Source organism: Larus michahellis, chromosome 4 (genome assembly GCF_964199755.1).
Source record: "Larus michahellis chromosome 4, bLarMic1.1, whole genome shotgun sequence".
Taxonomy (NCBI): Eukaryota; Metazoa; Chordata; class Aves; order Charadriiformes; family Laridae; genus Larus; species Larus michahellis.
In genome coordinates, this window is record NC_133899.1 from 62913443 (window position 1) to 63057621 (window position 144179).

Genomic DNA, 144179 nt, shown 5'->3' on the forward strand with positions numbered 1-144179 from the left:
AAAGTATCCAGAATGCAGCCCTGGGTGCATGGCTGAGGGTGGAGTGTTTCACCACCAGCAGCTCAGATTTGTTTGATTACTTAGAAAATAAGCCCAAGTTCAAAGGCAGACCCAGCCGCACGTTACCCCTGGAGCTCAGACTCGCGGATGCTGCTGGGAGCAGGGGGGGCAGGAGGAAGCTCTGGGCTTTGCTCCCAGCACCGCTCGTGGTCTGAGGAAATCACAGTTTTACCAGCACTTTCCCGGGTACAGGAGTGGTGCCTTTTAAAGACGTAGAAGTACAACATTCAGGAATGATAACCAGTATTTTAATAGCCAGTGCCTTACAGCGGTTAAAATTACAAAGCTTTGCTCAAGGATGCACACATACACCCACAAACACACTGACATGTTTTAGGGATGGTGCTACTTCAGCATCCCTATTAGGAAACAGAAGGGAAACAAGGCGATGGCGTTACTTACCCGTCCTTGTAATTCTCTTGATTCGCAGCACAAGCCATTTTACCTTTTGCATTGGACTTAATCCAAAAATCTTTAAACCCGAGTGTCCCAACACGGGAAACTTCCTTATCAGTGGTAACTGGGGATTCTCCAAGAGGGGATGTTAAGCAGGCCTGATACGGGACATACGTACAATTGAGCACTTAAAGGCAAAGCTTTAATAGAGTGCTGCTTAAGGAAGCACCAAATTAAGGGAAGTAGGTTGCTGATGAAGGGGGGGAGGAAGCAGACACCAGTTGGTCTGATGGTAGCAGGCTGAGAAACCTCAGAGTAGCCCTTAGAGCAAGCTGGGGAAAGCACAAGGAGCCCTTCTTGCAGGACTGGCCCAAGCAGCCGCTGCTGTGAAGATGAAGGCAGCGCTTTCATTTCATATTTCATTCATATTTCCAAATACAGGTGAAGGGACCCGGCACAACAGCTTCACTACATTGGTGCTACTAGCAGACACGTAAGTGCCAACAGCCAGTATCAGCCTGACCGCAACCACCACACGAGGTGACATCCAGCATTTCCGAGAACAGGCCTTCTCCTTGGGTGGGAAAGGCAGCTTCCAGTAACAGCAGCCACTCTAGGGATTTGTCTTCTGAACATTTTGACAGCCTGTGGTGGCCGGGAGCAGAGCGAGTTGGTTTTGAGGAAACGCTGAGGTTTCCTGGAAGAGACAGTACTTTGGGTTGGAGCCCAGTTCCTCCAAAGGAACTGGCCCCACGGTTATGAAGGCGTTACGTACAAAAAGCGTGAGAAGAAAGTGCCTAGGGTGGCTGGTTACTCAGGAATTCTGAGCTCTGTCATGAATGAAACGGGTGGGAGAAGGGAAGAGAGGCAGAATTTGCACAGCGGGAAAAGCAGCTGGTAGAGCAGTCTTTGGACACCTGCCAGGGCTAAGATATATTGGAGCTACCAAGAAGGGAAAGACTTTCACCATTGGATCGTGTCAAACCCACGCTTGGAGGTCAGGTCCTGGACTTGGAGCCGAAGGAAGCCTACTGCTTGTTTTCCTGAGGAGTCTGGGGCAACCTGATTAGCCGGGGCCTCTGAATCTGAGAAGGAGCCGTTGACCCTATCCATTTCTGCACCTTCCTGAAACTTTGGCTTGGAGCCCCCAGCAGATACTGCACATCCCTTGCTCTGGCAGTAACAGCACGTGGGACGGCTGGTTGCGGTAAGGCACGGCTTTGTTTGGGGGGAAGGACGAACAAGGAGCATGAATTATCTCAGCCTGTAAGACAAGGAGGGAGATATGAAGCAATTCCTCTTTTTCCAAAGGGGTCCGTGTGGGGGAAATAACCAACCGTAAAAAGACATCTTGATGTAACTCGGAAAAAGCATGGCTGAAGCTTGAAGAAGCTGCAAGAAGAGTACCACGTCAGGCAGCCCGCTGCCAGAACAGAGGGCTTGGTTCATGCCCTGCGAGCACCACGGAAGCCAAGAACAGCCAGGTCTGCATTTTAAGCACAGCTACTCAAAGGAGAAGCGGGGACTCTCCCCCTCGGCATGTTTAAGTAAGGCCTTGGGCTTGCAAACTTAATGACAAATCGGTAACTCACAGCACAAGCACACAGGCACCACCGTCACAGGCAGAGATTTGGGTTAAGCTGTTCCCACCTGCTCTACCCACACTCAAAATTGTCGTCGCGTTGCCGAGGGGAAGCTGTTGAAGGAAATAACCTTGGAGAAAGAGTGATAGGAATGAACAGCTGGGAGTAGGTTGGGGACAGTAACAATTGAAATGGCATCTGCCACAGATGGACTCGTTCAGCTCCCTGTGCCGCCCCCCAGTAAGTATTCGCATTTAATTCAATGGGAACTATTCATGTGAACGAGAACTTGCACAACTGTTCAGCAACCAGCTAGTCAGGATGTTCACATCCTCTTGGGACGAGACAGATGCAGGGATATCAAGTACGACCTACACCCTGCAAAGTCATCGTCTGCTGCTCACATTCCTTATGGCATTTAGCATTCTTTGTGGTGGGAACAAGAAATGCGTCTCTGATCTGGACAGCAAAGAAAACCCACACCGACAAAGCGAGTAATTCTTCGGGTCCGTGGCACGTACAGGTCCTCATGATACAACGTACGGCAGCACAAACACTGAGAAAAGCCGCTGCAGCAGCAAAACTCATGTTTGTTTTTCACACCTTCCTCACTCCTACCTCCAAACTTCTGCTCCACACTGTTTTCTCAGACCATGGCGTACCTCCAGGCGTGCAAAACTGGTTTTAAAAGGGTTTTAAGTTATTGACTCTGAGTTTAATAAATTTAAATTAATACTGGAAGTAAAACTATCAAGGATAGTAAGTACAGTTTAAAGAAGCTGCTGGTCAGCTAAACAAAGCTATGAGGTTTTACACTGTTAGAATAACAATCCTAATTAACGAACCATACAACTTACACACGTACATCTGACATACTGACGAACGTTTGCATCACTTATAGACCAGGTATCCCGCTGATTGTGGCTGCCGAAAAAGCCGGTTGGTGTACTCCCACTGGAACCCAGTTCTGCTGTGTTCTCTCCAGCAACTTGCCCTAGTAAGTTAATGGGGAAGATGGGGTAGCGGTGTAACTCAAAGGAAATGCCACAAGCTCAAAATACTTTGAAAAATGTGTCATTTTATTTGTACACTTCCAAAGTTGTACGTAGAAACTTATAGTACAGTCCTGTAAATTTACTCATTGCTAGAAGAACTGCCAGGGACACGGGAAGGTATTTATTGATTGATCATCAAGTTAGAGGGGAATAAACAAACAAACAAAAAAGAACGACCAGAAAAAAGAATTTAAAAAGTTATGGAACTCTCCCTCCCCCCCCCTTTTTTTTTTTTAATCCCCAAGTACAAATTTTATAAATACAAAACAAATTCACAAATTACTTTGAATGCTAAATAAATATCTACTTAATAAACTCAGACTGAATACCTCCAGCCAGCACTGGTACAGTACTTAAAAGATATGCAGTTGTACTCATTCATGTGTAGTGTTGAGAAGATTCACTCCAACAAGTTCTAAACATACACACAGTTTCTTCAACTGTGCTACAGCAGATTTTATTTGAGTTGATAAAGCCCTCAATACCACAGCTCCTACAAAATCTAGAGGATGAAACAAGGTCATTTGGTGCAGGACAAAACAATGTACTTCTGGAAGATATTTGGACACATGAATGTATTAAAAATGTACAAAACCTCTGTAAACCAGTACTGTATCCAGTACATCTATCAAAATTATTAGACACTGAATAAAACTGTAGCAAAGGTAATCTTTCCTACGTTCTCCTGAGTGCTTAATATTACATTGAGAATATAGTGCAGGCCACACTTCAAGGTGGTTAAAACAGTTGTTATTGCTTTATACAGGTATGACGACTGCGTGATTTAACATTTCATTTTAATGAACATAACAGATTCCCTCAAAAAATCCTTTGGAAGGCAGAGGTTAGATTCGTGACTTCTTTGCCGCGGGAGCGGCGTGGTCCACATTACCAGATGTGATCGGAAGTCCAAGCTTTTGAGCCTGAATGTGGAAGAAAGCTTGAAGTCTAGTTCCAGCTTTTGCTTCACTTGTGTTACGAGGGTTGTATTCAAAGCAGTTTGAAAACATCAGCTCAATGTCTTCAATGAATTCCGCTGGCAAATAAGAAGTAAATTAATTAATTTAGCGTGTCTCAAGTCATCAGAGAGCAGTGTGATAAGGCAGCATGGCACCGCTGAATCAGTGCAGTGATCCTACACAGAGCTGCCACACCAAAATGTCTTTACGTATGTGTCAAGTTTCTATCGTTATGTTAGCGAAGTGCCATGCAAACATTCTTACGTTTCTCTGATTATCAATAAAGGAACTACAAATCAAGCAGTAACAACAGCGCCTTTTCTAAATATTTCATCAGTCACTCACCAACATCAAAAGCTTGAGAAATTACCAACAGTTTCCTAGCTGCTCATTTCTTATCTATCCATATGCCATGTATTTTGGTAGTAAAACAACTATGTTCAACAAATCTTATTTGTAAATTATTAGTGAACGCTCTTTTTAAAGAAAGAGAACAAAACACACCACAAACCCCCCGACCAAACACAATTTCAGCTTTCCAGTCCTCTGACACAGCTCTATTTTAGGACAAGAATTTATTTTAAAGAGCAAACAGGGTTCATCACCTTTTTCAATAAATAATACTTACATGCTAACTTATATTCACATTTATTCACTTTTTCACGGATTATATTTAAGGCAATAGGTTTTTTGATGATATCATAGTAGTCTGGTACCTTTAAAAGAAAAAAAAATAAGAATGATTCACAGACAAAACTAAAAAAAAAAAAAAGAAAAAAAGTCAAGCAAATCATGCATTAGCAGAAAGCATTTTGGTCTTATTTTTAAACAAACAGAGGAGTCCCAAGCAGCCACCTCCATTTCCTGAACTGAATATTAGTTTTCAGATATTGCTTTTACTTTTTTTGTATCATTAAAGTAGCCAGCAATTCAGTGAATAAATGTAATCCTAAATACACTGTGAACAACTATAAGAAAATTGCACGAGCAGATAAGCATTACGGCGTTCCAGCTATTCCCATCTGTCAAGCCCAAGAATTATTTCCAAGATCTTAAAACTTTTCATTTTCCTGTGACGTATTCCAATATTAAAAGCTCCTTAATCATGAGTAATGACCATTTTTACTCCACTACCATTCATCGTCTCGCAGTCTTGCACAAGCAGTGAAATCCTGCGATTCCATGTAGCTGTGCTGAAGAGAAGACAGCGAAGCGTTCTGTAGCCAGCGGGACGCAGTACGCAAGTACCAGCGATAAACACGGTTCTGAGTGGCTGTTCATGTGATAAAGCAAAGGGAGGAAAAGGACTGCCTGACCCTTAAGGGTCACAGATTTTGAATTCCAGGTAAGCACCAAGCTTAGGGTGATTCTGTCTCACTCACAAAGCGGGGCACGGTGGCGAAAGAAAAAAATATCTGATCCAAATTTGACCTTTTCTACAAGAAAAGATACCCGCATGCACCATCATGTATGTTTTAAAACCAAGTTTTTGGTTACGGCCTGTAACTTTATCAAGTAAAACCTGCAAACGAACCTAGAGAAAGAATTAGTAGAGAAATAGAATTAGATTGACACATTTTTCATTCCTTTCCCTTTAGGAGTGGTGTTTACATAAAAAGAAAGGTAATTTTCTCTTTCTGGCTTACTGTACACTGATCAGTGTATTATCTGCATTGTCTTAAAGACAGCAAAAAGTTTAAACCAAAATTTCTATCACGATGAAGAAAATCTGGGGTTACTCGAGTATGAATTTTATTTTTTGATATACAGAGACTATCCCATAGTGACTGATGCAGGCAAACCGGAACACACTGAATTCTAGCAGTTTCTTTTCAGGATCAAAATTAAGTTGAATTCTCCATCCCTCCCTAAGAAGCTTCCTTGCATTCACCAGATTCTTGCACTTTCCAGTGTAATTCCTGTACTCTAGGATGCAGACACTAGTCTCTGTTCCCTTCAAAATTCCTTTCCTCCTCCTCCTCTGCACTTACATCTTTCATTCATGTTTGTACATCATTCTTTTGTCCACATAAATCCTTCCAGCTACCTGTGACACCTTAGAGTTTCAAGTCTTCATTTAACAGCTATCACCATCGATTTTAATAGAGCGCTTAAACACCGAGCTCTAGATCCTGCAAGAACGTCTGCGCAGATTTGCTGCGGGGGGCTTGGAGAGGACAGGCGCTTTGTTAGGGTAGGACAGTTCCAGCGGCACCTTACGACTAAGCAGCCAGTGCAGCCTGCAGAGAACCAGGAATTCGGGAATCTTTATTGCAATACAAACCTCTAAAGCAGCGCTTAATTTGGGTGCCTACTTTACCATCAGGTATTTTAAAATCTAAATAAGAGGGTAATTAAATTAAGAAATAAGCTAAGAAATAACCTTTTTACTGCATTATAGTTATCATCAGAGTGAAGTTGCTCCTACCTTGTTATTTTATTGCAGGTCTGTCCTCAAAATACCCTTGCATAAATTGAAGATTAATTCAACTAATTAATTAATAACCCTAAGCTTAACTTTAGCAGTCCAGTGCCCTAGTTGTTTTGGTTTTGTTTTTTTGGTTCCCCCCCACCCCCCAAATTAAAGCATTTCACATTTTTAAATGCTTGATGGCAAGCATATTTAAAATTTTCCCAATAATGTGTCAATGGTAAAAGTTATTTCTGGCACCAAATATTTGAGCTGAAATGCAAGGGTTCTCCTGAATTGCATTGCTTAGCTGCATCCCCCTGTTTGGGCAATGCTATAAAATCTTGAATTTTATCGGCAGCAAACAGGGTTCCGAACCATTATCATTCCCTTTACAGTTCTATCAGTTACCTGGATTTTGGAAACCAGTTTCATGAAAGGCCAGCTGTCATCATGTCGTACCAGCTCCACTACGAGTTGTTCAAAAGCTGAGAGTTCATGGACTCCCCCTTGACGTCCTGAACTTCTCCTGTTCAGTGAGGTTTGAGGAGACGATTCTGGAAAAAAAAAAAAACAACACAACACCTCACCAAATAAAAATAAAATCCTGACAAGTAAAATATTAAGAAAAAAAAGAAAAAATGAAACACCATTATTTTGGGGTACTAAAACTTTAGTTTCAGGGCACAACTCATGCTGTTTGGCTTCAGGTATTAACTATACTACAGTCTTGCTATTAACCACTAAACGTCTCTCTTGCCGTACAAAACACTAAGTACCAGGACTTAGCTGAGTTCCTCCATTCTCCTTCATCACATTAATTTTGCAAAGGATTTTTTCCACCGATTTCAATTTTAAAACAATTTGTTAAACACTTAAAGAAAAGCCCTGTTAGAGAAAAACAGAATAAGCTGCCTGCTCATAACTTTTACCTCCACAAAACCTCTATTCAGAGTGGTTTTATCTGCTTTCAAGAGTAGTCAGCAGGGTGGTTAGAGGATAAGCCCAGAAACTCCCAGTGGTGAAGGACAGAAAAGGTGCAGAACACAAGGCTGCCACACTGGAGCGTAAGCTCTTTTACACTCTTCAGTCTCACACTGGGTCCTTTTTTGTTTTTAAAAGGTTATTGTAGCTTTCCGAGTATTTCCTTGACACCAAATACTTGGTATTAGCTTAGCAAGAAAGGACACTGTCAGCTCTATACCAGATAGATGACATTCTTCTTCTAGCAGAAGTTTCTTGTTGTGCATATATATTCCCAGTTTCACTACCTTGCCTACATCTACGTTCTTCACTGTTGAACTCTTTAATAAAACAAAACCATAAAAGCTATAGGTAAACATTTGCATGGGTTAAGGCATAAATATCACTTTCCCATTTTCCATCCACTTATTAGCAATTGCTCCATATTGTGTGCAAATATGAAATGTCAGGTATGGATATGGTAAGTCTCCTTGGAAAATAAAGTATTTGTTCTTTAGATGACTGAAATTTTTTTTTTAAGGTTCACTTCAGTGATTGCAAAAGAAGGGAACCGTCTTGTTGGAAGTGGTAAAAATGCCTTCAACCACCATTTCTAGTCTCCTTGCATTACCACACAAATATTTCAGCAAGGAACAGAATGTGGTTTTCGTTCTGGACAAACACATTTTTCTAACCTGTGGATTGTCGTTTCCTGCCTCTTCTCTTGGGTTCAGTAACAGGAAGAGAAAGCTTTGATGCAGAAACTGGATACTTCCTCAGCCGTTCATTCGAGTCTGCAGTATCAACAATTCTAAATCCGAGAGAATTGGAAGGGCTGTTTTCCAGTGCGTTATCAGCACTCTTTCTTCCTCTTCGTCTTCTTCGAGGACCAAGTAATTCCACGAATACATCTGCTTGTAGTGAACTTTGGCTCTGACGAGTGGTCCGGCTATTAAGTCTTAAAGAAGGCTTTGTCCCTGACGGAGGGGCTGATTTTATCTTTCTTAAACCCCTTCTGGTAACTTTAGATGAAGATTCAGTTTGCTTAGGTGTGTTTTGCTGACTCCGAGAAGCGTATCTTGCTTGACGTTGGCTGTTCCGACTTGAGAATGGGTTGTTGAGTTTGGCTGCTCTCATTTTTAATGGAAACTTGACCTGGGGTCTTCCTTGCTTTGATGGGCTACAAAAAGTGAACAATTATGTTTACTTATCCCAAAATTCCATTCCTCTCTTTTCCCTCAGTTTTCTAATTCTGCAACTCTGATGGCCATCTCTCACCCACACATCCAAGGCTGGAATTTTCATCCTGAAAAGTGAGTCTAAGTCCAGTGGACCTAATTTTTGTTAGTATTAAACCCATCAGCAAGCATGAAATTCATAACAAGCTGTGATTTTTTTTTTTTAAATAAATATCTTTTTTAGACAGGATTTTCAAGATATGTGTTTATGTGAACAATTGTTATACCTAATAATCAAGATGATATTTCAGTAGGAAGCCACTTTAAGATATGTCTGTTTACCTTATCTCTTCTTCTTCTTGAGATTCATCCTCCTCATCTTGCTCTTCTTCATAATGCTCTTCCTCACTTTGTCCCATTTCATCGTAGTTTGCCTCTTCTTCCCCTTCTCCTAGTTGTTCAGCAGTCTCTTCGTCACTTTCCACAGAAGGTCTCTGTCTGGAGGAGAGGCGTCTAGAGCGCTGTTTTGGTCGGCACTCTGGACAAAACCAGTCTCCTTCAGGAATGACCTAGGAACAGAAAGGGGGGGAAAAAACCAAACCAACCAGCATTAGTAATGTGCAATGAAGTCGTAAGAACTACTCAAGTTTTGAGTGAAAAGGAAACACTTCTTTTTCCTTAGATACCTTCAGCTTGGGCCTGATACAGTAAGTATGATAGCCTCGATCACAGCCATCACACAGCACCATGCTTTCTGCATCGCCCTTCTTTCGACACACTTTACAGCGAGCATTGAGGATGGACTTTGACCAGATCACACTTCGATCCAACGTAGACAGATGAAGGAAGACTTGGGACAAGCTGGTAGAAGAAAGAAGCGACTCTCTCCAGCGATCCAAAACTGTTTTATAGGATCGTCCACCATCACTGGCATCTTCCATTTAAGAAGGGGATTTATAAAAAAAAAAAAAAGAAAGAAAAAGAAAAAGCAGAATGATGAAACTTCTTTTTCAAATGTTCAGGTTATTTCAGACTATGAGGTAAGGCTCCAACTTTCAAACAGACAGCAGTAGTAAACTGGGGTAATATTATAGCCTTTGTCTCATGTCTTCAATACTTGAATATTTCCTCCTTAGTTTTCACACTACTGAGGCTGTACAATTTTACTCTTCAATACCAATTTAACTTAGAACTTGCATATACATAGGACATGAGTAAGACATAAAAGTCTTACTCAGATGTCAATCTGGAAACCTAACAATTTGCTTCAATTTATAAAGTATAAAATGAAGATTACTTAAGATTAAAAAGTAAAACCAAACACACAACACACTCCCAGTTTATTTTCCCTTGCACGTACATTCTGAAATCCCAAAATACTCACATTTAAACAAAGTACCTGGCATTAAAAGAGACTTTACTGGCAAAAATAACAGCTTAAAGGGCTCTTCTCACCTGCACTTGCCCCTGCCCCTCTACAGTCTATCAGACCATCTTTCAGCCCTCTCCCCATGCCTCAGTGCCTTTATCCCTGCCCTGCACTCTGCCTTCAGAAGAACCAGAGTGGGTGACTGGTCTGGTTCAAACAGAACTGTTTTCTTGATATTTTGTAAGCAATGTAGCACACGTGAGTCTGTGGTACACACCTAGTGGCAAACCAAGTAAGACCTGGGATGCTAACTGTTAGAAAAAAAACAGTGCGGGGGACAGGGTGAGAAATTATAATGTTATATTTTATAATGTTATATTTTCAAACAGGTTTGGTTTGCGATCCAGGCCACAGAAATACAGACACAAAATACTGAGGGGGGCAGTACTGAACGGGAATGAGCATCTGGGAATTACAGCAGCAAATGGGCTGTTTGAGGAGGCAGAGAAAGGAGAAGGTACAAATGACACCCTGCACTGCTGCTGCTGAGCAGAAAGGGCATTTCTTTATGAATGCTGAAAGGGATTTCTTGCATTTTAAAGCAATAAGGTTTAAGGAGAGGAAGTGACAATATAGCACTACTTTTGACTAGATAGCCACAGATTTTCCTTCTAAAAGTGACAGTCGGGTTATTACCGTGTGATCACCAGCTGATTAATGATGCACTCCACTATAAAATGCCACCTTGCCTGCTGCACTAGTCACAGTGGGCACAGGAATGGCCTATGATCCACCTGTCTGCCAAATGATTTCTCCTCAGGAATAGGAAGAGAAAATATCTAATTACAAATATAACGAAAGAATAAAAATGAGACTAATTGCTCTCCTGGCAAGGCCTTTCTGCCTTCTCATCAACTGGCTGCCAGGATTTGCCTAATCTTGCATACATTTGCATGAGCAGCAACCAGCACAAGGGAAGTGATGGGAGAAGGCAAAGGATAAACAGGCAACACAGCTTCATAAATAAAATATAGCCACTCCTGAACTGCAAATATAAATCAGGACTTCCTAACATTTCCTATTACTTCGTCCTTAGGTTTCCTGTCTCAAGTTCAGTCCCACTAAGGGTAGCAGACAAGGTCCTTTCCACAGCACTGCAGCATATCTCTCAATGTATTTTTTTTAAATTCAGTAAGAAGAGAATTACAGCCACTTGTCAGGACACTAGACTAACGTGAGACCGCCTTCAGTTCTACTGCCAATTTCTACTATAACTTTGGCAAAGATACTTTATCTTAAGCATATATATAGTTTGGCAAGCATTTCTTTTGCTGACAATGGCAGCTTGAGCATTATTACTTTTTTTTGGTGGTTATTTTTAGCCTAAATTGGTTCTCCAATATAGTTCATCACACGACAACAACACATTTTTGCACAGCAAAACTGCAGTTGCAATATAGAAATAGGAATTACTGACCACGACCTGCTGCAGAAAGAAACATGCCAAATGACACCCACTGTTTCAGATCCCAATTTGTAAAATAAGAATAACACTTTTTTCTTCCATCCATCATCTTTCTCATTTATATTGTTAACTTGGAGGGAGAAACGGCCTCTCCCTTTGTGTCTGAGCAGCTCTACATTGCGCAGTGGGATACCCCTCTGTCAGCTAAGCCCTCCAAGCCTCGCTACAATGCAAATGAAGTTGTTTGACAGATCTATGCACTCATCTATCAATAGCTAATTGAGTTCAGGGAAGGGTTTTCCATTTCAGTATTTCTAGAAAGGATATGCAGTTGCACAATGCTGCAAAGTTTAAAAAAAAAAAAAAGATGGGGGCATTAAAAGGAAGGGGGGGAGGGAGGCAGGATTATGTGAACATGCAGATTTCTGTCCCAAAGTGATAAAAAGAAAAGACAGTTCTTTATCTCTAGTTGCAGAAAAGTTTAAAAAAAATAAATTAAAAATTAATTATTTAAAGGTGGGTGGGAGGGGAATAAAATCTTTGAGCTGTATTTGTTTTACTACTCATGGTTAAACCTTTAGCTTCAATACTGCAATTCCTTCAACGTAAGAAACTGGCTATAAAATTAAAGTTTAAAAAAAAAGGAAAACCTAATAAAATATTCAATACTTTCTAATTCTTAGCAATACAAGTAACATTTAAAATTTACCATCTCTCTGACTAGTCTTGTCTTCCACTCTCTTCCTCTTTTTAGCCCCCCAGTGGTTCCTTTTATCATCTTCTGTATTACCTAACATTAAATTCATAAAGTTATTCCAAATACCTTTTTGAAGCATGGCAGGTTACTCTTTTAATTAATTTTTATAATCCATACCTTTGTAGTCTAAAAATGTAACTAGAACAGCAGTTCCCAACATATGCACATGGAAACAGGTAGGCAGGGAAGGGTTAAGATTATAATGTGCATGGACAAATTGCACATCCCAGGATTTATTTGAACTCCCACTACAAACAGAAGGCTTAAACTGAAAGCTCTTAAACCTACCCCCCCTTACCTTTCTGTCCATCTCTGGTACAAATGTCTATAGGAGCAGCCCACTGATGGCAGGTTTCTGTTGCAGCAAACAACTTCTCTGCTCTATGCTACCACAAACCTCCTAACATCTCAAAACTGTAGCCAATTTATGGGCACAGTCCTCAAGGACCAGGAGAACAGCTCGTATGTCCATGTGAAACAACATACTTATGGTATTTTTGTGCAGGAGTGTTCTTGAGTATTAAAATGATGAAGTTACTCTCCCAGGAAGTCAGAATCTCTCCTGGTTTAAGTAAGAGCCATAGTAAACCTCACCTGCTCCAAATGCAAGGTGTCTTCCTTGACTGCCTTCTCTGAAGAGTAAATAAAAATTCTTCTTCAGTAAAAAAGAAAAAAAAAAAAGACCAGTTCGACCTTCGCTGCCTCTGCTCACGAAACTCCACAGGGAAGTAACGAAAGCATGAGAAAAAAAAGCATGCATATATACTAATCCTATCCCAGTTCACTGCTGGAAGATGTCTAATGCTATTATGAGGAGAACAATTATAAAGAGAAAAGGGAACACATTTGGGAATAGAGGAAACAAAAATAATCAAAGTCTAGAAAGAAAGGAATGGAACAAAGACAAGCAAAAAGGAGCGAAAAAGCTGTATTTTTTTTTTTTTGTCCCACAAGAAGTACATGGCACAAGTTAAAAAGGAGGTAAATGGTTCCCTGTATCAGTCACAAAGGTGCCCCCATGAATTATAATCCAACCTTTCGTATGGAAATCTGAAGGATGCTTAATGAGTGAAGTCCTGCAGTAATGCAGAAGGCAGGGATTTTTTTTTGTGGCTGCCTCACTGAACCCCAGGGCAACAAAATCACTTCATAATTTTATAGCTTAACTTTCACATCTATGTAATAGGAGTGTGATGAGACCTTCTTCACTGCAAAGTATTTTGAGATGTAAGGAAAACTAAATTTATACTAAAAAAGAAGCAAAATCCACAATAAACATTGCTTGCATTTCTTCCCCCTCAAACATATTTGTTATCCGAGAAGTAGCACTTCAGAGTTTCCCTCAAACAGCTATTACAAAAAAAAAAAAAAACCAAAAACAAAACACCAAAAAAAAAGCTTTTTTACATCTTAACTCAGAATTTTTGCAGGAAAAACATGTACTGCAAGCTGTACTCCTCTTTTTGTGATCTCCCCAAACACTACCTCGGGCTGGACTGAAGGCAGAAAACCCAAATTTTCATAGCTAATGTCTAATGAAAGGATTTCTAAAGCACAATTCATAATTAAGAAATGCATACAAGTCATGTCACTTTTAATCACCAGACAACAGAAGATTAGCGGCCATCTAGCAGCTCTGCAAGGCAGAGGGTGCTGTTTCTGGGGTTTCTAGATCTCCGTTTGCACTGCTATCTTCTGTGTCAGCCTTTTCTTACTCTTCTACTTGAATATTTGGTATGCACCACAACTCTAAACTTATCAGAATCACCAGCGAGGCTCCTGGCAGCCCGATAGAGCCTCAGAACAAAAACAGAGCACAGAGGAGCAGCTGGTCCTTTTATTGCTGTGCTGGGTCCCTTTGTCTGCTCTGCACCCTGGAGGCCACCGGCATAAACTTGCCAGTGACTGCGGTGAATTTCCCTGCACTGTCTTTAGTACTAGAAGCTGTAAAGAGAGTGAAAACTAAAAATTGTTAAGTATGGCTCCATTCCCTAATAGGAACAGAGAACAGTGAACGGCGGGTGGAGAGGGAAAAGAAACTCTGCAGTGAAGGCAACAACTGAAATAATGACACAGACAAAGCACGTTCAGTTTGGTTTAAAGCAGAAATGCAGGGGTACTCTTTTTACCAAAAGTGTTCCCCTGTACTGCTACCAAAACAGAACTCCTAGCACTTGCTTCACTTCCCATGTTTTTACTTCAGTGGCAATTAAGTCAGCCTAACAAGTAGGGTTTGTCAGGCCTAACATTACAAACAGATATGCAGGCATTTTGTCTAGGGGATGGTTCCATTAAACAGTTGGAACAACTATAAAAACAACCCTCCTGTTAGAAAAAAAAAAAAATGAGTGTACAGACACAATGATCTACATAAGGACAGGAAAACAAAAACCCCACAAACCAAAACCTAGTGGCTGCAAACTAAAAGCTAATTTCTATCATCAGAGTACCGTTGACCACTTTCTAGAGGGGTCAAAAAAAAGAAGGCATCACAGTTTTGAGCACAAGGCAGTCCCCGAGAAAACAGCAGTCCACTTGTCATTAAAAGGTTTAGTAACCCTGCTAACACCTCCTTGTCAAGCCAAGTAGATAACTTTTCTTTGCCTGTTTACATATGCAAGTTGCAAACTAAGAACTTGCTGTGGTAGCATGCAAAGACATTGTTTCCAACTGGGGAGCTTAAGCTGAACATGAAATTATGCAAATTTTACACTCTTGGATTTTTAAACATGTCTGAAACACTGAAGAGTTATATCCAGAAAAGGCTGCATCAGGAACTGCTGCTTGACCTCTGAAGTGCCTAAGTTTGCCAGATGCCTTTCAAACACCCAGATTTCCTTGACGCTTTGCAGTTGCACCTCCTGGGCAAGTCCAGAAGTTCCCAAATCAGAGCACGTTTCATGTAACTAACTGCCTGGTGGTCAGAAAATTCAGCAGCAAACAGGTGTGTGTTTTCAGCTTTCTTTACTACAGAGCCACTCAACACCACCACAGCTCCTCCAAGAGCTCTCTAGTGACAGAAATAAAATCTCACCTTCATTCAGACTCATCTCCTGCTAAAAGCAGCCCATTACACAACTGAGAACATGAGAGGCTTGGCACCAAAGGAAAAGCGAGGAAGAGGGAACCTGACGCTGTTGCTTAATGGTTAGGGCAGTAAGCCAGAGCAGAGGAGACCTGGGATCCTTCCTGCTCCCTCATACGCATTACATTTTTCACAGCAGAAGAGATGCACAGGCACAGTATGGTAAATGAACATACAAGATTTAAGACATGCAAATCAGATAAGATTGCTTTCCCTATATACTTTCTTCATCACGCAGTATAAAGCATCTAAAGGAAAACAGGATTCCCAAGTTAAAAACAAACAAGAAACCCCACCATCATTCAAAAGGTCAGGCAAAAACATGAACCGTCATGAGATTACGGCAGAGTTGGGACCACTGAAAAAAAGACGCAGGAGGATTGCTAGAAGACTTGATCTCCAGTACTCCAGGGACGCTTTTCTTCTTTTAGTCCTTTTTCGTCTAACTCAGGATGCCCAATCTATGGCCATAAGCTACTAATAGCCATGGTTTTCCCCATAGGGGCACACTGTGGTAAACTTCTAGCTGTAAGCAAGTTGCTGTTGCCAAAATACCCTCAGAGAATTTAGAAATGGAGGCATATACTGCACAATGTATTTACAGCCTGCACATGCAGAGTAAATACAACAAATGCTAGGTGTACTGTCAATTAACTGTCCCACGCACATGCTGTAAGTCTAGTCATATAGCAGGAAATAAGCCATATCATGCCTGGCTTGGAAAGGGCAGACATACTTGAGTTGACCAAACACTTAGCCAAGTAAAGCTTTTAAACAGCTGTGGTTTAAACCACGCCTATGCTCTCCCCTTTCATCTCAGTCATTTGCTGCATTTCCCTCTTCTAGAGGTCATCACACTGATAACGAAAGCTTGTGGAAGGGAACCCATGCTTGCATGTCAGAGTCTCTGGCACAAATCTAGCTGAAACTCATCTTTACTGGCAACCGATATCCAGACACCAGACTCCATGCAGGAGCAGTCGAGATGCAGAAACAGTTTTAGGTCAACTGTGCCACAGGGCGCTAACGTCTAGTGTTAATACACCAAAACCTGCATTTTCATCTTAAACTAGTGCAGCAAAATCTGTCAGAGCCTAAGGATTTTGTACGCTGTTGTTAACAGAGGAGAGTATAAATTTAACAGGATGCGCAGCAGTTGGTGCCCTGGAGGACCCCCGGTATGTGCTGTGCTGGTAACCACACTGCAGGCCTGCAGGTGAGAAGTAAAGCAGCCTGGCCAAGCACAGAGTGCAGCTCATCCTCCCTGCGGCATCCCAAAGGGACACCTGGCCACAACAGCCGCCTCGGGAAGGATGAGCCACCTTTACACACTTCTCCAAGTCAAAATCCCAGTTTTGAATTGCAAAAGGATCCTAAGGAATCCAGACCTAAGGGATCACTGAAAAACAAAGTGACTTTATGCACTTTGGATCCTCCCTCTCACCCCTAGAGCTCATCATAGGAATTCAAGGCAGGAATAGGTGTTAAAGTCAAGCTAGGATCATGCTTCGGTTTAAATTTTTCTTGCAACCTTTTATTTCCAAGTTTTACAGCATAAACCCAAAACCTGAAGATCTGAAAAATTTGCAATTAAGTCTTTACTCGTTTTACTGTAAATATACTTTTACTGCTGAACAAGGTGATCCAGATAAACCAGGCCTATACTGCTTTCACAGAAACAGTATAAAAAGGAGATACATTTTTACAAACTAAAAAAACCACAGAAGAAACTCATGGTATAGCTGCATGATACACTGGCCTCAACAGCAATTCTGAATTACAGAGCATTCCCTCAGAAAGCTCACTCATTCTGCCTACGGGCACAATTTGTCTCCCAATGCCTCAGTATAATTGTAGGGCCACATAAAAAAGATCACTGAAATGATTCAGGTTAAATAGGCATGTATTTAAGAGTAAAAGATGCTCTTACTTAATTAATACATGTAATTCAGGACATGAAGAATAATAAGAAAAATATTAATATTTCCTCATGAGCTATGGTCTTGTAAACTGACAATCTAACGTTTTTTAATTTTACAATGGTACATAGGAATAGGTTAGTTATTTGTTCTTTTCCCCAACACAGCCTCTAAAGCATCTAGGTACAAAAGAAGCCAGCGGGTCTGGGGTGGGGTGGGTTTTTTTGTTGATTTTTTTTTTTGGGGGGGGGGTGTGGGGGACGTGGGGTGGTGCATCTTTTGTTTGGTTGTTACAAAATCTTGCATAAAATTAGAGACATACAGTTTGAATTCTGAAAGCTTACCAAGAGGTGCTTTAAGAAACCTTCGCTCAATTCCTTGCTCTATCTGAAGCAGTGCAGATGCCAAGTAGTGGACCACATTATTAACTGGCTGAGGAGTACTCGTACTTGTTGATGCAGCACTTGGAGCTTCAGTTTTTAACCCAACAAGTCTAGAATAGAAATGTATTAAATTATCTTTTTTTTAACATACTTTGAATTTAACAGCATAGATATTTGTACAGGTCTGTATCCACAGTAGATTTTTATTTTCACTTCATTTACATACATGGGCTATGAACATTAACAGATACTGCACTGGTGTGATTAGTTATCCTGGTTCTCACGTTTGCTTTATTAGTCTAGTTAATCTAGGTAAGTAATCTTTAGGTAACAAAGTTATCTAAATTTCAAGAAATGTGGATGACAAATTTCAATAAAATTACTAAGGAAAAAAAAAGGCAGGGTTGGTTTCCAATAAAACAGCCTTCTTTGACCAAAGACTAAGTAATCATTTCAAAGTGTGGTGAGTCTTCCTGAACCACAAACATAAGTATAGCCGAGGAGAGCAACTCACACTAAGGAAAATAAAATACCATTTCTACTTGGGGTTTATAAAAAAAAAAAATAACTAATTAAGACTGTCTGGATTCTGCTTTATTCTGTTGAATGAGCAATGCTTCTGGTTGCCCCTGTTCTTTTTTCACACTTAAAAGCTGTTCATTATATTTTGCAGTCACACACATTTCAAGAGCCTGAAAGCAAACAGAAAAAAAGCTGCATAGTTATTTACATTTCACTAGTCAAACTCCAAGGTCTTAATGAGATGTCACTCGCTCCGAGGTGCATAAAAAGCCCAGCATCAAAAGCAGTCTGTCACATGATTTCAGAATCCCATAGTCTCTGTTTTAATATGCAAGACTTTATTAGAGTAGATTTTATTCAGAAACTTTGACAGAGTCAGTATCAAATGGAAAAAAAATGAAGCAACAAGCTTCTGCAGTTGAATTGAGAGTTAGCAATGGAGCAAGTGCCCAAGGTAACTGGAGGCATAAATTTTAGCTTCTTAATTAAAGGAGTGGAATATTTCTGTGTTGTGGTTTTCAGGAAACAAATGTCTGTAAATTGTGTCATTAATATAAAGGATGACCCTATCTATTTTGCATGCAACTAGAGAACTCAGATCCAAAGGGCAGTCTAGAATGAAAATACTAATTCAGCAAACTGAAATAAAAAGGGAAAAACCTTAAAGAACTTTAAATTTTAAATTCCTTTATCCAACACAGCATTCAAGAGTCCACCCAGAAATACAGGTTTCATAAAATAAAAGTCTAATTGCAGAAAACCTCATACATAAGGAAGCAGTATGTTAGTACAGTTGTCACCTTCAATGAATCTTTTTTCCTGCAATAATTCAACATCCACATCCTATCAAAACATACAATTTTATACGTATTAAGTAAATTAAGGCAGATATTTTGAAAAGTATGTAATTTCTGAGAATTAAATATTTCTAAATCTTCACAGTTTTTATAGTTCGATTTACAACAAACACTGATTTAGTGTAGAGTCCCAGGTCTCAAATGTTTGTTTAAAAAACAAACAAAAAACAACAAAACACTTTTACTGTTGCAACACTATGACTTGAGGTTTCCTCTCTTTTACTATGTTGCAGGTTGCTCTACAGAAGGATCATCATTCATGAAATTACAAGATTATATCTCTGTTTTGCTGCAGCACTAGAGGTTAATCCAGAACATGGCGTGTTGCACTGATGGTTCTTACTGTGACTCACGAAGAGGTACACTGGCCAGTTCAACCAGTAATTTGTTATTATTACCATTTTCCCTTTTCAACACTCCTCTTTCTACAAAGTGGTTGTGTTTTTTTTTCTTCTGGCAAACAAAACAGAAATTGCCTGATTAATTTTTCTCTGCATTTTAAATGATTTTAAAATGAATTCACATATTCCTTATTTGATAATTAATGTTCACTTTGAGCAGTGTAATATCTGAATAGTAGTTGTAAAAACTGGTGTCTTAATCTTATATGGTAATAGAACAGTGTCATTTAGAAAATATAAACCAATGCAAAAATCTCACATTTTATAACTCAAGTCTTAAAAAAATACAATTCCAAAGAAGTTGAGGGTAAAAACAATCTGAAGGTTAAAAAAACCCAGAGCACTGCTATAAAACTCACAGGGAAGAGCAATTATTTAAACCATGGCTCTTACCTGTCTTTCACAATAAACTTATCTTGATCATCAGTTTCCATTTCTTCAGATTCTTCATTCACAGTTTTAATTATACCATTTTCTTTATTTTCATCATTCAGAAACTCATACCGCCCATGTTCTAAGGCTGCTCTCCAAGACTGTCTGTCTGTAACCTAAAGCAAACATACAAATTTGAAGTTTCCAAAGAATCAAAGGCTGCAAACTTTTAGTGCTAATTACTGTCTACACCTAATTTAATTATACTGTCAATAAACCCCACAGCATGCAAGAGCTCTCATTTAAGCTACAGACTCGACGGCACCACCGCGTACCTAGGTATTCTACAACTCACAAATACCTTAATAGCCCCCAACGTTCCTTGGTAGATCCTGTCTTCAATATCCAAAAGAAAGTCTCTCAGTCTCAGTTCAAGCTGCTTCTCTGCAGATATGTGAGATCCATCATGGGCATTCTGCATCCTTGTCCGTCCTGAAGGAGGTCTGATGTCACTTTGAGGTTTGTCTGCAAGAATACCAAGTAACTTCTTGTTAGTGAACTTTGTTCCTTAAAGTAGCTGGTGGTGGAGAGAACAAAAGCAGTACAGGGCAGATGAAATTAAGCACCCAGGTTCAAAACTCCTTCCTGTTGTCAATACCAACATCTCCATGCCAACTAAGGCATGTGATCCAGCCAAGTCGAGTATACGTTTAAAGGAAGACCTATAGATTAGCATCTGCTCATCCCAACACACAGGATGAAAAATTCTTGTCAATCTAAAAGTCATTCTTTTGTCTTAAAACGCTTTCTAAAGTGGAAGATAATCAACAACTCTCTGCTATAAATGCAAGGGGGAAAAAAGGAAAGAGAAAGAATAAAGTCACATTTCTAATATTTTTCATATCTGATGGCCCTTCCTTTACAGGAGAACTCCTCAGCTTTCCTTCTTGCATGGATCTTTATCATGGCAACATTTAAAAGAAGCATGTGCAACTGACAAGCCACAAAAACTAACTGAACAAGACATAACCCCTTTTAAAAAGTTAACTTTAAAACAAAACAAACAGATAAAGTAAAGTTGACAGAGGCGCAGACTAGACTGACTGCGTCCTCTAATTAAAGGGGAAAAATAGATAATTTATGAAAAAGAAGGGAAAAGCTGATGATGGGCTATCAGGCAAAAGCGTCTTCATAAAAAAACTGACAATTCATGCAAAAGCTCAAAAGCCATAGGAAAGACCTGAAACCATGCCCAGATCCTAAATTAGTGCTCGTAAGTCTACATAGGTGGCAAACGTTTCTGTTCACAGCATTTACCTTAAATCCTACAAGTGCAGTGATGAGGAGGTGTATGCAAGAACTTAGATGTATTTAATAAAAAAATTACCATAAAGCTGCTGTTAGGGAAGTACAGGATGAATTTCTAAGATGCTCTCAATTGCAGAACCAATTCCCTGTAACTGAAAGTAACTATGCAAATATTCTCAAAAGATGTACTAGCATACTCTGATGTCTGGATGTCAGAAACATCCTTTTTGGTTTAAAGGAAAAAGCAGAAGTGAAATGTTGTTTTTTTTTTTTTTTTCCTTGAGCAAAAGTGAAATAGCAGCAACTGACTTACAAATAATTGATGGGGAAAAGTTAATGGATACTGGAATAAAATCAAGTAATAGCAGATGTCAATTTTTTTTTTCCATGCTCTTTTGAGTGGGAATTGTGAAAGAGAGAAGGGCAGTGTACAGCACAAGAGAATCAGGGAGGAGTTCTCACTTGTCCTGCAAGTCATTTGAGTGAAGGCAATAGGGCAGCAGCAGTAAAGCTCCTCCCCAAAGTACAGCCACTCATGGCCACTTCACACGCTTACCACACAGAGGCAGCAGCATTGGTATTGGACCACTGCATTTGAATTTTAAAGTGAAGTTCAAAGGTGCCTTTTTTTAAAAAAAAAATAAAAATAAACCAATATTTTGCTACAATTCTAACACAGAAAGAAAAGAAAAACCTATGATTGGGGAAATCAAGTTGCTTCAGGGCAGAAAACACCACACAAAATACAGATAAAGGAGCAACTAGGAAAATAAGGAACGACACACACAAACATACCAGAAAAATGACAGATATTTTCTCAGCAAAATCCACAAGTAGAGCCATCAGGCCTCCAAATAAAGCTTCATTACTATGCAGAAACTCTGTGGTGTGCTAGTTTCCACCGAAAGAGATGGCAGACTGGTTATGGATTTAGTAGTATCTGACATGTTCAAGGCATGTCCTGGCATACCCACTCCGGTAAAGCAGAACTCAGCTCTGCCATGAATAATTCTCCCTTGCCCCAATATAGATAACTTGAAATCCTCACAGTAATTTGGCATAATTTGAAACAAAATGGAATTTCTTACGCATTACTCTAGAGAGATTCATTTTGGTAACATCCTCCACCCACCAACATATCACAAACGAGCCAGCTACAAGCTCGCGTACGCAGAATTTTATCAGAGATTGGAGTTAGTACCTTGCCATGGTATTACTGCAAATATTTGGCTTTAAGAAAAGGGGGAAAAAAGTACGTCTAGGATGGTTTTAACTACACTCCTGTACTTTGAAATCCATAAAAACAATACTGGTCTGCAGATGTGTGTCTGCCAAAAGAAGAAAAGGAAAAAAAAAAGAGAAAAGAATAACATCACAGAATCCACTGCACTGACGTTAAACCACATAACAACCAACAGAGCTACACTATTTTTCCCCCCTGCCAAAGGTTTTAGTATGACCCTGCAATGTGCTACTGTCCCCTTGTTCACAACAGGCCAGTAAAGGCTTTTGAATAATTTCATGCACTATAATGTTATGAAAGAGCATGTTCTCCTCAACAAAAAAAGGTAATAGTAATTGCCTCCCTTTGCGATGTTTCTGTCTCCAGTGTCATATCTTGTGTCTCCTTTCACCATACTGGAAATGAGGACATCAGATGATCAATACTATGATTTCCCTTTAGCAGATATTAATCTTTACTCCCCCATTAATCTTTTCCCAAAGCTCAAATTACTTCCTGAAGATGTTTGTTTACAAGCCAATCCCATTTTTACTACGCAGTGAGAGAACAGAAAAATTATTGCTTTTTTTAGCGTAAAACACTGAAAAAACACTACAAAGATCCATCACACAAAAAAAAAACCAAACATAAAAAAGCAAGGAAAAGACCAAACCTGTTTTCCCATAGAGGGAAAAAATGCATAAGAAGAATTCTTATTTCTTAGGAATTACCGTTAAACGTGAATTAGAAGTTTCTAGAATATTATATAGAAGTTACAGCTGTAGAAGCAAATTAAGATCAGGAACCTTTCATTTACCTGGAATATGGAATTTTTCCACAGGAAAACTGCTTAGCTGTTCATATATTCTGCTTTTCTCTTGTAAAAGAGTTTCTTTTAAGGCACTCTCCCTATGTCCTCGGGAATTGAGAGCCTCTAGGAGTTGGTCCAGTTGTTCCCGAGAATTGTAAAAGCACCAACGGTTTGGTTTATATACTGGCCTTGGCACCTCTACGACAACACTGGTGTGTGAATCTTGGTCAATATTGGAGGTAGATTCAGAGGATTTCAAAGACTCTCCAGTTTTACTGAATACCTGAGGTTCGTTTGTGCAAGACTGTACATTATTCTGAAAGGAAGAGGTTCGAGGCAACAACATGTCTTCTGTGAGACCAGAATAGTCCTCTTCTATAAACAAGCCAGGAACAGAGGGGAAAATCCAGTAGCGTCGATACAGACGGTCACGACCTAATGGGGTGATATTTGTGCAGGCTGTTGCATTCTGAATCTTTTCTAAGAGTTCCTTCTCTTTCTTTTGTTGCTCCTGCTTTAAAGCTTCTTCGTCTTCAACAGTAAGAGGTTCACTCTTTTCACAAGCGGCCTCTTCTTGTCTTGTAAATTCTTTATATCCATTTTGCCCTCTCCTTCCTACAAGTTAAAGGAAGAAGAACGATAGCAACACGCTTATAAATTCCTTCTTTAAGCAAAAACTCAAGTAAAGGGTGGGTTTTGGTTCTGTCCCTTTCTGACTAGCTAAACTTACACTGTCAAGGACCATCAGTTCAGCCAAGAAACAATAGTAGTTTTATTAATGAAAAAGTCAAGCGATTAACCACGTACCCTCAATAGAGAGGAAGCTATCTTTAGTGATCTAGCTTCTGCAAAGTGAAAGTACAAGGCTCAGTTACTGACATTGTCATTTTGAACAATACAAAAAAAGAACCAAAATTTTAAGAACTTAAAAGCGTGTTATAAAAGTATCTTACCATGATAGAGTGAAATTCTAGCAATTTCATTATTGAATACAAACTATGTTTTGGACTTCATTTATCATACTAAAAATTAATCAGCTTAAACCCCTCAAAACCTCAAGCAAAACCAGAACCCCTATGTAAGAGCTTTTTATTGCTAACTCAATTACCTTTCTTTATCCGTTTTTTTTTTTTTTAAATATATATACTACTCTTTTTTCCACTCAATGTGTACCAGCTGAAAATACTCCAGTTCACATCTTATTTCACCAAAGAATCAGGTCCCGATAGTCATCTAGGAAAGTACATCTTCTAATTAACACATGCAATGGTGAAAGATGCTGTCAGTACTCAATTTCTACTGATTTCCATCGTGACTTTCAGTTTCTCCAGTTATAGGAATGAGATAACACTTGTTTACCCTCACAGAATCATTTAGGTTGGAAAAGACCCTTGGGATCATCGAGTCCAACCATCAACCCCACTCTACAAAGTTCTCCCCTACACCATATCCCCTAACACTACACCTAAATGACTCCAGGCACAATGTCTCAGATGTGGGCGTTTAAGAAACTTGAAATTCGTTTAAAAACTCATTGTTTCGCCATCATAAAGCTGCAGTAAACATGCAAACCAGTATTACTCAATGACTGAGAACTTCTATGACAGGTACTGTTAGGAACTGTACAAGTTTGCAACCTTAAGTCCACAATCATCCAGGACTTTCACTGTCACAGACACCAGCACAAAGCCTTCACGGGATAGAGACACAGATGAGCTAGCAACCCAACGCCATCGATAATTCATCCTCCTTTGCTGATATCTGTGTTTAATTACAAATAGCAGGCTGTGCCATTTACTGCACCACAGTGTGGTGGTGCAGTACTAGCACAGTACTAGCACACTGCTGAGGAAATTAAACCTGGGGATGAGTCTGATTGCATTTCTGTACAAAAAACATGCTGCTTCATTAACAAAGGCAAACTAAACCCAACCACTCAATGTAACATTTTCTTTGAAAACACCTGTTGTTTTCAATAATAAGAATCAAATAATAATAAAGAATCAAAACCACATCATATCCTATTGAGTGGGACTCCTACAACTCGCTCACTCACTCTCTCCCAGTGCAGTACACATAATTGCAATGCTTTGTCAAGCAACAGCCTGGATTTTTTTTAGACAAAAGAGGAATCCAGGCAGCAAGTATGGAAGATAAGAAGAAACAGAAGTGTGAAAGAACATACAGCTGGCCGCTAGAACTACATCAGGCCAGCTCAATGCACTTAATAGCCCATTATGGTCATGTTTGGATGTGGTGGTTTGTTGTTTGAGGGTTTTGGGGGTTTTTTTCTTCTTTTCCTTTGAAAAAAATTACAGGAAAGATTGATACTTTATAAAAACTTACTATAAACCCCAAGAAATGCATGTGCATACATGTACACACATGAACAAATACATTATAGAATTACCTCTTCCTCGTTTTTTGTTTGGTCCCAGCTCTTCTTCATCCTCTGTCACTGTGTCCATGTCTTGTTCTTTACGTTCAATCTCTTTGCTCTCTGTACTAGTATCAAGGTCTTCCCGTTCCTCCTCCCTGACACAAGAAAACAAAAGATGACTAACTGACCATCCATATATTAAAAGCTGAATGGAAAAAAATTGGATACAGCATCCTCAACACAAACAGTATTTTCCTCTTAGAAGTACTTAAGCTAGTAAAAGACCTATAATGCTTTTTAAAAGTGAAATTTAAGTCCAGTATATATTAAAACCCAGAAGAAACCCACTGAACTATAAATAGAAAGTTCCATATTAAAGAGTAAAAGCTGCTCTTTGGTATTCAGTCTTTCATTTGAAGAGCATTATTCTAATCAGATCCTTTTTGGAAACATCTTAGTGTAGTTCTACTGACCTGATTTTTTTTCATGACTAAAACAAACATTTCCTTATCAAAATCTATATCGTTTTATAAAATGCTTGTTACACATTTTTCCCTCATCTAGCAAATATAATTAAAAACCTACAGAACTACACATAACTATTACAGGATAACATTTATTTTATTATTTTTCCTCAATTACAGTTTCAAAAACATAGCACAAATCTGTCTTTGGCTCATGCTCACCTTTTGCAAGCAGACTTATTTAACTAACTCCCTTCCTCAAGCAGGTAAAGATATAGTGTTGTATATATACTTTGCTTTTTTTTCTGGAATCACATACAGCTGCATATGCATGAATCTTACCACCTGAAACCATACAGTTTTATTAATAGAACAAAAATCCTTGGGTTTATGGAAATCACTTGGGATAGCACAGCATTTTTTTTAAGAAAATGCTATTAGATTTCATTCATAAAATGTTATGTGAGGTCAGTATTACCTAGCTCAAATCAGACCAATTCCTAAAATTGGAAAATGAACTAGAATGGTTTATTATGAAAACATTCATAGATATGAAATCAATGCAAGACAAAAAGTAATGCAAAAAAAAGTTAGACTTTGCAAGTTTCTCTTGTTAGTAGGTAAAAATTCTTTCAGTAGAATTACGAGTATAATAAGAGATGATTTTAAAAATAAAATCGCTTTCCTAAAGCAATTCTAGGACACTAGGAAGAAAAATAAAATCAACATTAAGGGCTATATACTAAAAATACACCTTTGTATATAATCAAGTCAATGAAAACTACACACAGGTAAGGTCTGGCCACCTAACTGCAAAGTGCTATATCATATATATCACCGTAATGGCATGTATCATACCCAACAGATACTTCTACAGCAGGATTTCTTTGCTCCTCTTCCTTCAGCTTTTCTTGTTTCTCTTTCATTTTTAACTCTTGTTCTTTTAACCTTTCTTCTTTCCTCTTACGTATCCTAATAGTAAGAACAACATAGAAAAACAGTTGCAATTAATCTAGTATCTGATCTGGCCACATCTTTTTTTCTTTTATACTACAGGATCATCTAAAAATAACAGTAACATGGGAAAGCACAATGCTAAGCACAATGAAGTTTCACTCCTGCCTAGGGTCTCAAGAAACCAGTATGAAACACAAATACTACTACTGTTTCTCGTATGCCTTTTGTAAGCAAGGAATTAATCTAATTTGTAGCAACAAACTTTAGCTTTTCATATCCTAGATTTACCTTGCTGCTGCTGCCTCTCGTTCTTTGCGATGCTGTTCTGCCTTTAATTCTCTGAACTCCTGTTTTGCCTGTCGTAACACATCAACGGAGTCCTCAATGAAATCTCGAGTGGAGACGAGGGTCAGAAGTTTCCCACAGAGGGCATGAAGGATCTTCATCTTTTCTCCTAATAGAATTCAAAGCCATGTTTATATTTCGTTATACAACCAATAAATAAGCCTTACTCTTACACACTCTACACACTACACAGTCAAACATCTGTAGGATGCCAGATGCACCTGCAAAGAGGCATTTCCTGAAGTATCTGCTTTGCTCAGAGCTGTGAGCCTTTATTTTTAATTTATTAACTTTTAGCACCGAAAGAAGAACTACAATGCAGTATTATTTTCAAAATGGAGATGAAGGAACAGCAGATAGTAATTTTTTCTCTATTTCCAAATAACAAACAAAAGACCCAAACCAGAACAGCAATAAGAAGCAGGGTCTGAATCAAACACTCACGTGCTTCTCCCAGAGAGATCCCCTTCTGCAAGAAAAACTAAGGATTTAAGAAAGCTACTCAGAAGTAATGAGATTTTGACCATTATTGATCTGAAGCAGTTAGAAAACCGATCGCTTGATGAGCAATCTAATAATCTCGAACATTTATTATCTTTTATTACCTGGCAATAAATCATACACTGAGGTACTTGAAAGTTTCTTCAAGAGACCAGGATTACTTAATCTCAGCTCCATGCAAGCATCATCAGTAGCATCAAACCCTCCTCGTTTCTGGTAACGGTATTTTGCATTGGCTGATGTTACATCAGCGCCTGACGCTAGAATGTGAAGTCTGAGAATCTCAGAAAGAGTGCAGCTATCAAGATCCAAGTTTTTCAAATTGCAGCCTACAGTTGACAAGAATGAACAGTTATTTTATATAGATATTTAAATGTATATAAATATTTTAAAAATGTGCTTTAAAATACAGAGCAAAAAAAAAACAGTAACAAAACAAGAAGTGAAACCCACACATACCCTGATGTAACTGGGGCCATGCAGCTGCCAAAGTTGCAACTGCAGACAGTGCAGATTTTGTGGGGTCTGCATCTTCATCCAAAGCCTCTGTTAAATCTTTAAGGAAATAAACACTTTATTCTAGTGCAAATTAAAACTTGTACTGTGGAGGGGAGGAAAGCAAGCTGTTTTTTAAAAGTTGCAGATAAAGAGACAAGAGGGCCGATATTTACAAAAGCATCAATGTATTCAAAACTCAATTCCACATCCAAATTAAAATTTACATATCTTTAAATGCAACTAAAAATCCAACTAAAAGCTAAGGACATGCACCACATGCTGTATGCTGTTCCCCCATATATAAGCTGTTAAAGCAACCACAAAACATGCAAAATGGCAACATAAAAGGCAGCAAAACCAAATCCATAAACACACCTGAAAGCGAAAACAAGTAACAATGCAAGAACACCTGTATTTCATTCCCTCAAATGAACTGTTATTTCCTATCATCATTTTATTTTTAGAAAAGGCCATCCAAAACCAATCACGCATTTTGATACTGGTTATCACCATTTACTGTATACTTTTAATCTCCAAGCTATCGCCTTACTGTTCTGCACAATTACAATGGCAATACAAAGAAACCATATTTCACCAAAACAAGCATCTGCACTTAATAAGGAGCATCACACATCAGCAAACTGACCAGGAAAGCAGGGCAACGAAAGGGAGAAACAGCAAAATTTCTGTTTCTTAGACAAAAGCTTCCTTAGCACTTTCAGGTATTTCTCCAGAGGGTTGGCAGAATTTTTTCAGTGCTGTATGCCGTTTCAAAAATTTCCCTGTATTCAAGTCCAAATCATTAAGTAGTCACAAAGTCACCAAGTCAAGAGAGCCACAAATCCAAACTAAGACTACATAAAAAGCAAATCCACAATGGTGTCTTGTATGATGACTGATGTTGTTTGAAAGCTGTCACCCAGACGTTGCAAAATTAACCTGTCCACCTCCCCTTCTCGCTGTATCTGTATAACATGATTTGAGAAAGTACCGTACACACCAAAACCTCATATCCATAGTGTTTTTTGTTGTAGAAACACTGCCTGTACAGAATTTAAGTGAGCAGACATGCTGACTACTAGTAGTTTGGTTAGCCAGAATTACAAAGCTGAGAACATGTAATTCTTTTATGGGAAAGACGATGTCTAAACAAGAGCGACAAGAAAGGACAGATCCAAGGCAGGTAAAAGATAATGGATAAGGCATCCTGTCCACAGGTCTACTAAGCAAAATGGCAGATTTTTGCAGTTGCTAGCTCTATATAGTCAAATGAAAATATGAAAGTATGAAAGTTACATTACATTTTTTTTGATCAGTCCTGTGAATAATAATCAACTATTCTATGATTACCTGATAATGGAATCCTTGCTTATATTGCCCAAGCAGTGTTCTCAGTAGTTAAAAGACAACTTAGTTGCTAAATGCAACAGTAATTAAAATATAATCTAAATTTCTTAACACTGCATATCAAATCTGTAACTTTCTTCCAAGAGCAGCCTCTATTGCTGAAGATAGTGCCCATGTTTTCCATAAAGACATTTTATAGGACATAACTCCTCAGCATGAGAGCACCCATAGTCTTCGAGAAAGGAATTAGAAGAACCTCCCTGTACCTCACACATCTGTATTACGGGGGAAACCACAGTATTCACTTGACCTTAAATGGGGTATGCTCTTATGTTCCTATCTACCTCTAATGAAATAGTAGCAAGAAGGGTCAAAGCTTCTCCTTTAACTAGTCAGCAAATTTGGCAGTCCATAAACACAGAACCACATAAATTTGGAACACTTCTTTCTGATCAGTGGTTAGTGTATACCAAACACCTCTGAAAGCATGGGCGACTTCAGCCTTAGAGTGAAAACTAAAGGCAGAGCGACTGTGAGATCCTTTACTGGAAAAAACACAGAGACATGGTAGTATCTAGGAGTTGTGGATGCAAACTGCGAAGTCTTGCAAGGACGATGAATACTGAGTTCTCCATTGTAGTTGTGCTGCAAATTTTAGTTTTTAACCTGGTTAGGTCCAGATTTTTTATTTTTTAATAGCTAAAGTCCTTTGAGAAGATTTAGGAAAATGCCTTGTCTTCTCACCCTCAGGAGAAACATCTCACAGTGCTGAAGGAAGAAGAGGAAGGTGAAGACAAGTTTCCCTCACCCCCAAAACACAAGCAGTGCTGTTAAAAGCTTATTATGCTTTGCTGGATACAACTGTAGTAACAATGAGCTTGCTTTTTCTCTATTCCCCCCAGATCCCACCCTCACGCCCAGTTTAAAGCTTTAATTTCAGATAAGAGAGAAAAACCAAGTCCATTTACATACAACATCCATGCATAATAAGACAAGGTTAAACAAAAGAATGCCATAAATCATGCAGTTTAAAGTTAATTCCAGTGGAATTTCAGTTTCTCAGCAGTAAAATTAAGGATCTGACCTTTGGTCTCAGCATCAGCTATTTGATCTTTGGCCACTTCCTCTTCCTCTTCGGCCATTGCCTGAAAGATGGCAGTCAGGAAGAAAAACAGCAATTCACATAGTGGGCCTTCAGTGTCATTTCCTACAAGAGCTTCCTCTAAAACTTCTGTGAATAAAGTTTAAGAAGCGTCACTTTTGCCGCAAAATTGGAAAACAATTATGTACTGAAGAATTAAAACATTATTTTTTTCCTTCGGTTATGATAATCAATTTACTTTTCCATAATTTACTGCAAGTATTCCTAAGGTGATGCCATCAGAAAGAGTGTTGACAAAACAGTATTATTTTCTTAATATATAACTGCAAGAGTAAAGTACAAGTAGACATTTTAATAAGTAGATTAACAGCTTCTACATTTAAATTAATTTTGATTTTATAAACACTGCAGAAGTTGACTGTGAAGAGAAAACTGGATTGATATGCACGTCTAAGCACTGACATATTAAATCTGCACAGAAAATTCTGTAGCACTGGTACTTAGGTGCACTTAAGATGTTTGGTTGGAGAAGGGACACCCCAAAATTGGGGCACCTTGCCACATAAACGACAACTTGCCTAAAGTCACTCCTTCAGGAAATTCATCTTGAAGATCAAAAAGTTCCCCAAAAGCATACAAAAACTCCAAAACCATCAGAGCATCACCAAAGATCTCAGGAGGAAGTCTCGTCTTCACTGGCATTGGAACAGGAAGTTCCTGCAATCCAAAAGGGATAACTTAGTAACTTCGTTTCTGCAGAGTGCACAAGTGATTAAAATCAAACAGTCCGTGATTCTAAGGAGTGTATCTCTCGGTTTCGTTACATTTTACTGAAAATAGTTCTGCAAGACACAAACAATTATCACGGTAAAATCTGTGGTAGTACTGACTTTAAAAATCAAAGAGTTTGCAACTTGGATGTAAATTTTCTTTTGAGATAAAAGTTTACTCATGTTCCTGAAGATTTTGTATCTTTGTGTAAAGGAACTCAAATCCACTAAAAGTTAAGAACACTGGCTGTCAAGATTCTTCCTTTAAACCTGTATTATTTCACAAGAGTTTTGAGCTTAAGTTTGCTGGAACTGTCCAGACAAGCAAAAATAAACATAATTCTTAAAAAGTTACTCATTATTGCTTGCAAAGACAAGCAAATAAAACCCCAATACATTCACATAAAAACACACCCATCTAATACTAGGGTATGCAAGATCATGTCTAATGACCAAGTGCTTTGGTATTTGGGTTTTTTCGTTGGTAAGACAATTGTGATAACTGAAGACATTTTAAAGGGAGCTGATGTAACCATGTAACCAGACCACTCAACAGAGACACCACCTCCAAATCACAGGTGACAGTGTCTAACAACAAGTTTGACTTTCAAATTAATATCTTGATGTAACTTTTCAAGGTTTGTCTTCACTTAATGTTTCTCAGCAGATGGAGTCAAACAACTTCCGGAAGGATGGCTCCTTAACACACAGGTGGTAGTTCACAAACACTAGCGAGAAGAATGCCTAATACTATGCTTTCAGAAGAACAGAGTACAGTATTTCATACATTTCCTGAGAAGGATATTTTTTTGAAAAGCAGTCTATGAGCGGATCTGTCTTCTTGCTTCCTCACCTAAGCTGAGCTTTATTCACATGCTTGTCAGTTTTCACTGTAGTGATGATACTACTTTCCCACCCCTCCCTTTTTCTTTTCCAGTTGAAACATAGCAGCACTGCTGCGCACAGCTTCCTCTCATTTTGACAATGCTCTTCCCTTTCTTCAGTTTCTTCTCCCTTTCTATAAACTCTCATCTTCAAGGGCCTATACAGCTCTCCTTGCAAATACAATCAATTCTCATATTCCTCCCAACCAGTGCTATCACTTCAATTCATTTAACACTACTATATTTCCACCTGTCCTCTTTGCACTTGTCATGTTTCCTCTTGTATCTCAAAAAACCCCATTTCAGACCATTTTGCCTCATTTTGCTATGCCCTGCTGAAATTAATCATAATAAGGTGTACATAAAGGTATAACACTAGAGAAGCTTCTGTTATGTACAGTCACACTATATTCTTGTTTAGAACATTAAGTTCTTTGGGAGGTAAATCATTATCGTTGTTACTTTCTATGGGTTTCCAGGATCATCCAGAAAAATGCTCGTTAAGCAAGGATACTGCTAGAATTTAATCAAAAGAATGCCACAGGACATAACAAGCTAATGTCCTTTCTACCTTTTGCAGGCAAAAATTTGGTTTATTCAACCCCCAGCATTCAGATCAGATCTAGATCTGCCTCGGCATTAGGGAATCTAGTTTGGGGACCCTGTAAAGTACAAGCTTGAGCTATTCCAAATTCAATCATACCTTAAGATCATCACACTCCATATCTTCTCTAGGCTTACTCCATTGTTTCAGGTATTCAACATATTTTCTTTTTTCTTCACGCAGCTTCTCTCTTTCCTGAACAGGAGAGTCACAATTGTATATAAAATATGGTCAGATAGCCCTCCTGTAATTTCTAGAACTGCACCACTTACTATTTCAATCCCACTGAAAAATAAAACATATTTAATTAGAATGAAACAATCTATTTTTTTTTTATTTTTGGATAAGAAGATATTGGCAGAAATGTTTAGAAATAAACTGTGGCGATACTTTGTTGGATTAGACATAGGATTTTGTTAGGGGTTTGAGGGGTTTTTGGGGTTTGTTTTTTTTTGAATGGAAGTGGCTGAGGAAAAAGATACCTAAAAATAAAGGGTATTTATGAAAGTTGCCACAAAAAAAAGACCATCAATATAGGTAGTGGATATTGGCAAAATATAGAGGAATAAATAATTTCTTCATATTCAAAGTGACAAAAAGATATTTAGCAATTTCCATCCAAAGAGAAACCACAAGGAAACCCATGGCCATTTAACATGCTATGAATCTGATGCAGTACAGTGTCTTTAAGACAGAAGACAACCATCAAATCAGTCATGCATTATCAGAAAAAGAAAATACAAGAAAACAACCCCACCACTTCAGAAGTTCAAGAAATATCCAGAAATACAACCCCTAATGATATCTCATAACTACCTATTCTTACAAAGTGCATTTCTATGAACTGAAAACAGTTAATGGAAAATAACTTGAAGGAGATCGCAACTAATAGCATTATACTGTTCCTGTATGAAACACATATACTGCAAATGCATTACTTTTTCCTTCTCTATTTTGAGTCTCTCTTTCTCTTCTTTCTTCTTCATCCTTTCTTCTTCCACAATCTTCTTTAATTCTTCTCTCTTTTTTTCCTTATCTTCTTTCTCCTTTTTCTTAGCTTCTATAGCATTTGCCTTCTCTCGTTTTAATTTAGCTTTTTCAAAAGCTACAAAGCAAAAAAACAAACCAGTTATTTTTTCTTTTATAAAATGTTAATTTTATTTAACTGTGCTAAATAGACTGTTTTTTATAATTACCATATTAAAAAGATATTGTTATGAAGACTGAATTGTTTCTATGCCAACCAGAAATTCAATCACTTGAAAGTTCTTTAGAGAATCAGAATTTTAAGCCTAAGTATTATGCATGTTTTACAAGGTTGTCATCAATGTAATAAAGTCAAATTTCTTTGTTTTTATGAGTATACAGAAGTTTATTACTTGTTTATTGGTTTCTATCAAGTGACATAAAGATGAGAACTGATTCCAACTGCATATAATTACAGCAACATATTTAGTAATGACTGCTTAATAAAAGAATGTCACAACTAGGTGTGGCACATAACCATGAAATATTTGTGATATAAAGATCATTTATTTAAAGGGTTTTAAGTAATTTAGTAATATTTAAAGTCAGTACATTTGAAACCTACTTAGTATTTCAGTGGGTTTTGCACAAGTTTTGTTTCTGTTATACAGTTTAAGATGAACTTTAATTGGTAATAAATGTTATTGCCTGAGGAGATCCAGATTTCTTTGTAGTTGTCTGCAGAAGAACAGCAGGATACAAATTTCCACTTTCTGTAGACAGACAATGTCTGTTAACCCACACACAGGCTAAGAAATAAAAGCAGGTCAGGGGGCTTACCATTTTAATTGAATAAAGAAGAAAGCTAGAATCACAAGTGATCCTTACTTCTATTACCAAGTGGATGTCACTCAAAAAAAGACTTTGATTACGTTTTCCTAGAAAATTCTGAAAACGGGCTAGATTGCTTTTTACAAGATAGTTACTACACGTACCAGCAATGGCTCTCACCCAGCAAACAAAAGCAGTGAAGCTGATCCCCATAGTCTTCTACATACCGAGAAGGTTGATTTTTCAAGGTACTTGGTTATTTTGCTACTTTTTCACATCATTACTAAAGCACTATAGCAGCTCTTTATAAGATACTTTAATAATTAATAAAAATTTGTAAATATACTGCAAGTAATCCTGCAGAGCTTTTAGACATACCTTAAATATCTATCTACACACAAACATCTTCAGAAAGACTGAAGATTTCTAAGAATTATTAGAGGTTTAGAAAGCATTGCAGTTCTTTTTAAATGTTGAGGTAGTTTTTCCATTTACAGATTTTCCTCATACAAGTTGATTTGTGTTAAATGTTCATGTTCATACCTTCAGCAGGTAAAATTTATACATGACTTCAAAATTTATTTTGCTTTTTATCTGAGATGGAAATCAACACAGCTGGACTACACGCTTCCTACATTTCTCCAGTTCAATAAAATAAAATAAATAACATTCAGGAAACAACCATTCTAACCACTGAAAGGAGCACTTTGCAACAGTGCTGTGGCAGTGTACTCTTATGTTTTCCCTTTGAAAGGTACAGTACTCTAATTATGGCCTGCTCTCAAACCTGCAAAAACTGGTTCTACTAGTCATAGGACTAAACCTCAACTTACCCATGGCCTGCATATCTTCTTTTTGCTTCTGGAACCTTGTCTTTTCCCTTGCCACTTTACTTTTATTTCCTTGGGTACTTTGTTTAGCAGGAATCTCATCCTCCTGACAGAGAATTTGGAGGGGGAGTGGCAAAAAGAAAAAAAAAAAAAAGAGAGAACATAGTATCTACAGTGAAATAACAAGCAACAGATATTCCAAATTTTTCAACAGTTCTCTAAAACAAGAATAAAAACAGGCTATAGAAATTTCCCCACAAACATACTAAGAACTCAGAGATCCTGCCTAACAGTTGGCAGAGGGTGGTGGTGCATGGGTGAAACCCAAAACTTTTTCTTCCACCTTTCTTTTTAAAGTAGTTGAGAGCAGTAAGCTTTGCTGTGTTTAAATACAGGCAAGTGACATAACTGTATCTAAGAGTACAAATTAAAGTTTTTCTAAAGTTTTTTAGCAAATTATTTATTTATCTGTCATTCCCAGAAGAGACAAGTACTCTGTGCCTTCACAACACTCTGAAAAGCTAGTTTTTTTGCGGGATCACAGAAATAAGAGAGGTACAAATAAGAAGATAACATATCAAGTATGGTCCCTTTTACCAGCTTAACTATAAAGCAATCTACTTTAATAGCAATTTAGTTATATATGCCAATTCATCCTCTAAGAAAAAAAGCACAACATCAGTCTTGCATTCCAACTGTTCTGAAAGTTCAGAGAAGATGGAAGAACTTGAAGGCTACGCTGATGTGTCTTCATCTCGATTAAAAACATTACTACTTACAAGGCTAGTAGATGCCCTCTTTGGAGGTCTCCCTCGCCGTCTGCTTGCAGGACTGAAGACAAACGTGGGTGGGTCATCAGGAAAGAAGTAGGAGAAATTTTGTTCTGCTAGATTGTATTTTGCAATTGATGTTGCCTTAGTGAGAAAGATGAGGACAGATATACATTGTGAAATTCTTTCCTTTCCATAAATATAAGCTAATTAATAAATCATCAATTCACAAGAAAGACAATAAATTTAACTAGATTCACAACAGGTTAGTTTAGGACAAGAAGTAAAACTCTGAAATACTGTAACTGTAGAGTTAATCCATCAAGTGGATAAAAATGTAAGCAACACACATTTGAAAACAGAATTTGTCCTCATTTGGTAAGATTTTATTTCTTCAGATGCCTTTTAGCAAACACAGCTGGCAGTCTTCCTAGCAAGTTACTGAAACGTGTTGAGAATGACTTTTGCAAGAGAAAGCTGGAAAAGTAATCTACTGAAGAATCATATAACCCTCTATCATACTTAAACATTTCTACAGGAGGAGAAAACATATGACTTTTCTTATTCTGAATTGTCAAATTTTGTTTTCAAGTCAGCTTTCTCAACCTGGCGAATTGAGAAAGTCTGCCCTTATCAAGCAATACGGATGAGCATACAAAGGAGACACTCCAAATAGAACAAGTTCACATAACAGCTGAAACGCAAGGCAATCAGCAAGGGAACAAGATGTTCCACAAAAAGCCCAAACAAAGAGAAGATGACAAATGCACACATATACAGAATATAACCATTTTCCTGATGCACCAGAAAGCAACGCTAATAGATCGCTAAACCCAGCACAAGTCACATCAAGGACAACATGATCACTAACAAGCCCAAGGAAAGGGTAGTGGGGGAGGAGGTGTTATCCCTTTCAGGTCTCTTTTCTTTTATTTCCATTTCTTTAAGAGAGAGACTTTAAAGTTACAAACTTATTTAGAAATCAATTGCCTTTGTTATTTTCCACAATTTTTAGAGGCAACACTTTCATTGATGAAGATTTCATCTCTCAGAGCTTGCCTGTACAGAACGAGCAGTTACACAGCTGTATGAGGATCCCTCTTAAACACACACAAAACACAAGAGGTAATAAACATGCCACTTTCTAGAAACAAGATGAAGATAAGAAGGATTTCAGGGTCAAGTGTGCAATATGCAGTGAAAGAGTCCGGGATCTCCTGTGGCACAGCAAGCAAGGCAAGGGAAATTGCTGCCTACTTGTTAAGTGTGGGAAAAGCTGCGCGATTCCTTGAGCACAAGGAAACAGGAATTCTGAGTCATCCTGCACAGACTAAGATAACTTCAGTCTGAACTTATACTAAGTATCACCATGTATTTCCACATAAGATAACAAAAATATGCATCTTAACATCTTCAACATCTAAGGCCTCATCAAAAGCCGATTCCAGCCACCTGAACTCTTTGGTACTTCTGTCTCACTGAAGAACTGGAGACTGAATTCAATCCACAATAAAATATTTTCCAGCTAAAAGCATTACAATAGAATAATATTAGCTTACTGTACCCAAACAAAAATAGTTAATTTTTATTTGGCTTAGAAATACCAGCTGCATACCTTGACGAATGAAAACAACTCATGTGTTAGACTAAGCAAAAATATATTATGTTTTAATTAACATTTTTCTAGGTGAAAACTCCCATTTTTATTTTGGGGACTTTTCTAAACTGGTAGCTAAAGAAGAAATAAGAGAATTAAATTATGCTTCACGTACAGAAAAACTACCATCTTTTTTACAATCAAAAGTTAACAAAAATCTGTTTTTACAGAAAATGTTGCAGTATGCATCCTTTTATTTTGGAGAAGTCAAATACTAAGTCAATACGTTATACTTACAAAAAGCTAAACTTGTAGTTTAAAAAAAGAAGCTCTGAGCAGCTAGTAGAGAAGAGGAAAAAAAAAAAAAGACCGGGTAGTGTCAATATTCTATCCCACAAATTATTCCTTGTTTTTTACCTTAGTTTTAATGACTCCATCGTGTGGTTCACAGTGTTGTTTCAGAAAAAGTTTAAGTCTATCACGAGAAAATAAATGTTTCCTCCGGCTGTATTAGGAAAGAAAGGTAGCATTATTAAGCAACATCTTTAATTATTGTTTGAGTACAGCTGACAATATGTGCAAGAACACATGTAACAGATCATATGATTGACCTTTTTCTCATTTTCTTAATTATAAATTACACCCTTACTATTGTAACTAACAATAGCTACTTTGCAACCCCAATTCAATTAAAGATTTCCTTATGAACAAAACAAAACCCACATAATATTTGAACAGTTGTTTTGTGCATCTAATTTTTGTTTTGAAGATTGTGGTATGTCTTCTTTTATACACACATACAGACAAACTGCACAGCCTCTTCATCCCCGCTAGATCCTCCAAACATTCCTTTCTATCACAGTAGCTTTTAAAATCCCCAGATAGAATTCAAGTCTGATTGCTTCAGAAGAGGGTGAAAGCAATCAAACAAACAAGGACATCAGGAAAAGAGCATTCAAATCTCTCAAACGGGGAGGTAAGGCACTGCCGCCAACAAGTGAGAGGGGGGAATTCACGCACTGATGGGTCAGGCTGTGGCACTCGCGGCAGGACAGCACGTGCTCTAAATGCTTCCTGACATCCCAGGGAACCTGCACTACTTCATGGCAAGGAGAAAACCAACTACACAGTACTAGTTAATGAAAAAACAAATCTCGATTCATGCTGGAACTAAATGACTTGAAGTCACTGAAGTTGTTTCTACCCCCCCTTCCCCCCAGATGTCCTGTTTATAAAGTTTTGATACACAATCTACTCTAGAAAAATGTTTTAACTAAATTCAAGACAATTATGTTATTTAAGAAGGAAAAAGTCTTTCCAGCTTTCTATTTTAAAGCAGTAAAGCAGTCTTATTGCCAATGTCTGCTCCAACATTTCAAACCAGTAATGCTACCACACAGAGAGAGAGCTCACAATGCCAACAGTTCATCAAAATTATAGAACAGGGTTCTCAAACTCTTTCACCTACTCCATCATTCACAGCAGTAGGCACAGGTATCAGAAGCAACAGCTACATCTCATCCGTGTGCCAACGAAAGCAGAGACTTGTAAGGAGCTGGTGTCTGTGTTAATATTAGTAAAGCTTAGAACCCTTGCTACAGAATCCCTGTGAAACACAGTATTTTATTCCAGTGCGTCTAACTAATAGTTCTAACATATTATTTTAAAATGCCATTTTATATTAAAAACATCTTACAGTGACTTACACAACTCACGCAGTTATAAAGTACAATTTTAACTTTCATATACTAATTTTTACCTTAGTTGAGATGCTTTAACGATAACAGTTTCATATAGTTCTTTTTTAATAGGTTGGACTTTGTATTTGAACAAAGAAGGATCAATTATGGCTTTCTTCTCCCTAAAAAAAAACAAAATTAAAAACATTAAAAAGTTAACTACAGTCACAAAACAGCAGTCATACTGTACACATTTAATGTATACACATACACAATGGACCTCTTGAAAACACCCAGCCATATTTAATATAGGCTGTATTCCACAGATATCAGCGAGAACCTGTTCACTTCTGCCAACTTTTCTGCCACTAGATTTAGACTTGCATCAAAGCCAGTTCCTGCCAGGAACAGGAAAAGGGATCACGGATGTTGGTATTCTTAATGGAGAGATGAGAAGGGAAGGAAGAACAAAGAGGGAGACAAGTAGTGATACATCTCTATCCCTCAGAAAATCATCTCCTTAATACTCCCAGAACTCATGATGGCAATAGAAAGGCAGAAAAAAGGAGAAAAAGATGATGAGGAAGGAGTCCAAATGACAGAGTTGAAGAAAATTAATAAAATAGTATCCATAGAGATACACCACATTTCAAAATGAATAAAAAAGATAGAATATTTTTCTGAAATATCAATTCAGAAAAAAAACACCCTCACAGCATTCTGAGAAGAATCATAAAGCAATGCAACTACCCTTTAAAATAAATGCGTATTGAGTTACACTTTTTTTTCCCCAAGGTGTCCTTCCCTTTTACAGCCATCAGTTACAGAGAACTTGATTTTTTCCCCCCTATGGAAAATATTTCTTCAGTTTTAACTTAACAGCAACTGTTCTCTTACTCCTCTTCCTAGGAGAATAACAACCTAGGTCTGGTGTGCTACCAAAACAGAATTCACTCCTTTAAAAACAAAGAGAGGATTTTTGCCACAGACAATATACTTTTTTGCTATTAAACAACCGAACTAACTTGTCCTAGGGTGGTAATTTGTAATACAAGGTCATATTACTTTATCAGGAAGAATTCAACCGTCATAATTAAGGAAAGGTGAAGAAGTTACGTGGATGAACTACAAGATTTACAGCTATGAATTTCATCATCATTGTCACTCCTTCTGGCATGTACAAAATGCTTGAAGATCGAGTCTGTGACAAAACAAAATAAATAATATACCACTTGCTGTTTTTTACCCCTATGAAGAACACACAAGATGTAGTGAACTGTACTTTGCAAGGGTGTTGAATGCGAGATTTGCTCCAGTTCCTATTTTGCCCCCTTCACTAACTCTGTGAAATAGAAGTCCAAAGAAATGCAACATTCAGATACCTAATAATAAATACATTAATTCATAAAAATGAAGTGCAAAAGAAACTGTACTTATCCACAGTTAGTGTCATTTTAGATCAGAATAATTTGCAAATTTCTGGAGAAAAATAGGTTATGATGATTAACTGATCAACATAGTTAAAAACAAATGAAGGGACAGAAAACAAGATTTAGACTTGTAAACAACACCATGTGTCTACTAGACCTACAGATAAGCACTGTCTGCCTTGCATGACACTATCTAACTCAAAGTCTCAGGCTGAGTCACTCAGACCAATTCCAATTTAAGAAAAATAATAAAAAAAAAGCCACTCAGCTACTCATACGAGCGAAACAGAGAGAAACTGTATAAACAAAGTAATCCAGTATACCCACTGGCAAGATTTTAACATCTCTGCCTATAATTTTAAGTTTGTTAAAAGAGGCTTCATATTTTGGTCAAACTGTGATTTGGTCTTCCATGATCATCTTCAATCTCAAGATAGGAAAGCTAAAGTAATGAAGGCTGTCACTAGGAATTTCTGGATAGTATCAAATACAAACTTGTTCCCTCACCATACACCTCTGTTACCAGTCCTTTAGTCTAACATGCTAAAAAAGGACCGAAACAGATAAAGTTCAGATACAAAATAAAAGTCAGAATGCCAATGTTACACCAAAAGTATATTAACTTATTTATACATTTTGAATAGAGGCTCAGCTCCAATGTTGTCTGTAATTGAAAGCAGGGTCCAAAGCATAATCAAATGGTTAACTCTTGTATTGGTAACCTTTACTTTTTAGTTTGAGTAAATCCTTCTCTCACTGTCAGTGGATCATATATTAGCCCCAACCTGATTTCCAAACACGCTAAGTTTTTTCTGCTTAGTTTCTGAGTTTCCAGTGATTATCCTAAGAAGTTAACATATTCCTGAAATACTCCTCCACAAATCCAGATTTAAAGTCAAACTTTCACTGAGTGCAGAAGAGGAAGAAAGAGGTCATTCAGTACACATAGAAAGCTTTAAAAATTACACAATTATGTAATCACTTTGGCATAAAAGTCATAGTATTATTTTTTGTTATTTTTACTTTATGAAGTATTATATAAAACGCACGAGTTGCAACAGTTAGACCCATTTTGCAACAGAAATCCCCTACAGCACGTCTCCACAGAAGAGCTCTGACAGACCACCAGATCCAGAGGAAAGAATAATAGAGTATCTTGTAATTTAGTAGAGGGAAACTGGAACTGACTCACCTGTGTTATACTAGTTTCTGCTGCACTCAAGTAAAGGTGCCTAGCACCTGGCAGTGTCTTGCATTTTTTCAATGAGGCTATTCTGAACCACCAACAGATAAGAATCTCATCAGCCCTTCAATTACTTTGGCACAGCGGCCACATCAGCTGGATATAAATTTCTGCTTAGTCCTGCTGTACTATAGTCAGACAGCATGGTCTTAAGGTAGCTTTACCAAGGAACTTCTGAGACTTGTCTTTCTGAGTTATCTTGTCCAGGACATGAGTATATTATCTGGTCTAAGCCTTGCTGGAGCTACTTATATCTTGCAGTATATTAATAGAACTAGAAAAATTGCACAGAAAAATACTGAGGGTTAGAGGATCTAAAAATCAATGCTGTCTTCCTATTCCAAAAAAGACCCAGTGGCTTTTCTTCTTCTCTTTGACTAAGTTTGGGAATGGGAAAAGCTCCCTTGAAGAATGCTTGCTAAATAACACAATAATTTATCATCCTCTTATGCTCCAGTGCAAGCCTTACACAGAGTAGAAGTCAGTGTACTGATCCTGATAGAAAAGCTGGCCTCTGCACACCTTTGAAGGTTGCTACTGCCAAGCTTCTTTATACCAAGCAATTACAACGGCCCATTTGGAACTGCAAATGTTTTCTGGAATCTGAATAAAACTTCAACATGGAAATACAGCAACCTGAAGACTGCTAACAGCATGCTCGTTATGCTGCTCTAGGGACAAGACAACTGCACTTTGCAACAAAATCAAACCTTTTGATGAAGATTTTAAGCTGCCTTTGATCCAGTACTTTGGTCTTGCCTTACAATACAAATTGGACTAAGACACCATTATTATTAGATTTAGGGGGTGGAGGGATGAGAGGAAGAAAGGAAACATAAGAATTAAAGATGAGGAAAGATTTGTTCTACTGAAGACAATATATAGCTTTAATGACAAGCTATGACCATATTTCCTGAAAGATCCTGTTTGTATTTCTTCTCCAAATAGAGGCAGAAAACTAGGCTGAAGGCAGTGAAAACTCTGGATGGTAAGGTTCCACTGACATTATTTACAAAAACTTTCCGTTATCTCTGCATTCATCCCAAAATTTGCAGAAGCAATTAACCCTTCCCCAAAATAAAGATGATACTTCACTTCAAATTAAATAAATGCCCTGATTTACTGCCACAGATCCACCAGCAAGCCAAGAAGTTTTTCTTCTAGGATTTGTGAGGTGGTTGATGGTTCACATTACTCATAGTCCTGGCAGGAGGAATGCCATGAATTAAGTTGCAGTTAGTATTGTGTATATTTGGCAGTACAAGCCCCTCAATCTCCAGTCTGCTGCTGAGTGCTGAAGAAAATGCAAGAGTTCAACCTTACCCCAAAGTCTAGCAGTTTCAGGTATGAACACTGCTAATCTATAATGACCACAATCCTACAGTACCAGAGGGTCGCAGGGCATAGCATCAACAGTTTAAGATGTGAGAAGATTGTTACTTTTTCCTTCACAACCCAGGCCTTCGAAGGCAGCCTGTTTTTCTGAGGGAGTGCAGGAGTGAGAGTGTCCTGGCCTCCTTCTCCCTGTACAACCTCAGCTTTTACTGCAGAATACAATAAAAAAGGTCAGCAGGAACACTTGTACAGAACACGTGGCTATTTCTGCCCCACGCAGACAGAAGCCGGGTCAGAGAAAGGCTGGGATCTCTAATGACATCTATTTTCAGTTAAGATTCTCTAGCCTTACAGATTCTTTAGGAAAAATATTTGCAGATGGCCCATCAATCTGTGCTGTGCTCCCCTCCCCCTCTCTCACAAACACACCGAGCATCTGCTGTACCATTGTTTAACGGCACGGCAGCTTTGCACGAAGGCTGGGTCTCAAAACCTGGAGATTTGTGTGCTGACGGAGGCAGAACTGTGGTTCTGCGCATATCAACTTGACACTGGTCCCAAGGCAAATAACATCCATATTCTCCACAAGCAGCAAAATATAGTCCCTGAAGGGTTAGGGCTGCAAAATGATATCGTTCAGTTCAGTGGGATTTCTCACTGTTATAAGGAAGGGTATAAAGAATCTTAGATGCCAATATATAAAAATTGACAACGATGCTCTACTTTCAGATCAGTTTTACAGGTACAGCAAATAATACTTCCCAAGTTTACGCATACTCATAATATATCCAGAAACTAACTGAAAGTGTTATTACACTCTCACATTTGTTATAAAAAGACTCACTTAAAACTCCTAGTCAGCATTTTAAAGCCGTAAAAGATTTGCAATTTAAGCTTGTAGCATAAATGTTAGTTAGGTATGCCACAGAACAGTCCTTCAAAAATCTGTATATTCTTACAGGATTTCTCTTTCTAACAGAAAGAAATAATTTTCCCTCTCTTTTCTGCATTGTCAAAATACGTAATCAGCTGGAGAACCAAAGACTGACTGGGAGCGTAAGACTCAGTCTTACTACCAGCTCCGCATGCACCGAAGTGACAGCAATATAAAAGGATCAATCTCACAGTCGGCTCTGTGCACGCTTGCATTATTCCAAGAATAACCTCCTTTCAAATGCCATATGCCTTGTGGAAAACAGAAAATGCATTTACTTTCTCAAAGATGTAAGACCTCTTCATGAACAACTTGGACACTGCCTTCAAGAGACAGCAGAGAATTTTAGAAATTATTTATGCCATATTATTTTCTTAGCCAAGAGAGGAGCTCCACCCTAGTTATTCAAGGCATGTCAGGACACTGAAGTCCTCATGCAGCAATCAGTGAGAATAACTTCTGCATCCATGTGACATCTCAAAGTCAATGACAGTTCATGTAAAGCCTGTATGTTGCTAGATGCAAGACCGGGGCCCTCTTCAAACCCTCTTCTTTCATGAACATTGTGCTTATGAAGCACAGAAATCTTTCTTCTCATTATACTGCTAGGATAAGGTGCATATATAAGCTCAATTACTGGTCCGTAAAGGGATACTCCAAATTAAACACTGCAATTATAGTCAAGATGCTCTCTTACTCAATGTTATTAAGCTACTCCAATCTATAGGCAGTTCCTCAAGACAGGACACACACAGTTTTACTGCATCTAAAATCATAATCAAATCCATGAAATGGTGTGTGTGTGTATATATATATAAAAAAATATATAAAAATATGGACACACACACACAATGAAGAAAGCTTTGTACATTTTTATATTTTGTACACATGAAGTCTCTGTAAAGACTTTTCAGAGAGTTCCAGTAAGAGCATGTCCTTGTATTATGAGGCAATCTCAGTTCTGAGCCCCATGATGGAAGTGAAGTAATATATCACGCTAAGTACCAGAGTCTAGAAACGTAGGACACGACTGCATTTTCCAAGCTATAGCAGCACAGGTTCTGAAGCACAGAGAGGACTAGTGATAGGCATACATGGCTCTTCTACCATCTCTCAACAGAAACACTGTCATTCCAAGTAGATTAACAATTATTATTCTGTAGGTACTCCGTTTCTCACAACGCACAGTTCTCTGGTAGATTACACATAGTGTAACTGGCACCTGTGAATATTCAGCTTGTCACCTTCAGCTGGCTGAACACTCATGATCCATACAGATCAAGTAATTTGTTTCGGTCAGACCCTGCCACGTCTGCTTTAGTCTCATTTCCATCCAGCCCAAATGCTTTATACTGTGAAAGTTTCATTTACCCATTTTGTGCAGAGCTATTGTGCGTTTCTGAGTCGTCACTGTCGCTGATGACAATTGTGTCTCCATCAGTGCTGCTGGCATGGCCATTCGCCATTCCATTGTGATGGGCTGGAGCTATGACTTCCAAAATTTTACACTGCAACCTGAAACAAAACACAGACATTTATTACCATCAGTGTCTTTCAGTAGTGCAAAAAATCTAAAATTGTAGCAGATGTTATTTTCAGAATACATATATAACTGAACATTGTATGGTCTACTAAAGTAAATACTTAAGAGCCTTGCACTGAAATACTAGGTAAAATATTAATTTAATGAGTTCCATCAAATAAATGAACAAATTCATTTGCTTACACAGCTATCAGCTTTGCTACTCAGGACAACAAATCAAGTCACTGGCAGAATTATTTGTGGTTGTACATTTTTTTTTTCAGTTCTCACTTAAGTAAACTAAAAATTAATGTGTTACTTTAAAACTACACACCAAACCTTTTGCGTTTATTTTGATAGCAGTCTAAGAAAAGCAAAAGATTTTCAGATCCCAAAGTATTTTTACTTATAAGAGATCATCTTCTACTGCTGTCGATGACCTAAATAAACAAGGCTGAAATGATCATTATGCATCTAATCTTAATAATGGCCCATTTATCTGCTGACACATATTAAGGCTCCATCTGGCATGCACACAATTGACAAAACAAGTCTATCCCTTTGCCATTCTCAATGCTAGTTATAAAAGGCAGAATTAACTACATATTAAAAAGTATAATTAATCGACACTTCATGCTGGGTAACTGTATTATAGCTGGTTCTTAACAACTAACTTTCACCCCTTTCTGGACTTCGATGATTCATATTTTTTTAGTTTAATCTCCTAAAGCCTTGTGTGCTTCATGAAAATTAACTATTGCAGTCAATGGATGCTGTCACATACTACCACTAAAAACTCAAAGGGTAGGGGGAGAAAGAACACATAATAATTCTCTTCTCTGGGCACCAAACTGTCACTTGAAATGAATAAAATGGAGAATACGTGGAGCACATGGCTGGAATTAACGTGGCATCATGCCTAAGTTAAAAACAAACAAAAAAACCTAACAAATCTATGACAGACAAATTCTAAGTGCTGCTCTATCTGAACTGAACACTGGCAAAGGAAAATAATGTCAAAACATTTCTTAAACACCTCTTTCTGCAAGAAGACAGAGGGGATCCAAAATCTGCACACACTGGGGGTGGGGAAGGGGCAGATGGAGAAAAGTTGGAAACATTAAAATATCCCAGGTCGTATTCACTTGTGAATTTAGCTAGGACCCGTAACGCAGTTAGTGCCTGTAGTTGTCTTCCCCCAGCCTCTCTCCAACAGGGAGAGAGCTCCAGGATGCTCCAACAGGATATGTTATTTAAAAAAATATAAAAATAATTTTTAAAAAACAAACTATTAACATCCTTATGTGACAATATGCTTAATTACCCACGGTTACACCAGAGCTGCCTACATGCAGAGGCAGCCTGAGTCCACTGGACTCAATGACCGCAGGTATGCTGCCATTCCAACACAGCCAGTCCCAGTTCCAAAGCTGGCCAGTCTGGAGCTGGAAGACACGTTTTCCTGGTGAGTAGAGCCCAAGCTAATTAACTGTGCAAATCTAAATAAGACTCCATGTAAAGAACCAAGAGCACCCATGTATGTAATAGAGACAGAGCCTAGTGGCTGTTCACAAAATAAGTCCAAGTCCAACAAGGCTTATTAAGGCCTGGCCCAGCACCAGATTCTGGCTCAGAACCAAGACAAATGGCTGTCATTACAGTATCATGGTATTCCAGTATTTGGAACATCAGAGCACCCCCTTCATACTGAATAATATGGAGTTGACTACATAGCAGGATGTGTATTATTTTGCTGGGGTTCTTTTCAAATCCAACAGAGATCACCTGCTAGAAAAGACTTCTTAATAGAATTATTTCTGTTTCAGATTCTAAAATATATTTCCTAGAGAGTTTAATTCAATTTGAAAAACACTTTAAAATTCATTTCTAATGGAAAATAATCAAAAGGACCAACGCTTAAGGCTACTGACACTTTTTCTAATTTGTTTACTATGTGAAGACCACTAGAGGGAGTGCATATACACTAAATTTGCAATCACAGTACAAGAGCCACATGAAAGCTAAATCGCAACCTACACTACCCAATGCCATGAAAGGACAAAGAGGCTAAAACACACACACGAATCAACCCTCCTGGTCAAAAAGACTTGACTATTTAGTCACTGAGTATTTTACCAACACTTAATTTACCTGTTTATCCATCAGACAGACCTGTAATTTACAGGGTATGGCATCTACTTCTGCAAAAACAGAAATTGTATGTTCTATACACTTGATTCAGTAAGTAGCGAAATCCCCAATACAGCTTAGAGATGCTTTTTTTTTCCTTGATATTATTAAACGGGGAGAATGACTAATAGAATAAGTTATCACAGAAAACAAGTGATTCTCCATCCTCTATGCCTTCATTCAAATAATTACCAGAAGTCTTTGGGGAAGGAATCAAGTGAAACATGTATTACCTGGCTCAATAAAAGCATAATCCAATGAAATTTAATGGTTACTGATAGACAGAGGATTAAAGAAAGTGATGCAACCATTCCTTCTGGCATTAAAGAAATAATAATCTATGAACGAAGACTTTTTTTAGCCTTGCTACAGTCAAGTCGTGGCCAGTAGCAGCCAACTCCCTGGGCTAAGAGAGGCAAAGACACTCTGCTTCTAGTGTGAATGAAGGTCTGCTCTTCTCAATAACCTAATCATTCCCTGAGTTCAATACAACTTCTTTTATATCATAAGGCAGAGCCAAAAGATGAAGCAAGACGCTCAAAGCACACTACCTGAAATACTTTCTAAAAAAAGGATACCTTAAGATCTTTACAGAGCTTATGTCAAAGTCAAACCACGCTCACTCTCTCTTTCCCATAAAATAAGAACTGAGGGCACCTCACTCTAAAAAGACAGGGGCATTACAGTAAATAAATATGTATCCCAATACCCCCCTCAGTCAGGAAGCACTTTCTTCAAATAATAAATATTGTGAAAAAGCTTACTGCCACACTAAATGAATCCCAAAGGTATTCAGAAAAGGATCGGATAAATTGAGAATAGAGCCATCATGAACTTTTACACAATAGTCCCAGCAACTCCAGCTCAGACACTGACAGCCAAAAGCTAGAACAGTAAACATGCAAAAGGATTACCCCATACTCCTACAGTTGTGCATATCTCTTTCTGCACTACAGGCTGCCATCAACAACAGGATACAGGTCATCTGATCTGTCCCACGGATGGCCTTTGTGCTCACAGCTTTACTTTTTGCTAAGCTCCACAATCATGCTCCTCGAGGTCCTCTTATATTATGGGAAAGGTTACAAGAAGTGCTCAGCCTATGTGATTAAATCTGTTGGGTTTTTTTTGAAGAAAGAGAACACCACCACAGGAGCCCAAAAGTTTTAAACACAAAGCCAAAGGAGATATCACCAATGTTGGTTTGTGTTTTGTTTTTTAAATACCAGTGCAATTCTCTCAGATTAAAAAAACTGAGATCTTCCATCGATTTCCATGAATTTCAGCTAGAGCGACTCAGGTACACAAGTGAGAAAACGTAACAGACTCCTGCAATCTAAGGACATGAGACACTGACTGGAGACTGTGGCACAGGACATAGTTTCTCTGGAAACCCAACTCCATCACTCTCGCTCTAGAAGAACAATTCTGGGCTGTGCTTTGAAGAGCAGCTTAACACAACTAGTAGAAAACTTTAAGGTAGGACTGACCCTTGTCACTGCCAGAAGAACAGTAAGGCTGAAGGCGTAAAAAAGCAAACTGCAGCTGCAGCCTCAGGCTGCTGCTTCAGGAGATAGAGATGACGTAACAGTTCAATCTTCCCTTGCCATTCCTCCTTCCAGCCACATACTTGGTGCAGTCCTTGCTTTTTGTAGCTCTGGCACTCAGTATCATTTATTGATTGCCATTAAGTCGAATTCACTAACTTAAAAAAAAAAAAAAAACACCAAAATTAACCCAATGTGAAGAGCTGGGTGAGCTTTTGTCCTATCAAGTGGCTTCTGTGGCTCACTGAAGGATCTGATGAGGAGAACTAGAGCACGTGCAAGAGCCAAATACCAGCCACAGACAAAAGCAGAGGAGAAAGAAGCAGTAAGGCCTCCCTCATCTAGAGGCCCTGAGAGACTACGATTTCTTGAGTGGCTCAGTGATTTCAGGAGTTTATCCTTCCTAACTGAAAATGACACCTAGGCAAAGGAACACTGGGTCACTAGGAGAATCTGTTGCAGGGAAACCACACATCTAACAAGGGCAAGGCACCATACGTGCTTCAAACTCACTGGCAGTCCAAGATGAGAGCGACTCAAGAAAACCCAGAACAAAGGCTAAGTATAACTTGCCACATTGCTCTTTCATGCAGCTCAGCAACTCAAAGGTACATACACAAGCTATTATGGGCTGCGGGACAAGTAGTTTGCGGGACAAGTTTGAAGAGGAGAAAGAGAAGCTGCACTCCACTATGTAACAGGCCAAAACCAGCCATCTCAGGATGTCAAGCGGAAACCTTAACCCTACAGTTATTGGCACTTTCACTTAACTCAGAGAAGTTCTTCCCAAATGCTGAGTAGGCCTTTACATCTAACCAAGGCTGGAGTTGGAAGCTGTGAGAGGAGAGATCACTTCACACTGCCCATCAGCTGAGCATTCTGCACAACAGCTTTTGATGTGGCCGGCACTACCTAATGTGAGATGTGAGATAAATAATAGTCTGGCACACTGCTATGTCCTCATTTCAGGTCAAAAAAGCAAGATCCCTTGAAGGCCCGGGTGAGTTACAAATGTGCCTCTGAATGCTTTACAATAAGCAGACAAAAAGCATCCCTGGGACACAGAGGGCTGTTTCAAATGGGGTGGTGGGGGAATATTGCAATACTTTGAGGCCAACTTTTAACATAAAGAAAATGATGATCAGTGAGTCAGAAGCAAAAGAAAATTCACTTTTTAAAACAGACACCGGAATGAAAGCAAAGTTTTTCCAACGCCAAACTTAAAAAGCACAACTTTGCTAATAGTATATGAAGTTAGTTGAATACAGAAACCCCCAAAAGAGTCAGCAATACAAGAAGGTATAGTAGCAAGTACCAAGTACCACCAAAAAGCTATAGCCTCATTCTGTTTTGTCAGCTTTTAGTAAGTTTTTAAGAAGTAAATGTCAGTTAAGTGCAGTAACTCATATCCTTGTACGAACAGTTCTCAACACTTGAAAGTAATTAGAGAGATAAAAGCAAGGCAAGATCTGAAGGAATAAGTGACATCTTTTACTAAGCTAACTGGTAGTTTAATGCACACACAAAACAAATGCACACAACAAGGCGACAAGTTTTATGCACATAATGGTTTCCTGAAGTACAGTAAGAGCTACTGTTTTCGAGTTTTAGCATCTTCATTTGTCTGTCACATTACAGGCAAGATTGTATGCTTCAAAGAAACTAGTAAGAAGCATGTTTTTGCTTAGGACAAGAGAATCTATATATACAGTAGCTGCACTGGCTGTCTCCTGTGGAATTAGGACAGCACTAACAGTAACACCAGTATATGCATCATTTCGACTGCCCGGTCTTTTGTTTGTAGTATTGTACTGATTAAAAAAAACCCCATATCATTAAACAAACAACCCCAAATCCCTACCTTTAAATTTATAGTTATAAAAGTAGAGTGTGCACAGAAATGAAAGCTAACGGAAATTGACAGTGCCCAAAAATAGCTGTAACAGCTGTTCAACAGTCTTTAAGAAAGGAGTTGCAGGTTGTCTCCCAGATATCATCATCTCATAGCTTCCATCAGTCAAATACAAATATATTTATTAGTCAACAAACATGAATATATTTATATCCCAAAGGACTTAAGGGCAGTGGAAAGTGAATGCCTTAAACGTGATTTTTCCAGGTGAGGAGCTGACTGATCCTTTAAACAGCAACGCCGGAAGAATGCGAACTGTACTTGCTCTATGAATAGGTAAGCTGCTCTCCAGTACTGTCAGCTATGCTGTTTCATAAGCACCACACTAACTTTGCTACTGGAATTCAAACTCACCTTCCAGAATAAAGTAGGAAACCGTCTTTGTGTATAGGAACCTATGCTTAAGCCTTACCACTACAAAACACACTATAACTTTCTGATTCTGTAGACATTAGCTCCAGTGCCTCTGCAGCCAGACAGCTTTGAAGCCTACATGTCAAAGGGAAAAAATTCTTGGTGGACTAGAAAATAATTTAAATTCACTGTAACTTGTTAAAGTCTAAACATGGAAGACACTTTGCCTTTTACTACCTAGAGGTCTTATAATAACTTATCCTAGTTCTCAGAAGACAAATAAATATATATATATATACATATATATATATATATAAAAAGCAAGTAATACCTTGTTGCCAGTTTAAACATAAAAGTTGGAAAATTAGCTATAATCTTATCTCTTACAAGATTATCTTCTACCATCCCAACTCCTTATCAGCCAGGCATAGTCATGGGCAGCAACACGCTTCCTGTGCCCCAGTTAAGACTTACAGTGATGAAAACAGTATGCAAATCTTTTAATTGGCCTAATGCAGTGGCTAATCCACTATGAACAGTCCTAAAGCACTGGGACACTAGCCAAAAATTTGATGAGTTAAAAAAAGAATTTTCACTTACAGTCAAAGTTGTTCTGCAATTACCTAGGTTTCCTACAGCTCGGAAATGCTCAACATGTGCAGAGAAAGGATGTTAACCTATACCCAATGTATGATCACATGCAGCAATCTTCCTAACAGATAACTTCATCTACTACTTCTGTAAACAGGTTTATTTTAAAAACACTTATGTTCTCATAAAGCATTCTGGTGTTGCCTGCTCACAGACATTAGGCAAGTATTCTTTTGCAGTGGTGTCATCTAGTGGTCAAATTCAATGAAAAAGACATTCCTTTTTTATGTCTGCCACATTCTGTACGATTTCTTCCTTCTTATACAGTACCTTTAAGCTATCTATTTCAGTCTGCAGGCAGTTGACTTCTTAATTAAAGTTTTGTACTAATTGTTGATCATCAACTGGTTGTCCCCCACCATCCTGTCACATAAGCTATTTTTAAGGGTGGGGGAGGAGGAGCTGAAGGGCTAGTAGAGTTGTCCAACCTAAAACCTTAGATCTCTTCACTGCTCAAGTCAGACTGCAAGCTTACAGATTAATTAACTAATTATCACCCTGCTCACTTGCACACCCTAGTAAAGACAGCCATTATTTCTTGTGATGGCATTGAACCTCAGAACACTGATGATAAGTCACAACTGGTTGTTCACACACGCTTTAAATCCAGTTTTTTCCTCTGACAAACTAGAATAACAAAAAAAAGCACACTCCTGACCTCAAGGAGAAAGGAACAGGTCCTACAGCTGAGTTACACAGTTGTAGGTTTTATTTGGTGTGCCTGAGGCGTTCACTGAGGTTATTTCAGGTAGGCCTTCCACACCACATAGTTCCAACTTCCAGGTAACTGAGTTCAGATGCCCAGACGTTGAAAATCAGTTTCACAAGTTTTAAGTACCAATAATACAACAGGCAGCAACAAATGAACAGGTTACTGCAAGAGATGCCATTCCTTGTGGAAAAACAAAAGGCCAACAAGTATGGTATGGGTTTTAAACTCTCATTTCTGAAGAGCAAATATAGGAATCAATTCCGGTGACGTGGTCAGCTTTTTTCCTCAGCTTCAATAAAGTATGAGATAAAGCATTAGCTGCTTACTTTACATCTTAACTGACCACGGTTAACATGAAATATTGCTCTACTTTCCCCCCCCCCAACAAAATCTCAAATAATTTCCATGCCTTTTTCAATAAATTACTTTCCATAAACAGCAATTTGACTTTCTAAGTAACAGTAGTTATAGTGCCAGCTGTTTTCAATTCCTTGGCAACTCAGTCTTGAACTTAATTTGATATTAAGTTTTCTGCCTATATTATATGAAGTTTCTGACTGACGTTTCAAATAATATTGTCTTTTATGAAAGCAATAGTAGGAAAACGTTGATATGCAACTCCTACGGTTCTTTAACTGGGAATCCAAGCACCTCATGTTTTAAAGCACAGCACAGCTGCCACTTTGGAGTAAAGCCAGCCCGTTTGGCCAGAAAAGCTGGACGCATAAAAAACAAAAAAGCTGGCCATTTTTAATCAATGCATCATCTGAAGGGGTTAAAGAGCAAGCAGAATTATCTCCTTGTTGCTTCTACTAGATTACCAAACGGATGCATCATTTTCAGAGACTGCCTGAGCAAGCCACATCATAGGACTGGGGGGCTTTCTCTGCAATTTCTTTCTGGTTGAGGAGGCCTGCTAAGACACCAGGCACACCAACAGGAAGACAGAATATCTCCCAAACTCGCCGAGTTCCTCCTACCAGACCTCAGCAACAAGGCGGAAGCAGCCAAATTCAAAACTGATCAGCACAACAAAAGCCAGAAACCAGAAGAGCCTGATAAGGAAGGACTTAAGACCAGAAGAACCAACGGGACATCAGATTTTGCAACAACCAGAACACGCAGGCTGGATACAAGAACGAGCAGTCTCACAAAAAAAGTCTTCTGCTTAGCCTCTGCACAAACCGCTTGTCCTCTTACTCTGTCTAGATCACCTGTCCATTACTTACAGTACTATAGACTACTTCATACGCTCAAGATAAAGACATTTCATTAAGCCAAAATGCTAACCCTTCCAGTGTTTGGCTTCCCTCCCACTTACTTTGTTCAAAATCTAGAAAGCTGCATCAAAGCAACCTATCTGACAAGAATATTACATGTGCAAATTTAGGAGTTATAAAATATCAATACTTAAATTGCTTGAGCAACCTTCATTTATCCCTGGTTACACATGCATGATGATGTGGGCTTTGCATTAAATGGTGCACGCAGCTCGGATAACAAACGATCCTGATGACATTACATGTGCAAAAAACTTCATACATAAATGCAGTGGAACAGTTTACAACACCACAACACAACTGGGTTTTCATGACCTGCCAAATTCTGCTGGTCTCATAGGATGCTATTACACTATAGATGGACTGTGACCATTTCTGCTAGAAAAGATCACAAAAACATAGCTGCACGTGACAAACACACACAAATTGCGCTGTTGAACAGCAGTGTTATTTACAAGTAACATGAGATGGTATACTTAATCCCCAATGTAGTACTTCAAAATATAGGTCAAAGTCAACTGTTAATTGGGCGGAAGAATAACTATGCCTCACCTCCTCCCACTTTGTATTCTTTAATTATGTATCTCATAAGCATAAAAATCCCTCTGCACTACCATGTTGTTTGCACTGTTTCCTGGATTTAGTACTAAAAGTCTCAACTAGCTCTCTGCTATACATTTGTCTAGAATATCGATGGCATACAACCAGCTAAGGCAAATTTTTCATGCTTCATTTTACCAGGCACAAGTTTACACTTACTTATTTTAAAACATACAATCTCTAGCAGGTTCATTTTGATGGAAATAGATTTTATCTGAAACTTTGGTATTTCAAATGATATCTAACCCACCCCAAAGGCTTAGGAAATTTAGCTTATACCCTATTAATATATTGATCTATGAAAGTGGAACATAAACACAAAATTCTTAGATAGGTATCAACACAATTTTGAATAACCAAGAAGATTGAGTGAAAGGCTAGGGAAAAAAAAAAAGATAGTGCTATCTTCATGAGATAGAATCATATCACAATTTTATCAGAACAGAATTTAGCTTACGTGGTAAGCAGAAACCATTTTGTTAAAGCAAACTTAAAAACTGATTTATGATGTTCTATAAAGAAAAGTGAAAAGTATTCTGAATTTCAAAAGACGAAGAAACAAGAGAGACTTGTATTTATGGCTTATAAGCCTACTTTTCATTTAAGCTTTGAAAAGCTAAGATACACAAGCATAAATACTTTAGCTAAGAGTTTAGAAAAGTAACAGAAAGGCAGGAGGGTTGTTCTTGTGGGATAAAGAGTTTGATTTCTAAAGCATTCCTTTTGCTATTAGTTTGGAAATTGACAGCATCTTCAAAGATTGAAAACAAAGGCATTTAATTGAGCAAATGAAAAGCAACAGCTGAACTACACTGATAGTTCATAATATTCAGGTTTCTGAATTCAGGTTTAAAAAAAAAAAAGAAAATACCTTATTCTCTAAGCAAAAGGAATGTAATACTAGTAGTAAGATGGGTGTAATCATTAGACAAGTATAAAGATGAGAAGGATAGAAACAAACTTTAGATCCAGGTTTTCTGTGCAGAAAGCAGCAAGTCTACCAAAGTTGTTCGTGTCCTGGGTTTGCAGACTGGGACTTCACTGGGTTAAAGGAACAGAGCAGGGAAGAGAGGGAAAGCTGTTCTATTGAGCATCAACCTTATGCATACCCACACAAATTTCCTTAAAATTTATGTTCCGCGGCACATCAACAGATATTTCTTCCTGATGTAGGGCAAGATTTGCCTTAAATAACATCTGTATCAGCCAGTAAAAATGCCCATACAGAATAACTGCGTTCTCTGATGACTGTTTTGAACCAGCCCACTCCTGTCACTCAATAGACATCAGATTATGCGCAGAACCTCAGGCTACCCACAGAAGCTGATACGTTGTGCCCCATCTACTCTGCAGTGTAAGAGGGCACCTTCCTTCTGAGGAAAAAACCAACAACAAAACAAAAAAAAAACCCACACAAAACAACCCCACAAACAAATAACAAAAAGAACCAGCAACAGCTGAACCCATAAAGCTTTAGCATGCATTCTGCGGGTATATCCAGGTTGAGCATGTTTAAATCTTTCCCATTTTAAACCTCAGTTAGGTGACACTGCAAACTCATTTAGATAAAACATGGGCCTTTTCTCTCCCAGAAGTTGCTCTTTTAAAGAAAGACTCAAGCTAGCTATGTACAGCAGAACAACTTATTTATACTATAGAACCTATGTACCAATGATATGAAAAAGCATCTGAAGCTTTCCAAGTTTTTAAAACTTTTCCAAGTTTTAAGATAATAATAAAAAGACTTGCAATATATACCTCAGTAAAAGAGCAAGCATAACACTCAGTGGAAAAAAAAAACAGACTAAATCCCAGATAATCACCTCTTACAAACACTTTACAATTAATTCCCAACTTCTCTGAGAATGCACTCATAATTTTCATCACTACCTAAAAAAACAAAAATCCAACTTTCATCAATTTTTTAAGCTTTCTATGGTTTGGCCATTCTAAGTACAGAAAACACAATGTGATGAATTACATTCTGGATGATTTCATCAAAACTTTCATGTAATTTTTAATTCATTTTAATTAAATCTCATTCTACAGACAAGACACCTTTCTCACACAAACACACCAGGTGACTGACATTCCTTTGCAAATCCATCACTCCAATGAAAAACTGCTGTGCGGAGACCTGAGAGAGCTGTTCTGCCTCCACAGCTGCTTCTAAGCTAAAGAAAGAGATACCAAGCCCAGCAATACAATCCCACTCCTAATTAAAGCAAGTAGGAGCAGTAACAGTATCACTAGCTTGAGCATCACACCTCACTTCTGGTGTACTTGATGGAGTTTATTATCCCGATTTTTGGTTTAAAAGAAGCACGCACAAGAAACACCCACACCAAACAAGAAGAAATACACATTTATTTTTAAATATACTTACCTTGCACCATTATTTCTAACTACTTCTACTGTTTCACCAACAAAATACCGATCCTTGACATAAGCAAAGATTTCATCGCAGATCTCATGAAGTCGGGAGCGATGGGTAAGGGTGGCCAAGTAGAGAACTGGAATGATGAGTGCCTCTGGAAAACTTTGAAGATTATGTCTGGCTTTCTTCTCCGATTCCAGTGCTTCCTGATATGTGAGTCCTGGTTTACCTGTGACAGCACAGCTCCACACAAGGCTGTTGCACAGAATGGTGCGTTCAAAAAAATCACTGAAAAGAAAGAGGGTGGGGGAGAGAGAAAGGAAATGCTTAAGTTCTGACTAACATTTTCAATTTGCTCACAATTAATACAGCAACAAATTTCTTTTACAAGCCTGAAATCCAAAGGCAGCTCTACCCCTGTACAGGTTGTAGATAATCAAGGTTTATGTAGCACTTTTTAGCCATGGCATGGTAAATTGCTGTTGTAAAACCAGTGGCTCCTCTCACTACAGACTACAGTAACAGCATCAAACCTAGAAGTGCTGCAAACAAATATTCATGTATAAGCCTTATGCATAAGAATATAATCACACTGAGTTTAATAGGTGTCACATCCTCCTCACATCCCCCACATTTCCACAAATATTTGCAAGAGGAGGGTCTAAAACTGTACAAACATAAAATAACCTTAAGATCACAGAAACATGTTGAAACTTATTCAAGTTTCAGATTTTGAGTGCCCTAGCTGACAAATGAAAAGATGGGAAAGGTAAAAAAATTAATGTCAAGTAGTTCTCTAAATAGTTTTTATTCCTTCACTGTTTGCATTGCTCTTAGAAAAAGCATTAAACTATTTTTTTTCCTACAGATTCTTCTCCTCCCTTGTTCCATTAGCAAATATTGATTCTCCTTCCCTGTGTTTCCAATTAATGCTAAAATTACATTGTTGTTATTGCTTGCTTACTAGTTATTATAATGGAATCAAGAAAGAAGAGCTTTCATTAGCCAATATCTGTCAATTTTTGACAGGTATCGAAAAACATTGGTTTGTTAAAACACTTTCTAGATGAAGTAGATTATGTAGCTATTCACAAAACCATGTTAAAACATATCATATACTGCAGATCAGTGATGGGAACAACAGAGCAGTCTTTCAATATGCCCCAGTTCAGACAGTGATTTTTATTTGTCTTCCTTTAAAAATCTTAACGGACTAATATTGATAAGCATGCAACATGACAAACTGAGTTTTGTTTTGCCTTGTATCAGTTCAACATAGCTATTTCAAAGCAGACAAAGTACTTTCAGAACACTGCAGGCTACATGAAATACCTAAAATGAAGTTTCATTCCTTTAAAAAAAAAAAATTACGCTGCACAGTGTTCCTACTTTTAAAAGGACAGAACTGTTCGAATCATTTCTGGTAATGGGGTTAAAGAATTGGACAGTTCACAATTCCAAGTTTTTTCTTGCAGGCTCCCTGCAAACTCAAGCTGGCAAACATGCATCAGTTAGACTGATGATGACATTCACTGCAGATGGACAGATGAACCATAACATTTTGTAAATTAAAATGGAAATTCCCAGTTGAGGACAATGGAGGGTCCTGGCTCAGATAATCCTTTCTGCATGAGCACAGGATTCCTCTGAGTGAGAGGAAGATGCTTTACGAAGAACATCAACTGCGAGAAGGTAAAAAGGACAGAAGAGAGAGACTACCTGAACAGCATTCAATACCTACAACATTTCAGATTTTTATATCACCTGCATCTACTTAATGTATTTGACAGTACGTGGGTTTAACGCTCGTAAGTAATAAGGAATGATTTGGGTTTGCTTACTCTAAACAAGAGGAGAAGAACAAAGGAGAGAGAATGAGAGAAATTGCTCTTCAACATATGAAGAACGGATGGCTGTCAGTCATTCTTTGTGCATAGGACAGAATGTTCTTTTTTTGCTGTCAACCATGGTGAACCAGTATCTTTAAGGTATAGAATAGTTACTTAAACATTTTAAAGAACAGGTTAGACAAAAATCTCTTCCCCACCCCACCCCCCAAGGTGATGGAATACATAAAACATGATCTTTTCAGGTCTCTTCCTGCCCTACATTTCAATGCTTCTGTTATTAGTCTCACAATAACTTTTAGTGATCTTACTGACTTCAGTGGATAAAGAAACATTTACTCAAATCTTCATGCAGCTGTGTGTCTCTACATAGATTTTTGTGTCTCACTTACCAAAGAGGTTCTTGATAATTATCTGTAGCCAGGAAAGAGAAAACCACCCTAAGAGTTATTAAAAAAATGTACCAGAACATAATTTTCAAAAATTATGGAAGTAAAAAGGGAAAGAAAAACAAAAAAGGAGGGGGGGGAGAAGAGCAGAGAGGGAGGGATAGACTGAGGTTGACGCTGACAGTATCCCTTTAAGAGCTGCTGTTATTCTTTGTGAGGGGACACCGGGCAGTCATGCTATTTAAAGCAACAACATTGAACTTACAGGGGGGAAAAGAAAAAAAAAATAAAATAAAAACAACCCAAACCAACAAACCCCTCTCTAAAAATTTTTAATCCATAATTATTACAAGTGAAAAATTCTAAAATTAAACTGAAACATATTTGAGGAAAACATTTTTTCCATTTGCATACAAGAGTAGTTTGTGTATCTAGTTTCATTCTCCCTCATTTCCTCTTTTGTTTTGTGTGGATTTTTCCCCCCCACCAACTTACAGGGAAGAAAAAAAAAATCCTGTGAAAAAAAATCACATTCAATTTTGAAAGCATTATTTGTCTTTTACTAGTCATTACCTATCGCACATCAAAACCATCTGTGGCTTAGTCTGTTAACACAGTTTTATTGACATGTTTTAATGATCTCACTTTAACTTGGTTTGAGAGGAGAAAACAAAATCCCAACAGTACAGCAGTAGATGTTATTTGTAGTACTCTTTCTGTCCCTGTCTCTCTGTGGTGCACATCAGTTATCACAAAAAGATTTACAAAGAGCACAACAGCTACCAAACCAAGAGAACGACAGCAGCAGTCACATGCTTTCTCTTTCCTTAAATAATGCACTTGATCATATTCTACATTCAACTTAAATTCACAACAGCATCTGCTGCTACATCACATCTGAAGCCTTATCTATATCTTTATCTAGGGTATTACTGTCTTTGGGGCTTCCTCACTGGTTCAAGATCTCTGTAACGCTTGATGACATGGAGAAGGAAGTTCACACAAAGCACGTCCACAAAGCTCGCTTTCATGCTCCCACCTGCCTGTGAGGAGTCAAACGGGACTGCAGCGCCCTGGAGAAGATGTCCCCATCAGCTCAACTACTCGAGGAACAGGGACTAAAAACTGAGTTGTCTTTGCAGTAGTAATCAATGCTGACTTCTCAGCTGGATTTTTTTTTTTTTTAATCATTTACATTATATGGCTGGTTTTCCATGCAATGTTAGGAAAACAGCAAAATTATCAGCAAATGATACTTTACTTGATAGGTATCCGATAGGAGGCAATTCATCAACAGAAGCTGCAAATAAATTACATGCAGTCTCTCTGCTGACTGCACTTGCAATGGATATAAAAATCCAGCCTAGAAATTATATGCCTTTTGCTTGAACTAAGCAAGTACTCCCATTGGGTCCAAGATCTACTGTATTTTTGGTGTGTTTCAAGAACATGTTTGTTACTTTCATTCATTTTCTTAGCGTCTATTAAAAACAAGCTGGAGGGGGTGTGTGTGTCTTTTTAAACAGAAGAATTACATGTCAGAGAATGTAAAATATGAGAAAGTCATGTTAAGTAAGTGACATTTAAGAGAGAAGAAAAAGCAGGAAGAAAATAAATCTATGGAATGGCTAATTTGTAATAATTGTTATTTTTAATTCTGAAGCCCCTGTGAGCCTCTACCATATCTATTTAATCTCTATAATCTATTTAGCCTATGGTAGGAGGGTAATCACAGAAGACAAACTCTGCCATTATGGATCACAAAAGTGTTTTCGTACACTGTGTTGTCTCCAGAAGGGGTCAATAATACATATTACAGAATAATGTGCAAAAGAAACAAACAAAACCTATATATAGAGAGATTTATTCCTTAACATTTACAGGTTAATTATGCATTAAGGAATATTTCAAGTTCATGAATTCCTCTTCAACAAAACAGAAAAATCCACCTAATTTAACTAAGGACACTTTCAAAAGCTTTTTGAACAGATCTCTTTTTGACTGTACAAGAATTCCACAGACCAATCTATAAAGACGTTTCAGTAAGTTTTGAAGATGCAAAACTCCTCTTTCCCCTCCGTGTTTTAGAATGAGGAACCCTCCTACCACTGTATCTATACTACTCATAGTTTTCTTTTCCAGGCTGTCTTCACAAGCAAGACTTCCCATACTTTAATAGTAGCTTTCACCACACATCTATGTCAGCTATTAACTTCCACAGACAAGGTGTCAAAGACTGGTGGTAACATCCCACTGGTTTAATGTGTTTCTCATGCATTCCATGCACCCCCATACTTGCTTTTCCAGCTACTACTACAGCTCCAGACACTCTTTTGCTGGTCTTTCCCCAGGTCTGTCCCTCTAATGAGGACAACAACCAAGCATGAAGAACATCAGTTCCCCCAGTTCCTGTTACTCCTGATAAATATAATCAAACACTACCACCTCACTGCACTTTTGTAAAGGGTTACAAAATTATGTGATGGTATTTCAGATTAAAAAGGAAATACATTCTTAACGGGAAAGTCACTTTACAAAATACTAGTCTTGCCAAATTCTCCTCACATTAGCATAATGACTTCTTATATATAGAAGAAATAATACTAATGTATGATTTGTATCCATCTCTACTAAAGCTGGCATTGGCATGAAAGAAGCTTTTCACCACCAAGTTTGTGCTCTGTAAAAAAAAAAAAAAAACACCAAACCACAAACACGACCAACAAAAAAACAAACAAGAAAACAACTTAAGTCTTAACCATTTGTAGTAATTGCAAGCGTTCATATAGTTGAGAAAGGGGGCGAATTCAGGTTACCATACGTATCTATGCAGCCTGCCTGATCTAGTCAGGCTCTATAATTTTTAAATCCTCTCCTCAAAAAAATTAAAGTTGCTATTGCAAAAGTAGATTCAGAGAAGCCTGACTCAGACAATGGTTTTCTTTCATGAAACAGCTAATACAATTTTTAAAGAGTGGGCCCTCCGTATCCCTATTAATCTAATTGCCCTTGCTTAGGAAAAGAAATGGGAAACATTGCTTTCAGAAGGCATTAGCTACTTGAAGCATCACTTTGCAACCAGCAGAGACAAGGATCAGCATCTTTAAAACTTGCTGAAAGATGACCCTATGTTCTCCAGTAGATTATGCCACAACCAACTAACATTAACTTAAACTTACTTATCTGTGCCAGGACACCTTACTGAGTAAAAATACTAAACTTTTCAATCCAAAGCACCAATTTAACCCAACCTAACAAAAAAGCCACAAGAGAATGAAAAAAACAACAACCAAAAAAAAACCAAAAGCAACAAACCCACCCCACATGCATGAAAAACAAGCATAGCAGAGTTGTCCCAAATACTATATTCTAAGCCCTGACCTCTGAGGTAACCACCCACTGACATTTCTAGGGATGGCCTGTGTGAACACAAATCTAAATTTATCCCTTAATTCATGAACTTTGGTTAAATATGGAATTTGGTCTTTCATACTTTTTCTTAGTGACAACATCCTTGCAATGTAAATAAGCCTGTCAGAGTACTTAAAATATTCACCGAGCCCTTTGAGAGCAGAAAGATGTTTTAAAAAGATACTTTTCACACTGAAATTTTAGCAAAACTACACATACCTGAAACGTATTTCAGTGCAGCATCAACAAATACCTGAGAGTCATCTAATTATGTGATAATAATAATTGTAACCAGAAAAGCAACTTTTAAAATATTGGAAGCTGGGGGAGGGGGACTTAATTCCTACAGAAACAGGAGGCTGTCAGCTCTTGCTCGTTAGGTTCTCATACGCCCTATAATGAAAACACCCCTTACAAAGCTTCCAACAAAATATTCAACACCCCTTCCCTCCCCCTCCCCCCCGAGTATATCATCCAGGAAACATTGCCCTCCAAAGTTACCTAATCCAACTTCTTTAAAATTTTATTAGGCAAAGTGTATTTGAGTAAGAAAAACAAGTCTAAACACGAAAAAGATTTAGGTGTGCTCTAATTTCATACGCTACAAATGAAAAGCATTTCAGATTTAATCTCATTAGTCTGCATGTCTTTAAAAAAAAAAATTAAAAAAATAAAAGAGTTTGGATGCGGGGGCCTTTCTGTAGGTGGGGATGGCGCTGGATCAGACTGGGGGTGAAAATACATACGTTTATCAGCTTTTGGAAAAGGTCTGGCTAAATACTTTCTGTCCATTGTTCTTACAAGAGATAAAGTAAAGCGGCAGCGAGTTCGGGACTATCCGTGCAATTACGCCTTCAATGGTTAACGACGATTTCACAATTCCCATTGGTCTTTTTACACACGGGGAAGAGAAAAAAAAAAAAAACACAACCAAAAAAAAAGAAAAAAAGGAAGCAAAAAAAAAAAGGAAGGGACGGAAAGAGGGAGAAAACCCTAGCTGGGACAGGTGTGCCCGCTCGGTCTCAGGCCGCGTTGGCCGTCGGCGGTGCCGCCCGGCCGGGAAGGGCCCCGCGCCCCACCGGACAGGTGCGGCCACCCCCGCCAGCGGGACCGGGCCGCGCTCGCCCCTCTCCCGGCCCGCCGGCCATTTCCAACCGGGTCAGCCGGCGGCTCCCCGCGGAGGCGGGGCGAGAGCGCAGCCCTGGGCGGCGCGGCGGTTCCGACACCCCGGCCCGGCGGAGGGCCTCCAACGAGGGGTTAAGCGCAGCTGGAGCCGGCCGAGGAACCGGGCCCGGCCGGGCTCCGCAGGCGGCGCCCCCCGCTATCACAACAATAGGACGGGCGGCACATGCCGGGCGGGCGGCCCCGCTGCCCCGGCTGAACCCGGGCCCCGGCGCGGCCCCTTCCGCGGGGCGGCCTAGCGCCGTCGGCCGCCGACACGCGGCTGCCGGCGGGGGGGGGGGGGGGGGGGGGATAGAGTCCGGGCCCGGCAGACGCTCTTTACCGCCCGCCGCCTCCCACACCGCGCAACTTTCACTTCCCCGGCGGGGGCCGAGGGACGGGGCCGAGGGCGACACGGCGGAAGGCGGGGGGGGGCGGGGAGGAGGGGAAGGAGCCGGCTCCTCTCCTTCCCCGCGAGGAGTGGGGGCCGCGGGATCCCCCCGCCGAGGAGGGGTAGGGATTCCCCCTGCCCCGGGCGAGAGATCCGCCCTCTCCCCCCACCCCCTCGGTAGGGCACGGGCCCGGCGCCAGCCGCGCCCCCCCGTACTCCCCCCCGCCCCGGCAGGGCTCCCCGCGGCGCAGCCGGGGAATCCCCTCCCCTCCCCGCCCGCCCAGGTGTCAGCCGTTCGGGGGTTAAACCGCTCCCGGAGGACAGACGGGGGAGGGGGCAGGACGGACACACGGAGGGACACGGACACAGACGCGGGGGGTCGCCTCTTACTCGTAGTCCCTGAAGATCTCGTTAGTGACCCTGCAGTAGAAAACGCGCTCGTCCGGCCGAAGGTCGGCGGGGGGCTTCTCCCTCACGAAGGGCTTTCGGTGCAGCAGCGGCATCGCCCCGCTCCGCGCTCTCTTCCTGCCCCGGGACCCGCTTCGAGAGGGGACGGAAAAAAATTAAAAACACGGAGGGAAGGAAGGAGGTAGCAAGGCGAACGCGGGCAGCGGAGACCCCCGGCCCGGGGAGGAGGGAGCGGGCCCGGCGCGTCCCTCCCCCCGGGGGAGCCGGCGAAGGAGCGGGAGAAAGCGCCGGCGGCGGCGGCGGCCTTTTGTGTGCCTGACACGCCGCTGCCTGCCTGGGACTGCGCGGGGAGCGGGCGGCGGATCCTTCCTCCCGCCTCCGCCTCCCTCTGCCTCACAATGGGGCCATGACGCCGAGCGGCGGGCGGAGGCGGCGCCCCCCGCCCCGGCCAAGCAACGTGCTCAGCTCGGGGATACCCCAACCGCCGCCGCCGCGCTTTGTCTCCTCCGGGTCACCCACCCCACCCCCGCTTCCCCCGCCTCCGACCCACACACGCCGGGCCGGACACCAACTCCCCCCTCCGCCTCCTCCTCCTCCTCCTCCCCCTCCCCGCAAAGCAAACACCCAGGAGGGGCAGCGCCGACCACTTATCTCCCTCCTTCCCTTCCTGCCGGGGCTCTATTGCCTAATGGGGGTCTTCGCCCTTCTAGCTTCGCCCCGGCCTGCCCGCCGCCGTCTCCGGACAGCGCGGCCGCGGTGCGGGGGGCTGCCCGCCCGGCCGCTCGTCCTTCCCTCCCTCCCTGCCTACGGCCTGCCGCTCCGGGGGGCTCCCTCCCCTCCTGCCCACCTGGTGCGGCCGCAGGCTGCCCTGGCTGCTCGGCCGGTGCGAAGCGCGGTCCCCCTCGCCGCGTTTTTCCTCCCCTTTCCTCTGCCCCCCCCGGCTCCTGGGAAGTTTTTGATCTACTTCTTCAAGCCCTCAATCAGGAAGAGCTGCGGGGAGGAGCCTTCCCCTGCTCTCCCCTACATCTTTATTGGCCGCTCGGTGCCTTCCAGCGTGTGTCACACAGGAAGACAGCGAGCTACATTATTAATTAATGGCTGAGAGGGCGCATCCTCCATTTTTGAATTATCAGCCGGAGATCTCCGGTGCGGGGGGTGGTGGGCCCAGGCCGGCGGACCGCTGCGGGGGGGAAGGCGGCTCTTGGCGGGCCGGGTTGCGGGCGGCACGGCACGGCACGGAGGGGCGGCCGAGCCTGCGGCGTGCGGCGCTGCCCGCCCGCGCCTCCTGCCACCGGCATTACCAGCGCTTCCGACACCGGCGCCGAGGAGCCGCCGAGCCCCCGGGAGACCACCAGCCTCCTGGGTCCCCAGACCACCGGGTGCCGGAGCGATCCCCTGTCCCCAGTACCTGCCCGGCCAGCGAGGGCCGGGGAGGCTCCCGCGGGGCTGTTCCCTTCGGCTGATCCACCGGCGGCTGCGGCGTCTGACAGTGCGATCCCGGAGACGTTTCTCCCTCGGTTACAGCCCCAAAGCCGCGGCGTGTGCAGCTGTCACAGCGGGCAGGGGCAGGCGGATGTATTTTGCTGAAAGTGAGATTATATATAAGTAAGACGAGCATGAGAGATGTACGTGGGCCCCTTAACGTTGCCTCTTTTTTTTTTTCCAGTTCACCACACGGTTTTACTGGGGTATTAATTTTTCACTTTTTTTTTTTACACTAATGCATTTACATTTTAAACGGAGGTGTTAATTTAATTGTGTTCTTAAGAGTGCTAGCCAGCTTGAAGATATAAAACCACATAAAGCCCACATCCATTACACTTCATCATCCCAAGGTCCAACACTCGTATGAAAAACCTGCAGAATAATTGTAGAAACTACAGAGGGGAATAATAACTGAAGGCTAATATCTAAATAGTTTAAGTTTGCAACTAAAAACGCTGTTCCTGCAAATAAAGGTCCCGTGCTGATCCCTGCACCTGTGCATAGGTTGTTTTCTTTACCCCTGCAAGTAAAGGCAGCAATCGGCACTGCGTGACTAAAACCTAAAAGAATGTTTACATCCAATCCATGAATTGCTTTGTTTAAAAAGTTTTAATCAAAAGCTGTGAGAAATGTTAATGCTCTCTTCTTCTAGTTAAGTTTACAAAACACGAAGCTTTAGCTACCAAAAAAGCTTAACTCCTGAGTCCTTCCAGTTTATTTTCATTTGCCATTTGGCTTCACTTTCAGTTTTTAATTACTTTCTAGCAAAGAGCACAAATGCAACTTGAGTTAATGCACTTGTATCTAACATCTGGTAATTTTTAGTTCCTTTTGCATCAAAACTGTACAGTATGCCATGGTTATAACATTTAGTGTTGCCAGCTCTTACGATTACAGTGAGATTTTGCCACACTTTTAGCTTTGTTTTAAGCTCTAGCTCTTCAGCAGATGTGCTTAAATTGGAACCTCAGCACACCTTAAAAATAATTACATTTCTAAATCTTAAGTTTGATTGAAAAGCTTAAATACGTGAACCCGAAAGGCTCACAAATTAGAAGGGAATGAAAAGCTCTGAGTTTTGAATTTTTGTAAATCTCATTATTTTTAAGCCAGTATCACGATGTTTGGGGACTTGGCTGGTTTTTTTCATGCTCGGATTGTCAGCACAGCATTATTTTAGCACTAGTGGGTACCCATGAAAAATGCATGAGTTGATAGAACTGTGACATCAAAAGCAAATTCCCTTTCCCTCTTTGCTCTCTCTTGCCCTCTTTCTCTTTTCTTCTCACCTTTTCCTCCTCCTCTTGCTCTTCCCCGCTCATTATTCCCTCGATGATTTTCCAGTGAAGAGATCCTCACTGAGTAATAGGGTTGCACTACGTTTTCATGTTCTTAGGATACAGAGGAGCAGTTCATTTAGTTTTCACCTCTGAATCCAGTTCTGTTCTTTAAAATCCACAAATCCATGCTCTGCTTCTGCTCCCAATAAGGTCAGCAGGAACTAGAACAATTTTTTATGACACCAGCTGATGTCTACTAAGTGGGCATGGAGACTTCCGTGGAAATTAATTCCGAGAAATCAGAAAAGGGTTGCTTTCCTTCCATGGGAATATTTATTGTATTTTTATACTGTGTTTAATTTTTGCAATAACTTGGGGGTTTTAACATGTCACTGAAAGTATCGTTTTGATTCAAGATACAAGAATGGGATTATTGATGATGTCCAATAGGGTTGTTGATGTGGATTTTGCCACAAAGCAGCAAAAAAGAAGCTTCTTTCTTTTTAAAAGATGACTTATACACTAACAGCCATAGTTCCCTAGCCAGGGAGGCTGTCGTTCTTATTCATAGAACTTTAAAAATAGTTGTATTGAGAACATAAAATCTTATAAAACACTTGGTCTCTATGCTTTACAAGGGTAGAACAATTTCGTAGGAACAGTGTCGGCCCAGACTTGGGGCAACCCCCCAGCTGCTCCTTCAAAGCTCCCCACAATTTGCAAATTTTTCATTTCTTCTCACTTGCTCCCTGCTTTATCACAGACTTCTTTCCTTTTCCTCTCTTATTTCTTCCTGATTTTAAACTGCAAAGGACTGCTTTACACAAAGACTCTCTGAAACATCTATTCAGGTATTCCAAAATATCTATTCAGCTATATCCATTACCAAATACTTCCACGTGTGACTATTGTTATTCTGGAACAAGTAAAGTACATGGAATTCTTTTACTAGAGCATTGCCACTTTAAATTCACACCTAAATTTATATTGGAATAACTAATGTTTAGCCAAATCGTATACTTGGAACCATGCAAAAGCAAAAATTTTACTCAGTTTTACCTGTATTATCATGGAATTGGTAGAGTTTTTTCTGTAGAATATGTGTAGCCTCTTGCTTGCTTGCTTTTTTGTTCTTTTTATTTTCCCCCCAAAGTGGCCACTTTGTTCTTTCTGGGTTTGGCTGAAGTCAAAGGAAAAAAAAATCATTGGATTTCTTCATAAAGAACTTCCTTGGACTTTGAATGACACGCTAGGTTCTCAACTCTAACTTCTGTAAAAAACATAAGGTTGAAAAGATAAATGTGAAAAATGCACTAACTTGTGTAAATGATAGATTGCTAGTGAGTTGTTCAGTCAAATGACATAATATCAATAATTTCTACCTTTTTCTCCGTTGACTGGAGCATGTAAAAAAGGAGAGGTATAACATGTATCTAAGCATCGACTCCTTTTAATCCACTGAGTAGATTTTTGGGGGATAGCATCATCCCTTTTTTTTCAAAACACTGTTCCGAAAATCCTTCATTTCCGTAATGCAAACAAACCGTAGATTACTTTTTTAAAGTTTATGGCACCCAGCAAAACCACCTTATTTATCCGATTATGCATTTTATAACTTACCGATATAGCTTTTTTTCACCTTTTGCCCTTTCTCTGCCATCTTGCTGCACCAATTTACTCTTTTGATCATGTATCTTTATTTAGACTTTAAACTATGTGAGCAAAGACAATGTGCTGGTTTTATCAATCCGCTCCAGCTGTGGGTAGCGGTAACATTTGGTCTATTGTCTTTTACTGGCTGTAAAGCGCTATGCTCAGTTTTTAATAACATACTCGCTTATAAATAACATACTTCAGTCAAAAAGAAAAAAAAAAAGAAAGAGATACACCGATGATTTTTCACAACGCATTTCATTTTTCTTTCATTCTACCTCAGTTGTATTTCAACATGCTTTTAAAGCAGTTCTGTAATCACCAAGACAAGAAGGTTCCTTATTTCTGCAGCTGTTGGATGCATTCAACACTTGTTGCTTTCACATGAGCCACAAACAAAGGTAAAGAATCAATCTCTATGGTCAGTGAATTTTTGGTATAGTCACATTTTTTGGTAGTTTCTTAATAGTCTTAAGCCAAGCGTTCTGCAGTTCCAAATGCAGGCACAATCTTTGTGTTCGTTGCTATCACAGAGGGCAGTAAGTCATGGCCGGAGTCTGCTTTGCCTATTGCTAAGGTTAAATACCACCCAATACAGCAGGGCCCATCTCTCAACAAAGCCCCTGGGGGGCACTGAGATGTTTCTTATATCATCAGAGTTATTCTGCAGAAAGGTATTCCATCTTCTTCATTTCTTTTCACAGTTTAATAGGATTTAGACACACAGTTCTCACTGCTTTTAATGGATACTGCATACTTAATTTCCATGCAACTCCAGAAATTAAGAGATATGTTCCTTTAAAGTTTACTTTAATCATATCCTAATTTTTCCCTCTCAGAAAGGGCTATTAAAGGTATTTAAGCTGATACCCTTACACTGGTGGGGAGGAACTCTGACCTCATCTACTTTGCAATGATGACCACGTATGATTGGCCTCTAACCTGATTACAAAATGATAAAATGGTGTTGTGAAACCACTGTTCATTTCCTAACAGTGTCTCTTGAAACCAGCTTAAATTCTGGAAAGGATTGGTGCAGCATTTTCTTAGTTACAGTTGTAGTGCAGTGGATGCAAGAGTATTGACACTACTGTACTTTTCTGACAGTAAAATATTCTGAATTTCTCATTGCTAACCAATATTTAGAATGAGTGATGACTGATGAATGATTGTGAATGAATGATGGGTGAATTTGCTGTCTTTTGCTACATAGGCACATTGTCACTACTGGAGTGATGTATGGCATTTTAGAATAGTTATAAATATCCTGCATCAACATGCTTGAAACCTGGATCTGAATCGATAAGATATTCTTTATGCAGCCGAATTTAAGACTGAGAACTCTCGAACTGCATAATACTAACCTACCATTTACTAAGTTTGCATTCATCTTATTTGAATTACTTATATTGAACACCTCTCTGTCCAGTTGATGAGTAGAACCAATAATTTCAAGGATGCTACTTTATGATTTTGTTATATGACTATACAGTCCCAACTTTTTTTTCAGTAATACTGAGATTAGAGAAACCTGCTTGCATATTGAAAGAGATGCCATGCAGTGCAGTTTTTGTCGGGGAGTACATGAAGAGAAGTTGGCCCAGCAGCTGATCTGGCTTATTTAGTCAAAGATTACAGTGATGAGCCAATGTAAAACGTACAATGCTGCTCAAATACAGACCATGTTGGATTTTCATAGAGTTATTCATTCGACAAATGTGATGACTCACAACTGTGACTAGTATTCTGACTTACTTACCCACTTAATATGAGACTCCTTTGGGCCCCCACCTTATTTTCCTCTGTCTTGCTACTCATCTCTCATACAAGGCTTTAGGAAGGACGAGGCAAAAAGATTAACTACCTAGGCACTATTCGGACGGTAGATGCCAAATATGAGCAGCGTTGAAGAAGCCAGTAGCTGCTGGAGCCTCAGTTTGGCTTGATGGGGACTCTGGATGTCTCCCCACTTGGCAACACAGGGGCAAGTCGTGGTGTGTGCAGGTGGAACAACCCCACCACGATGCTTCTGCATGTGCTTAGACCCCGGCCACCACTTCATCTCAGCCAGACGAGGGCTGGAGTAAAGCGGTAGCTTGCCCTGGGTACAAAATAAGCTGCAGTTTTGATCTCATGCTTTTGCAGGACATCATTGCTTTTCCATAACTGCTTGTATTAACAGGGTGCTGGCGGAGTGATCCAAGCCTGACGTGCTGAATCCTAAAGCTGGAGGGGAGCCCACCATACTACATCACGGCCACAGACTATATCCTTAGGGCAACACTGTACTTAAGGGAGATCCTCCTAAAGGAAAGCTCCTGAGGCACAGCCTACATGATCATTCTCTCTCCTCCCATGCATCCAGGGACAGGCATGTATTAGGTGGGCACCACTGTCCCATGATGCCCATGTTGGGGCCTCACACTCAAGAGAAAGTGAGATACTGACGGAATTTCTACATTTCTTAAAAAGTTTGCACCCTAGTTATCATAATTACAGAACATCACAAAAAATTGCATGCTTACAGAGATAGTAACACTTAAAACAGCATACTGACCCTCCTATTGTTCCCCAGGAATCAGAAAATTTACTTTTAAGTGCAAGCCTCCTTTAGGGCAAAACAAAAGGTCGCCTACAGCTCTGCCTAGTCCCTAATGGATGCAATGGGTTAGTCCCCTCCTTTGCAAAAAGCTTTCAGTTACATCCAGTACCACTGACTCATCTGAGGTCCAGCGACAGAAATGCAGTTAATAATGAGAAAAAGGAGAAAGTGTGCAAGATGGTTCTTGTGTACCTTACCTCGGTAAGTACTCCCACTAAAGTCAATACCACGGAGAAAGGTTTAAAAGGTCAGATCAGGTTTAAAAATGCCCATGCCTTCCCATCACTGCCCTGAACTACCTCGATTTTTGTTTTCCTATGTCTGTGAGTGGGTGTGTTGTGCCTCTGTGACAAAACTAAAGTTCAGTGAGAGAATTTCCTGCTTCGTAGATAGGTTTTCAACCATGCAAGGCATACGCATGACCTCAATTCTCCATTTCTTGCCTGTTGTGAAACTGAGTGTTTAGCAGCAAAAGGAGTTACAACCTCAGCATTATCTAATACTTGTGCATATTGCATGCACACATGCTTGGATAAAAATGTTTAACAGCTGACATAAATTGAAATAAAACACTCACACGCTCCCAAATAATACTTCATTCACACAGTCTGAAGGAATCTCCTGGCAGGAGGACAATTTGTCATAAAAACTGGGAGGAGGAAAGGGAAAGGTATGCCAGGAAATACAGCTTGCTTCTGCGCCGATGGTCAGATTCTCGATGAGTTCCACAACAGCCCGTGACTACAGCCCATTCCTGAGGCCAACACATACGAATTCTTTTTAACATTCACATAAAACCTGGTTACAAACAGTTGTGACTTTCCAAACGACTTTGCAGAAGCAAATAGAAGCAGTGATCTGCTGGCTGGCAAAGCTTGGTCCGACTGTGTGAATCAGTCAATGCTACCAGAGAAGCCTTTACTTGCTGCTGTCAATTTGCTTCTTAGCTTAGGCCAATGCTGCCACCCCGATGGGCACCAGCTCTGCAGTCAGTGGGGTTTGGACAGAGTTTGGTGCTAACTGTGGAATCTGGGAGAAAAACACTTTTGGGAACTACATGTTTTTTGATGAGTGTGGAGGAGGCCAGAGCTGCTCCTACACCAGCCGGTTTTTAACAGCCAGGGCTCTGCCGCAGTGCCTGGGCGATGGTCGGAGCTTCACAGAATCATAGAATCATTTTGGTTGGAAGAGACCTTTATGATCATCAAGTCCAACCGTTAACTTAGCACTGCCATGTTACTACTAAACCATGTCTCTCAACACCATGTGTACATATCTTTTAAATACCTCCAGGGATGACGATTCCAGTGCTTCCCTGGGCAGCCTGTTCCAATGCTGGACAACCCTTCCTGTGAAGAAATTTTTCGTAATATCCAGCCTAAACCTCCCCTGGCGCAACTTGACACCGTTTCCTCTTATTCTCTCGCCTGTTACTTGGGAAAAGAGACTGACCCTCACCTCGCTACAACCTCCATGCACAGCTCCCGGCTTCCCTGAGGAAGGCCTGGCTGTTTTCATGCCCCTTCTGGCTGTCTCACTCCTGCCTACACTATGAGTGGTTTGGCCTTGCTGTGGGGACGGCGACATCCATTCACCAAGGGGCCTCGAGTCCCTCAGTCTGGGCGGCAGGGAGGAGGCCAGGCTGGCAGGGCAGGCCGCCACCGGAGGCTCTTGGCCCCTTGGACACCAGCTGCGCCAGCTGCCCAGCCGCGGGCACTGCCAGCCGGGGCCCCGGGCCGGGCCTGAGGCAGGTGGCCCGGCGGGGGCGCCCCCTGGCGGCGGCGGGTGCGGGCGGGGGGTCGCGGTGGGCGGGTGGGTCCCGCTGCGGGGTCTCTGGGTGGGGAAATGGCGGCCGCACGGCGAAGCCCCTTGGCCGGCCGATCGTTTGGGGCGGCCTCGTCCGCGCGCTCGCCTGTCGATAAGGCGGCTGGTTAAAGCTTAACCCGAGCAGGTCGAGGAGGCGAGCGATGGCGGGAGGCGGCGTTCCAGGGAAAGCTCTGGCAGTTTGTCCGACCCCTCTTCCAGGGGCTGCGTGGGGAGGATGAAAGCGGCCCTTCCACAGGTGGGCTGCCCAAGGAGGAAGGCTCGGGGCTGCAGCTGCCGCGGAAAGGCCACATAGTCCGTCATGTCGACCTCCTCCAGGCATCTGCCTCCAAATGGCGGGCTAGGAACCTTGGCAGCCGCCAGGGCTGCCACCAGCCCTGGCGCGATGGTCGTGCACCGGTGGCCCAACATGAAGGCGGTCACCCCCTGCCTGAAGGAGGCCCACGGCCCTCTCCATGTTGTAGGCCTTTGCCGAAATTGGGCTGGAAGTGTCTTTTAGCTCCAAGCCATGCGAAAGCTTTGGAGCATGTGGGTTATGGGCACCCCTTTGGTTGGTGGTGAAGAAGCGGCGCTTGCTTCAGCACCGTAAGTGCCATTCCTCGTACACCAGCCGGATCATGTACCGCGCTCAGTATTGGTGCGTGGTGTATATATAAAACCTCTCTGAAATTAAGAGGTCCTTCTGCTGAGAGTCGTAAAATGTAATCAGTTCCAGTGGGGCTCAAACAACAAAATGCTGCTGGGAATAATTTGGACTTTGTTTCATCAGTTTAACCAGAATTAATCTATGTAACTGGTCTTATATTTCTATGGTGTGTAGACCTTGTGCATGTGCCCATCCTTTCTGGTAAAATTAAATCTGTCCCTTCTGCCCCTTTATTTTATAAACTATCAATTCATAAGGATTTAGGGAAGGATAAAAGCCCCTGTAAATTGTTACACGTTCACAGTGTTAGGGAATGCAGGAGGGAACATTCTTGACTCTTCTTTTTTCTAACATAGTCTACTCCTAAATCCTGCTCTTAGATGTATCGTGAGCTTTGCATGAAGACCAGACCATGAACTAGTTTAACTAGAGTTATTTTGGCATCAGTTTAGCTGCTGTGGTGTGAACCGTCAGGTGGACACACTGGGAAACAGGTTGCAAACATTATATTAGCACATTAACACAGGGTTTAAAAGATATTTAATTAAGTAGGCATAAAAAGTGATCTAGATGAGCCAGCGCAAGCTTTGTGCATAGACTAGTTTTAGCATTATTTGGAATTAAGTTCCCTTTGTCTGGAGTTTGCCTGTGTAGTAACTCTGCCTAATTCTGTATCGGATGACTGGTGTATGTATATGCTTTTCCCACCAAAGGGAGATTTGCTTTGAAGTATCTGAAATATGTGATACAATATGCTTCCCTCCTATAGTATTAGTAAAGCTAGAAATCCAGCCCTATCAACTGGCTTCACGCTATTTTCTTTACACTTAAATGTAATTTAGTAATTCTTTTTAGATAGCGACAGTCGTGTATTTCAAGACATAAGTATTTTCCCCATACAAGTGTGTTTCAAAGCCTTTGCAAACAGTCTGTGAGAGGAAAAGCTCATTAGTGTGCTTGAACTTTGAAAAAAGTTAAAGGTAGACTGAGCAGTAAGACGAAAAAGTATCCAGAAGGGGGGAATGTTACCCCCATGAGTTTAATCACACTGAAATTGCTCTTTAGTTCATTATGAAACCTGATTATTTTTTTCCTAATAAAAATAATATGGATGAATATAGTCTGTGGTTTTTGTGAAGGAGCAAGTGAATACACATACATGCACACACAAACCCCTTGTGGGCAGGATCTTTAAAGATTCAGTGGTGTTTACTATCTATGTCAAAACACTTGAGCAGCTGTAGGATCAGAACCCAAAGTCCTACAAGCAAGGATGCAGCACCTGGAAGGACGATTAAGGTAAAGTGAAAAATGCTTACATGGGTCCCATTGTAGTTCCTATTTAAATAATCCTATCTGAACTTAACCATTGTACTAAAAAAATAATCAAGTCTTGCAGGTTACTTGCACTTACGCAACTTGAAAACAAAATCTATCGGTTGAACCAGGTCCTTGGCACTACTCCAGCAGTTCAAAACAGGTCTGGAGCCAGCTTAACTGCCCCAGCCATAACTATTTTCACTTCTCCAGGAACAGCTCTGCAGGGCATAGACCCACTGAGACAGCCTGCACTTCCCTACTTCTGAACTCTGACTCCCAGAACACATGCAAAGAAACAAATGGCATGGGCAGCATGTACTTTGCTTTGCTCTGCTCTCTGCCTCGGGAGCGCTCCCCCTGGGCTAGGAGCAGCTGATTAATTCCTTAAACAGCAAAACAAACCCCAAGATAATTAAACAAAATGCTCATTGTACTTTTCCTTTTTTTTTTTTGCCCTTTTTCCTTTTTTAATTCTTCATCTTTGGAGGATAGAATCAGCATTGAGAAACTACTATTTTTTTAATGTGAACTGATAGGGTTTGGGCATGTTTGCTTTTCCTTGGTCTCTAGCAAATCAGCCCAGGTATCATTTTAGAGTTCCTGTTGCTTGTTTTATACAAACACTTTCTCAAGCTTCTGTCTGGTGAGGAAGTAATGAGAATTTGTGGAGTAATAAAAAAGAGTCAACATTTTACAATGTTGAAAACTGTTAATAATCAACATCAAAAGGCTTTAATCTGTTGACAGTCATAGAGTTGATTAATACAGCTGGCTGCCCTACTGGCTCTTTCAAGCTAACTGGAGGGTGATCCAAGATATGTGTCTTTCTACAGCGACAACTGGAAATGTTGAGGTAGCAGCTATCCAAAGCAATGGGTTGAACCCGAAGGCCCAAGCAAGCAGTAGGCCAGGCAGTATGTGTGATTTTCCCAGGATGATGTGAATGAATTAGGAGCAAAGGCACTGCCTCCAGGAGCAAAAAAACCCAAACAAAACAAACACCAAACAACAACCCCAAAACAAAACAGAACAAAAAACCAACCCTCCATCTAGCAGTTGCCTAGAGCAAGGGGACGGAAATTTTGTTTTTGTGTTCCTGTTGCCTAGAGTCATGTAAAACCTTTGCTCTTTTACAACTAGCTACAAATCCTGGGGCTGACTGGGTATTACCCTGTGTGAGAAGGAAGAAGAAAGAAAAGAGAGAGAAAGAGCCCTTTGGGGCATCGAATGGGCCTGAGGGCCACGCACAGGATTTGGGAACAAGAAACTGCTTACTGTCTGTTTATTTACAAAGAATTTAGAGGAAGGGCTAGAGCTGGTACTACCCCTTTGTCCTCCTGCTAATTCAAAGACTCCAATAATAACTTCTAAAGCCAGGAAGAAAATGTTATTTTCCCCTTTTACGACAATCAGATGTTTAGGGGGAGGAACACTCAATGTGCATCTAAGAGATAGGTGATGCCAGTTATGAAGAAAAGAGGACTTCACACCCTCAAACTAGACTAGTTTAGTTGCCAGTACAGTAAGCAGCCTAAAACAGTGCCAAGATAGGTTCATAGTCATTTAAAGTATAGTAGGTAACACATAAAAAACCTTATCTAGAGACACCATAAACTTGCAGCCCTTGCTTAGCAAAATGAAATGACAGCTAAGGTTCTCCAAACATGGGCTAGTCTCCTTCCAGGTTTGACTGAAAGGGAACAGAACAAGGACACCTGAGAAAGATGCTGATTTCAGCCGGTTTAAAGCTGCTTCACTCGCATAAGTTATTATCACATCCTGTCCTCTGTTTCTGCAGGTGCATGAAACCCCATTTCAAAGAATGATTTTCATCAGTGCCATATTTCGGAAGGCCAGGCAGCAACAGCGATGAAAACATGACAGACAAAAAATTAAAAGGCAACACAGTTACCTATTTGAAGGTACTCTTTTCATAATTTCAGCACTCACCTTCTCCTAATTTGCTCCATCTCTTTATCACTTCATGTGAACTTTGTCTCATGAAAAGATAAGAAAAATATTATGCACCAAATGATTCAGCTGACTTGCTATTCTGACACTCTTCAAGGCAAGTGGTATATAAATGTTATTAGTACAAGGTGAATTTCACCTTGCTTTTCGCCGCCCAATTTAAAAAATATTAGATTTATAACATTTCTGTTAATGTTGCCCTTTTCAGCTCTTGGGGTTTTGTTGGGGTTTTTTTGTTGTTGTTGTTGTTGTTGTTTTAATTTCTAGTTCCAGAATAATTTAGATAATTAGGAAAAATAAATTGCTACTATTACTTTAAGTGCATCCTTATCAATCAGAAGCACAGCTCAGCATTGGACTGTCATATCCAGTTTTACAGCAGTAGGGTACATCAGAAGTTAGTTTGCTCTGATGTTATAAGAAGTTTTCGCGGGAGAAAGAAGTCACAGTTGCTTGGGATATTTATAGTATTTAAGAATGCTTTTAAGTAACTTGTAATGGCAAATGCCATCAGATACTTTGTCATAAGTGGTTTTCTTATTCATAACATGTAATGCTTATTATGGTATGTTTCAAGCTAGGCTCACATTAAACTTTGTAAAAAAAATAAAGACCATGTCTGTATTACTGTATGAATTCCATTTGGATCTTGTTAATGCCACATTGTATTTTGATTTTTGTTTTGAATACAGCTCTTAAGTGGGGTTTTTAGCCATTAATTTGGTAGTGTAACACAAGATGGACAAACAAACTGGATTACGTTTAAAGCTCTAACACAGGGATCGATGGCACACGCTGAATGGTGTTACCATGGGGTAGAAAATGGACTTGTTACAACTTGACTAACCTTTGAATGGCTTGGGCAAGTGGCTTGTGGAGTGAGATTCCTGCTCTTCCAAGTGCTGGCCCCTTTCTCCCTTTCACAGGAGGCTGCCTTCTCCCACTGCTACTATGCAGCCTCTCCCCAGGAGAGCATTCTCTTGCCCCTGGGGTACGTGGTTGTGGATTGCTGCCCCAGCAAACAGGGAAATGGCTACAGCACACCCTGGCTTGGGTTAGTGGAGCAGGAGGAACTTGGAGGACCACCGTGAACTCAGAAGGGCTGGGATACCAGTTCTGGGATCTAAACAAGCTCCCGCTGCCCCAGAAGTATCCCAGATGTGGAGCTAACAGTTGGCAATGCACTGGAGAGACAGAGTTAGGAATTATTGACCTGTAAGTGATAGAATCAAATCACAACACTGTAAGTCCTCCTAGAACAGGACCAGACCACATTCTAACAAAAATTGCCAAATTGTACCAGATTTAATGTTTCGCTCAGGATTCTCCAGGCTAGAAAGCCCCATTCCCTTGGAAATGATAGTGGCTTCTCAAAACTACAGGTGTGAGGCTCCTAGCACTACTACAGGAGTTTGTACCTTCTTTCAAATAACACATTTCTGTCCTGTAGGTCCCAGTCCCACTTACCGTCTCTGGCTTTACCTTTGCTTCCAGCCCTCATACCTTCCAACGGCTGCTCTTAATCATCCAGTCATAAACATCCCTTCTAACACTTATGCTCAGCTGCCAGCTTGCATTTCTTCTTCTAGAATGGCTGTGGTTATTGATTATTCGAAGTTATACTGTAATTGGCAAGTAACAAGGGATTACACAGTTGTTTAAAAAACTTCCAAGAAAATGAAGTCCAAACTTCAGGGGCATGTAGACAAAAATTTTCGCAGTCATTGTTAAATAGGTTAAAAAGTAGGTCATTCTTCTTTTATTTCTTCTCTTTCCTCTGACGTTTAACATCATTTGTGAGGATTTTCCTTTTGTAAGTTACATAGCTGCCTTAATTAGCAGTTATCCCCCATTTCATGAAAACCAAAGAAACTGGCCTGGTAGCCTCTGGCATGTTCTCAGTTGACACATCTAGTCCAAACTCCATCTTAAGCACTGGCAGTATGATCCTCACTGGGAAGATGTAGTTCTGCTGATTTCTGAGTGGGTTTTTTTCTTTTATGTAGAACTAAGCAGATAAGTCTCTGCGTGGTGTGCCTCGACATGCTACTTGAGTCACTCTGGCTTTGTTGAAGGACTGAATTGACGCCCATCTTGGTTTACTGCTCTATTTGTAGCTGCCGAGTCCTGCCTACCACAATCGTTCCACAGCCTCGTAACTCAACAACCTGTCCCTTTTCCTGTCAACACAGCGTTTCTCTAAAGAATGCTGTTGACCAAACAAATACCTGCAGAGAGGATGAGACTGCTATCCCACATGTAGCTTTCTTAAAAAGTCAATCATCTGGTGAGGTGATGAGAATTTGGGGAATTCTGTGCTATAAATACACACATGTTTACAGTACATATATGGCTTGCTTGGAGACAAAGCCAGCACTCAGGAGACTTCAGCATATAGAGAGAAATATAAACAGGAGATGTTTAGTTCTGTCCTAGTGAATTATGTACCAGACACAGAGACTGGGGATCCTGAGGATTATTTTTGAAAAGTCGAATGTTTGAGTCCTACACCATTCCTAAATGGCCTAAGTGAAGCGGGGGCTGAAAGAAGAAAATTCATATTCCGGTGACAAAGGAGATCTTTATATCGCTGCTAGCTTACAGTTTTTAGTTATTGCATTTAATTATTCTTGAATTGTATCATATTAGGCATGGCTTATTCAGGTGTTTCTCAAGGGCAACAAGTGTTTTGTTTCAGCAAAGCATAAGGATTACCAAAAAAGTGACTCCCAGCAAGTAATAATTCAGTACAGAAATGTAGATTTCATTCAGAGGAAACTATTTTTAAGATGTGTCATCACCAACAGAACAGACTTGGGTTGGTATAAGCTAGTTATTAATGGCTTTCTGATGTTAGGCACAGTATAGGTCTGAATGTGATTAAGTTAGCAGGAATTCTGACACTCTTTGGTGACAATGACGTTGAGTCCTGAACTGAAAAACAGGAACATCTTAGCAAGAGAGTAGTTATTCTGAATAATTCAACTAAACTATTAGAAAATTTCAGGTTAAATGGAAAGGGCAGACCTCAGCATGAGTGATTAAAAAGCACTACAGCTGTTAAGATCTAATTATTAGGCAAAGACCGAGAAGCTTAAAAAACTCTTAATGTTGCAGTTTACCATTATCAGCCTTTTGAGTACCTTATTTCTAGGCGGTGGCGTGGTTAACCTCTAACTGTGGAGGTAGCTCAAATTCCCTATAATACTGCTTTAGCCGTTAGTAATACTATCAGCCCTAGCAGAATTCCTACACCTAGTTTTCAGCATATTAGTACAGGAATAATTTGTTTCTCAACTGTTACTTTGAAACTTATTGATTTTTCAGCCTACACATGTTTTTACTTGTTTGTGATCTTATCTTATTCAAATTTCAGAACCACACAATTCACCGCTAAGATAAAGAATGGAAAATTATCCACCCAGTTTGGCTTCAGACAAACAAATGCAACTCAACACAAACAAAGGGAGCTGTATCCAAGCGTTATTTGCCTGTGTTCTTAATATTTTAATACTTTGTGGAAGAAAGCAAGTTGGGTAACAAGCTGTTTTGACTTCATATCCAGTACACTTTCAGGTTTCTCTAGTCTCCAAAGCCAAGAATCCAGTCTAAAGATGCCACAAAGCTTCAGCATGCTTAAGGCAAGGCAGTGCCGTGCCTTTTTTCGATCTTTGTTGCCATACCTTGGAATAAAATAAAAGTTTTGCTGTAGATAAAAAGAAAAGCATGTCTGAGACATTACCTAAATCTTCTGCACCTATTCCATGTATGATTTATGCTCGGAGGAAGGAACCTTGGGTTGGAGCTTGTTAGATTTGCTTTTTCTGCTGAAACAAGCTCAAAGCTTGAAGTGTTTAATTGGAAGCACTCTGCTTTGATAAACTTTCATCAATCAGAGCTGAAGCCAAGCTCCCCAAAACGGGGCACCGCACCAGACAGGTCTCCAGTTTCCGACCCGCTGGCAAATGGTCCGTGGATACAGCATCCAAATCATCCATCTCGATACTGGCTGACACAACTTCCTCAAAGAGCAATTTGTGACTTTTCCAGGAAAAGCTCAGGCCTCACAAGTGTGGACGTTGGCAAGGGACTGTTGCTCTTACTATCGTGTAGGAAACGGGGTCAGCTTTGTAGAGAGCAGCCTCTTGACTGCTCTGGGTTATTAAACTGGCAGCTTGAGAGCCAGCCTCCCGCAGCCCCAGAAACCTCCTCCCGAGCGTCAGCAAGCCTGAACTGCAGCCCTGTGAAGGACTGCACTTTCTAGCTAAGTAAAACCCTTTCTGATTCCATGTCTTGTAGCGCACTTTCATTTTGGAGCGATTTGTTTGTCCCCATCAGTACCAGGGAGGACAGGACCTGACTTTCCAAGTAACTTTTGTTTGTCCCCAGCAGGACTTGACACATCTTGCCCATGTTATGCAAGGCTGTCCTACCCTGCATGTGACAGAACTCTTTGGCAAGATCTACTGCCACCTTTCTTTACACTCTTTCAATCCTGACTGAATGGAAAGTGTTTGCCAATTTGTGTTTTATTTTAATTTCCTCTGCACAGATCTGGAGAGTGCCTGCCTATAAATACCTGCTTATAGGGTGGTTGGGGAACCACTGTTTTCTCCAGGGATTAGATCGTGTTTTCAAGTCATATCTTGCCATGGAAACAGACAGGTAATGAAGGATCTCAGCTGGATTTCTCTGCATCAACATCTCAGTCATTCATTCAACCAGGTGGCAACCGGTCATTACGAAATAAAGGCTGCAATCCAAAAGGAGGGTTACGGTAAAAGCGGGATCCCAAAACCAAAGGGTTCACAGTTTAATAGAGATAAGCAATCTTTTCCAAGTCAAAATAAGCAGTGCAGTGGTACCTAGCAAATATGACAAGGACATTTTCAAGTCTTACTATAAAAAGTTTTCCATTCAATCCTGAATGTGTTTCAGACTAGTCTATGAATTAGAAAACGTATATTAAAACAGAGACCAGAAAGTGTGACTGAATTCTGATTCAGTCTTTGCAACTGAATTCCAGACATCATAGAATGATTTTCAAGATGTTACTCAAAGCAATGGAATATGTATTTTAAAGTGAGCTTAATCTTGCCCAGATTTTGCACAAAATCATTTGGAAATGCATGCTATTGCAATTTTTTATTACACCTTTATCTGTTACAGTATTCAAAAAAGCTATTGGAAATTAAAGGCTATGATCCTGCAAATATCACCATTAACTTTAATAAGACTACCAGCATGCTATTAGGGGCTGCTGAATCGCAAGAATAAATAAATAGAAGTTTTCTTAAAAGTCTTTGCTGAACGAGTACAAAACTATGTCAGCATTAACAATAAAATCGTTCAGATTTTTCAGAATGCTATTGAAATTATCATGAACTTCTGAATATACAGATCGATTAGAGCAACCAGCCAAAAAATGAGGGTTTTGGGAAAGATCAGACATTTCTTTGACAATATACCACACTGAAATGCCTAGAACCCCTGCAATGGATGTACAAGATTTGCCGTGGAACATCTCTCTGTGCTCTTGATCAGAAGAGACAAAGAGTATTCCCAAAAAATTCACCATATGTTTGACAGCCCTTAGTGAAGACTGAAGAAAGACTTTAGAAATCTGAGTTTGTCCAGGCAGAGCATGCAGTTTCTATCAATCAATCAGCTTTAGTAAACCTTGTAATAAGTCTCATTGCATTATTTTAAATATTATTCATATTATTTTAAAGATTATTAAAGAAACTTAATCCTTAATAGTAGTTTTCAGTACTGCCATTCCTGGGTAGGAATTACTAATTGCTTGATGCCGTTAATATATGTTAACTAACTGGAAAGTGTTGTGGAGATTAGAGAGAATGTCAGCAGAGAAATAATTTTTCTTATCTTTTGCTTTGCTTAGCCTTTTTTCCTCTTTTGCGTGAGAGAGTAGTGGTAGCATTTCGTTCCTTATCCTTGTTACTTCACGGAATTATTATTTTGTGTCTGATCATCATTCAGCCCAGTTTGTACCTCGCTCGTGACGCTGGCCCAGTAAAAAGGATGGTAGGAGCATTCTGCCAGAAGGTGAAGAAAAAAAAGCTATAGAAGGACTATGTAAGTGAAAATGTTTGAAAGTCAAAGGGAGGGCACATGTTTGACTTCACAAAAGAAAATGCTGGTTTCTGTTGCAATGTTGGTTACACAATCACATAAGGTTTTATTTTTAAAAGCAAGTAAAAAAATTATAGTGCATCAGCTCCTCGACTGGTGTAAATCAACATGGTTTTATTGACTTTGATGGAGCTATGTCGATTTATACCAGATGAGGATTTGGCCCACTGTATGGAGATATTTTTATTTCTCTTCTCACTCTATCAGTTAAGGAAAGGGTAATAATCAGCAAGCTGGAAGCAATTACGTGTGTGTGAGGAGGGGGTAGTTTCATAATAGCTAACTTGATATTATTTCCTGTAAAATGCATCAGGAGAATAGAGCCTGGAGCCTGCTGACCAGTTTGTTTTGTAAAGAAATATTTGTCCGAATCTGTTTATAATAATTTGTCAAACGATGGGCAGACTCGGCTCAAGCACTTGCCTTCCACTGACACCAGAGGCGGCAGTTCTGGTGCTGACCAGGGCACCGAGTGGCAGCTGGTGAGGAAAGACCCAGGCAAAATTTGGCTATCAATCACTTGCGTCCGCATAAATCTGCAGTAATTCTACCAAAATCAGTAGAAATATTCTCTATTTACAACAGCGTGCCTAAAAGCAAAATTTGGCAGAGTTTTCAACTGAGCATTTATAAGCTGTTTCTGGCAGCAAATAAGAATGGGGGAGGGGAAGATTATTCATTGCAGATGCTTTGTAAGATTAACAGAGGCTTTCTGGTGACAATAAAGTCTACTAACATAGTCACTTTTGGAAAATGCTTTTTAAAATGTGATTTGAGGGAGTTTTCTGTCATCCTTTAATTCTTAGAGCATTTCATGGTGGTAAAAAATGCTAACTGAGACCTCAAGTGAAATGATCGAAATGGTTCTCTTTACCCTGCGAGGCAGATGAGTCCCGACCTGCGATATCAAGTGCACTAAAGTGATTGATGGGAAGCTAAGATTTCTAAGAAATCATTTTGGATAAATGCATTTCATAAAGTTCAGCTTTAATTATTGTTAAGTGGCCATGCATTGACAAGGGAGCGGAAGGCAAACTAGTCACAACTAAAATAAATTTTATCAAATTACTTCTAAGTTATAACGCAGATTATTCTAAAGTACCGACACTAGCACTATTAACACTAAAGTATTCCAACCAGGTCTTGCAATATAGCTCACTCATCTGTTAACTTTGCTCTCAGCAATGATTTAAACATATTTTTGTCATGTTTTTAACTTACAAATATCATTAAAATTACTTCACGCCCTGTTAAAGTGGATGCAGTTATACTAGGCTAACAGTGCTTCTATCACTGTAGCTTGTACCCATATGGCTACCTCTTTCTGAACTGATCTACAGTTAAATCAATCCCAAAACCAGCATGTAGGTGAACCCTTAAGCATTAGCAGACAACTCATAAAAGACTGGAGAATACGTGGTTCAGAAATTACTCTGGAAAGATGCAGAAATGCAGTTCTTGTCCCGACTACGGAGAGCCCCGTGGAGCTGCGCAGCCCGTCTTCCCCGTGCTGGCCCTCTCCAGCCCTCCCTGCTGTCTTTCCCTGGGAAAGGTCAGGTAGCCTATTAATCACGCTCTTGTCTTTGATTTGCGGTATATATACGTCTACCGCTTCCTGCATCCTTTTGAAGCAAGGAACAATGAGCAACTTTCCAAGGAAAGAGTGGGTTTGCTTATTTTGGAGTTCTTTTTTTTAATAGCTTTAATATGACCTCCTTAAAACCAACATAAGATACGGCACCGTTTCAGCTGGGCCAGGTGACAGCGTTCTGACATCATTGAATTTAAATCTACTTTCCCATAGTGAATATGTAACTTAGGTATAAGCTGACAGGTTTTTTATTCTATGTGTTGTTACAATGCATCTTTCACTGGGTTTGTTACTCAGCTTTTCAGTTACTCATGGAAATTCATGGGGTGTTTCTTCCCAGTAAATTTCAAATGTATATGCTGTTCTGCACTGAAAAGACAACTGCAGGGTCATTAGCATCTTTTCTAGTGAGAATACAGACTTGAAAAACAAGTGCAGTATTGTAACCAGCACTGCCTCTTGACTGATTTAATTTCTGTGGTTATGTGTGTATATTTATCTACGTATATGTGTTATATGTATAAAAGAATTATTCTATTTTTTATAAATACACGCACCCAGATCCTTTTATTATTTAATATATTGCACAAAACATAACTGCGTACAGACAGTGTTCCTAGAATCAATACCACAAAATCAATTCACGCTAAGAATAATTTAAAAAGGATCAGAAAACTTTGAGCATGACACATCGGTGAAATGAAGGCAGGCTCTTTCATTATTTTTCTGCTTAGGTTTTAGATCTTTACAGAAAAAAAAAAAAAGATGAAAAGATCATTTTCAAATCTGGTGCGTGCTGTGAAGATGATGTCCCAACTAATTTTGATGTGGACGGAGATTATGACTGAAGTCAGGAATACACAGAAGATTAAATCCTAAACCGTAACCCTGTTTTCATAGAAACGTATTAAGGAAACAAAATAGAATGACATACCTAAACGAAAGCATTTCTAAGTAAGGCATCTGTCAGATTTTTCCACGAGGTGTAGGCAGTTTAAGATGTGCTGTGACAGTATTTGAGATTGTTGTGTTTTAGTATTGCTCAGCTTTCAGGGTAAGGGTGGTCCAAAGCCTGAAGATGAATTTCAGGGTCAAGCTGAGCAGTAGCCAGGAAAAAAGGTTAATATTATAGTAACTACCAGTTCATACACGTCGGCTAATCTTTAACTTGCAAAAACACTCTATGAGGACATCATTAAACCAAGTGAAGCTCGAATGTATGAATGAATTTGGTGTCATCGGGTATTACATCAATATCTGATCCTGTACATACTACTGGAGTTAGTGCTTAGCACAGCAGAACTTCAGGCTGTAAGCACACGTTCTCATAGACAACATCTGGGGGATGCGGTGCATCCCTCTTTGGTCATGATCAGGGACCAAGATAATCCTGTCACCAGATAGAACTTAAGTCTGCTGACAGACCTCTGAAAGGCACCTCTTGGGGTCCTGCAGGAACTGGTGCTAATCACTGGCTGCTTTATTCACCCACCATTACCCAGGCACGGGAGCGGAGGGACCCAAGGACCAGCTGAAACCCATGGCCAGGCAGGACTAGGGTTAAAAATGACAAACTACCACAAGTTCCCTTCCAAGTGCTCTAGCCTGACCTGAGAAGAAATAGAAATCACATCTTTGCTGTCTAAAATAGAGCTCAGCTATTTTGAGGTACGTATTTAAGGTTCTGGAAGCCTCCTAAGGTTTTTTGTGGATTTTTTTTTTTTTTTTTTAACTTAACATGTAGTTGATTTGTTTACCAGTTGGAAATAAATCTTTGGAAGCAAAAGGCATCCACCTCTTTTTGATCATCATGTGCCCGTAGATATTGTGAAGAAGACTGTAAAAAATAGGGCTGGAAGTGATCTCTGAAGGTCATCTAATCCATCCTCCATTTTAAGGCAGGTTGAAACAGCAAAGATCAAATTGCTGGAATATCTTCACTCACATTATCTGCTTCTAGCGTGCAGCCTGTGTCTGACTCCGCTACAAGGTTTTACAAAAAGAATTACTGCGGGACTTACAGCTCCCCGGGGAAGAAATGAAAACAGGAGTGGAAGTAACAGAATGACTTCTAACATGCTGTTGCTCAGCTTGGCCTCCAATTGAGTATTGGTTTAGTAGAACTGTTAATTAAAAAAAACTTAATTTGATTACTCTAGTTAGTCCTGAAATTTAAGAAGCTAGTGTCAAGGCCCACAGAGCCTGAGACCAGCTACAGTCTAATTACTAGGCTGGAATTTTTTAATTACTACAGATAAGAGTATTGGGGAAAAACTGTCATGATTCAGAATTCAGAAACCACATCCTCCCTATTTTCTAGCCATCCCACTCAGCCCCTGAGAGGGAGTGTTGAGAGTGTAGTAAGTGGAGGCAGATAACCACATCCCCAATCTACTGTCATCCTCAGCAGAATTTCCGATGTGCCTTCTGCCTAACGAAGAGAAGTGATGAAAACAAAGAGGATGTAAGTAACCTCACTCGTTAACAGGTGCCTTCACAATAATCACTTGTAGTTGGCCTTTTACCTAAAGGCAAAATTTCCATTGGCTTTTTAGCAAATTTCTGCCACGTCTCCACTTAGAAACCTCAAGATGAATCAGCTAAAGGCATGAAGACAATGCGAACAATTTCAGACATCTTAAAGCCTATGGAGATCCTCTCATTCGGGAGCAAAGGGCCTGCAGAGCTCTGATGGATCTCCCCTTCTGAATGTCACCTTTGTCGAAAAAGGCTTAAGATATCACAGTCGTGAAGTTACTGCCTCTTTTGCCAGGTAGCAGAGCAGGATTCAGGCATTTCTGAGGGACATCCTTATTCACAGCTTGGTGCCTTAGCACAAGCTCACCTTTATTATTGGCTTAGGCCAAAATGCTGGGCTGTGAACGGGGAGGGGCGAGGTGTGGTACCCGTCCTGTTCTGCTTGAGGGGGGGAGAGTGGCACCTTGGTTGTGATAATGCATTAAACTGCCTCGCTAGATTTGGCTGAGGGTGCCTGCCCAAGTTTTCAGTTGGTTATAAGCAGACCCTACTGAATAGCGTCAAACTGAAGCCGCCTGATTTGTAACGGAAACCTCCATCTTGGGACTGAACGCATTTTAAGGGCTGTGACAGATGGGCTGCGTTGGATTGAACAACAGCAGTTTTTAACGCTTTACCTCCCCCATGTCTGCTGTAACCCTCTTCCAGCGCCGTCTGTCCCAGCAGCAGGGGAAACAAGAGCAGATGCTGACGAGGGTGGTTTCGGTCCCGAGTGTGGCCTGGGGACTGTGGGGGCCGAGGCAGAAAGCCCCTGCTCCGGCCACCATAGTGTGCCACCGCCGGCACAGGGGCAGTGACCCCTGTCAGCGAGGTGGAGGAGGTGGGAGGTAGAGAAAGTGTAGCCGTCACGGCTAAACCTGACAGAGTCCAACCACGATGTCTCACACGGCTGATTTGCCAAAATCTTCTGTAGCTGCCTCACGCTGGCAGCTGCTTCACGCGCATGATAATTTGACCACAGTGAAAGTTTTTGCTTAAAGCAAAGCGTACGAGAGTGCTTGTGCAGCGCAGGCAGAGAGCAGGATGGATTTAAAAAGCTCTTTCACAGCTTTGATCTGAAAATTTTTGGGTTCCGGTAAACCCCTTTTGCCCTGCCAGCAGCAATCCCCACAGGAACACCAACATGGGCCCCGTCTCCTCCCTCTTGCAACGCCCACCCCTCCTTGCATCTGGGCTTACCTGCCAAGTTCTGTGCATCTCTGTGTCTGGCACCTATGCAAATTAAGCAATCTGTATCTAATTTATACCTGGCCATAAATATGGCTTCTGAAAAAAACACTGGCTGTAGGGGTGTTTAAAAGCATTAGGCTGAGTGAGCCTAGGCTTTGCAGGGAGAGCTCCTGCAGATACCAGGTCTGGGCACGGGGGAGATGGGATGGAGCCTTCTTGCTAGCCAGCCTGGCAAGAGCAAGTTTTTGTGGAAAACGAAGGTAACAGGTGAAGACCAACGAGCACAGCAGCAGAAGGAAAGAACTTCAAAGAGGGCTGGTCCTGGCAGAAGGAGGAGCTGCCATCCCATATTGTGTCCACGTCAGGTCCTGCCAGTCACTGAAGTCCTCTGTTGGCAGAGCCCTCCTCCTGCCAACCGGCTCCCTGGCCCCTCTTCCCCTTAATCAACCTCTTCCTCTGCATTGGATGCCCGGTGCCTTAAAACTGCCCTGGGAACGGGGAGCACCCAGAGGAGGAAGGGAAGGCTGTCCGCCAGCTGTGCATCACCCCAGCTCCTGGTGAACAGACGGAGAAACCGCAGCCCACAGCAGCCTGCTTGCCTGGAGCAGTTTTCCCTGATTCTCTCAGAACAAGTCTTGCCGCTCCTGATTTCTCCTGCTTTTCCTTCTCGCCTTGCCCTGCTCTCACCTCACAGGGAGGCTGGTTGGGAACCAGCATCCAGGTGAACCAGTCTGGGCAGAAAGCTATCCCAGTCTGTTGACCTCCTGCAGCAACTCCCCTTACTGAGGTGAGGGGTAATGGCACAGCCCGCATGGATTTCTGAAAACATTGTAGGAAGAGTAAAGGAGATGATTGGGAGAGGTGGCGTGGTTCTGGAAGGCAGGGGAGAGAAAACCAGCTGGGTCATGGAGGAAGAAAAGTGGGAAGCTCGCCCATGGGGAGAGGTCCTGACTTAGCAAACCTAGTGGCTGCAGCAGCACAGGGTTCAGCTCGCCAGGGCTGCAAACGATGGAAAGGGCTTGGCTATGGTGCAGCACTAAACAAGGTTCATCCCCAGCCTCAGGTCATCATTGGGGCTGTAGTCTTTACTTCTTCTTTCTGAGACACTAAGCAATATATTGCTACTTTCCCCACTGGACAACCATCAGTGTTTGCTGCTCTGGGGACGCTGAGAAGTTTGCAACCTTCACAGTTTCTCCTGTGCTGTGATCACAGCAGTGAGGTAAGCCTGTTCCCATGGGCTGGAAATACCTGCTTTGGAGCCTAGATAGCTCTGCCAGGTAACCCAGGCTGTGAGCACGGATGTCATCCACGCATACAGGAGGCTTGTCCGCTCTCCTCTCTGCCAGGGTCCTTCACCACCACTAAGGCCTGCACGGGGAAGGGGGAATTGGTTTCTGACCAGCTGTGTGTCTTTTCCACTCCCTTCATGCTCTTGCAGACACTTGCAGGAATGACAAAGGAATAATCCTGAGTCTGGATACCATAACATTATAGTTACAAGACAGTAAAAAATCATAAATGCATTTAACTGAAAGGCCAGAAACTCTGGGTTGAATGGTCTGCTTCTACATCTCAGCAAAATACCTCTTTCTAGCTACTAAATAAAAACTCATCCCTGTTATTTGTGAGAGCTAAACCATATGTACAGTTATGATGAAATGTGGGTGCTGCAACTAACTAACTTCTGTTAATTCAGAGCATGAATATCAACTCAAACTGATGGGTGGTAAGAGGAAAATATAGTAAAACATGTAAGAACATCCTTCTGTTACCAGAGAGTTTCAGGGTGGCATCAACTGTTCTGAATACAAAGTTTGGGCAAAATAGTTGACCAGAAAAAAGCAAACAAACAAATCCAAATACAAAACCAAAAGACAAGAACAAGAGGCAGACCACAGTGGCTCAAAGAAAAGAAATGTGGTGTTGGATTGTATGTCATACATGTATTGTAAAATAGGATAAATTCAAAAGGGATTGGAAAATTTCACAGAAACCACCTTGTTATCTATGCAAGTAAAAACCAAATCTAATTCTCATGCTGTGCTCAGTCGTGCTGTTCTGTGAGCAAAGCCCTTTCAGAACTGAACAACAAAAGTCATTTTAAGGTTCCTCTTACCTGCAGGGAAAGCCTGAGGCGGTTAGGAAGGAAGAAAATAGTAGCCTTAAGAGGTGCATTTGGCCTTCTAGACCTTACCTGTTAGTAGAGACCCTGAGAAAACCCCTAACCAGCTCATATCTAGTAATTCTGCAAGTTAAAGTACTAGGTTGTTTTGTTTTGTTTTGTTTTAAATCAGAGCAAGCAAAATAATACAGATATGTAAGAACTTCAAAAGTAGCTTAAAGCCATTTTTGTACTCTCTCCCTCAGCCCACACCTTTGGCTGTACCTCAGGATCTGACTATCTGTGCATAAATAGGTTTAAAGATCTGACACCAATCAGAAGTCTCCGTGCCCTGAGTTAAAGGTGCAGAGCCAGATATTCAGCTGATAAGAACTGAAGGAAATTCACTGAAGTTTTACACGCATGGAGTTACAGCAGCAGGCATCCGAACCAGCACATTCCCCTTTACTTTTATCTAACAATTTCCACGTTCAGCACCATCTGGTAGGTCATGGCGGCTCTTGTAGAGGGAAGGCGCTTAAACCGTGCAGACTTCGTGCTGCACAGAGATGCTTCAACTCGTTACCTGATGGGAAGGGATGAGTGGCCTGTAGCAAACCCTGTGCTGGTGCCAGACTTCTTCTGGCACTGGAGCTAGCAGGTCTCCTGTTCCCCTGCGTGCCTCCAAGGCACCAGTTCCAGGGAAGCAGCGCAGCATGCCTCCCGGTGGAGGCACACCAGCATCCGAGATGAGGCATGGAGCAGGACACAGGCTAAAAACTTCAGCTGGGTGTGAGCTGAGGCTCCTCTCCGAAGCTGGCACTCATCAGGAAGCAGTAAGCAAGAGCCCAGGGAGTGGGGTTAGGAAACATCCCTGCAGAGAAGCGTGACACAGCAGAGCTGGCAGCGGCCAGGGACGAGCCAAGAGGCAGAATCACACCAGTGAATAAGAGCCGAGAAGGTAAGAGCCAGGACAGTGCGGCAGCGGCAGGAGGTGGCCCAAAAGCAGGAGCTGGGAGGAGAAGACGCTGTACTCAGAGCCTGCATGAACAAAAAAAGTAGCTACATCTGAAAGGAGCTCCCCGGCTCTATCCCACAGCTGTGCTCACGCAAGTAACGCGGCAGAGGTGGCATTAAACGCTGGTGCAACACCGCCACAGCTAAAATGTCAGCAGTAGCCTAAAGAGGGAATTTCACTCTGAAAAATGCATAGCTGCGAAATCCATAGACAAAACTAACGTCTGCTTCTATTAGTACCAAAACAGCAGTTTGACCTAAATAGCAATTTGTTTGGCGTTGAAAGACAAACAGGAATAAGGTCCAAAATATGAGTCATTAAAAAATAAAAAAAGCCCAACAACATGTACGGTACTCCACAATCAGTCCCTTCCTGAAAGAAGGCCAAAAGCTGTACATATTTTGGAGTCTCCTCTTCCACAGCAAATCTTGGTGCAGCTTCAGAATTTTGGCTGACACCTTGATGACACTGAAATAGAGAGTCAGCCTACCAAGCACAAATTTTAACTAGGCAGTGGAGGCCCTTACTAATTCCAGTAAGCGCATTAGAATTACAGACTCTATTTACACTATTACAGATTCACACCACATGTTGTACTTACACGTGCAGTAGTTTTGATTATAAAATCCTTGCGTGCTTACTGTGTCCCACTCATTGCCTGCCTCTGTTTTGGATTTTTTTGCCGACGACCTCCTGGGTCATTGCCCCAGCAGGAACAGAGCTCTGACAGTGACCTGCCAGTCATCCATCCAGTCATCCTAACATGCCCAAGTGGGAAAGGATCAGTGAGATGGTCTGCGGTACTCCTGTCCAGACTGCAAAGAGATACCTCTGGTACACATACGTAGCATAGTAGTTCAAGATTACTTGTAAGATTACTAGCAAGTTCAAGTAATCGTTTTCCCTAATTGTCACAGTTCATAACTGAAATGTACTTACTATTCAAAACGCTTTCAGAATTACCAAGATAATTTAGCAATTTATGTACATGCTCCGCTTGCACACCTTGCAGGACTGAAAGAAAACACGCAGGCATCTATTCTCTCTAGTAGAGAACACCGCTCCTCAGCATCCAGCCGTAGTTGGCAAGCACTTTTGCAACATCATGCTTAGTTTCATTTTAAGACACTCAGCCTCGTGTTTTGTCAGCTTTCCATTTAACTTACTACTAAAATTGTTAACTTTTCCTTTGTTTGTTTCTTTGTTAAAGCAGTTGGAAGCAGGCAGCTCCACCCAAATTCTTCTTTTCATTACACCAGTGCCCTTGCAATGTTTATCTGTGTGTCAGCTTGGTGCCTGTATTCTAGTGTCTTAAACGTTTTGCCAGGAAGCTGTCAGTGATGTTCCCCTTCCTCCCTCCCCAGTAAGTTGTCTACTATTTATCTTCTTAATGTCACTTTAAAAATAGAGACTATTTATTTTAACAGCTATGTGTATATTTCCATGCTCACAATTCTAACTCCCTGAATATATTGACCCCAAAAAGTGCACTCCCTGATCCTGCAGCAGACCATGTGCGTGCAATTACCTCATTTACACAATCACAATAACGACACAAAATTCAATGCCCCATCTGGAAGACAGGAAATAGTATTTCCTTTCTTCTACCTTTGTCCATGTACGTAGTAGACTCTTGAGGATAAGCAGAGTCTCATTCCATGGGTGGATATATATACACACGTACACAATACACACGCTCACACAATACTGCAGACAATTGGGGCCTGATCTCTGCAACCAGCAACTCTGGTAAAATATTTTGCTTCAAATTTTGGCATGAAATCTCCTGCTGACTTTCCCCATCCTTGCTATTTCCAGCCCAGGCTGAGAGTTTTGGCTGGCACATTTCCACGTTCCGGCAAACCTGGGGAAGCACAGCTGAGCAGCGCGGCGGGAGGAGAGAGGCAGAGCCACCCCTCTCCCACACTTGCCCCATGGGCTTTGGTGGCGCTTGGGGCAGGTGATGGAAGAGCAAGACCTCCCAGCCATTTTCACAGAAAAAGGGGCAGATCAGGAAGAGCCCATGAGGACTCTGCTGCACCCTGCGACAACACATGAAAACTGCTTTCCTCTTCTTTCTGTTCCATCAAGTGCAAAGAAGAGGAACCTCCCAAAAAGCATGGATCCAAAAATCCCTGAGATAGTGTCTACAGGTAAAGACCTACAACTGCAAGAGGGGCTGGGACATCATGCAGGTCACGCAGCAGAAAAAAAGTGGGGCGGGGGAGATGCAAATGCTTAGCAGAAAAGACTTGCAACCAATAGGGAACGTCTGGGTTTGGGTCTTTAAGACTTATTTGTTGGCATTTCTGAAAAACAAGCGGGGAATGACTCCAACATATGTTCATGTAGGGGACCTCCTACATTACAAGCTACAAGGGACTCTGGAGGTGATCAGCTCCAAGCATTTGAGCATACTGATACCTTGTTCCTGCTGGAAAAGACTCATCCCTAGGGACACACAGACATTTCATTTTTTAAAGGTGGCAAGCTGCATTGAGTTGCAGGAATTATATATATATAAAAATATATAAATATATATATATTTAAGCATGATGTTCCATCTCTCTTCATACCTCAAAACCCTGTGCCACATTAATCTGCTCTCAAATAACGAGAACAAGTATAGACATTTCTAGAAAGCGCATTTAACATACATTTGTTGGCCAAGCAGCACTGCCTCCTCCTCCACTTATTTCTACAAATACAAGCCCCTCTACTGCAGAGGGCTTGTGACAGCGCAAGGGCAAATTTTGAGAGACCGTTTGTTAAAATGCTGGCAACGAGCAGTGGCATTGTGCATGCCACATTCCCATTTTACCGAGGAGGGGGGAGCCGGAGCCTGGCTCTGTCGTGGTGCCTCAAAGAGGAGACGGAGCTGGTTCTGCCCGTTTCTCTGGAGTCCCTACCAACAATTCCTGGAGAGTACAAAGCAGCCCCTGAAAAACGTTACTCCAGTCAGCACTGACCCCTAGAAGCTGCTCAGCTAAAGTTACCAGCTACTTTTGCTATTATTGTCTTCCAGTAACAGAGAAAACATGCAGGCTGCGGCCACACTCAGGCGGAGCTTCTGCTGCACCACGGGATGGTCCTGGCACTGGGAGAGGGAAGATGGCTGAAAAGAGACAAGAGACAGGAGAAACCTGGGGAAGAGAAAGAGAGGAGGACATAGGTGGTGAGGAATGAAGGAGCCGGATTTGGGTTTTTTTCAAGCTTGCCCCACTGTCACGTTTTCCCAAGCATGGGTCATTAGACCCTTCCAGTACCACTTACTGGGAAAAAGGACACATGGAAAATGACTCACCTTTGAGAGCCAGGCAGCCCACACCAGGCATTTCATGATTTTTTGAAAACACAATCTCAAGTGAAAATATTTGCAATGTTTCTATCTGCAAAGTTAATCTGTCGTTCTTATGGCTTGACAGTTTTTGCACTATTAAGTGGATCCAAAAAGTCTTCTTTGGTTTACAGAAGTAGTTCTTGACGGATTTAAATTTCAGATAGCTCATTCTGCAGAAGCCAGAGTACTACTTGGAAAGTTATGCTGCTGGGGAAGAGCGGAGCTGCTTTCCGTGTGTGCCAGAAACTCCTGGTGATTACAACAAGCATTGCAGATGTGCAGCTCCCTCCGAATAATTCGTTCTAATTCAGGCCTACCAATGTGAAATTTCATGATTTATGAGTTGTTCATGACCACAGGGTTTCGGTGCCGTAGCTGGGGTTAGGACCTCCAACAGGTCACACAGGGAGCTGTCTTTCATGGGAAGACGTAGCACACCAGCCGTGCGGCCCACGAGATGTTGGGGGCAGCAGCTCAGGGCCGGCAGCTCACAACACTCACCGTGTCACCTGCGGTAGCTGTCACGGAGCTGCCATGCGCGCAAGCCCCAAAACTTGGGTACCAATGAGGGTTTGTTTCTCCCCTCTCGCCTCTTCCCAACACCAGTGGCCATCTAACAGCAAGGAGAGTGCGAAAACTGAGGACACTAGGAAATAATTGTTTCCGCATTTTTAACATTGTAGCGTGGTTAATCCAGGCTTCCTTTTCAATGCTGTCTTGTGACAAAAAGGGCCAGAGAGTTTACCTCAGAGAGGTGCTGATACTTTCTTTGCGTTTCATGTCTTTTAAATTAGGTCAGTTTACAAAGCACAGCTTGGATGTTTAGCACTTTTTATATGACAATCTCGAAGCAACTGATATTCAATTAATTCACAACCTTGCTCTGATTTCAGATTTGTAATTCCCATTTTTACTGTAGACACTGAGGCAGAGAAAAGTTCAATCATCTGCCGAAGACCGCGCAATGCAGCGGCAGCAGAACTGAGAACAAGGACTCGGCACGCTGGATATACCCTTGGCAGCTTCGAAGCGAACAAGCAAAACCTGAGTTGAGGCAATGCACGCCCCCCCGCGAGCACTTCAGCTGACGTCCGAGGCCTTCTGAGTGCGGATAGGGAGGACAGATTTGCCCACTTTCACGCAGGGTTTTGCAAACCTCCTCACAGCTTACTTTTTGCAATCCTTGTGTGTAGGAATCTGTAACAGGACTAACGGGGGCCAGATAACAAAAGTTAAATCTGGAAGAGGGAAAAATTAAATTAATACCTTCTTTCGCACACTATCTTTTTCCAGCTCTTCAGTAAACGAGGTAAGCAGCTTGTAACATCCTTAGGAATGGCCCTACGAGCTCCGGCCCTACGAAGCTAAGTTAGGAAGAGATGTCTAAAGGGACAGAGAAACTGTATTCCTGAGTATCAGGTTAATAAAACCAAATGGAATTACCACCACCTCTTCTCCATGAACATGTTGGGGTGCAGGTTTAATCAAGGACCCGTTAAGGGCAGGAGAGGAAGACAGAAGTTTCATCAGCTTGAACTCACCTCTTGAGTTTCTCCTGATGTCTAAAAAAGACAAGGGGAGCTTCCCTGTTGCACCCTCTGTTGCATATGAGCTCCAGATGCGTGCATGCTATTTCCAGAGTCAGAGGATACAGATGTCATTAAATATGCTGGTGATGTGCTCCAGTCTATTGAAATTTTTTTTATCTGAGATCAACACCCAAAAAAAGTATTTGAAGACTCAGCATGAAGAGGGGAAGCAACTGCAATGAAAGCTATAAGTTCCCGTATTACCAAAAGAAGGTGCAGGGCACAGATTATACCAAGTATCGTGAGCCAAAAGTCCTGACAATTGATTCGGGAGATCTTGCAGGACCTCTGGAAGAAGCAAGCAACATTACAAAATGGTGTTTTCTTCTCACATGATAGTAACGTTATGAAGTAGCTTTTTAAGACCCACTCAGGTTTCCTTTTATAGCAGCCTATTTATACACTCCAAATTCAGTCACAGCTTCCACTGTACTGTACTGATTACTACAGTGCTCATTTCCTCATTCTGAATTGCACATGCATTTCTTTTCTCATTTTTTATTCTCTCCTTGTTATATGTATTAGCTTTGCATTACCTCCACCCCGTTGCTTAGCCTCTCCTAGGTTCCTTTTCTAGGGGCTTTTGTTTCATTGACAATTAAGTAATCAACAGTTCAGTTATTGTACTTAAATAAAATAAACATTTTAAGAAATGCTTTCCATCCTTGTTCATTTTTAAACACATGAAGAATAGATTCAACACAGCATTTGGGCAGCAGTTCAGTATCACTCAAGTTAAAATATCCTCCTTCACTCCAAACAGACCATGAAAAATAAGACTTCTTAAAATTCACTATCCTTTCTACAGTACCGTTTACTTACTCTGTTAGTGAGTGCCTAATAGCCACTGCTCCTTTTTGCTTACAGCATATATTATCAACTTCACTGACCTGTAAATCATTTGAAGACCGAAATCCAATTTAAAGTTTTCCCATTTGCACTAGACGCAAGTTATGCAGCAAACTTTTAGACACTAACAACGCACTTAGTCCAAAACTCCTGAAGTTAATATTTTTGCACTCGGATTGTTTAATGTTTGCTAAAAACTGAAATGTTCTTCAGCTGACTAAAAGCTTCACATCCTTAGAACGTAAAATCTATATATAAATGTGGTGGGCGTATGTGGATCTTTTCTCTCTGAGGAGGCTCTGTTACGAATTTCCAATGTTTTACGCCACCACCAAGCCTCTGCTAAGCCGTGACACCTGTTCAGAATTTTCAGCTTCTTAACCCCTTATTACACTTCCTACCATCCTCAGCAGAAGCGCAGGAAGTGGAACAGAGTCCTGTTGTCTTGGACTTGCTGTATTAATTCTCAACGTCTCCTTTTGGTATTTCACATTAATAGCCACCTGAAGGACAACTAACTAAATGGACGGACTTGCTTCTCATAACTGATGCCAGTAGGTGCTCTGGTTATCACGCAGACCCTGGCAAGGAAACCTACAAATTCCATAGGAGGAACATTAAAGATAATACTGTTAATAATAAATATTATTACTGATAATAATAAATGGTCTATACCAAAACAAAACAGCAAACTCTAATGTACTGCAGCTTGTAGGTAACATTATGCTAAATGCACTCTTATCATTCACATTAATAATGATTTGCTGTTCTTAGGTTTTATATATTAAGCAAACATTAGCAGTGCATAATGCTAGAGAACAAAAATTCTTTTAGCATCAGTATGTAGCCACTCTTTCTAACATTTCTGCAAAAATTAAACCATAAGGATATCCCCTAGCTAAAAGTCAATATACTCTCTTGAGACAGAATGCCTCCGTAAGAAAACCTGTTTCAAATGACTCTTTTTCATTACACACCACAGATAGGACACAGATTAATCACAATAAGAATTTTGACCTGATTTATTCACACAAATCAATCCCAATTCTTTTTAGACCTAAAATATATGTTATTACAAGGATACTGGTAAATTTTTCCAGGTACTAGAGAATCCTGTATAAATGTATTTGTTCAAGTGCTTCTCTGTCAACATCCTTTTCCATATACACATCGTAGTTGAGCTGCATCTCTTCAACCCATTGGTTGAGCTGAATATTTGTCTGAAACAATGAAAACAGGTCCTTAAATTAATACAATGTTGAGAAACATAGCAGGAGTCCCAAGGTCAGTACAACATTAAGGTGGCAAGACATAGTAAGAGTGATTAGACATTCCAACTCACGCAGCAACAATAAATTAATTTCTGGAAATGCCATTTAACTTAAATAGGAGAGAATAAAGATAACTTTTAAAATTTATCTCAGTCAACAGTCCAGATATTTTGCTAACATGTTACAACTGCTTCTCTAGATGCATCTGTGTAAGCCTCAAGCATCCTGATCAGAAGGCAACATTTTGACAGAAGCGTTGAGAGAGCAGCTAACTGTACCATGGAAGAACCACAGGTACTTTCTTGTTTCACACCCAAGGAGTATTGTATTAAGGCTACAAAGGGCTTCTCAGCTGCTCTGTAACTACTGCCTGCTCCAAGAAAAAGTCAAATGACACCATTGCTGCTCCTGGGACTGAGGATCTATTTCACCCATCAGCATACCGGCAACAAGTGATTCGATTTCTCTAAAGCAGACAACTGTGGTGAGCAAGCCGCTTGATAAATAACCTTGTCACGTATGATCAGCGCTTTGTTTCATAACTAAAGGCAGCCCACATAATTTGTCTAGGTATCATACCCATTAACAACTGTAATCTACCGATGACCTACGGCAGATGGACACAGAGCAGAAGTTGTCCATCGGAAGTGGTTACTACTCAGGGAACAGCAGCAGCAGCACAGGGTGTTCAACACCTTTGAAAGATGCACTGTTGCCGTGTTTGTTTCCAACTGCAATTTAAAGCTATGTCACTGATCCAGGACGCCTGATGGTAATCACTTGGCTAGTTGGGAGACCACATCTCTCCCTAATCTGTACTTCTACCAGCTCATACTGCTGTATTATGAGTCATTTTCTGTGCTGACAACAGGTCAGAAGACACGAGCATCCTCAGGAACGGTTCTTCTTTAATATGTTCCTTTCTCCCACTAGCTTAACAAAACAGTTTGTCATGTTTCAAGGCCACGTGCAAATGTAGAACTAAATACGGAAAAAATTTCAAGGTTTTGCCTTTAGAAGTTTATAAATATGTCTGTACTACTGAGGTTGTGCCTCTATACCTGGAAGTAGTCTGATGGAAGTGGATTTGATTATCACAAAACTTACTCACATCATAATATGGCTTTGATAATATTTTGTGGGGTTTTTTTAACCTCACATCTAAGGTATTGTTAATAATACACGATAATACAATGATTCACGCAGCCTATTGGTATAGGCCGGGATTTCCATTTGACAAGTGGGGACAATCAAAGTACAGGAAGATGTGTCAGTGGTCGACCTGGAAATAGAATCCAGAGTCCTACATCTTTTAATCTATGCACAAAATTACACGTCCTTCCTCACAGAAATACTCACAAGCAGTTAACCCAAACTACAGAACTGCCACTTTTCACAGAAAGTGACAAAATGTGTTGGCTAAAACCGGCTGATGGAACTTACCTGGAGCTTTGAGAGCGATTCTTTAAGGCTTGGAACTGTCACTAATAAGGACCCTCTTTTCCTTACATTAAAGGCAATAAATTCCCAAGCTCTGAAACATATTTAAAAGTAGGTCACCAACTTTTAGGAAAAAACCCACATTTGACATAAAATGAATATAACACTTTTACAGTTTAGTGGCTAGAGGTAGACTAAGCTTAAAGACTTGCTACACGTGCTTATCAGTCACTATTAATATCTAAGCGAGTATCTTCGTATGAACAAAATCGAGCTTTGTATTAAAAACAGAGGGAATACATGGTCTTACAATGTTAGATTTTGTAACTTTTTAACTCTGACACATACAGGCATGTCATTCTGTACTGCCAACACCTTCACTAGGTGCTAGGACTAGGATTAAATATTGACATTTCGTCCCTTTAAACTTTTGGTTTTGAAGAAAATCCAGTCTCTTGAGTGCTCTGATTTATTAAGCTTAACAACAAGCTGCTCTTTACATACATACTTTGCAGTCGTAACAAAATACTTCAGACATTACCAATCAGAGTATTTAAATATAGCCCCCAGCATTCTTTTTTTCTGATTTTGCAAGTCAGATCATTTCTCACAGCACTGCAATTCAGACTAAAAAGAATTTAATTTCCAGCATTCTTCAAATGTCATTTGTCTTCATGGTACTAATGCAACATTCAACCTGAGTTGAATTTACCCCTGAGTTCTTGAAGAATCAAATGAATTCTCAGTCATGTGCCCGGACACAAATCTCCTGGTCATTTGAAACACCCACTACCCTTCACCCATCCACTCTGTGCCTCTCTGCTTGGCATTACCACCTGGTATCAAGGCCAGTAGGACAAGCCTTAGCTGAAACTGTTAGCGAGTATCAGACGGTTGGCTGGGACGGTGGAGACACAGGCACCCTTTCTTTTTGACTGCCCATTCTAAAGGCACAGTAACTTCGGACAGTAAAGTTATTTACCTTTTAAACTGATACTGCTGGATTAGCAAAAGCTTATCTGCGAGTGTCTTGTACCTGAAAGAGGAGAACCTTAGCCACGCGCTTATTTGCTACCGCATTGTTATGAAGATATAACAGAAATATCTTTAATAACCATGTTTTGCAGTGCATCTGTATTGATGCTCTGACATCCACAAGTCAGTGACCTGTCTTCTTTCTGAAGATTAACCTTTATGCTGATATAGTAACTTCAGATCATTTAACAGCAAGATACTATTTTAACTGATCAGTGCAAGGATTCAGGGCAAGGTTTGGGTAAACAAAGCAGCAGTGTTTAGTGGGTTTAACAACAAACAACTGCTGTAACACTGTAGCAGTTAAGCATAACAATTAAGTGCAGGCAGTTTAAAACAATTTCCTTATGCAATTTATGTATGTGACTTCAAAAAGCACAACCTTAAGGTTTTCCATAACTCCCAAGGTTACACACGCATTGCCAAAGAAATAGATTACTTGTTTGGACACATAGCTTACCTGGCCTGTTCCTGTCTGTCAAGAAAATATTCAAAGACATTATTCATTACAACAACATCAGCCTTCTGAAGAAGTGAAGCCTCAGTACAGATGTCTGCGTGAACCACCTGAAGGAGAAAAATTTCACAAGGCATAAATTAATTTAAGAGACAAATACAGCCTTCAAGTAGCCATGAAGCCTGTGAACCTAATACAGCACCTGCTACCACCATTTTGAGCCAGTCACAAAACTGGGTATTTCACTGGCGTCACAGTAGATAAAACTGAAGTAAATAACCAGAATAGGCTTTAAAAAATGAAAATATCAAAATTAGATTTATCTCCTCTAATTAAAATACTCAATTCATTACATTAAGTGAAATAAACTACTTCTGGCTTTCAGTCTAGAACACCGTGTGCCGTAAAAGAGGAGATGATGTATGCGATGGCTGTTACATTTCACTTACTTATATTTTATCACAAATGCTCATTGACTTCAGGAAAGGAGCTAAGCTAGCTAAAGCTTTTTTGAGGATATTAAAAGGCATACCACAGGCTCGGTGGGTTACTGAAGGATTATAGCTAGAAAAGACACTACAGACCCAGGTTTGATGGCTGAATTCTCACGACATATATTGAGACTGGAAATGCTGGAAAGGCAGGATGCTCAGTGGCACTGGAGGACAGCGAGTGCTTTACCTTACTAAACAGCTGCCTCTCCAGTCAGCACAGGAACTGGTTTGATTTCATCTACCCTCACCTACCAGAAAGGATATTAGCACATCGTGTCATTTTCAAACAGGTGAGATTATAGTGACAGGAGAATCTGAGCGCTCATTAACACTCTGACAAGATGTGTTTAATTTCCTTTCAAACACGGAGAAATACATCACATCCTAAATCTGAGAAGAAACACAAATGGGAACATCTTTTGAAGGGATAAGGGAAAGAAAGCCAATCTGAATATCACTTGCATTCCACAATTTTTTTTGAAAGTGCAATCTGAACAACTTCTTTTCTTTCCTGTGTGACCTATTACTAGGTTGTGCTGGAAGTATACTAACCTAATGGATTCAACATTTCACATTTTGTCAAATCCTTTCAATATTGGACCAAGGTAAAAAGGAATTCTTAATTCTGACAGAAAAGCTGAATGTTAGTATAAAAGATTAAAACACTTATATGTTGAAAAATGTTTTGCCCACTTAGCAATATATCAGTACTTCTTGGGAAGGTAAATTATGTATTCTACTTCATAACTAACACGCAAACTGTGCAGTTCTGATCAACAGAGGAAACAAATACTACCACCCCTGCAACTTGTAACCGTTCAAGCGTGGAAAAGATGATGAGTTGCCGCAGTTTATGACTCTGGTTCATGCTATCAGAATGCATTATAGCCATTGCAATTATAGCCAAATATTTCAATATCACTAATAACAGAAAGAAAACTCTACCGTTCATAAAAAAATCAGGCATCACAGCACTTAATCTTTGAGAGCTATATTCCATGGGTTCTCTGCAAGCGCTCCAAATCAGTAAAACAAACAAACAGCTTTATCTCCTTAAACATATTACCATGCCAAGTTCTTCACCACTGCCTGTAGTGAGTGGAAAGGACGCACCTGTGTTCCTTCACCTTACCCAGAACTGGCAGGTTAGTATTTGAAGGTTCCATCTCATTGAGAAACAGGGACAGTTAGGTGTCAGAATGACTGGTCAAATTCCTATTTTCACCTCTAGTGTGTGGACATCTGAACTATTTATCCACTAGTTCATGAAAGTTAAAGCTTTTTAGGACAACTAAGATAGTGATACAGCGCACTGCAAACTGTAGCAGTACAGGAGCTGATTAAGAAATTGTTCAAGCATTCAGCCAGCAGAGAAAGAAGACAGACCAGTCAGGCCACCACCGGCAGTCCTAAATACAGCAGGTCCTGGCTGTCAAATCATGTCCTCTGCATAAAGCCACCACTAACTGTAGATTAAAATGAAAGACTATAAAACTGGGGTGGTAGAGGTATCATGTATACAGGCTTGACTGCTGCCTGTTACACAGGCGACAGCCTCCTGCAGTGGGGCAGGACAGACAGCAAAGGGCAAAACATGCCTCAGCTAGATCTGCCAGAACTCACGTATCGGAACCCAGATTCGCCTAGACTGTACGCGGGATTTGGATCACTGTTTCTGAGGCTAAACAGACATTTTACTTTACTCTCTTATTTTCAAGGGGCAAAAATAACAAACCTACAGAATTTCTGTACAAAACCACTGAGCAGCAGACCTTTAATCCAAACACAAGTGACTGCTGGACTGTTCCGCCAGTAGACTTCTTGCACCAGAAGAAGTCATAATTAGCACTAAACTTTCTTAATGGCCTACTAATGGCAGTCCTAATATTTTAAGCCTCAACTCAGAAAGATGCCTAAACTACCGGGAAACTTCGAACATGTGTTGATGTTTCCTTGACTTGAATAACACTTAAACCTTAAGTTAAAATTAGCCTGCATTTACAGAGCAGGTGACCATGCTGACTAAAGCGACCTAAGCACCCCATTCTCCCAAACACATCCTCATTCCTCTTGGGGAATGTAGGACCACATAAGCATGTGTGGCTGCACCATGAGCCAGATCCAGGCATTGCTCCGGCCAAAACATCACTGTTTTTGCTCCGTTCTTTTTCAGCTGGACCATTTCCCTGACCTGTTTGGCTGTGTGCTGGCACAACAGAGGGGGCAGCAACTGATTTTAAAACAGTTGATTTTCCCTTTCATGATTATGGGCAATTTCTCAATTGAGGTCTCAGCTTTCCTAAAATCTGTTGAACTGCTTGCTTACTTTCCTCTCAGCATCTAAGTCTTTGCTCAAATGGCAAATGATGCTGAGCAACTTTCTACGTACTTCAACAAACCAAATGCTGAGCAAAGAAACACAAGGTTCACTCAGAGATTTAGTCACTAAAGATGTCATTCTCAACTGCTGTCCTTTGGGAATGTACTCTAATAAAAATTCAGAATGTCCTGAAAAAACAATTATTATTTAAGATGGTCTCTTAAAAGTTTTTCAAATTTGTGTCATAAATTATCAGCAACTGGATTCTGACTATTTTTCAAGCTGGTATGTATCTCTAGAGAGGATTCATTTGGGGGTGAAATAAAAATCTAAGATTGAAATGTTCAAAGCAGTGTGATAACATGAGTCACGTGACGAAATTAGCGTCTAATGAGACTCAAATAGCTAAGTCCCCAGGCACTGCTTTGAAAACATACTATCTTCTTATCTTTATGCTCTGAAATGAATACTTCAGCAGAATTACAAGGTGTGAAGGAAAAACAGAAAGGCTTATAATAAAGAATATACAATGCTGAAAAGTGTGCATATAGATCTCCAGCTCCACTGAAATAACTTGACAGAGTTCCTAACTGCACTTTCAGACTCATCACAATAAGGTGTTATGAACACAAAACATATGCAAAAACCAAAGATTATGGACAAACTGGCAGCAACTGGGACTGAACTGGGCAACCCAATGATACTGCTTACCCTGTATTAAACACTTCATGTTTATTATTTCTTTCCAGTTTAAAATTGGTTACTTTAATTCCCGAGAAATTACCACATCCAGCAGTTTGTGTGACTCCATTCAAGAGCACATGCACACAACACAGGATTGAAGTCTGTACTCTACCCAGCATATTCTACTTACCAACTTTTGCTGGTAACAAAATAACTGGTATTCCCCAGAAAGGAAAAAAAAAAAATTTTTTTTTCCTCATTAAAATAGTAGTAGTTATTTCCATAATGGGACTAGGGAAATGGTTTCCATAATGATAGCACATTATTTGAAACTCATTTTGTTTGTGGAAGGTACCTATGCGTTGACATTCCAAGAAAAGAAATACCAATAGCCGTAAGTCCTTTAGGTGTTCTTAGATGCAAATTTGCAAATCCTGCAAACATTTTTCTGCTAGCGTTAATGAAATACAGACACTTAGTTTTGTTACTCATTACAGACACTCTTTATACACCCAGTTTCGCAAAAGTTAGTGGCAATAATGTCATTGATTTCACTGGGAGCATCAGCTAAGATTTATCTGTTTTGCGTAAGCCAGTAGGTAAGTCCACTCATGAAAAAGGCTAAGTGATTAAACACATGTTATCATATTTTGATAATTTCCCTCTTCCTCTCTGCTATGAGATTTTTTTTCCCCCTAATGCAAAGCCTTTGTTTAGGACCAAAACAAGCAAAGGCAGAAACAACTTCTCAGAATGCTGAATTACCATCCGCTCACATTAACAGGATACCTACAGTGGTTAAAGATATATACGCTAAACCAGATATTTAGTTACCTTTATTCTGTCAATGAACTGGTATTTTGTAACCATCATTTCTTGCAACTGGCAAAAGTCTGCATTCATTTCTACTCCATACAGTTGGGATGCTGAGCTATAAAGATAACCCTACATTAGGAAAAGGAAATTTAGTAACTGTGATGCCTTTAAAACAAGTTCAGAAATTTCAATTAAAATGGAAAAAATAAAACATAGGTTAAGATTAAGAAAGGATTTTAAAACAGCAAGTTGAGAAATGTCTTTCAGTGGACGTGACATTTTTCAGAGCTAAGCCCCCGATTTGGCAATTCCCACTTACATCTCATAAATTTTAATAAAAGATCCAAAATGACTCATCAAAATAATAAAAGGAAAAGGAAAGCTCCAACCTCACTTCAATTGCAAAATATATAGAAAATAGTCTAAGAAGGAAAAAAGCAGTACAAACCAAGTTACAAAAATAGTGTGAAAGGAAAAGTCTCTGCATATTTTTGTTTCTTGGGAGAATGGAAGAAGAAAATAGCAAGAGAAAAAAACTAAACAATGAGACATACATATAGTCAAAGTGAGTAAAAATGGAGGACAACGTACCAGTACTATAATGGGATATTTTGGTACAGATTCTTTGTCAGCACCTCTGAGTATTGTATTACTGCCATTTTCAGGTGCTTCATACAGGTACATACGAAAAAAGAAAAATTATCTCTTTATAATAAGACCAAAATAATGGTTTCAGTTTCAGACTGAGATTTTGGAAAGTTGCTGGAGATGTTAGGGGGAAAAAAAAAAGTACAAATACTTGAGCCTACAGGGCCCTAATGAAGACAGCGCTTTAAGTGCCATTGTCTCTACTGAACACCATAATTACACTTTGCCAACAATGGCAAAGGCAAACAAACAATGCTAAAGATACAGAGTATCTGAGGTGTCTATGTACTATAATCCAACTATTAAAGTTTTCTGAAACCATTCAACTCAGAAAGCAGAAAAGCAACCTGTGAAGGTGAAGTCACCTCTCCTCCAATACAAGCCAAGAGTACGATTAAAAAGGAGAAATCTTTTTTTAAAACATTTCCTCTGCTTTATCTTGAGACTATCTTCTACTATAACAACACAAGCATTTAAGTCCTTTAAAACAAATTCAGGCTAGCAGAAGTGTTACCATTTAAGGACCCAATGCTGCAAATATTTACAAATGGGAGTAACTTTCCTCATTTGAGTAGTCCCAAAATTAGATTATTCAGATGAGCAAAATAACATGCTCAAGCGTTTCCAAGATTGAGCCCTAAACAGCCATTGACTTTTCTAAGAAAGTTGTAATGTGTGTTTTGCATTGCTGTTGGCCATATGTTGCACCAGCCATGCCAAAAGCAATCAAAATTGCACTCAAGTTTCTCGATGAACTATTTTATGTGCATTTTAAAATGCAGAGCAGGACAATATGTTTTTGGAGACAAATTCATATCAAAGTCTTCCTTTGTATAATTTAACAGTTTGTCAGCTTCATAAGGGAATTTAACATAGCTAAGCTATATATAGACATGGTCAAGACATAGAGGACAAACTTACTTACGAAGGAGAGACAGAGCAGGAACTAGCAAAAGAGCAGCTTGTGTGACAGCAATATGCTACTCTGTTGGACAACAGACTTTTCCTCTCCATAAGCAAGATCTTTTGTATTCCCTCTTGTGAGGAACAGAACAAGAACTGAAATCGCTAGTAAACAGCACCTTATACTGTTCAGAGAATCAGATCAGAGGTGCCTCTCGGAATGACCCGTCCAAGATGGAGTAAGGAGAGTAGGCGGTCAGAGAAGAGGAAAAATGTTTGCAACAGTAATAAAATAGGAATTCCTGTGCTGGAAGTTACCGCAAATAGCACTGCACCAAGCCTGGAGCCAACGTCAACCACTACCTTTCCTGTCAGGTCAGGCAGTACATGTTGATAAAGAAACTTCAGTTCCATGAGGGAAAAGGAATGCGAAATAAACTCTGGGAAATAAGAACAGAACAAAGGTGTTGGGTGGGCAGTACTAACTACTGTGTTATTAACCAATGAAATATTCATCTGAAGAGTTATCATCACTGAAAACCCGTACGGTTTCTTGCCTGAACTAGTGTTGGGGACCCTGGAAAACCAGGGTTTGCAGATCGGAGGTAGCCTGCCAAGTAGTCTGGCTCGAGTCTGGGGATTCCTTCCCTTACATGGAGAATTTTGAAATCCTTCATGAAACTGAATTACCTTTTTCTGCACAGTGATATATATTAAAGAATACAAAGATCAGTAACTTGAAATCGTTTAAGTGAAAAAGGAAACACGGTATCTAAGGCTCAACACAATTCATGCAAACCTTTTTACGGGCAGATATATTAAAAGCTTGAATTTCAACTCCAAGGTTTTAAGGAACGGAATGTTCTCCATATAAACTGTTCCTCCTTCAATGTCTGTGCTATACTGGCAACAGCACTGATCTGTACCACACCACACAAAAGCTTTGAGGCAGATGGTGCTTTCTAGTGCTTTTCAGCATGTGAGAGGAGACTGAGGCTACTGCATGCACTCCTGCAGTATTGTCATCCTCTTGCATCTTCCTTTTCAGTGGTACATAGCCCTGCCTCTTCCCTGCCCAGTTTTTTTTGGGCAACTAAGGTCACTCATACACTGCAAATTAATTCAACTTACGTGTGTAGGAGTCTCCCCTTCCATTGGTTATGGGAAATAATTCTGGCCTGCGTACTACACCAGTCTGGACAAAGTCCTCCATCAGCTAGATGTTGTGTTGTCCGTCTGAGTCACTGCACAAACCAGTTTAGTTAAACCGAATTTGTTTTTCATGTTCCCAAAAGAGCACTTACCTAAAGATGCAGTCTTGTATGAGCCACACTCTGTGCAATAGCTCCTACTCATTTTCCCCTCCTCACACAATGAATCAACAAAATCATCATCATAAAGGAATGCATCAACATGAATCATGGGCAGTGGATGCTGGTGTATCTGAGAAGAGGAACAAAAACCAGGAAAGGCATAACCAAGTCTCTTATTTTCACTTATGCTGTTACACAGTTAATTGTCCCACCCTCCTACCCTTCCCAAAATCCCTGAGATCCAAGTTTTTCCCTACTCAAAAGTTACAAATCAAAATTAAGCTGCACGTAAACTGGATCATCAAATTCCACTGAAATAACCAGGAAGTGGAAGCTGACAAAGGAAAGCAAGCTGGTTTCAACAGCTGAGTAGGAGACCTGCTGGGAATTTTGTCTCCTTAGTGCTTGCCCGGCTATAAAGGAGGCAGAGGCTAAAGGAAGCTTTTTCTCTGTCACTTTAATGACGAGAATGTAACTTAAATGTAGGAGAAGGGGCAATTTTGGTTCTCAGCTTCAACCGTCTGAATATTTTCATCCTCACGCCTTATGCCTCCATCTAGAAACACCCCTGATTAACACGGGTGTCATTTTCAATCAAAAGCATACCAGTTGGGATGCTTGCCTTCTCATCATTTCAAGGGGTATAATCTTCATCCTCCTACTCCTCTTTCCTCCCTCTCCCAGGCTTGCTGCATGTGGCCAATCAACTTTTCCCGTTTAAGAGCCACACACTACTTTTCTGGGAAACGCATTAACTTTCCACCTATACTGACAGCTCAAGTAGAAAAGGTGCTCTCCCCTCCCACAGGACTCACAGCCCACCTCTTTCTGAGCCATCAGAACCTGAAAAGAGCTGGAAATCATTTCTGGGCTGCCCACATTATGGCAACAGCAAAACACTGGCCCTGTATTTCTGTTTTCGTTAAGGGGGCTGCTAGAGCCCATTATGGAGCTAGCATTAAAGAATCGCTATGACAGGTGCCATACCACACAGAATGAAAGCTATGCCAAATAACTTACGATCAAAGTATTAAGAACTATGAAGCAACTTTCTTGGGGTCACGCGATCATGCAGCAACAGACCTGAGAACCAAACTGAGATTTTCTATACCTCAACCCAGCGCACATTCTCTATTATGAACTACTACTAAAACTGTAGTCCCCAGTACTACAATTAAGTCCCCAAATAAATTATGTGGTTCAGCAAAAGGAGACCATAAGAATGAGCTTACTTTTTGAACAGCTTGATGTTCCGAATTAAACATTGCCTCGATGGGTAAACGATTCCGCAAATCTTCAGCGATATTTTTGAGCACAACATCATTGTTACTCACCACAAGCTCATCAAAGTCATCTATAAATCAAGACAAACAAAAACCCCTGAACAATCATATGCAGATCATGTGGACTAAGTGATGACCAGTACAATACAGTTGCAAGACATAAACAATACCAGATGGATAAGGTTTTTATTTGAAATGCATTTTTCAGCCTTTGTTAGCTTTTCCAGCCAATGACAGATTTGGATTGTAATAACTTTGCCACTTAAAATAAACGTAGCGCTTTTTTGAAATCTCAAATTATTTTCATATTTATAAACTTATAACTCACATATGATGGTCTGGGCTGCCACCAAAGTGATACTGTTTCAGCTTAAGATATAAAAACATCAAAGATGTTTTTGAACTATTGGAGAAATTACAAAACTCATAGTTGCCTGAATGCAGGCTTTTTTTTTTTATATACAAGTTTCTTTTTATACATACCATCTTTCTAATAAAGTGGTTACAAAAAATCAGGGATAATGCACAGTTCAACAGTTCAGCTTACGATACATTTTACCCAACTTAAAACTATCAAAATATTTCAAATGTGAAAGAAAATAGGAATGGATGTAAAACAGTAAGTTTTTGCAAAGCCACACTGTAAATTCTTGCTATTTTTCCATGATATCCCTGCATTACTTTAACACCTTTTTTTTTTTTTAAAGACATCTAGAAAAAAAAGATCGAAGGATCCTTGGGAAGTCACCAATCCTTTCTTCTTCCACAGCTGAATCAATAGTCACTACTCCTCCAGACTATTCTTTTAAAAAAGATTGTTAATGCTGGAAACTCCACAACCTCCCTTAGCAATGTATTCCAGTGCTTGACTACACTTACGATTAAAAAGGAATACTTTTCTTAATAACTGATCCAGATTTCCTCTGCCACAATTTAAACTCAGTACTCTCAGTCCCACTTGCGATGGAAATAGAGGCGTTTGCTCCTCTCCTGTATACAGCAACTTGAGCAACTTTTTAGTTCTTTGAAGACTTATCATGTGTCCCATCAGCCTTCTTTTCCAGAAGAAACAAGATCCACCTATCCAGCCCTTTCCTGCATTTTTTCTAGGAGTCTGATCATTCTCCTCACTCCCTTTTGGATCTTCTGGACTCTCTCATCCCTTATGACCTGCAGTTTTGAGAACCAGACACATTAATCCAGCTAAAGGTTTATTTGCACTCTCTTTTCACATCTTGCAGCCAACATCCTGCTTACACACCCCAGTTTCATGTTAGCTCTCTTGCCAGAGTATGATGTTCCTAACTGACATTCAACACGAGATCTGCTGTACGCCTGTACTCTGTTCCTTTTCTATTACGTGTTCCTCAGAAGGAGGACTGGATGAAATTCCTTTTTGTTCGGACATCTCTCTGCTCTGAGGGCACTGAACTGGTTCTAATCAAAAAGGCACATCTCAGGTCAAAACTTCATACCTGTAAAAGAAACAAAACCCACACAACAAAAAGTAACCACAAACCTAATCCTGAAAAATATACCAAACCCATCTATTGATTCTTGTCTAAAAATAGACATGTTTGTCGTCTCTTCCCCACCCCTTCTGGTTTGTTTCTTGTTTTATTTAGACTGCCACCATATTGGGTAGGGAGCGTGTTTTTCACTTGTATCACTCACCAAAAGAAGACCTGACAGCTTTTAGAGGTGTTAAAAAACCAGTTAATGTTTGTTAGCATTGCTGTCCCAGGTGGGAACATTAGTATAGACAAGCTGGATGGCAAGCAGGTTCAAAATAAATCTAAAAATCACGCTACAAGTTTATCAATGCTAATATACTTAAGCTTTCCTGTGGAACGCAGGCAATGCTAGAAACAGTGAGAAATTTTAAGGCTAGTATAAGAAACAGAGGCCAGCTAAACTTTTAACTGTGAAATGCTTCTGAAATGCTTTTTGCTTAAGCACTGCGGTGAGAATAATATGATTAAAGAAACCCTCATTCATTAGTGCAAGACACTCTCAGAGTATAAATGTAAATGGTTCTTGCAACATGTCCCGAAACCGACTCCAACAGATAATCCTGAATCCCCCATAGTAAGCAGCAGAAACTTTAAACCACCTGGATTCCCTTAACATATATTTGGTTTATTATTTATTAAATGTATAGCACTAATGCTGCAAGGCCCTGATGAGCACAGTACCATTGGTAGTTGTTATATGGCAGGAAGACAATTTGCTGTTCCAAAGAGCTCACAATTAAGCTCTCGAGAACCTCAGCTCCTAAAGAGATGGAGACTTTGCACTGAGGAACACAGGAGGGATAGAGGCGGCAGCTGCAACAGCAGCAGCAGCAGGAACAACACAACAGGTGCAATGCGGCAGCTCCAGCTCGTCAGCATTTTAATTTGAAACCTCTAATGAGCGCCCATCTCCTGTTAACATCATGGTCCATCCAACAGCTTGTAGATTCGCTATGAACACCCCAGCAGCGGCGAGTGATTTTTCTGATGAGGTCAGGGAAGATTTCTACTGTTGTGACACAGCAAGAAGTAAACCCAGAGATTATGGGAAGGGAATTTAACTGTTTAACTGTTTTTAACTTTTTGCTTAACTGGGACCATCAGCACCGTGACAGGCCCTCAAAGTACAAAGGAGCCAGTTTGGTGAGGTGGATCTGAGGAAACGAGAAGGAGAAAAATTGTGCTACAGACAGAACGAGAGAGAAGAAAGCTGATATTAGCAGCTGTACAGACCAGTGCCTATGGGCAATAAGCCCCTACATCTGGCACATGCTTTAAAACAATACTATTACTATGCAAGAGAGCTCATCCAGCTGTTATACTGCCTGTTAAGAGTATCAAATTCATATATAGCATTTAATGAAATGCAGGAAGTGTTCATAGACCACCAGGCCAGCCACATCCCACTGCAAATGCAGAACTTCAGCTCCCTTTCTCCCAGAGCTGGTGCGTCAATAGGATCTGCTCCCTCATGGCCTGGGTGACCTTTTCTGGCCAGCAGTCGCGGTGGACAGCCCTCCCGGCTATTCGGTGTCCAGCTCTACAGTGGAGAAACGGATACTTTCCGTGGGAGACAGGTAGCACATCCATCTTCTTCAAATCCAGAATACCCCTTCCCTGCCTCGACTCCCATTTCTACAATACTTGTCACAACGCTGACCGCCTTACATGGGGCCCTCTGAGCTCTTATGAAACCAAGTAGGACACAGAAGAGTTCTTCTGGATGCTCTGTATGAAACAGGTCCTAAGGAAAATTTTACAACACATACGGAGCTCAAATGAAAAACTGTTGAAAATACTGATACTGAAAAATAGATGAATGAAAACGCTCCTTCCCAACTATCGGTTAATACCATATAGCACAAGCATGCAGGAACAGAAAAAGAGAAGGAGGTCTGAAGAGACTCCTTCCGAGGTGACACACAATGGCAGCTTCAGCAGAAGCTGTGGATGCAACGCTCCGCGCCTGCGTGTGTGGCCTGTGACTGAACTCAGATGCTGAGAGTCGCCTCATTCCTGTCAAAGAAAGAAACAGCAACAGCTACCGCAATAACTCATTTACTTTTGCAGTATGTAAATATTTATGGATCACCGTCAAGTATGGAACACAGGTGCCAAATATGAAAATAGGCATTTCTGCCTCAGACCGGTACAGTTTTATCAACTCCACCCTTGTGTTTAACAAACTGTTCGCTCTTGAGAACCTCACTATCACCTCACAAGGAATCTTCAAAGAAAAAACCAAAATAGAAAACTATTTTTGATACCATTTCAGTGCCTGTTACATACATGAAATGGAGAGTGTGCAAGCCAACCCCTGTGTTCATTGAACAGACAACTAACCAGGAAAGAACCCTTACAGTTCATGACATACTGCAAGATGAATCACAATCATTTGTTTATGGAGGAAGTCTGAGCGCATAGTGTTTGTATTTTACTTCAAAAACCGGTTCCACTGGATCTACTCAACACGTATTTATAACATTTAATTAACACATTGAAAAAAGCGAAGTTAACACCCTGGTGCTGTTTAGCCTTTCCATGGCAAATACAACACAAGCTAAGAAAACATCACTAAGCCTTACACCGGATAGAGAGCACCGCTACACCAACATCTAAACAGCCTGGCACTGTGAAATACATGACTGAAGACAAACAATATGATTTCCAAATGACAACAGAAGATTACATGTCACGTGGAAAGAAGAGGACTTAGCAAAGGCAACCACAACAGCAAGCACCTTACGGTTTTCTAGATATATATTCAGCCTCCCAGAAGTTAAAAGCAAATATTAACATCCATGTTACTTAGTATAAGGTTAATTTAATCATTCAGTGTGTTTAATGATACTGAACAAACAGGTTAAGGAGGAAGTCTCATATCTCTAAAATGTTACTATCTCCTTTTTTGGATAAACAATTTGAGATGCAGTCTGTGACCTCAGTATACCAACTTCTTCAGGAACTCTGAATACTATTTCTATCCCTAAGCATACTTAGCTATTGGTAGAAAGTAATCAGCTTTTTCTAACAGGAACGTAATCAGAGCTTATTTTATTAGTTCTTTAAGTCTTTTACATTCATAAATTGAAAGAAGCTACAAAGTTAAATTTTAAACAAAGTAAGTCACACAGCTATTTTGCAATCACTAGTTTTCCCCACCACTATTAAGTTTCAGTGACTAACAATTTAGAAGTATTTGGTATTCTTGAGCCCCCTCTTGCAGCAGTATCATTTGTCACAACAAGGTAAATTAATGCCAATTCCCAAAGTCAGTGATTCATCAAATTACAGGTAACATCCCATTTTAGTTTACCAAACAACAGAGAAGTGGAAAAGATTTTCGGTATGGCATAATTTTAACAAAGAAATACATTCCAGTTAATGTGGCTCCGCAATGCTATTTTGATCTCTTCTGAAAGGACACTTTACTTGGATAAATCACTTCTATCAATATGGATATGAAGCCTTGCAGTAAATTGCTTTTTTACACGCACAAAAAAATTACCTACTATACTTGTTGCATTGCAGAAACCCACGCTTTCATCCTTTTATAGAGATTCATTCCACTTCAGTTCTACCTGCAGTGACAATAGTACTGAAAGGAAACATTAAAGACCATTTCCTGTAAGAGAGTCAAGTTTTTTCTTATAATATTTCCTATTCTTGCCTTGTGAAAATCATCATCTGATAATTTTAACTATGAGGTCTGGGAACACAAAAGCACATAATTGAATACGCAACAGAAATACATAATAGAAAAAGCTGGACAAACTTGGTCTGTTCCTAAGAGTACGTTGAGAAGTTTCTTCTCCATATGCAGAACACGGTACTAAAGCAGCACATCCACCGTGGCCCGATTAAGTCAATTTTCTCAGATACCCTCACTCACTGCCTGATAAAAGTCCAGACTTAGAGCACTGACTGCCCTCAACTTTAAAGTCACAAGACTGAATCCTATGCCAATTTCTTAAAAGGCTAGTTTTCTCTCAGTACAAGTGAATCCACAAGAAAAAAATTAATTTGTACTTAAGTATATGTTGTTTACCCTTAGAGGAATTGCAACTGTTTATTATTCAACAGTTGTTTTGAGAAATACATCACTGTATGAACAATCAGTACTTCAGACCAGTACATGACTTTGAAATCTTAGCTTTATATTTAAATGTTTCTAATGAAATGCACAGAATGGAAAAGGTTTGTAAGATTCTTTTATTTTACTGTTACATGACTGAATAAAAAAGGTAAAAGCTAGTATCAGAATAGTTTTAGCTCTGATGAAAAAAATATTTTTTAATCTATCTTAGACCCTGCGACAGTACATGAAAAATCATAAAGGTTCTTCTTGTGACCTTATCTGTACTTCACTGACATGAATTGAGAGACAGACTTTTGTAATCTGCATTAAAGCTCTAAGTACAGCAAAAGTGTTCAGTAGTTGCCAGTAAATTGAGTGGTTTGGTGACTTCAACCTCAAACTTGAAATTAGGATTCCTGTATTTACTTCCTCTGATTCCTGTTATCTCTGTTCATGTACAGAGACAGCTTGATCAATTCTGCTTTCACTGCTTACCCTCTCCAGCACCTATTCTTACCAAATACAACTTCTCCTGCTACTGAAAATTCTTATGAGTTTGGGCAGTGGAGGAGGGAGAGGGAATATGCCCATGCACACATTTATATAGAAGCTATACATCAAATGCTGAGACCCAACTGGGAGGGGATCTTCAGGGGGGTTTTCCCAAGTGGTTTGAATTAGCTCTTGGGCTTCACCCAAGTTTTCTTAGCCAGAACTTCTGGAACGTGGTTATTGCACAAGGATATTAAAGCATTAATCATCCTATTATAAAAAAGTTCAGTTAAGACACCAAAGGTTCCTGTTATTCTTTCCAACTCTTATTATTTCATTTTCTTTGAGATCTAAGACTAACTAAAAAGAAAAGCTGGAATGCAAGTCACCGTGAAATGACGTACATTTCACTGCAGTGTGTGGGAAGAGCTGTCTGATTGCGAAACAGTGAAGCAGTGTTGCTAAGCAGCTGCCTTAAAACAGTAACGTCTTCTCCCATCATACGTAAAGATTTGGAATTTCTAAAATTCGCAATACCAAAAAAAAAAAAAAAAAAAAAGAAGCATGACTGGTTATTTTATTCATACAAAGAAGAAAATGAATAGCATCTTGCATACACTTACATTCCCGTAATTACTAAGGAAGATTAGTCAGAAATCATTAGAGTGAGAAGCTGTTCAATGTTCTCTCAGTTCCACATGCATAAGAGTCTTTACTTTAGATAAGATAACTTGTTGACTATAAAGTAATTGGGCTCTTCCATGGAAAAGTTTCTCAATCACATTCCATGCATACAGCATGCAAGTCAGAAAGCACCAACCAAGTTAAATTAATAAATAAGGCTGTCTTTGTGACAACACTAATCCTAAAGGGCAACTGCTTTATGCAGGGCTTTACTCGGAGGTTGCACGTACACTTTACTTGAGAGAGAGGCGCGAGGGAGAAAAAAAGCCTGACTAGAGCTAACAGTGGAATCATGCCCAGTCCTCCTCAGCTGGAACTATAAGCTCAACATCTTGACAGCAACAGGAATAGGATGGCAGTAGGAGGTGGGGTGGAAACCCACACGCCACAGAAAAACAACTTGTCTGTGAGGATGCCATTTTTGTTTCCATTTATCCTATCCTTGTTTGCTCAGAGTTTTTTTCATTCAGAATATTATCTCCCCATCCCTACAACTCTCTTTCTTTTGCTCATCAGGGGCTTGTTTCTTTCCTACATCTGTATTGCAAAGACCAGGCTTTTATTTTTGTGCCGTACAAAGATCTGGTAACTATTTTAGCATCTCCCATAACACTGTTTTCTCTCTGCACAGAGAGAATCCCAAATTCCCTAGCTGTATTCAGGGTACAGCAGCAGCAACCTAGGTACCAGCTCCTCACTATCCTTTGTCCAACCAGTTTTAATTATTACAGCACTATCTAGGTGTTACAATGGGGAGTACAATTACTCAAATGCAACATTCGGGGGGGGGGGGGGGGAGGGAAACCACAGTAAAAGTTACTGTCAGTATATAGCCACAGATGCAGCTCAGAAAAACAAAACAGAGAGAACTGTCATCAAGAGTGCTGTGTTGGGGACATCACCCAAAATATTTGCAACTCTACGGAAATTGCAAAAAGGGCAAAGGAATGTGACCTGCTGGACAAATGTCTCTGCTTACTTACTGTTCAATGCTGCGGGAAAATAAAACCAGTGAGAGAGAGAGAGAGAGAGATATCTCTTTTTACTCCAGTCCTGTATTCGGCTCAGGGTGAAGAAAAAGAAAACTGGAGATAAACCAGAAGGACACAGCCATTCAGAAAAAGCAGAGTAGAAAAACATGAAGAGGTTAATGGCTCAAAGAAGCAATGAAACACATCTTAATCAGGTAACAATGAAAAGTTCTTACAGATAGGCACCAAGCTTTCTAATTCCCTCTTCTCTACCATATACCTACATGTACACATATAGGCATGTTAGAGGGGGAGACTGCAGCACCTTAAGAAAGCACAAAACTTAGGGAAACATGAATACTTTTACTTAGAACACCATAATCAACAGTTTCAGAAACTGGTAACTTCTACAAGCAGTAGCATATAGACCAAATTCTATAGGCTCTAATTTTCTCCACAAACGTGGCAATCTGTGGAATAAAATTACCCGAAGTCACACATGTGCCAAATGACACATGTGGGAACAAACAGTTACCTATAGCTTTATACTGCACCAGCATCTGGCAAAATACAATCACAAACTGTAAGAAAACGCTAAAGATGCAACTTCTGTCCCCTGATCTGCAGCATATGAGCTAAAAAGAATGGCAACTACAAAGTTAATCATGTTAGTTTTAAGATGATGAAGAGTAAAAAGAAAAATTTTAAAAGTTATTAATTGAGACGGACTTTTTGCAAGTCTACATGAACTATGCCATTGGCTAAAAACTCCTATGGTAGAGGTAAAGCATGATCATAGAATCAAAGTGGAGAAAATAGTAAGTAGGTGCTTCCTAATTGAAACAGTTAAGCGTTTTCAAGTTTTCAAGCAAGTTCCCATGTGCTTTACTGTATTTGTAATGGAGTCAGCAAGCTGAGAAAACCATATATGCATACCACACAAACTAACATAGTGTAGAACGAGCCGTAATGATTTATGTTAAGTGAACAAGCACTGTGAGTGACTGCATATGAAATTCAATGAGATTTTTAAATTAGAGCATATTGGATGGAAGATACAGTAACCCAAGCATCGTTTAGCAAGCAGAACACGCTACTGCATCCAGAAAAGGACTCAAAAAGGAATGAAATATTGCTTATAGCAGATTGCTCTATCATTACATCTGTACAGGCATATATGTAGACATATACATGTGTATCTATACACGTGTACAAACACACAGGGAAAATTAGAATGCTTAGTTACAGTTAACACTAACTACCTCCATTGAACTTCAGCCTCCAAGTCTTATGGAGTCTCATCTCTGCTCTAATCGTGAAGGCTGGCTTGCAGATGCTCTGAAACATCTGGCAATGTCTTTCCTAGGAAAGAACCCGTTGGGGTGGGAGGGCTACGTGCCCACCAAAGAGGGCAAGCACTGCGTTCCCAGCTGGTTCCTCTCCCGCAATGCCAGCAGAGGGCCCACTCAGCCAGAGAAGGATCTTTCCTCCTTCTCCCCGAGTGGCCGTGGGAGATGCAAACCACAGGGCAACCGTGAGTTTGCAGTTCTAAGTACCTGGACAGCTGTACAACTTCTAAGTGTCAGAGCTGACCTCTGTGCAAGTCCTCATGTGTTTGCTCATGAAGATGTTTCCACCCTAAAGCAGAGGTGCTGCAAAAGACCTGAACGAGAATAACCCTAACACAACAGGGCATGACCTGGGGAAGTAATGTATTGTGTGACAGTTTTTTCCCACCCAACGCATGATCACCAGGCAGTGGATTTACCGTTCCAGCAGGCAACGATTAATAAACAGGATACACATTTATTGGCTGCCTGAGAGTGGGCTAAAGGATTTGGAGGGCCTTCAAGATTCCTATCTGCAATAGCAAAATGCAAATACACCCACAGATCAGGCAGCATTTAGTCAGTTTATTCAGTATGGCACTACGTGCCCACAGCTTTGGTGCACTGCCTATATTCAGGTTTCCCATTGTCATCTTTTTGTTCAGTTGCAAATTAACAGCTTGTGCACTGACCCACACTTCCTTTCTTCATCTGTCATGATTGATTGCCACTTGACTGCAGCACGTTGATGAAATTATACTGAGGCACAAACATGAAAGTAAACAGAAAACTGTTAAGATGATATTAAGCGGGGAAAGGAGTGTTTGCAAATCAGCTCAAACCGCTGTTTCCAAGCTTCTGAAAGGCTGTGAACACGTGTGAAGTTGTACAAGACAAGACTAACGTCTAAAAATCCCTCGACATGCCAGGAGCGGAGTGCCTCCGTATGACCTCCGACTTCCCACGCTGGAGAGTCTGAGGTTACGGCACCCCCCAGCTGCCTGTCCCCTGCTCTGCTGCCGGGGGCGCCCGTCTCCGCGGCACGGCCGGCAGAATCACCCTCAACTTGTACCTCTGCCGCGACACTCGCCACCCCCGGCCTGCCGTCAGCTCCGGCTCAGGCCGACGGGACAGGCTGCCGGCTGCGGCCGCCGGGAAACGGGCGGCTTCAGGCACGGCTCACCCTCCTCGGCGTCGGAGAGGGCGGGCGGCATCAGCCGGGCTGCCCTGCCTCGCGAGCACCGCAACCCACGCCGGCTGGGCCGCCGGCTCCCCCGCAGCCCCCTCGCCCCGGCCAGGGGGCTCCATAACCGGCGCGAGCCCTGTCAGCCTTGTGCCACCGGCAGAACCTAACGCAGGCCCAGGGAGAGGAGCGCCCCAGCCCGGGCACGGCTCCCCTGAGCCCAAGCCCGGGGACGTCCCACCACCCCCCCAGCGCCTCGCAGGCCCGCCGCCGGCCCGGCCCCAGGAGGGGGCACGCCCCCGGCCCGCTCGGTACCAGCACTGTAACGGGACGGGGCAGCCAGGCCACAACGCCGAAAGCGGCTCTCCCGGGCGGAGCGCGCCTCAGGCCCGCTACACCCACAGGGCCTCCCCCAGCCATCCGGGCCTGCCCGCGGGGCTCCGCCAGCTGCCGGGCAGCAGCACCGGGCCGGGCCGCGCTTACTGGTGTTGCGCATCCAGTGCAGCAGGCGGGGCAGGTCGGCGGCACACGTGCCCCGCACGGCGGCCAGCACCGCCCGCCGCGCCGCCTCCAGCTCCATCGCGCCGCCGCCGCAGGGGGGCGCCTCCCGCCTTCCTTCCGCCGCAGCGGGAGGGGCGGCCGCCAGTGCGCATGCGGGACGCCGCCACCGCCCGCAGGGAGCCGCTGCGCATGCCTAGTCCGGCCGTTAAACGGCGCTCTCTCTCTCTCCGCTCATGCGCGGGCTGCCGCACCGCCCCCCCCCGTACCCGGTCCCGCCTCCCCGCTCGGCGCCCACGCCCGCGGGGAGGCCCTGCCCTTTCCCCGCCCGCGGCCGCACCGCCCGCCCCTTAAGCTGGGGCGGGGGCAGTTCCTGGCGGCGCGGCGCGGCTCGGCCGGGCCGTTTTACCGCCCGGTGCCACCTTAAGGAGACAGCAGGCGTGCGTGCGTGCCCCGGTAGCGGAAGTGGTCTGCGGGGCGAGGGCGAGTGGTGACGTTTCTCTGGTCGGTGGGCAGCGGTGGCCGGTGGTGTCTGGACGTTGCTGGCGGCGGCTGCGGAGCGACGGGTGGCCTGGCCTGGCCTCGCCTCGCCTGGGCTGGGGTCCGCCCACAGGCCCCGCTCCGCGCTCCCGGTGAGTGCTCGGGCCGCCGCTGCCACTGAGGTGAAGCGGGACCGGCGGCGGTTTCTCGGGGTGAGGCGGGGTCCCACCGCCCTGCCGCGGCGGGGAGGACGGGCAGCGGGCCCTGTCGGCTCTGGGGAAGGGGCGGTGGACCTGCGCGGCGCCTCCGCTCTGCCGAACAGCTGCTTGGCTGCGCCGCCCCGAGGGAGCGGAGCTCGGGCTCCCGGGCGAGCCCGGCTGTGCGCTGTCGCTCGCCCAGCCCGGCGCCTGGCCGTTGGCTGTGGCCAGCTGGGGGTGAGGCAGGGGCCGGGCACGTACACAAGGCTGCGCCTTCATCGCTTTTTGCTTTTGCCTTGAAATCGAGGGCGCCAGGCCATAAGGAGGATGACTGGTCCCTGCTGCGGCCCTGGGGCTGCCTTCCTCTCCCTCTGTCAGATAATTTTAGAAGGTGTAAACTCGTAAGCTGGGCTTGAGTGTCGCTGCAGTAGCTGAAGCTGTTTCCACCAGTGAATCAGCCTTTTCTTTTCCGTTATAGTATTACATTTCCAGCGAATCTTAATCCGTGTATGTATGTATTTAGTATGTATATGTACTTTATTGTACAGATTTTTAAGTAAGTATCCCTTTTGCTTGTTATCTCTTGAGTGGCTGTTATCTTCTAAAACAGCTGCTTAAACAACTGTTATCTGTGAAAGCTGTTATCTTATATAATTCTGTGCATTGAAGAGTACTGCTAGTTTAGACAGACATATTTTGGTTAGAGGTTTATACCAGATGGAACACAGTCTGTCTCTTCAGAGTTGTTTCACTGCCTTTGTGCTATTGCTTCATAAAACCCCCGCTACTTCTGCTGCCCCTTTATTCCTGAAATGCCTGCTCTTTAGCAGCAAGTGAAGAGGTCGTGGGACTCTCCAGTAGAACGATGACTGGGAGCTCAGCGCGGAGGTGGCCCAGCTGCTGCTGAAGCTCATGGCCTTGCTCAGCACAAGGCCTGCTCGATACAGCCTGGCTTGTTTACTGTGGGGCCCTGCCAGATTTAAATCTGTTCAGTGCGCTTGTGGAGTGCTGCATCAAAGCTAGAAAGCTCTTCCAGAACTACAGATGCTCTGAACAGAGCATGTGTGCATTCTGCAGTGCAGTCGCTGCTAATGCCCTTCTGGCTACCTGCCAACATAAGTTGGCTACCTGCGGAGACAGCTTTTGTGTCTTTTTGTCTGTAGTGTGGCTCACAACTTGGAAGGACTGTACATAAAAAGTTATATTAATTTCTGTACTTGGCATCTACTAGTAATTCTGATGGCTTATAAATCCTTGAAGTGTGCTAGAGAAAGCATTTGATATTAAAATGCTTAAAACTCATTCCCTGAGCATTATTCTTGTTGTAAGGCTGTTGGAAGAACCTTTTGGAGTTCTGCAGTGGAAACATTTGTTTATTAGGACGTAATTAACTTTTTGTACTTGGAGATCGGCAGAACTCTGGAAACTAATTTTAAATATTGAGTTATCATCTGGCTGTTGTATGTCGGTCATCCTATCAAACTTCTTATCTCTTATATCCAAGTGTTCTACATAAGTTTTGTCGATGGCTGCAGTTTCAGCAGCTCAAAGTTTACTGAGATGCAGCTCTATTTTTAAAGCTATTGTCCTGGCTTGAGGTAAAACAGAACCAACTTTCTGTTCAGTAATTTTATTTTCTTAGCTAGGCCTCTTCTAACTCTCTGAAATTAACAGCCTGTTGTGTCTGAAAGGGTTTGTTCAGAGTGATAAGACAGTTTGTGCCAAGGAATGGCACGCAGAGAGGCTCTTGCTTATACTTATTGCTGTAACAACCAAGGTCAGCTAATTTTGTTATTTGCCCCATTGGAGGGTTGGAAGCTGAAAAGCGTAGAGGGGTCCCACCTGTGGGGAGGAGGAGACAAGACAGGTGACCCAAAACTGACCAACAGGGTATTCCATCCCATCTGCCCCATGCTCAGTATAAAAGCTGAGGGATCAAAGGGTCAGCTCTCTTCCTTCAGTGGCCAACGTCCGAGGAGGACCCTGTCTGTTCATCTGCCTTTGATCCCGATCCGTGTGTTCCTGACTCCAACTCTGGAACTCAGTTCCCACCCGTCGCTGAGTCCAGCCTGGGACTTCCCCAGTGCCTGCCAGTGACATCATCCTGGGAGCTTAATACGGTTTTATATATAGCATATCTATTTCATTGTTTTCCTTTTTATTTTATTCTTAATATTTTATTAAAGTAGGTTAGTTTCTTCTAAACTCATAAATCTCTTTATCTCTCCTCCTCCTCTCCATGCACGAGAGGCTGGGGGGGAGCATCTGTTGTCGGCCATTGGCCAATTTGGCCAAAATGGCTATCTTGTTGCGTTATTGTGATTTTCATGGGAAATGAGCTTCAAAAACATTTTGAACGTCTGTTTTGCCGACACCCTTTGGTAGATTGTATTGATGATAATGCTTTTTCAGAATTATTCTGCAAGAACATGACTTGTGTGCCCCATAAGGGAAACTTGAAGTTTTTCCATGTCAGATGTCATGTAGAAGTCCTCTTCCAGCAAAGTAAGAAAATGGACATCCATATCTGTTAGTGTACAAATATAGCTGCAAATATTTTACAGGCAGGGTTCCTTAGGAAGCGTAGACTAATTTTTTTTATTAAATATCGAGATGGCATGGTAATGTGTGTCACTTTGGAATTGCCTGTACATACAATGTACATTAAATGTAAAATGCATAAATGTATTTCTTTGCATCATTTGCCATACCTGAGGCCTGTACTTAGACTGAATTTATTTGTCCTACATCTTTTGAAATTTCTGGAGACTTTATTCTGTGTTGTGGCCTCAGTATCGGAGGGGTTGGCCTGACAGTTGTTTTTTGGTTTTGTTTTAACTTGCCAACTTCGTGACAGTATTAACTCTCAATTAGGCAAAGCTGTCAGGAGGTTGGCTTACATGGGTGACTTGTTTTATCTACTTTGGAGTATATCGTTGCAAGCCTTGTATTTTGGGGCCTGTGCCAAATATATATAATGAGATTCTTTCTATCTTACCTCGGTTTGAGCCCTCTCTCTAAAATGAAATAAGAATGTAGCTAATGATGTATTCTTCATTTTCCTAAATGGACCAGCCTTTCTTGTCTGTTTTCTTCTCTACTCATTTGAGGGGGGAAAGGAGGGAAAGTCCCGCAAACTTTGAAAACTCTCAGCTGCTTTGGTTAAAGAGGCTTTCATTTTTGGGAAGTTTGCTTCAGTTCTGAAAGGAGGAACTCAAATGTGAGATTCTGAATTCAGATACTGGCAAGGGGGTTGTTTCAATTGGGTATGAGAAAACAACGGTGAAATTGGAAGTTAATCAAGAAGTATCTGAAGTGCACCACTTCAGCAGTAACTATGTTGTTGCAGCTTTTTTGCTCTTTAGACAAATTTTGGTTTGCCCTTTTTCAGAATTTTAGGTTGCTCTTTCTGCCATATATCGTCATTAATATCTTGCCACCTTGTATAGGAGGTGGAATGGTTTAGCGTGTTGACTGGACTATGCGTACCCTTCAGTTTGTGAAGGGTACACATAGTACCCTTATATAGAGGGTTCAAAAAAAGCTGTTCAAATATTCAAAAATAAAGCTGTTCAAAAATACGATGTGATTTTTGTTTATTAAAATGCAGGTATGTTTGTAGGGTTACTGAAATGGGAAATTCAGTTTGATTTAGTGTAAGGTAGGTAAAATAGAATCAATAAATAATGTTCAATTTTGCTAGCAATATATTTGGCTTCTGATCGTATTGTCTTTGCAGGATGCAGGGCTTCTAGACTATTCTGCTTGATTTTCTTCTGTCATGTAGCATGTTGCTGATGAGAAGATAAAAAGTAGTTAGCATTCTTTCTGGAAGCCTGTCTGGGCTGTTTTTTCATGGTGAACTCAATGCACAAATATTCCAGACAGTGAAATGCTTCATAATTGCAGTGTGGTACCTCTATTTTTAAATAGGCCATCAGGAAAGCCTAAAATTAACTTCAGGCCAATATTTCCTAAAAATAACTCTAAAAAAGTAAAACTGGTGCGCTTTTTGGAATGCAGAGCTAGTTTCTTAACCCAAAAGATACTGGAGTAATGAATTTGCAACAGCATAGCTTCAACTAGTTTTAAATTTAATTTTTAATTGTTTTCCAGATTCTTCTGAGTTGTACTTGAAGCCGCCAAAATGGTTCTAGCAGATCTTGGAAGAAAAATAACTTCAGCATTACGCTCACTGAGCAATGCTACGATTATCAATGAAGAGGTATGTAGTATGCATATATGATGGCACTAACATTTAGAAAGCAAGGTTCTGAGAAAAGTTCTCAAAGGCTGATGAGAAGCATGAAGTAGGTTGGTGTTATTTCAAGGCTCTTTTCTTCCTTCAAATAAAATTTCTAGCTAGACGTTTTAACCCCCGATAGTACTGCCAAAACTTAGAACCTGATTTAGACGCGTATAATCACCTCAGGCACAGTGGGCCCTATGGTCAAAGGGTACTTGAGCCTGGTGGCTGTACTTACAAAGATTAGCGCTCTCGGGAGGTGATGCTGGAGGAGACAATATGTGCGTAAGTTTAGGTGGAACGTAGGCTGTGAGACTATGTAGAATGCTCTGATTTGTGTGTGTGTGTGTGTGTGTGCAGCTGTGCTATGGAGATGTGTATTAGGCTGCTAGAAGCTGAAGCATGGAAGAACAAATAGCTTTCAATGTAAACTTTGCTGTCTGAAATGTGAGGATTATATTGTATTTGCTGCCTTTATAGTGCAGCCAATACAGTGTGTGGTTCTGGAAGCTGTTTGACTTGGTATAGTCCCTTTTTTTTGTAATTAAGAGTTTGAAACTATAAATAAGTGTTTGCTGCTACATGGACTGAAAAGCAAGATGGAAAACTAACTGATGTGATCATTTAGAAGTGCCTCTGAGTAAATAAATTGCTAGAAACTCTTTTCAGGTAGTCAGACGGGTGGCTTAAAGTAACTAAAAGGTAGGCTTATCGAGAGTGGTAGGGTTGGAACTTCTGCACAGGGGAAAGGTGTTAACATATCTTCATCTGGGAGACAACAAATCCTTAACTGAATCAAATATAGCCCCATTTTTTTTTTTCAGCAGTAGAAACTTTTATCCTGCAAGAGCTCAAGCTGTGAAAATGAGGCCATTTATGCAGGTGTTACTTTTCAAAAAAATCTTAAACTACTAAACTGGGTTCCTAACTGAGCACCTGTTTGCCTAAAAGGCATACCCCAGAGCAGCAGTCCAGTTTCTGCTAGAATGCAGATAGCAGTGTACCCATCTTGCATTTAAGGAATGCTTTTATTTACAGAGATTGCGTTGTGTTGAGAGATTCTTTTTTGGCTTTCTGTTACAGCTGTCTCTAAGGAGTACCTGTAGAGAAGTTTAGGAAGCCTTGCTACCATATGAGCTGCTGTTGTCCTTAATGCAATAGGAAGTGTTCTGTGCTACCTTGTTATAATGTGCCTATTACAAATTGAGGACCCTTCTTTTCCAGTATTACCCTTTCAAATTTAAATTGCATTTACATAGGAACAAATGCATAGACATTTTTTTTGTGGCAGTTAATATAATGATAGGACTGCAAACATTTAATTTCTGAAAGTCTTCGTTATATCATAAATACACTTTTACATTCTTATTTTGAACTAATGCTGGCCTACTGTGTATTGTAAAACCATTTTTCTTTTATACTCCAAAGGTTTTAAATGCTATGTTAAAAGAAGTATGTACAGCATTACTGGAAGCTGATGTTAATATTAAACTTGTGAAGCAACTCAGAGAAAATGTCAAGTAAGTGAAATAATCCAAAAGCATTTAATTTCTAATGTTTGTAAAAGTTGTAATTTGAGGTTACAGAAGAATAATAACTTCTAACTTTATGTGGATGTCTAGCCAGTTCCATCAAAAGAATCTTCATCAAGTTTAGCCAGTTATTGCTGTTAGAGTCTTGTTTGAAAAAACTGTTGCTGTCATCAGTTGAGTGGCATAATAAACAAGTTCTTTGTTACTTCCTGGACAGCTCATCTTCACATGGTCTGTACTGGATATAAATAGATGTGTGTATATGACCAGTACTGTTACCTTGGCTATTTTCAGATGTGTAATTAAAGTAGATGCAAGTCTGAAAGATGCAAGTGTTTTAGAAACCTGGTTTTGTCCTGCATACAGAAGTAATATCTCCACTCCATGTCTCTTCTTAAATATGTCCTATCTGAAAACTCAAGGCAGATCAAAGTGCTGTTCCAATTGCAAAGACTTCATTTATTACTAGGTTAAAGGGATGCTTTAAGTTATGCTAGTGTTTCATGGTTTTCCTAAACCCAGGTCTGCAATTGACCTTGAAGAAATGGCATCTGGCCTTAACAAAAGAAAAATGATTCAGCATGCTGTCTTTAAGGAACTTGTTAAGGTAGGAATTAAAAATTCTCTATTATGTCACTTTTCTTGTACAACCTGGGCTGTGGAAGCAGTACAGTAGCAAGCCAAGCTTTAAGGTTATTGTGTGGTACCTGCAGCTATGTTTTCTGTTGTAAGGCTTGTACCTTGTACTCATTCGAGAAGTCTTCTGTACTGTAGGAGTCTCACCAGAAGATGTCCATCTTGAGCAGTGATGGTGGGGTGGAGGTGACGTTTCTGTGTTGGGTGTTACACTTGTGCCATATATACAGACCACCCTGACTTTGGTGCTTGCTGTTAGAAATAAATTAACAGTTACTGTTACAGAATTATTATACATAACACTATATACTGTAGATATCTTGCATGGGCTGTTGCCGTTCACTGTAAATCAGCAACCATCTAAGACAAATTAAGACTAGAATATGCAAAAATTGATTTGTCCTGTTGAATATGAAACCAGGCATCTAGCATAACTGTGACACTTACTGTTCTGTGCTTCTGAAATTCAGTTCTGCAACATATATTTTGCTTTATTTTTTAGCTTGTAGATCCTGGAGTCAAAGCATGGACACCTACCAAAGGAAAACAGAATATTATAATGTTTGTTGGTTTGCAAGGAAGTGGTAAAACAACGACCTGTTCAAAGGTAACTTGCACTGAATCTGTTTGTGTGTTTTGGTGTGGTTTTTTTTCTTGGTGGGGGGTGGTCATTGGACTCCTTTGGTAAGATTTGCTTGTGATCTGTGCTATTTCTATCAGTAGGAAAGTACTAACTGATTACAACGTAGAGGTATTTTTGCAGAGGGGTTTCTGAGGTGCATGTCCAAAGTAATGTTCCTTTGTGGGAATTTATGGCTTATAGGACTTTCTTCAAGTTTTTTTTTTTAAACTAAACTCTTGATGAGACAATACTATATATGGATAACAAAGCTGCTTTCTATTCCTCGCTTTCTGGGTTTAAGACTAGTACTGTGAATGGAACCTATCTCATTCTATTGCCTGTTTAGGGGAACCAGTGGAAGTTGGCCTCTGTGTTAGATATCTCAGTTAAGTATGAGCGGGTGGTGTGAAACCTCTTCCAGACTCAAATTGATTGAGGAAATTTGGATTTGTATTTTTAAGGCTAAAAAAGAATGCTCTGAATCAACACTTAGCCTATTTATGATGATTGTTGGGAGGAAAAATTAACCTATGGAAAAAGACTGATGCACCTTTGCTGCTTTTTTTTAATCATCTGCTTCTGAGATTCACACATAGGCTATACCAAATATCACTGCTCAGATTTCATAAGATTTTCCTCATGCTTCTGTGGGCAAACTATATTTTGGAAGTTTGTCTGTGGTCAGTCAAATGTTCTGTGAGTGTACATTGTACCAGTGAAGCTGTTACAAGAAATTAATGATGCCATCCATGGCTTTAAAGCATGTCCTTGCAATGGAAATCTCTTTGTTTCTCTGGAAGTACAGAAACAATGAGCTGTACAAGTTGTAGTCATTACAGTACTTAATATTGAAGTACTTGCTGCTTTGGGTAGTTTCTAAACGCTAGTCCTATCTGCAGTATTGATAGTGAGCAGTATCTGGGAGTTAATGAAACGGGAACTGGAATTCTTAATAGTCATTCCTAGCTCAGGAAACTGAAATCATAAGCAGAGTCAAGCAGCTGTTTTCATCTCACCATTAATAATTATTTGTATAACATGCTCTTCTAAGTAGCAGAGATGCTAACATTTGATACTTGTACAGTGTTACTAAGTGGTCTCAGTTATAGGAAGTCTGGCTTGACTTTGTGTCCTCTGCGTGTCCCTCAGTGACTTATAAGCTGTTACACAGGTGTCATGCTTTCTAGTGGGATTTTGGTCTAACTACTTGTTCTCAATTTCTTTTCACAGTTAGCATACTTCTATCAGAGGAAAGGTTGGAAGACGTGTTTAATATGTGCAGATACATACAGAGCAGGTAATACAGTCTTTAATTACATGGTTCTTTAGCTGTAATAATTACAGAAATATTTTTTTTTAATAGTCCCTTGACTATACCTGTCTTACAGGTGCTTTTGACCAGTTAAAGCAGAATGCCACAAAAGCAAGAATTCCCTTTTATGGAAGGTAAGCATCTTTCAGAATAAGTTTGGAGAATGATCAACTCCAGTGTTCCTTATTGAATGTCTCGCACTAAGCCTCATTCAGTGTTGCCTAATTACTTAAATTTTATTATAATATTTGCTCTGACCAGATGAAGATTCCGCCTAGTTCAGTATACAGTCTGCCAGTAGTAGCAGGTAGAGGGATAGTGTAAGAAGAGATTCGGCATCCAGGGGTAATTCCCTAGAATGTTCTCTCAGTGTATAGCAGTTTATAGGCCTTTACTAGACACATTCAGATTTTCAGGAAGTATCTTTAGAGATGGAAGGATACAGATATCACTGCTGGATAGGTCCAGCAGAGGACCTCAAATAGCTTTTATAAAGCAGGAAACAATTTTCCCCTAAGTTTCACTGGAGGTGTACTGTCTAGGTGCTTGGTTAAATCTTACTTCAGAGAAGGGTTCATAGAACTTAGTGCAGTCTTCAGCAGGTGAGACAGACAGTCCTTTGTGCTTCAGTTCACTGAATAGTAAGGGCAAATGGCTTAGGCAGGCATATTATAATCAATTTTTGCTTGACATAAGAGGAAGTTCCTCTTGAAATCCAGATAGGTCTACAGTCAAGTGGTGAAAGTTTGAATTAGTTTCCTTGGGAACAAAGAATTGTGTATCTATATATATGTAGATACACAATTATCTATTTTTTATATATATATCTATATATATGTAGATATAGATATTTCTCTTTGTGATCAGTTATACAGAAATGGATCCTGTCATTATTGCCTCAGAAGGTGTTGAGAAATTCAAGAATGAAAACTTTGAAATAATCATTGTTGATACAAGTGGACGTCACAAACAGGAAGACTCTTTGTTTGAAGAGATGTTACAAGTTGCTAATGCCATAGTGAGTAGTTTCAAGAAATACAATAACTTCTGTTACAGTAATTTGATTACAATTCATTTATGTTTATCTCCTAATGCTCTATGTGGATTTTGCTCCTCTGGAACACTTCCACTCCTAGATTATATTGGAAATTACAAATGGATATGAATATCAAGGGCTGGATGGACAGTGCTTGGTAGTTCTGTGTCAGTTTTAATTCTTATAAGTGTAATTCAAGGATGCTTGTACAAAATTAGGCTATTGCTCCTGCTCTAACTTTTCCTTTTCAGGATCTTTGCATTGAGAAACTAGATAAAAGAACCAGTCTGGTCTGGTTTCTTGTAGCTATGTGTACAAAATTTTCTGTGATTGTCATGAATAATTGCCCTGAAACAGAGTAGATGAATGGATAACTTTGAACAGTTTTGATATGGAAATGAAGGTGGTGTTTCTTTTATGGGTTTAAAAAGTCCGGCCACTTGTTTGATTCTGTGGTCTTGCATGACAACATGACGCTTCCCACACAACTCCTGCTAATGGCTAACTTGTTTTCAGAGGAATGGATGTCTTAAAGTTCTTAATGTAAAATTACCAAATTGCTTGTAGATACTGATTAGCTTATTGGCTCAGTTACTGGCTAGCGTCATTCAAAACATAAGTAATAACTGTAGACTTCTTAAATTTTAGTATTTGGGGTTGTAGATAAGTCTTTCACATAGCAATAGAGCATCAGAGTTTTCAAATGGTCTGTAAGCAATACTGTTCATGAAACAGTTGCCCTTTTGTTTCAAACTTCTCACAGCCCTTACATACTGTTACTGCAGTAAGTTCTGCTACTGAACATAATGCATGAACACTGTTTAAGAAAGCAGAAAATTGCTATTTTGTCTATCTCTCATTTCTCCTAGCAACCCGATAACATTGTTTATGTGATGGATGCTTCCATTGGCCAAGCTTGTGAAGCTCAAGCTAAAGCTTTCAAAGACAAAGTAGATGTAGCTTCTGTTATTGTAACTAAGCTTGATGGACATGCAAAAGGAGGCGGAGCTCTTAGTGCGTAAGTATTGTGACATAGTAGTAGTGTCCAACATCTGGCAATGCGTGGACAACCATGGAATGTGTTAGTGTCTCACGGAAACCTGTGCCCTGAAAGCGTCACTGTCGCACTGCACGGAACCTGAGATTTAAGTCAGTGACAGTTATGCTCTTACCCTGCTTCTGGTGGATAGGATCACCCATGGATATTTAATGGCAGTAAGAGTCGGATAATATGGTGTACTTCCAATACAGAAGTGTATATTGTTACATGTCAGACTTCTGTCTTCTGAAAACAGCATCAAGCAATTATGTTTATTGCATCTTGCACATCAGTTTTTACCAAAAATATAGACTTGGACTTAATAGATATGGTTTACTTGAAAAGTGTTGCTGCTCTTCTAATGCCCAAGACTTTTTTCGAAAAGGGGAAAAACCTCTAGCTAGTCATATCTAATGGCTCTAAAACTGTGATGGAAATTAAACTTCTGGATTGCCAGTGTCCAGCAATTTGGTAAAAAATTAGTCTGTAGTCATACTTTCCCAAATCCCATTCTTGTTGGACTTCCCATGTGCTGTATCATGACTCTTCTTTTGACTAGAAAATGTTACATTTTATCTTCAGCCTTATATGATGGCACGTCACGGTTAATCTCCATCTGCGTTTCAGTGATACAGCTCGTATGGAGCTGAGGTGGTTTGTCAAAAAGTTAACTGACAGTGTTCTGAATCATTGTCTGACTTTGATCTTAAGTGTCAGAGTTCTTAAACTGCCATATGTATTTTGCTGTTATTTATAGCATAGTGATGGAAAACTAAACTTAAGAGCAAAATGAAAATGCCGAAAGCTTGTTCCATTTGTTATGCGCTTGTACGCGTTAAGTCTGCCGTGTTTATTCTATACTTTCTGTAGACTGGAATCTGAGTTCATCTAAAAGCTACTGATTGATTGATCAATTAACTGGTGAAAATGTTCTGATTTCTCTTATATTGAAGCTTTTTTCCTGTGTTGAAAATGAGATTGCTCTCTGTAAAAGTAGTTGAAAAATTAATCAACATCTGTCTCATCTGACCTCCCAATATTAGGATAAAATGGAGATGACTTATTTTTCTCTTTTTCCTCTCAAGTTTCTTAAACTCAGCAATGAAAATAAGCAACTTCTATTTCTGTTGGTGATTTTTCAAAGCACAGGTTTTATTTTACAAAGTGCTAATTAGAGAAGCGTCTTGTGAGCTACTCCCAGCTACCCATCCTAAATGCTGCATGTTTTTGCATAGATAATTTGAGGAGTAGGAAAGATACTTCAGAAAGGATGCGCTGCATTGGTGATACCTAGCTGGTTATGTTGATTGATAGGTGCTACAAAAGATGGGTAGTTTTTGAGAGGCCATTTAATAAAATATATTTTATTGCAGAGTTGCTGCAACAAAGAGTCCTATTATTTTTATTGGAACTGGCGAACACATAGATGACTTTGAACCCTTTAAAACGCAGCCTTTCATCAGCAAACTTCTTGGTATGTACTGTGTACAACTGTACTTAAAAGACGCTTTGAATTGGATAATAGAAGGTCAAAGTGTAATTTATTTTTTTTTTTTGTGCTAACCTCAGAGCTGGGTTGTTGTGTTTGTTTTTTTTTTTTTTCCAGGTATGGGTGATATTGAAGGATTGATAGATAAAGTAAACGAGTTAAAGTTGGATGATAATGAAGCACTCATAGAAAAGCTGAAACATGGTAAGGTATTCCCATGGCCTAAGTAGCAGGTGTATTACCATGATATATCATGGCAGGTTCTCTCAGAGATGTAGACCACTGAGTTAATTTGTGTTATATTTAAATGCAAGTAACTTGTTTCACGTGCATAGTGAAGAATGGTTATTCTTTCTGTAATAAATGTGTCAGGCAAGTAAATTGAGTTATGTTTTTCAAGTGATAAGTCTGTCAGACTATAACCGTCTAGAAGTGCAGAATAACTAGCTTAATTCTTGTGTGTCATCTAAAATGGTTTAGCCATGTTAATAGTGAAGAGGTTTATCTACTTATCTATGCAGTATAGTATTTACCTTGTAAATATAAAGAATAATTGAGAAAGGACTGTAAGACCAAAATGCTAGTGTGACTTTTGCTAATCTTATTTTTTTGTTGTACTGCAGGTCAATTCACGTTAAGAGATATGTACGAACAATTCCAAAACATCATGAAAATGGGACCATTCAGTCAGATCTTGGTAAGTTATCCCAAAAAAATCATTTTATTGTATCAGATTTTCATTTATATTTGACAAACTTCTGCTGTAAACTTAAACTTCATTGAAACTGGGTGTTAGAGTCTGTGCTTTATGTTTTTTGAACAAGTGAAATTATTTGCCTACTACAATACACAACTACTGAACTAAAACTTTGTTGTGGTTTTGGCCAGATTGGCCAATCAGAATAACAGACGACCCCCCCACCCCCACCCCCCAGCTCAAAGAGAGGAGAGGAAGAGATAAAGAGATTTACGAGTTTAGAAAAAGAACTAATGAAAATAATAATAAATAAGGAAATAATTAAAAAGTATACAATGTATACAAAACCATATCCAGCTCTTAGGATGACAATTGCATCACCAGCAGGCACAGGGAAAGTCCCAGACTGGAGTCAGTGACAGACAGGAGCTGAATTCTGGATCTGGAGTCAGGAATGCTTGGATTCAGATTAAAGGCAGATGAACAGACAGGGTCCTCTTCTGACGTCGGCCATTGAAGAAAGAGACTTGACCTTTTGATTCCTTAGCTTTTTATACTAAGCGTGATGCATGTGGGATGGAATACCCTGTTGGTCAGTTTTGGGTCACCTGTCCTGTCCGCTCCTCCCTGCAGGTGTGACCCCTCTATGCTTTTTTGCTTCTGACCCTCCAATGGGGCAAATAACAAAGTTAGCTGACCTTGGTTGTTATAGCAATAAGTATAAGCAAGAGCTTCTCTGCGTGCCATTCTTTGGTATAATCAGGTCTTATCACTCTGAGAGTGAACAGTTTCTAAACAATATGCTGTTAATTTCAGAGTTTAGTCAGTTAGAAGAGGCCTAGCTAAAAAGTAACACCACAAACCAGAAAATTGGTTCTGTTTTACCTTAAAACAGGACAAACTTGCTGTCCATATTTCTGGCTGCTTAGAATAGGCAAACCTAACTTTAATTGACACAGCTTTTGTTTTCCACTTTTTAAACAAGGGTATGATCCCTGGTTTTGGAACAGACTTCATGAGTAAAGGCAATGAGCAGGAATCGATGGCAAGGCTAAAGAAACTGATGACTATAATGGACAGTATGAATGACCAAGGTAAAACAAACTTCGCTCACTGTTTATCTCCATTGTTGAACAAGCTTATTTACAGAGATCTTTTTGGAAACAAGTTGGACATAAGGCAGCATCTGCAGTGTTAGAAAGTGATAAGGAGCATTTATCGCTCTTAGAAAGGGCAAAGAGTACATGTGTGTCTCAAACTTTCTGAATAAGTCTAAAAATTTAGAGAGATACCTTGGCAATTTCTTGTTGCTGCTCTGTCTTGTGTAGAATAGGTGTGGTTTTTGAAGCATTCTATTGTAAATTAATGTATTTTTATTTTTCATACTGTAACTGCGCTTCTTAAATTATTAACACTATACTTGCAAATTAAAAAGCTGCATTCATCTTTAATCTGTCAGTGCTGTCTTTCTTCCTACCCACCCTCAAATTTACTGGGGGACATAGCCTGGTCTCTGGAATTCACTGTGTGTTGTTTCTAATCCACTTATAACTCTTGCAGGAGAAGTATGCTCTTACCCTTGTGCTAAACCCATTAATATGGCATAAGACCAAGTATGTTGAGAGCATAATTTATTTGGGCGACTTTTTCTGTTGTGGTGATTAACATATGAACATAACAGCTTTTTAGTACTACTCCCTAGAACATTGTATTTCAATTATTTATGTAAAATTCTGCGTTGTCACTTCTAAAAGTAGGTTTTTATTCTCTGGCTCAAAACTAAATTCTCAACAATCAAGAGAATAAGTTTGCTACCAGCTGTAACAGATTTTAATGTCAGTAACTGAATGGATTTTTCTTTCCCACACTGTAATTGCAGAACTTGACAGTACAGATGGTGCCAAAGTTTTCAGCAAGCAGCCAGGAAGAATCCAAAGAGTAGCAAGAGGTTCAGGTGTTTCTACCAGAGATGTTCAGGAGCTTTTGACCCAATACACTAAGTTTGCACAGATGGTGAAAAAGATGGGAGGCATCAAAGGCCTTTTCAAAGGTAATAAAAAACGCCAAAACCACATTTATTAACTCAGCGGGAAGGTCACTTGATGTGTGAACACAGAGGAAATATGAAAATGTTGATTAGGTGTTGGGAGAGGAGGCAGTGAGTTGTAGCTCACTCCTTTTCATGATGTTTGAAAGCTCTTTCCCGTGACTGGTAAGAGCATAGACTTCGTTGTTACTACAGGACTGACACTGTTATGTGGGGCGCAGGACTGTTGATTGTTAAAATACTTTTAAGTGGTTGATGTAGTAACTTTTGATCATAGACTTGAATGGATTTGAATCTAGAATTAGGAGGTAAAATTCTGATGCATTTTATTTTTAGCCCCATATGTTAATCCACGTTCTTATGATTGCTTCTTTCTTTTTTTAAGGTGGTGATATGTCAAAGAATGTAAACCCATCTCAGCTGGCCAAACTGAACCAACAGATGGCAAAGATGATGGATCCAAGAGTTCTTCATCATATGGGTATGTGTTGGCTTTTTACAGCTTCAAGAGAGGGCTAGCAATTAACGGTGGAGCATTTGAAATATAGAAGTGGGGAAGGTGATGTGAGAATGTGTGTGTATATATCAGTATTAAACATTTCTAGGTTTTCTAACAAAAATCAGAAAGTTTACTCCATATGTTATGAATGCTTTGCACTTACCAGTGCTTAATCTAGTCACTTTGTTTGGATTCAGCTCTCAAAATGAGCAATTGGAGCAGTGTCTAATGAAATAGCAAAGTGGTGGCTTGAAGCATGACTGTGGTAAAGCAAATCTGTTACTAAACTTCCCTTCCTTCACTTCTAAGCTTTGCCTGAAATATTTTAAGTTGCTCTTGTCAAATTTAATTAAAGACCCCCATACTGGAAGCTTACTAACTGATAATGGTAATTTTTTCTTTTGTCTAGATATTAATACGCACATCATCTTAAAACCTACTTTAAGCCTGGTGTTTTGCAGACCTTTCTGGAATTACTCACTCAGTTGTCCATTTTCGATAGCCGTTTAGACCTGGCTTGACAGTCTTGGGCTTTTGCATTTGTATATTATTGAAATAGCGTGTGTGCTGTAATGAGGCCTCAGAAGCAAGATAGCTGTGCTTCAGAGTTAATTAACACATCAGTGTTCTCACTTATTTTCTGCAGGTGGCATGGCAGGATTGCAGTCAATGATGAGACAATTTCAACAAGGTGCTGCTGGGAATATGAAAGGCATGATGGGATTCAATAATATGTAAAGAAGCCTTAATAAAAAGGACTTGGTTGACTGTTGCAACAGTAAAAGAATTTGCTTTCTTCCTTTTTACAGTGATGGGGGAGTGGTCTTTTGAAATCTTATTCAGGCTTCTCAGTTTCTACATCTAATTTCTGAAAACTATTTTTGCTTAAATTAGTTCCTCTCCACTAATACCTGATGGCACAAAGAGTAATTCCATTTAATAAGACAAAGTCATGATGTAAAATTTTAATATTTAGAGACACTTTTTAATTGTTTACATCAAATGGCAGCCATTATATTTGTAAACAACCCTGATCTTTCGTTATAGGAACATAAAATGTCACAAATATACTGTAAAATAAAATTCAAGTGGTTATAAACAAGGGAATGGCCTGTTTCTTCAGTTCTTTCATGAGCCTTATCAGTCCTTTTATCGGTATGTACTGAGATTATTTCCTTAGTTTGATTTGTTTCCAATGACTGTTGTAACTCATGTTTGGCATAGATACTATAAGAATAATTCAATATCTGAAATGTGCTGTTGCTGCTCGAGTGTTCTCCTTGGAGCATTTTTCGAAAGTGGCTGTGCTCAGGTTTGTACAAAACTGTTCTCCAGAATTTTATTGTTCTTTCCATATACATAAAGAATGAAGTGACTACAAACCTACAGGTATGCGGATATCAAGCTGTCTCATATATCGAAGATAATCTTCATACCAAGCTGCCAATGAAGCAGTTCTTTCTAATACATACTAGAGGGAATTCTGTGCTGATACTGAGCTTAAAATAAAATGGACACAGAAAGCTGTATCTGACAAAGCATATTACCCCAACTCAGCTACAGTCTGATCTTAATTTCCTATAGCATTTATTCTTTTAGTATTCAGTTCACTGTGCTGGTCTCAAAAGGGTGGAATCCAGAGGCACACTTCAGAAACTAGGTAGACCTAGATCTGATGAACCTTGAAATCCAACATATATCTTAGCAAATGTGGCAAGATCTTTCACCCTTATCTTAAGGCAAGAGGGTATATTATGAATTTATTTTAATATACTGCAGAGTGCTTGGGTTGTAAACGGACACTCATCTCTCTTGCTCTGTTGTTGTTAAGCGTGTCCATCTGTCAGCCAGTTCTCTGAGAAGGTGGCAGCTAACACAGCTGACAGTGAATAGCTTATATACGTAATTGGACTCGTGCTAATAAAACATAAGGTATGCTGTAACTTAGTTTATAATGTAGAAGTATCTTCTGTGTGATCGGTGGTACGTCTATTCAATGTATGGAGGATGCTGAAAAACCTTCAGGTATGCCATTTACCTATAGCACTGCATTTTGTGCATAGCATTGGTTTGTAAAAGGATCAGTTAAGTTGGATCTTAGTATTTTAAATGTAACAAAAGAATGAGTCCCTGCATATCACCAGCTCATGGGGGAGCTGTCCTCAGCTACTTAAGTGGTGTGCGTTTGCTAAAATGGTTAATTTTTTAAAATTATTTGCAGTTCTTGAGCAGTACAAACCAATGCAATATACAAAACCATGCAGCAAAGAGGAGCAAATAAATCTTGGTTTGAAACGCAGCTGGTAGGGGAGAGTGGATAGTTAAGTTGAATGCTTTTGATGGAAATCAAACATGAATAGGCATAGCGAGGAGGAACAGTGAAAAGCACTGTGCTTCCGGACAGGCTCGGTCAGACTGTCACGTTACCAACAATTAACTCTTTCTATTTTCAATTAATTGCATACATTTAGTTTTAGTCTTTAGTTCACTATTTCCAAACTGCTACCAGATAGGAAGAGAGCTGTCACTAGCTGTGTGTTGGCAGAGGCAAGGGCAAGTTCAGAAAGCGTTTCCTTTAAGATGTAGCATTTGTTATTTCTAAGGTATATGCTGGAATAAACAAATAGCAGTGTATCGGTCTTAACGTGTCAGGTAGAAAAGACCTTGGAGACTGCTTGGAATAATTGCCTAAAGCGCTCAGTTTTGTTTTAAATAAATATAGATTCATGTTGGAGGCACTTAAAAGGACAGTTCAACTGTATAAGAGCACCTATAAAATTCTCTTATAGCTTTGTAGGAGAAAAACAATTTTGGGGAGTGTGGGCAATATTTTTTTTGTTTGTGGATCCTGCAGAGCATGATGTGTAGAAGAAAATCCTGAAGTTGTTGCAGGAGAACAGAAGCTATCATGTTCTGTATATTCTCCTAGTTTAGCATTCTGAATGGGAGACTTTATTGTATCAAGCCAGGGGAGGCCATTTAAAACACTGCCAGCAAGTGCCACGAGCAGCAACTCTCCCAGCACCGTTTTCTTGCATTAGGCTGCTTGTGCTTGTCCTCAAACAGGATCCCACCAGGTTCTGCAGAAAAGTTTTCTCCGGCATACAAGAAGCCTGAAAACAAGGCAAACAAACTTCGCTGGAATATACTTAGAAGACTGAGGTCTGTCTTTCGGTGTGTATCTTAGTGAAAGCTGTTGCTGCTGCTCAGACAAGTTTGCCTGCTGTTTGGTGCCTGGACGCACGGCCAAACGACCTTCGCTGGGAACGTCAAAGTAATGAGAGGTTTAGGTAAGTGTAGGCCCCTGGGAAGGCCACTAGAAGGAGCCAATGGACAAGATAGTAATGTACAAAATGAGCTCAATTCTGTTTTAGAACTCCCTTGTTTCAAAATTAGCGACATCCTGCAGTTACCCTTTTCTTTGGTTACAGGCTGTTAATGCGCTTTGACATCCAGCACACTAATACACAAATAAGTATCTGTCGCGTATTTACTTTTTTGGAAGATGGTGGTCGTTCTGTAAAAGTGGAAGACCTTCACCAGCGGTGGAATAATTGTATATTTTTGCTGCATGCTTCATCAGTTTGCTGCCTTTTTATGGAAAATTCTACCCGGAGGGCTAGAACAACAGATAGGATATGATTTTTTTTGTTCCTTCAAGAAGGAGGAGGACCTTGGCAGTTCAAATATAAATATGCTCTAGGGCAAAGGATGCCCGATGTAGTTCATGGCAACTTTCTTAAGTGCCTCTGCTGAGCAGTCTGCTAAGAGGAAGCAGTTGTGGTGGTCAAAAGATAGCTGTGTGATGGGAGCTGTTAGCTAACTGTTAGCACAAACAAGTAGCCACGGAAAGGCACAGGTATGGGTTTATTTGTTAACAGTCTTCACCTTTCCTCAGGTCTTTCAATATTGGCACTTGCTAAATCTGTTAGCATTTGCAACTTAGACAAGTTTAACTGTTCTGGGAGGTGGAAGATTCACTTCAATATTACGGTTCAGCTGCTATAATCACAGTAGAGGCAAAGGAGGGCAAAGTGGCTGGTTGATGACTTAATGCTGCTCTTTAAGAGCTGCTACCCTATTTCAACTAGTCCTCACTAAGCAGACTGTAGACTCTACTAAGGGCAAGAGGTAATGTGCCCCTATGTTAGTTTGTTTCTTTGCAGTTTTGAGTAATACCTCTTTGCTTTTGCATACAAAGCAAGTGGTCAGTCCTGTACTACCTAAAATAATACTCTAACCTTTCATGCATTTCTGTAATCATATGTTCCAGTAGTACATTCTGTGTGTCAGTCCTTTTTGTAAGGGGAACATTTTCTGCCTTGTGCTAGTATAATTGTAAATCAAGTATGTCTTTACTTTACTTGGGACTTTAATTTGTCATGGGATTCTGGATAAGGCTTTGATAATATGACTAAGAAAGTGCCTAAGAGCCCACCTATGCTACAGACTGTAATTATTTGGAAGCTATTCTTAATCTCCGTCCTATAAAAGGGGTGTTTCAAATGCTTCCACCCGCAGCTGTTTTTACTGGCTAATGTGCCTTTTGCCTAGGTCAGCCCTGGCCCCTCGCTCCCCTGCAGGAAGGTGGTAAAAGCAGGGGACACAAGGGCTCCAGCTCGCCCTGGAGCAGTTGAGGGAACCACTCATCCAATGAACCCTCTTCCCTCCCTCCTGGGAATAAATGCTACTTTCTTGCTCTGTGGTTTGTTCTTTAAAATGTGTTTAATTGCCCCAGCCAAGGCCGGGCCCTGAAAGGCTGAGCGAGCCTGGCTCTGCTGGAGAGAGGAGGACTCCAATATACCGTGGCATAACTTCATGTGCTTCTCAAAATATTCCTCTATTATTTTGCAGATTTTTATACTATTTGAGGACGATGACGTTTTCCCCCTTCACCGCGGGGTTATGCTTCCCCCTGTGCGCAGTATGACTGTGCCCGCCCGCCTCCGCTCCCTTCCCCGTCACCCTCCGGTTGCTGCCGAGAGCGACGACCGAGGCCGCTAGCGGCCGGGCTCAGCTCCCGGGACGCCCCTCGGCGGCCTCTCCCGGGTGGGCGGGGGCCGAGGAGCGCGGCGGGCCCCGCCGGAGCACCCAGCCCCCCACAGGCCGCGGGGGGCAGCGGGCGGCGGCCCAGCAGGCCTCGGCGGGCTGCAAGCGCCGCCCCGGCGGGCGGTGTGACGGGCGGTGCCGCCCGCTCCCTTCGCCTCCCTGGGCCGCGGCCGGCCCGCTGCCGCCCTCCCCCGGCGCCGTGGCGGGCGGGAGGATGGAGCAGGGGCTGTCCGCCATCACCCTCTACTGCGCGCCCGCCGCCGGCCCCGCGGCTGCCGCCTGCGCCATGGAGCCGGAGCAGGTGAGCGGGGGGCGGCGGAGCCGCGGAGTGGCCTCTCCCCCGTCCCCGCCGGCCGGGGCGCGGGCGGAGACCGACCGCCTCCGGGGGAGGGCGAGGCCCCTCGGGCGGTGGCGCTGGGGTCCGGCCGGGGACGGGGCGGCGGCCGCGGCCTGTGTCCCCCCACGCCGGGGGTGCGGGGGAGCCGCCGGGCGGGCCGGTTCCCCGCGGCGGGGGGCGAGGGCCTGGCCGCCGGGGGAGGAGGTCGGTCCCTCCTTCCTTCCCTCCATCGCCCTGTAATTACAGTCATCGCGGCGGGCAGGCGTGTCTCCGGTGTCGCCCTGCTCACCGGCAGATAATGCCGCGTACAAACGAGCCTGATAAATATTAAATGGAGGCAGGTTTCCCCTTCCCTCCGCGCTGCCAAGTTCGCGAAGGCGTGGGAGGTGGCCAGGGACAGCGGCTCTTAATGAGGCGGTCACCTGGCGAGCTCTCCGTCCCCTTCCGCAGGGGGCCCTTCAGGCCGAGCGTTCCTGTCACCGCACCTTGGCTGGCGGCGGACCCTCTCCAAGGCTTCTTATTCCCAGGGTGCCTCGTCTTCTCTTACAGACATCCCCCGACTCTCTTATTTTGTTGTCTTCTGCTTCAGGAAGACTCACGCTGTTTAATTTCAGTTGAAAGACGGGGTTGGAAAGCCAAGCGATACGAAAATAAAAACAACTGATACCCCACTCAACCAGCCTCGCCACCGCCCCCCCAAAAAAACCCCTAGCCAAAAAGAGTAACACAAATCAGTAAGGCAGACAAGATAGGATGGGTAGAAGTATTTCTCGTCAGCTATTACCAGGCTTCTAGTAACCGGCACTGTCAGGTCAGTAGGTCTGTGCAAATTGCATTACTCGTCTTTCTGAGGGAGAGCGGACATTGCAGACTTTGGCATTTTGGGTCATAAGCTCTCGTAAGGATACCTGAGCCCGACAGATTAAAAGATGCCAAAGTGAATAGTTTTCTCTCCCTATTACTTTTTGCTTTTCTTCTTCCCCTGCTTGATGAACCTAATATTAGTTGTGTGAGCTCTCCTAGCTTACCTCCAGGTGTCCTGGCACACCTCATCCTTAATTGTGGTTTATTTATTTTGGTATTTTGGATGTGGACTGAAATTGCATTGTGCTGGGTATTGGA

The 144179-nt window shown here is 40.8% G+C and overlaps 3 protein-coding genes across 16 annotated transcripts in view; 1 reads left to right on the forward strand and 2 right to left on the reverse strand.

The window, feature by feature from the left end:
* Positions 1-3096: 3096 nt before the first annotated feature.
* Positions 3097-66830, reverse strand: BAZ1A (bromodomain adjacent to zinc finger domain 1A). Of its 6 annotated transcripts, none has more exons than XM_074585139.1 (28): positions 66703-66830; positions 65277-65426; positions 57697-57975; positions 45914-46057; positions 39681-39782; positions 38339-38426; positions 36334-36468; positions 35558-35660; positions 33866-34032; positions 33027-33122; positions 31248-31386; positions 30652-30798; positions 28182-28277; positions 27827-28051; positions 27165-27330; positions 26778-26891; positions 25486-25610; positions 23082-23690; positions 20096-20259; positions 19756-19910; positions 17544-17692; positions 12148-12228; positions 9291-9538; positions 8947-9173; positions 8122-8606; positions 6875-7020; positions 4682-4769; positions 3099-4130 (listed from the first exon to the last, which is right to left on the reverse strand). In XM_074585139.1, exons 2-28 carry the CDS (start codon positions 65387-65389, stop codon positions 3940-3942), a joined length of 4782 nt encoding a protein of 1593 aa, XP_074441240.1. In that variant the 5' UTR covers positions 65390-65426; positions 66703-66830; the 3' UTR covers positions 3099-3939. The 6 variants fall into 6 exon arrangements, with proteins under 6 accessions (XP_074441241.1, XP_074441244.1, XP_074441240.1 ...); XM_074585138.1 differs by lacking the exon at positions 66703-66830 and adding an exon at positions 66142-66276; XM_074585141.1 differs by lacking the exons at positions 28182-28277; positions 66703-66830 and adding an exon at positions 66142-66276.
* Positions 66831-99421: 32591 nt separating this feature from the next.
* LOC141742561 (uncharacterized) lies at positions 99422-121959 on the reverse strand. 7 transcript variants are annotated; one of them, XM_074585146.1, is made up of 9 exons: positions 121825-121927; positions 118843-118944; positions 111041-111162; positions 109800-109938; positions 108814-108935; positions 106963-107073; positions 102634-102740; positions 101142-101232; positions 99422-99647 (listed from the first exon to the last, which is right to left on the reverse strand). In XM_074585146.1, the coding sequence occupies exons 1-9, from the start codon at positions 121919-121921 to the stop codon at positions 99531-99533; spliced, it is 1008 nt and encodes a 335-aa protein (XP_074441247.1). In that variant the 5' UTR covers positions 121922-121927; the 3' UTR covers positions 99422-99530. The 7 variants fall into 7 exon arrangements, with proteins under 7 accessions (XP_074441247.1, XP_074441245.1, XP_074441251.1 ...); XM_074585144.1 differs by having other exon boundaries at positions 121657-121927; XM_074585150.1 differs by lacking the exon at positions 118843-118944 and having other exon boundaries at positions 108859-108935; positions 121825-121959.
* Positions 121960-122019: 60 nt separating this feature from the next.
* The window catches only part of LOC141742563 (signal recognition particle subunit SRP54), a 38302-nt gene continuing 16142 nt past the window's right edge, over positions 122020-144179 (forward strand). Inside the window, exons 1-16 of one of the 3 annotated variants that reach the window (XM_074585155.1) lie at positions 122020-122471; positions 126633-126741; positions 128191-128282; positions 128817-128901; positions 129433-129537; positions 130783-130849; positions 130941-130998; positions 131732-131882; positions 132770-132918; positions 134313-134413; positions 134546-134632; positions 135052-135125; positions 136111-136219; positions 137005-137175; positions 137558-137653; positions 138318-138773. In XM_074585155.1, the coding sequence (XP_074441256.1) occupies positions 126664-126741; positions 128191-128282; positions 128817-128901; positions 129433-129537; positions 130783-130849; positions 130941-130998; positions 131732-131882; positions 132770-132918; positions 134313-134413; positions 134546-134632; positions 135052-135125; positions 136111-136219; positions 137005-137175; positions 137558-137653; positions 138318-138409 (1515 nt within the window). In that variant the 5' untranslated portion in view covers positions 122020-122471; positions 126633-126663 and the 3' untranslated portion in view covers positions 138410-138773. Of the gene's footprint in view, positions 122472-126632; positions 126742-128190; positions 128283-128816; positions 128902-129432; positions 129538-130782; positions 130850-130940; positions 130999-131731; positions 131883-132769; positions 132919-134312; positions 134414-134545; positions 134633-135051; positions 135126-136110; positions 136220-137004; positions 137176-137557; positions 137654-138317; positions 138774-142754; positions 143022-144179 lie in introns of those variants that run through there. The other 2 variants (XM_074585157.1, XM_074585156.1) reach the window with 2 other exon arrangements.

Coding starts and splice junctions, on each gene's coding strand:
- BAZ1A (XM_074585139.1), bottom strand. CDS start 65,389: ATGCCGCTGCTGCACCGAAAGCCCTTCGTGAGGGAGAAGCCCCCCGCC. Junction 20,260..23,081: donor GGAAAAATTCCATATTCCAG/GTAAATGAAAGG, acceptor GTATTCTTGCAG/ACAAACCTCAAAGTGACATC. Junction 9,174..9,290: donor GTATCAGGCCCAAGCTGAAG/GTATCTAAGGAA, acceptor TTCTGTTCCTAG/GTCATTCCTGAAGGAGACTG.
- LOC141742561 (XM_074585144.1), bottom strand. CDS start 121,921: ATGGAGCTGGAGGCGGCGCGGCGGGCGGTGCTGGCCGCCGTGCGGGGC. Junction 109,939..111,040: donor AACATCAAGCTGTTCAAAAA/GTAAGCTCATTC, acceptor TCCTCTTCTCAG/ATACACCAGCATCCACTGCC. Junction 107,074..108,813: donor TTGGTGCAGTGCTATTTGCG/GTAACTTCCAGC, acceptor TTCCTAATGTAG/GGTTATCTTTATAGCTCAGC.